We start from the raw sequence: 126188 nt of genomic DNA on the forward strand, positions 1-126188 counted from the left end.
ATATTTTCTCCATGATCCCTTTAGATATGAACAAAATATTATAGAGGGCTAGAGGATTAAAAAATTGATAAAAAATATTTAAAGAAATCTTTTATATACATGCACATCTGACATTGCACCATTCTTGGAGTCCTCATACTCTGTGACTGAAGTACATGTATGAAAACAGAGTTTCAAAGATGATGTTCAACTATGTGATTGTTTGGCAGAAGTGCATGACCACAGGAAAGATGCAATAGTATTATTATAAAGTCCTGATATTTGAAATCATATACAAGATAAGATTTTGAGACGAATGAAAGAGAGCAGGCACCAAAAGTCAATATATTTTGAAAACCTGCTCAAAGTGGCATTGTATTGTGTGCAGGTGCTAAAAATTGCTAAAAAATGTTTGATATTGTGCAAAGTTCCCTTAAATTGTGCAAACTTTTCCAAAGTTTCCTGAAAATGTGCTAAGTTGCACAAAATTGCTGGAAATGGCGCAAAGTTGGGCAAAATTGCCTAAAATGGCGCAAAGTTGTACAAAATTGCCTGAAATGGTGCAAAGTTGCGCAAAATTGCCCGAAATGGCGCAAAATTGCACAGAAATGCCGGAAAATGGCGCGAAGTTGCGTAAAATTGCTGGACATGGCGCAAAGTTGCGCAAAATTGCCGGAAGTTGCGGAAAATTGTCAGAAATGGGCACAAAATTGCCGGAAGTTGCGGAAAATTGCCAGAAATGGGCGCAAAATTGCCGGAAATGGCGCAAGGTTGCGCAAAATTGCCGGAAGTTGCGGAAAATTGCCAGAAATGGGCGCAAAATTGCCGGAAATGGCGCAAAGTTGCGCAAGCAAATGCAAAGTTGCCTAAACTTGCATGTCAACTTTGCATAATGTTGCGCAATCTTTGTCAATTTTGTCAATTTTTGGCAACTTTTGTCAATTTCCATTGTGACATGGGGCCTACACGAAGCTTTTACCATGGACCCTACCATGCTTTTACAAAGCAGGTGGAAAAGTTGGTTCTCCAGACCATGGACCCTACCACTGCTGTGGTAGGGTCCATGTTCAGACCATGGGCCCTACCACAATGTATAGGGTCCATGTTCAGACTAAAGCTGATTACAGCAGGATGTACAAGAATTGATCGACCAGCACACTATGGTGGGGTTGCTCTATCCCGAGAACGAACACCCAGCAATGATTCTTGACTTGGCCGAGGAGAAGAGGAAAGAGAAAATTAATCCAAGTGGTTTAGTCTCGATGTATAATTTAGGCAATTACACAAGTATTTCTTTAAAAAGTTGATGTGAAATTATTTTTATCATTCATTTCTTTTAAAAACATGGTTCAATGATTAATAATTCCACACGCATGTTTACCATTCTGTATAGTAACTCACATAATTATGCTTTTGTGTCCACAGGAAAAAGAAAATTCCAAGCTCCCTGAGCTACCCGTAGGCACTTATAGCTGGCCCAGTTTCCCAGCGATTAGAGCAAGTTCTTCAAAGCATGAAAGCGTGCATACAAGCTTATTTTGGAGGATCATTTGTCGGAAATCATGTCCACACCAGTCTCCAAGCGAGTGTTGAGTAAAACTGAATGATGTTAAAATTTCAAATAAACTTCTTCTATTAGTAAACAAGACACATGCATTTATAACTATAAAGGGTAACACATTCAGAGGACTCTTTAAAGAATAGTTATTGATACAGACAAATTAAAAATGAACTTTCATTATTCGGGCTTTAAAGATGAAATCAAGATGCACTACTGAAGTTGCATAACATAATAATTATCTACAAATGTTTTGTTTCTTCAGTAGCCACAGAATGTTGATGCCATGACTGCATGTCTAGAAGAAGTAATTGATTCAGCATGTCCACATGAACTAAAGACAGGGGTAGGAGGGATTGCTGGGACATGGAACCAGCTATTTCATTTATGCATGTCCAAATAGGGCATATTATGATATGTGTTAGGAGAGACATCTGACAAATTGTAATTTATCTTACAGACTAATGCTATCGGCTCTACATTGGAATGAGAATACCAACCGCTCCCAAGCTGCAAGGAAGGATGGAACACCCATTTTCGGTATCACGCTGCGAAAGACCAAGGAAGACGGTCACAGTGCAGAGGGCCGGCTCACATCCTGCACCTTTTTGTAGATATTGGTTTTAAATTAGTTTTCGATTAAATGGATTCTCATTATATTGTTAAAGTTTTTATTCACTCGTTTAATACATTACAAAAATAGTATATTTGTTGGGGAGTTTGACCAGCCTTCTGTTGCTGGAGAATAAAAATATGATAATATCGTCGGCGACCATCCGAACCGTCGTATATGTCAAAATTCGGTAAATTTTTCGAATTTCAGATTTTGCCGTTTTAAGAAAGCCCAGCACACACTCTTTCTACTCACAAAATTTTGAAACCGGATTTTGTGTTTTTAACAGAGAAATTTGATATACGTCATTTTGCCTGAACGCGAATTGGCTGAAGGCGTTCATCCGAACCGACGTATCGCTATACGTCGGTTCGGGTGGGCGCGAATCTTCGAGTCGCGTGCAGAGAAGGTGTCGTATCGCCAGAACTGGCAGAAGCAGACGATGGAGCGTCAACCGGACCCTCCCCAGGACCGGTGAGTTTTATAATGTGTAGCTATGAAATCATGCAATTTCAAATAAAATGAACAGACCCAAGCAAGTTCTATCCGTAAGATTGTCACTTGTCAAGATAAATACGCAGATTGTCGTGGGTTTTCCAAAATATTTCGTTTGTTGTTAGGTGTAGTCCTGTGTATAGATAAATATGTGGGTACAAAGGGATACTCTATTACAATAGGATCTAGTAGGGTTTATCATAGACCCTTAATTTTAGTCTAGAAAAACAACGTTCACAATGATCTCGTTGAGTTGGCTGTATGTGCTTATGGTCCATATATGGACCTCATACGTAGTGGGTGTGGACAGTGCCAAACTGTTAACACTTCAGGGTGAGTTGTTTGGGAATTACCACAAAAAGTACGAGATTACTAGACCGTAGACGAGTCTAACAAGTTACGTAGTCACAGCCAGCAATTTAGAGCCGCTAATCGCTGGTTCATCATTGAGTGTAGGGCCCTAGACTGAGTTCTGATGATAGGTTCTATACTTACTTATATATCTATGGCCAATTGAGCCCCAAGCTTGCAAACACACACAAAGAAAAACACCCAAATCTGAGTGTAATGTATCTCGTGTGACTTTGCCAATTGATGTAAGCCAAGGTCAAGGATCTAGTAGAAGGGCCTATACTGGCTATAGTACGAATGAATAATTTTACCAACGTCTGTAAACAGGCGCGCCGGAAGCAGTTTTGGATTGGGGGGGCAAACATTGGAGGGGGCTCAAGATTAGACCATGCATATGTTACACAATATACACATACACAAGAACACACACACACACACACACACACGCACACATCTATTATATATATATATATATATATATATATATGTGTGTGTGTGTGTGTGTGTGTGTGTGCGTGTGTGTGTGAGTGTAAAGTGGCGTACGGTGGGTCGAAACATGGGGGGGGGGAACCATAAAGTAATTTTGACGGTCTGTATGCTTGTGCGTGTGTGCGTGAGCAATAATGGGACTACAAACAATACATTACGGAATGTGATACATTCAACAACGCAGTCATTGAGGAACATTGTAAGTTTTCCTTACATGGATTATGGAATGACGGTGTGAAACGATCGACAAATCATATACTGTCAGCAACATAAGGTGAATGGCATAACAATAAAATGCGAGCGAGCGAAGCGAGCGTGCTTGAAAATTTTGATATTCTGCAGTTCCAAAACTGGAGTTTTAATTGTAGCTACATATTTCGCTTTGAAATGAATGGGGGCGCATCGGGCGCAACTGCTGGCAATTATTGGCAGCAACATAGGAGAATGGCATAACGATTCAATGCGAGCGAGCGAAGCGCGCAAGCTTGAAAACTTTGACATTCTACAGTCCCCAAACTGGGGTTTGTAGCTTTATCTTTCACTTTGGAAATTAATGGGGCGGCGCATCGGGCGCAACTGCTGGCAATTACTCGCAGCAACATTAGGAGCATGGCATAACGATTCAATGCGAGCGAGCAAAGCGAGCGAGCTTGAGAATTTTGACATTTTATAGTCCAAAAACTCCCGTTTGTAGCTATATCTTTCGCTTTGGAAATTAAGGGAGGGGGGGGGGCATCGGACGCAACTGCTGGCAATTACTGGCAGCAACATTAGGAGAGTGACATAACGATTCAATGCGAGCGAGCGAAGCGAGCGAGCTTGAAAATGTTGACATTTTACAGTCCCAAAACTCCCGTTTGTAACTATATTTATCTTTCGCTTTGGAAATTAAGGGGTGGGGGCATCGGGCGCAACTACCGGCAATTACTGTCAGCAACATTAGGAGAATGGCATAACGATTCAATGCGAGCGAGCGAAGCGAGCGAGCTTGAAAATTTTGACATTCTAGAGTCCAACAACTGCCGTCGTAGCTATGTTTTTCGCTGTAGAAATTAAGGGGGAGGCGCACCGGGCTCAACTGCTGGATGCGAGCGAGCGAAGCGAGCGAGCTTGAAAATTTTGATATTTTACAGTCCAAAAGCTGCCGTTTGTAGCCATATTTTTCCCTTTTATTCATATATATACATATTTATTTTATTTTCTTTGTTTATTCATTTATTTTTATTATCATTATTAATTTTTTTTTTTTTTTTTTTTGGGGGGGGGGGCTTTTTGGGGGGGCAAAAATGCGTTTTGCCCCCCCACTTTTTGGATTGGGGGGGCGGCCGCCCCCCCTGCCCCCCACTTCCGGCGCCTATGTCTGTAAATTTATCTGATACTAGTATTCCTAGGACTCGAGGAGTAGGATTAGATTATGCTGGCCCATAAATACATGTGTGTTGTTCAGAGATCTAGCCAACTGCAAATGCTTTGTACGGTACCAGTACTGAGTACGTATGTTTTTATCGCATGCATTTTTATGTCGCTGTGAGTGCCAAGTCCCCATAATATTGAAATCACTGCAATGAAGGCTTTAGTGTGTTAACAGGCCAGAGGGCAGTACTTGAGTAAGCCCCTCCTGTGATATCTAATAGTAATACGCTGATGTTCCACTACAATTAAAATATATAAATTGAGGTCTAAATGCAATGTTCCACTTGTCAGATCTAGCCTAGCTAGGCTATAGGTACTCACACATTCTAGAGAGTAGTTTTGCAGGATACCATAAGCACAGGGAATCTCGCCCTCTATCTGTTTATAATATGAGTTGAATTGTGCTTTTGCATTTTAATGATCAATGTATAAATAGACCACTAGATAGGCTTGAGAAAACATTTCTGCTAAAATTAAACATATTTTTTTAATACACTTGTAGTGAATGTTTTGTTTTTGTTTCAGGTCTTTGTCCTCAGGGAAACCAACAGATGTTGAAGTCCTTTGGGACAAAGATGGGTACGAGGAATACTGTAGCTGTTGATCAGCTGAAATTCAGGAAGGGCAGCTTCCCACGACTTGGAGTTCGTGTGTCAATGCGATGGCACAGGAAACTGTGGAAATGCACAGTTACTGCTGTGTATGGGGGAGAGAATTCTGAAAGCAGTAGCGATGATGGAAACACAAGCACCGCAGACAGCAGTGACGAAGATGATACTTCTGATTATGACGATGATGACAACATTTACCTGGCGAAATTAGGTAAGATTGAGCGCACACAAATGAATACATACAACTGTACTTGTAGTAAAAAGTATGGACAGTATACAGCGTGTGTGTTTATTCAGTGCCTCTAATAACCTCATAACTGTGCTGCAATGTTAGAAGTAGCTTACTCCATACTGCATGAATGCATTTAAGTAGTGCCTGGTATATTAGGTTTTCATGGTGTCAACTCGTATACAGCACAACCTGGTATACCATGTTTTCAAAATAAAGACATGAGCGTGTACTTGTGTAGCCGTAATTCATGTTTATTAGTGTTATGCCTGCAAAAAAAAAAAAAAAAACTTTAATGAACAGATTAGACCTTCTATCAGTATCTTTTCTTTTTCTGTGTCACATCTGCTTGTATTTTGTGTTAGTTACTTTTTCCAATTTCATAATGCCCTTGTTTTGCTGCAAAACTGAAGATCTATGTATGTAGCCAGCAAGGCTGAGTTTAAAAAATGTTGACTTGCTGACCCCATTCGGGTGCCCTATAGTAACAAAAGAGTTTGTAAGCCTATTAGCAAATGCTATTTTTGTGCCTCACTTCCAATGATGTTTTTGTGCAATTGACTGTGGAAAGAGGATGCATGTACCGCTTGACTGATTTTGCATTTAATGCAGATCACCAGTCTATCAGATCTCTGCTGATGGGCAAAAATAAAACTCTTGTTTGTGTACATTTACATAGGGCTATCTGAAAAATGTGTTATTAGAAGGTTAATCTTAATAAAAAAAAATAAATTAAACTTTTAAAAATATATATTAACAGTGAAAAATATATGCACTATGTATATTTTGTTTTCCTCATTTACAGCTGGCATCAAAAAGGACATCAGCTGCATTCCAGAGATACCAAAGCTAGCATTGAACAGTGAAGGAGCACCGTTAGATCCATCCCAGCAGAATGTCAGCTCTGACCAACTTCTCAATGGTGAGTGTTTGTAAAGCCTTAATCTTGTTCAGAAACCCAAGCAGATATGGTTGAATCAATCTTGTTGGAATATCAATCAGTAATTCAGATTAAATTATGCTATTGCTGACATAATAGCAAATAAAAAGAATGACAGCAACTATACACAAGCAAAGAATGTAGCATCCTGGCTACCATATACCAGTATTTTTTTGCAGTTGTCAGGGGTGGGTCAAGGAATTCTGTAAATTGGGGGGTGGGAACCACGCGCACATCTCCAGTTTTTCTCTGTTTATTTTTTGTTATAAAAAAAAAGGGCATCTTAAACCCCATGTGTCCTTGCGCAGATCCACAATGGGTTGTAATCTGGATTACAAAGAAATGATAAAGTCAATCTTTCAATAAATATGATTTTAAAAAAATGTAATATCTATGCACCATATGTATTTTCTTTTTCTTTTTGTTTTCTTCATTTCCAGTTGGCATCACCAAGGACATGTACTGCATTCACGAGACCAATACCAGAATTGAACAACGAAGCACCATCAGATCCATCTCAGCAAAATGTCAGCTCTGACCAACTTCTCACTAGTGAGTGTTTGTAAAGCCTTAATCTTGTTGGGAAACCCAACCAGATATTGCTGCATTAATCTTGTTGGAATATCCATTAGTAGTTGGGATTAAATGATGCTATTGCTGTCTTATACACTTTAATAGCAATTAAAAAGGATGACATAAACTACACACAAGCAAAGAATGTAGTATCCTGGCAACGATGTACCAGTGTTTTTTTTTGCAGTTGTCAGGGGTGGGTCCGGGAACTCTGTGAAGTTGGGGGGGGGGGGGACCACACGCATGTCCTCCAGTTTTTCTATTCATTTCTTTTATTTAAAAAAAAAAGACAAAAATAAAGGGTATCTTACACCTGATGTGCCCCACATGAATCAACCACTGGTTGCAATCTGGATGACATGTTATCCTTCTTGTCATATTGTAACAAATGGCTAACACACAACTGGAGAATGTAGCTTGTCTGGCAATTGTACCTGGACCTTCCAAGCAGAGTGATAATCTATGAGCAATTCTCAAATGAGGATGCATGTACCGTTTGACTGCTTTCGCATTAATGCAGATCACCAGTCTGTCCGATCTCTGCTGATGGGCAAAAAAACCCTCGTTTGTGGACATTTAAATAGGGCTTTCTGAAAATTGTGGTATTAAAAGGTTAATCTTAATATTAAAAAAAAAGATAAATTCATTCTTTAAAAAAATCTGATAGAAACAATGAAATAAACATGGGCTATGTATATTTTGTTTTCCTCATTTACAGTTGGCATCCAAAAAGACATCAGCTGCCTTCCTGAGATACCAGTGCTAGTATTGAACAATGAAGGAGCACCGTCAGATTCACCCCAGCAGAATGTCAGCTCTGACTAACTTCTCACTGGTGAGTGTTAGCACAGCCTTAACCTTGTTGGGAAACCCAACTAGATATTGCTGAATCAATCTTGTTGGAATATCAATTAGTAATCCGGATTAAATGATGCTATTGTTGCCATATAATAGCAAATAAACAGAATAACATCAACTATACACAAGCATAGAATGTAGCATCCTGCTACCATGTACCAGTATTTTTTGCAGTTGTCAGGGGTGGGTCCAGGAATTCTGCAAATTGGGGGGGGGGGGGGACCACACGCACATCCTCCAGTTTTTCTGTTAATTTTTTTTTTTGTTTTAAAAAGGGCATCTTAAACCCCATGTGTCCCCGCGTGGATACACCATGGGTTGTAATCTGGATGACATTTTGTCTTTTGAAAGAAATGATAAAGTCAATCTTTCAATAAATATGATTTTAAAAAATGTAATATCTATGCACCGTTTGTATTTTTTTTTTCTTTTTGTTTTCTTCATTTCCAGTTGGCACCACCAAGGAGTGGACTGCATTCACGAGATACAAATACCAGAATTGAACAACGAAGCACCATCAGACCCATCCCAGCAAAATGTCAGCTCTGACCAACTTCTCACTGGTGAGTATTTGTAAAGCCTTAATCTTGTTGGAAAACCCAACCAGATATTGCTGCATTAATCTTCTTGGAATATCCATTAGTAATTACAATTAAATGATGCTATTGCTGTCTTATACACTTTAATAGCAATTAAAAAGGATGACATAAACTACACACAAGCAAAGAATGTAGCATCCTGGCTACCATGTACCAGTGTTTTTTGCAGTTGTCAGGGGTGGGTCCAGGAATTCTGTGAAAGTTGGGGGGGGGGGGGACATGCATGTCCTCCAGTTTTTCTATTCATTTCTTTTGTTTAAAAAAAAAAGACAAAAATAAAGGGTATCTTACACCCGATGTGCCCCACATGAATTAACCACTTGTTGCAATCTGGATGACATGTTATCCTTCTTGTCATATTGTAACAAATGGCTAACACACAACTGGAGAATGTAGCTTGTCTGCCAATTGTACCTGGACCTTCCAAGCAGAGTGATAATCTATGAGCAATTCTCAAATGAGGATGCGTGTACCGTTTGACTGCTTTCGCATTAATGCAGATCACCAGTCTGTCCGATCTCTGCTGATGGGCAAAAAAACTCTTGTTTGTGGACATTTCCAAAGGGCTATCTGAAAACTGTGCTATTAAAAGGTTAATCTTAGTCAAAGAAATTATAAAGTCAATCTTTCAATAAATATGATGGAAACAAATTAAATGTTTGTGCACCATGTGTATTTGTTTTTCTTTTTGTTTTCTTCATTTCCAGTTGGCATCACCAAGGACATGGACTGCATTCAAGAGATACCAATGCTAGTATTGAACAATGAAGCACTGTCAGATCCATCCCGCAGAATGTCAGCTCTGAACAACTTCTCACTGGTGAGTGTTTGTAAAGCACTTAATCTAATTGGGAAACCCAGCCAGATATTGCTGACTCAATCTTGTTGGATTAAGCATTAGTAACCCGGATTAAATGATGCTATTGCTGTCATATAATAACAAATAAAAAGAATGACATCAACTATACACAAGCATAGAATGTAGCATCCTGGCTAATATGTACCATTATTTTTTTTTTTTTTGCAGTTGTCAGGGATGGGTCCAGGAATTCTGTACAGTGTGTGTGTGTGTGGGGGGGGGGAACCACATGCACGTCCTCCAGTTTTTTCTGTTGATTTTTTGTTTAAAAAAACAAAACGATAAGGGCATCTTACACCCCATATGTCCACACATGGATCCACCACGAGTTGTAATCTGGATGACATCTTGTCCTTTCAAAGAAATGATAAATTCAGTCTTTAAATAAACATGATAATACAAATGTAATATTTATGCACCATGTGTATCTTGTTTTTCTTTTTGTTTTCTTCATTTCCAGTTGGCATCACCAAGGACATGGACTGCATTCAAGAGATACCAATACACACTTTGTCCCAGAATTGAACAATGAAGCACCATCAGATCCATCCCAGCAAGATGTCAGCTCTGACCAACTTCTCACTAATTATTGCTTGCCTATGGTGCCTACAGTTGTTTGTGAATGCAAAAGCAATTTAGTCTATGTATTCTAATTTTTGATAATTTATCACTCCGCACTATCTCCCCACCACAATTCGCCATGTTATGATTTGTCTATTCTATAGCTATTAAATATTCTATGATATCATAATAAGCTTTGATATTTCTTTAACAATAATTGTCATATTTTTTCATGTGAAAGATGTACATGTAACAGCTTTATTCCTCCTTCTAAATGTGATTTGATTTCTGTAGGACCGTTGCGTAGATATTACTGTTATATCGAAATGAAAGTACAATCACAAACATGCACATAATAACAACTCAGATCATACAATGTACTTTTTTTAGCCCTAAGACCCGAGTTATTAGAGATTCACTAATATTAGGAGGAAGTTGGCCTTCTGCTTTAAGCCATTTCCATCTGATGAATGTTTCAGAATGTTTTTCAATATAAACTGTATTGTGTACAATTTTCTCATGTTAAAATCGGTTTAACCGTTGATTTAGATCAATATCTATTTAACCAAAGACATTTTGATTTGTACATTTAAAAATGTTCGAGGAAATGTAACCATTGTATTAAAGGACATGTTCATTATCAATGAATTTAAATCAATATTTATTTTACCACAGACATCTTGATCATTCTGTAAATTCAAAAATTTTTAATGAAATTTTACCATTGTATTTAAGGACATGTTCATTCCTTTTCTTTTCTTTTTGGATGTGAGATATGGATTGATTTTGAAATGAATATTGCTGCATTTTAATGCAGCCTTGTCTCAAGACTCACTTTCTTTGTTTTGTCTTGTTTTTCTCTTCTATGTACTGTGATCTCATATCGTGAGGAAATCATAATATTATGCACACTAAAATGTCAGCATATATAATTGGAAGTGAAATGATATTCATAGTACTACTTGAATATCATTTAAGTCTGTAGGACAATACACCTTTTATTATTTGTGTGAACAAGTACAATCCATGTTTGTGTGTGTGGATGTTTCTGCGTAGAAAATTAATTTGCATCTGTTTCTGAGTCCTGAACGTATATATATATATATATTATATATGTATATATAAACAATAATGTTAGACAGACGTGTGGCTATTACTAAATTTATTGCTTGTTATTTCTGATGAGCAAGCTGATAATTGAGTTTTACCCAACTGAATGATCATGAATTATGTCTGCCATGCATGTGAGCTGTGAAAGAAAATCTTTATTCATGGGTTAAAATGTACAGTATTCATCATGGCAGCTTAGAAAGAATGAAAGTTAGGTCATTGCAGTCATGATTGCGGCATGAATTACCACAAAGAATAGCAAGGCTTGGATGTGTGATTTTGGTTTTTGTTTACAGTATTGGAGAGTGGGAGAGAGGGTTAAAGCGTTGCAAGGGAAAGAGAAGAGGTGGAGGAGAGCAATGAGAAGATGAAATGAGAGGAAAAAGAAGAGGCAGGCTGCAATGAAAAAGCAATAATTTCATAAGCCCCACCTCTCACACTACATGTATAACCACTTTTTGCGTGATACAAATTAGATACAAACTGATCAAAGATAATGTGTCCTAAACATGGAGTGGGTTTTTTTATTGTTTGTTTGTCTGTTTGTTTGTTTGTGTGTTTTTTTACATCAAAGGAACTCTCGTCTGACGCCTGAAGCGTAATTCATGTCAAAAAAACAGAACAAAACAAAACAAACAAAAAATCTGCAGAGGAATCTCCCCCTCCCCTACCATTGTTTCATCATGCATGCCAAAACTAGACCTTGGACATATTTGTACTACATCTTATGAAATTATGACACAGAATAGTTGCATTCACACAAAAATATGCACGAAATCACTCGTTTACAGATAAATACCACGTAACCACGCATATCGCATAGACTCGCGTGTTATAAGAATAGGATACGTCGGTTCGGAGATCGCACTTTCGGTACGCGCGTTCACCAAACTGACGTATCACCCCGATACGTCAGTTCGGATGACCGCGCGTACTGAGAGTGCGATCTCCGAACCGTCGTATACCTGTTTTTCGACTCTTCCTGTGCGGAGGCCTTTCTTTTTGTGAACGTAGCACTAGTTTTATTCATACATTATTTTAAACACACACATTATACGAATCGTCTGGAATTTGCCTTTCTTTTCATATAAAAAGATCGGGAATAAAAGCAAGAAATTTCTTTACACTAGACTTCAAAGGACCCCCAAACTTCAAACGCGTTTTTCTCGAAAACGTGTTCTCGCACACCGCTGACAGATACGACGGTTCGGATGGTCGCCGACGATATGAGAGCCACCACCTTGTGTGTTTCATGTCTTTTATTTTATCTTCTTTTTTTTCCTATTAAAAGCAATGATGGCAACGAGATGTGCGAAGTGTCATTACTCGATTACACTCTTTCCATTTCCTTACTTTTAAAGACTACGTAGAGGCCCTCATGATCGAAACTTTCCAGCTGGTTTCGGGAAAACAGAAAACTTTGAGACACTATGCCAGAGTTGAAATTTCAACTAACTATGTCCTCCAGGTTCATTCAAACAAACAGACGTGATGCCATCCAGCAGTATTGACGTTTTGCTATAGAGAAATAACGAGTCTTAACTAGAAAATACCAAGTGTTTAAGATTTGTGCAAATGCTTACAGTAAAGACCACGTGACTCTCTTAATGAGATTTGTGGTAAAGTAGGAGACTGATGCCACAGAAAGGAATGCTGTTATGGAGAGAAATACAAAGGATGGTACAACGTACGTGTATCGCCTTGTGTTAGTATTAGGCTCATCTTAGGTAGCTAATCAACAAAGGAATGATATCAAGAAAGACACTGGAATTTAAATCATAATATTTGATGTACAACTTAAATGTAAAAATTACTATTCATGGATTTCAGATTTGAATCTAATGTCATGTGTGTAGAATGTCTCTCCTCTCTCTCTCTCTCTCTATGCATCGATGTCAGTGTAGGCCTTGCAGCTTTATACATGTAGAACCAGTTGTGACACTTTTGTCCTGGAGAAATCATTATTTAAAGAAAAGTAATCATTGCGGACTGTATTTTGATATTAATTAGAAGTATATTGAGGAATGCAAGATCAGTAATGCAACGTGCCAGATATGATGGCATTGAAATGAAATTTCACAAAATAAAAATTTGCCTTGTTCAACTTTTGTTACCGATTGTGAATGATAACACCTATGAAATTGTGGTACTGGACTGCTTTGATACAGTATGCAACACTAAACAAAACTAGAATTATTCCTTTTTATTGTATTGTAGAATAATCAAAAGTAAAAAAAAAAAAAATCTGTTAGGGACAAAATCATCAGCTTCCATACTAAAGAGGAATACCTTCACTTATTCGTGTTTTTTCTTTTATTCTTATTTTTTTAGTTAAAATGAAGTAATATGATTTCTTGATCATAATTATATTCTCAATGTTTATTTTGCATCTGTCATAACGTGTATAAGTTCTAATATAGACGAAAAGTTGAAACGGATTATCAGAAAATATGTAGAAAATAGTTATTTTGTATGTATCTTAAATTACTAAACAAGTCTATTGCAACACATAGCCTTTTGCAGGTCGTGAAAATGATGTTCGATGCTGACAACCGGCCGACTCCATTCATAGACAACTTACCCGCCAAGAAAAATGGTATAACCTCATGAAACGGCACCCAGAGCTGTCGGAGAGGATGCCTCAGCAACTGGGCAAAGGCGGGCTGTGGTAGCCACGGAGAAGCTGAAGAGTGGTACGACGAGCTGTCTATGTATCTTCGAGAGGACGGAGAAGCTTCAGTCCTTCATCATCCAAGTCTTATCTTCAATTGCAATGTGTCCGGCTTCCCCTGTATTGGGAGGGGGGGGGGGGGCAAAGGTTATCGCACTGACTGACAGAGAGGTGCCAAGACGGACTCTAGCCCCAGATTGATGACAAATCACAAATCACAGTTCTTGTCAGTATTTCCGCTGCAGGAGGTTTCATCCCCTGACGATGGTCTTCGCGGGACAACGATTCAGTGAGGAACCAGTAAAAGGAGGGCCGGCTTATGCGTACCTTGGCTGGTCATGAAATGGATGGATGGATTCTGGAGTACTTTGTGAATACGTAGCTGATTGTTTCCATCCATTTTGGTACCAGCAGGGGATGCAGAGGCCAAACGTCTTTCTAGTGGACAGACATGTGAGCCACCTATGAAGTTGGGGAATTCTGCAAAGACAATTCAATTCTGATTTCTCCCAAGAGGAGACCACCTTAATTGATGTCAACATTGGTCCGAAGGAGTCTAATCATATCTCCACCACTCTCTACACTAAATCCACAGATACCTATCATTACATTCAGTCAACACCCACTAAGTTGCATTTTTTAACTTACATCAATCATCAACTAATGTATAATAATCAGATGTTATATAAATTTACTGTCTGTCCACCAGGGTTGCATCTCTCTTTGCGGATTTTTCTGAAGCACTTTGTGGCCTTGGAGAAGAAATGCCTCATGATGGCAGCCAAAGTTGACCCCTACATTCAACACGAGCACCACTTGCCCACGCTGTAAAGAAGGAGAAATACCAAACTAGAGTGCATGGGCTGAAAGAGAACATCTCGGAGGTTCTAGAACAGAACTCCTACATTGGGCTGCTGTACCCAGGTACAGAGCCACCATTACAGGCATAATCCTGGACACCGTAGACATAAAGAAAGAGCTGAAGGAAGTGGTAAGCATGCAGCCACGGACAAATCAATGTGTCATTATATTTCTTTTTAGTATTTCCTGATTTACAAAAATCCTTTAAAAAGTGGAAAAGGAAGTTCTTATGTACAGTTTCCAAGATAAAGTGTGCTGCTAACTATAGGTATGTCAGTAATGTTGAATCTTGAAATGTGACCTTGACCTCAAGATGGCAGCCAAAGTCGATCCCAGTGTTCAGCGTGAACACCACTTTGCCCAGGCTGTAAAGAAGGAGTAACACCAAGCCAAGGGTGCAGGAGCTGAAAGGAGACATCTCAGATCTTCTAGAGCAGCACTCGTTTATTGGACTGTTATACCACAACCGCGCCAAGCATAATCCTGGACAATATGCAAGAAAAGAAGAGCTGAAGAAAACGGAAGGCATTCCGTTTTCATTCATTTCTTTATTTTAAAACGTGGTTTAAAGATAAGCATTTCTTTGTTGTAACTCACATATGCTTTTGTGTCCCCAGGATAAAGAAATATCCAAGCTCTCAGAGCTACCTGTAGGCACTGGTCCAGTTTCCCAGCGACTGGAGCAAGTTTTGCAAAGCTTGAAAGTGTGCAGGCAAGCTTATTATGGTGGAGCATTTGTTGGGAATCATGTCCACACCAGTCTCCAAGCGAGTGTTGAGTAAACTGAATATGTGAAAATTCCAACTAAACTCTCTTCTATCAGGAAACAAGACACATGCATTTATTACTATAGAATTTAACACATTCAGAGGACTTTTTAAAGAACAGTCATTGACTACACAGTCAAATTACAAAATAACTTTCATTATTCAGGCTTTAAAGATGAAATCAAGATGCACTACTGAAGTTGCATAACATATTATCTACAAATGTTTTGTTTCTTCAGTAGCCACAGAATGTTGATGCCATGATTGCATGCATGTCTGGAAGAAGTAGTTGAGTCAATACTCCAGGATGGAGAACTAAAGACAGGGGTAGGAGGGATTGCTGGGAAATACAACCAGCTATTTCACTTATGCATGTGTACAAATAGGACATGATATGCTTTAGGGAAGACATCTAACAAAAAGGAATTTATCTTCAAACAGACTAATGCTATCGGCTCTACATTGGAATGAGAATACCAACCGCTCCCAAGCTACAAGAAAGGATGGAACACCCATTTTCGGTGTCACGCTGCGAAAGACCAAGGAAGGCCGTCACAGTGCAGAGGGCCGTCACATCCTGCACCTTTTTGTAGATATTGATTTTCATATTATTTTTCGATTAAATGGATTCTTATTATATTGTTAAAGTTTTTAGTTTCTCGTTTAATGTATTACAAAAATGGGACATTTTGTTCTGGAGTTTGACCAGCCTTCTGCTGGTAGAGGAGAATAAAGATATTATGATAATATCGAGAGTCACCCCTTGTGTCACCCCTTGTTTCATGTCTTCCATTTATCTTTTTTTTTTCATATTAAAAAAAATGATGACAAAGAGATGTGCGGAGTGCCATTCCTTGATTTCCCTCTTTCCATTTGCTTACTTATAAAGACTATGACGTAGAGGCCCTTATGATGGAGACTCTACAGCTGGTGGTGAGAAAACAGAAACTTCGAGACACAATGCCAGAGTTGAAATCTCAACCACCGATAGCCTGCAGGTTCATTCAAACAAACATACATGATGCCATCCAGCAGCATTGTCATTTTGCTGCAGAAAAGGGTTGCATCTCTATTTGGGTTTTTTTTTTTTTTTTTTTTTTTTTTTTTTTTTTTTTTTTTTGTTGAAGCACTTTGTGGCCTTCGAGAAGAGATGCCACCTGCTTGACGTCAAGATTGCGGCAAAAGTGGACCCCAGTGTTCAACATAAACACCATTTTGCCCAGGCTGTAAAGAAGGAGAAACAGCATGCCAGGGTACAGGAGCTGAAAGAGAACATCTCAGAGCCTTTAGAGCAGCATTCCTACATCTGGCTGCTGTACCCAGGCTGTGAGGAAGGAGAAAACACCAAGCCAAGGGTGCAGGAAATGATAGGAGACATCTCAGATCTTCTAGAACAGCACTCGTTTATTGGACTGTTATGCTAAGGATCACAACCGTCCAGTATAATCTTGGACAATATGAAAGAAAAGAAGAGCTGCAGGAAATGGTACGCATGCACCAAACGGCAAATCTGTGTCTCATTATATTTCTTGTTAGTATCTCCCGATTTACAAAATATCTTATAAAAACTGGAAATGGAGTTCTTTTGCACAGTTTCCAAGGTAAAGAGTATACTATAGCTATTAATAATGTTGAATCTTGAATTGTTGAAGGCACCTTTTTTTTTCCAATACTCTCTGCATACTACTAATAATATTACTACTTCTAATCTACATACCGTATGCGTTCATCCAAGTAAGGGTATGCATATAAAATGTATTACAATTGTATAATGAAATGACGATGCGATGAGTTTAAAAAGACTGTATGGGCGGGTTTAATCGTTGTTATGGTAATGTGGGGGCTCGTAGCCTAGGTATGGATAGGAAGTGCGGGCGCGCTCAGCGCTGGGCACCTACTACAGTAAGTAAGCCCTATAAGGGGCGGACGCGCTCAGCGCTTCCTAGTCACGGGCGAGCGTGTACGTTCGCTGGTAATAGAACGTGTGCCCATCCTAGTAGGCGTGGGGCCTCGGAGTTGGTGACAGGGCGGACGTAGCGGACGGACGTGTGCTAAGAAGGTTGCATCTCGATCATTCTCTCCTCACCTAGTGGCCTAGTGTGTAGGCCTATAGGTGTTAGGAGTCTCGATATAGCCTACGCTGTGTATTGCTCCTTCAATACTACAGTAAGTACGCCACATCCACTTCGTGTATCCAAGGATCTGGATCGTACGGTAAAAAATTTCTTCACGAATGCGCGATTTAGTGATGTCGATTCTGCGAAAATGAGGCGTGATGTGCTGGTGTGTAATGTGATTCTGACTGAAATGGCCGTGACCGAATAATATAGAATACATAAGCTAATAAACGAATCCAGTGAGTAACTGGAGGACGACGGTTACGTTTAGTATTTGCTTTTGACTGGAAACTGCCCTGTCAAAGATGAAGAATTTGCCAATTGGTCATGAGCCAGCTTCGGAATCACTTCACCAGTGAAGAAAATGACAGTCCTTAGGCAGGCTTACCATGGACGATCCTTCGTTGCAAATTATGTAAACAGATGACTCAAGGTACGTATTTTATTAAAAAAAACACCATAAAGATATTCTTAAAGTACACAATTGAAATCAATACACCGGGTTGATTTCTCTTTATGATTCGCTTTCAGGACGAGAATATCAAGAATCTCACCAATAAGCCAATGCAACTGTTGCAGTAGTCGGTGATGCTTGTCCAGACCTCGGAGAGGAAGCTACTGGGTTGGCAATTACCTACCAAGAGCTGCTTGATACATGCTACAGCCGTGCATAGTGAGATAGATCAACTGGGCAATAATTTCACTCAGATGTTACATTATGAAAAACACGCACACACACACACACACACACACAAATATATCTATCTATATATATATATATATATATATATATATATATGTAACCAATGAAGAATTGGTAGATTAGTGTATTAGTACGAAAACGGGTGAAAATTTGTCAAATATTGAAAGTTCCGTGACAGATTACATAATCGATCGATTGTTTTAGCAATCGATCATGAATCGATCAGTTTCAGGGAAACTAACGATTATGGATTGTTTTGTTAGAAATTTTAGAGGGGTAATAATTGTTGGATATGCGATTATGTTCAGTAATAATCTTTCATACAGTTATTGCTTCGTTATCTAATCATTTCTGTATGATGAGGAGGGTTAATAAGCGTTAGTATTTGAGGAAAAGGTCAGTAAGTAAAAGGCGTAACTGTTTCGAAAATATAGCGGTCAGAGAATAAGAAGAGGTCGAATTTGTAACGAAACAGCTGAATGGGCCCGGATACAGGCCAAACAGCTGGGTGGGCCCGGGTACGGGCCAAAGTGTGGATGATTAGCGTTGTTGAGTGTTGATAAAGCGTTGATTGAAGTGGACACTACTGCCTGGACCATTTCCTTTGAAGTCTACTGCAGTATAACATAAGTATCGGTGAGTAGTGCAATGCAATTACGGTGCTGCTTAAATAATATGCGAGTGAACTGGTGGTATCTGCGTTGCATGAGCTGCACTGGTATTGGTATCTGCGTTTGGATGAGCTGCACTGGTACTGGTATCTTCGTTGGATGAATTATGACTGGTAGTATTCTGGTAGTAAGTAAGTACCAATAATGGGAATAGACTGGTAGTAAGTAACCCAGCAATATGGTACATTTCAACGCCGTTCTCCACGCCTGGTTGTATATTTCAACCAAACGGACCCCAGCCTAGCTCGGACCATCCTGACCCTTCTCCAGCTAGTTGCCGGGGGCCGGATGGCACACAGCGTATAACAACATATACACTAGCGACAGAAGGAGAGAAGGCTACAATATATATTATATATATATATACATATATAAAGTAGCTAATAGTGATTAAGTCCTGCAATGAACACAGTATTGACAGATGATTTGGCATAGCATTGTCAATGGCAAGTGGAAAATGTTATTTCTCGTAAATATTTTTATGTATAAAAAAAAACAAAACCACAAACAAGCAAACTACATGTACATATAGATTCTATATGAAATAAGTGCATAATGTACGGTCATACTTATCTTGCATATCGACGCACTGGCCTTCACAGAGGAGAACATCCGTGCATACATGTAGTGTTTCAGAAGCAGCTTCCCTGAAGAGATTGATGAGTGTCACCCCGAAGATGCACCTGCTTGAGGAACACACCAATCCCATTCCTGAGGTATTGGAAGGCCGACCTTGTCATGACGGGAGAGCACGGTGGTGAGGCTCTTCGTGCAGCCAGCAACAACTTCTGCAGGGATCTGAGAGCATATAATGATGACCTCAAGGTTCTGGAACTGGTTGTCAAGCTGTAGTGGATCAAGAGCAATCCACAAACATTCAGAATTCACTGAATCGATAGTACGAATTGAACAGACGTATACAATGTACCTGTGACAAGGACCGGTGTGCCAGTGTGTTGATAAATTTGGAGCAAGATTGCTCGAAATGAGATGTAAGAACATTAATGTCACCTGATGTAAGATACAAGCTACACTCCTGAAGTATGCTGTTCAGGACTGTACCAAATTTGTTGTTGTTGTTGTTGCTGTTGTTGTTGTTACTGTTAGTGTTTTATTACCTGTTGTAAACGATGAGGTACTGGTAACAAAGTAGGGGCCTACAAGGTAGTGAAAATGAGCAAAGATTTAGTGTTTGCTCATACAATGGACAACTCTTTTAGATTATCAGCCAATAATAATTTCGTATAGGTATAGCCAAAGCTTGTTTCAGGATTCCAGAAAACGACAAAAAAAAAAAAATGGAACTATTAAGGTGATTAATACCACAGCTCCATCAGCTTAGACTCTAATGCAAAAGAATTGAACCAGGGTTTGATAGAAGGTTCTGTTTGTGTATGGTCTTGTTTCAGATCAATGGTGTAACTTTTAAAATGAATATGTATTGAACTGTACAAAAAAAAGAAAGATATAAAGTCGTATTGCCTTTTGCTTTGGTGGTTTGAAAGGGCACCAAAAGTGCTACCTCCCATAGCATAACAAACTTCTGTGGTCAATCCTTCTCCTCACCAGGCAGCCATAAGTGGTCATAAAATGCCATATTTTCACATATTTCACATATTTTTTCACAAATTTCACATGCCTTTAGGGTAATCAGTATTAACAAAACTTTTCTAAATTCAAATCTTACTATTGATCTTGTAATAGAAGAGGAGTCATACAAAATACTCATCACCACTGGGATACAACAACGCCTCATATATATCTACATGGGATACTCACTTGAAAATGGTGTTTCGGAAGTGACATTTTCCGTTAACACTTTAAGGTCTTACATAATCAATATTTTAAACTAGTTAATTCTCCCAGAGGATATTAAATGTGTATGCAATACGTGGTCAGGGATGTGTAGTTTAACATATAGCAGTATTGAGATGTTACCCTGCTTGGGAGGAAAATATGGGAAAATACGTTTTTGTTAACATTTTTCCATTAACTTTTTGTCACGTCCGAAACATATCTCAGATGAAGATAATCAATACAAGAAAACATGATTTTATATTTTTCACAACCTCTATATGTTCTTACCTCCACATGAGACTGTAAAATTGGGGAAAACATTTCATTTCAAATAAGAATTTTCTTTCAATTTTTTGTTTTCCGTTAACACATGTCACGTCCGAAACAGTATGTCACGTCCGAAACATGAACACAATAATTTTCAAGTCAGGTTCTCTACTAACAGACGTAGAAGGTTAGTGGATGTTTGCCTGACTTTCATTCAAACACACTGGTCAAATACATGAAAGCTTCAGGCCAATCTTGGTATGTTTGTGCATTCTGTAGGGATTAATGTAAATAGTGTTTCGGACGTGACATGTAAACAACTATTACAGATAATGGACTGGAGAAAGTCGTATATTTTGACTCTTTAATTTTCCCTGTATTATTACTATTTTACAGGTTACAAAATAATCCACACTTACCATGATTACATGGCATCTACACTTGCCATGAGACAAAACTATGCCTAATATTAACATTGGATGGGGATAATTGGGTAAAGTTCGTTGACCCATCCATGTAGGGACAAGGGGAAAAGACTCAAAAAGTATATTATCTTTAGAAAATAACTCATATATTGTTTGTCACTCAAAATGTTTTCTTCAGACATACATGACGTATTGCTATTTTGAAAAGAAAAACGATCCTGTATACCTTTTAAAGAACAATATTGTTTCGGATGTCAGTGTTAGCATGGATATGCTTTGGATTCAAGGCAAATTTTTACTATTTGACTGTCTTTTTTAATTCAGTTCCAGTAAATTTCCCATTCACAAAAACTATCAAGAACATTTTCACTTGAACATAATCCATTGTTTTCTCGTTTACTTTTAGCCTCTACTCTTTAAGAACATCTAGTACCTGTGTATTGAGCATTTGCAAATGTGGTTGTGTGTACACACATGTGCTCATAATTTATGCCATTCACATGCCCTTCTACAGTACCAATGCTGCTTAGCAACAGTGACTTGTGTGCTTCAGCCACATGATCTCAGTCACTGTCATGCTGATATCCTGTATATGGTGAGTTTAAACTTGAAAGAATCAGTTTTACTCTCTTTCATTACTATTTTGTTACATCAAATTTTGAATGAATTTATATAGACTAGAGCATACAGAGTGCTGTGGCAAAATAGACCTACATTTAAATACGTTTTTTCTGTCTTGGAATATGATCTAGGATCTCATACTGGTTTCATCAAAACTTCAGTCCCATCAATAGACAATTTTGCTAGGAATGACAGAAGTAAAGCATTGTGTCACTACACTTTGACAGCAATAGAATTCCTCTCTAAATGTAAGTTGTTGTTTTTTAGATATATAAATACATTTTTGGGGAAGATATGTGTCAAAAAAACATTCATCACTTTTAAAGGGAATGTGGTATAGTAATATACAGAAATATAAATATAGACTTACAAAGGTGGGGCCTACCATCCATCAATAATGATAGATCTACTCAAAACTAGGTACCGTAGGTGCTGAGTTAGCTTCAAAATAAAATTGTGATTTGCTAGGAAATGAAAATGAACAGATCGATGTCAGACTGTATTCACATCATGAGATTATTAGATAACTAGGATGCATGTGTTTATCTCCGAGTATGTTGCACATTTGTACTGTCACGACTACAATGAAAGGTGTTCATGAATAGTCAATGTGATCACCAAGCACAAAGCAAGTAAATAACCGAATGCAAAGCTTTGGGAATAAATAGCTTTACTTGTATACTTCATACGAAAACAATGAAAATTGTGGTGTACATTACAATGAAAGTACTGGATGAAGGTACAATGGATGAACACGTCAATATGATAACACCTTACGCAAAAGAAAGGAGAGAGAAAGGAAATAATACTTTTTTTTTCACTGGGTTGTTTTCTATAGTGTACGGCAACGCTCGACTTGCTGCTTGTCAGTCTGACAAATGGTGAAGAAGAAACAAGAAAAAAAAAAGGAGACTTAATATTGTAAAGCTGGGTGATTTCAAAACGAATTCTCAGCAACAGTCCAGATCAACTCTGTGGAGGAAAAGAGTAAACCAAAATGATCCACGGAAATATGCAGAACTGATGCTCAGAAAGGATAAAGTTAGAAGGACACAGACATTTTACAAGCAGGAAGTTGACAAAAGCCGTGAGGGTCGCTTCAAAATGAAAGAAACCGTGAAAAAGTAAAGATCAGGCAGAGACTCTGTAGAGCAAGAAAGATAAGCAGTCAGAAAAGAGACAGGAGCTATCTGGATCAGAAAGAAACTCACGAAAAGAATACGTGAGAGAATACATGAGAAAGAGGCGAGAAACGATGTCAAGACAGAAAAAAAAAATGGCACTTCAAGTCCACGACAGAGAGAGAAAACACATCAATCAATAAGAAATACCAACCATGATTGTACCTGGAAACTCAACAAATACAGGTGTAAGTTATGTAAGTCATACACCCCAGTCTTCTGCTGCTTCAAGCATAAAGAAAACAAAGCGCAAGGGAAAGACAGTGTCTGGAACCTTACCCAAAGACCCTAACCAATATGCAGATGTGATGGAGTATCTGATCGACAATGCCACACCAAAGAGGAAGACCATCCTAAGGGAGCGTGGCTTCACAAAAGATGACAGGAGACGACGAAAACTGTATGAAGGCCTAGAAAGTGAGACAGCAACAGTGAATTCTTCTACCATTCGTCAGCGTGGCAGCAAGCCAGCTCTCATCATTCGAAATACCATGAACCAAGTGATGGCAAACATTATCAGGAAAAAATACTCAACCTGGAACTTTGCTTCAAAGAGACTTCGAATCCACTGGCGCAAGAAACAAAAGCTTTCCTCTACTAAAGTTCATACATCACAAGTTCCAATGAGACTGAGACGCTCTGATGCTGTATCACCAAACATGCAAGAGAAGGTGGCAAACTTCTACACATCACAAGAAGTAACTCAGACAAGACCAGATAGGAAGTTTGAGAAAGATAGGAAATCAACGTATCTCATGATGATGACGTTCAGAAGAGCATACACACTGTGGAAACAGCAGAATCCCAAAACCACACTTTCCTTCACTTCTTTCTACAGATTGCGTCCACGCAATGTCAAACTCATCACAAAGGCCAAACATCTGTCTTGCCTCTGTGTGTACTGTCTGGACATTAATGAGAAACTCAAAACCATCAACAAGATTTGCTCAGTCACAATGCAGAAGGGGGAAACCACCATGGTAAACTGTAGGCTCAGGGATGAATATGATTTTGTTGACATGCTTCTCTGTGAGAAGTCAGCTGACTGCAGATTTCATCAAGCTGACTGCATCAGTGGTAAGTGTATGGAGTGTGTTGATCTTAAAAGAACCATGACAGAATTCTATGTGGACTTCATTGAGGCATCTTGGCAGGACACACTTGCATGGAATAAATGGGAGAGCAAAAGTGTAACAGTGACAAGACACAACAATGGCAAATCCGAAGATGTTGAAACAACAAGAAAGGTTCTGGTACAGAAATCTGGAACAGCAAGTGAGCTAGTCCAAGACCTCATCTCTGATGCTGTACATTCAGTTTCCCAGTCATCCTTTCCTGCCCACATCTTCAGGTCAAGCCGGCAAAATTTCCAAGTGAAAAGAGTTCTCAAAGATGCTGTAAATAATCAAAGTATCCCAGGTCTGCTACTCATTGTTCAAGATTTCGGACGCAACTATGCTGTAAAATTCCAAGAAGAGATCAAATCAGCACACTGGGTTAAAAAAGAAGTCACAATCCATCCCATGGTGACATACTATATGGATCCTAAACCCATTTATTCACAAGGGAGTCCCTAGTGATGTTGTCTGATGACCTGACACATGCATGACCACAACATTGTGGCAGAGTTCCACAGAGTTGCTATCTCTCATTTGAGAAATGTCAGAGGTTTGAACAATGAACTTGAAGTACAAGTCAATGATGGGTGTACTGCACAGTCCAAAAAAAAAAACAACAACAACAACAACAACAACAACAACAAAAACATCCGCATTCAGAGATGTCAGCTCCTCTGTTGATGAGTTTGGATTTCCAGTTCAGCGAGACTTTTATGACTCTGAGCATGGCAAGGGCGAGTCAGATGGTGAAACAAGTGTTGTTAAAGGAACAGTGGAAAGAGCTGTCTTGAGTAGGCAAGTCGTGATTGACTCTGCAGCGTCAATGTACAAATACTGCATGGCAAACTTGTCAATAGATGAGGTCAAAAGTTCCTATGCTTCCAAGCGTTAGTTCTTTCTGGTGGAAAGTGAATGAAAAGCTCAGAGCACAACGTGCCCCAATAGTTCAGACAGTACCAAACCCGAGAAAAATCCATAGCGTTCGTGCCATCAGAGCCATGAGGACTGGGACTCATGCTTCTGTGTCTCCTGCCTACGAATGGAATATGATGACTGCCAGAACACGAGTTACATGGGTCCGTCAGTGAAAGTTGCCTTGAAGGAGAAAAAACGAGCAAAAGTGTGTACTTTACAATGACAAAGATGCACTCTACGTGAATGATATTGTAAGCTACGTTGCTGTTTGAAAAAAAAAATGTGTTAAATCTTAATTGGATAAAGTTTACTGAAAGACTGTAGGGGAATAGCAATATCACACTACTTATGCAAACAAAACAATGAACACTCACAGGTACCCATGATACACGCGGTGTTCCATTATAACATGTACATAATATTTAGAATGTTTACACAGATTCTGAAAAGCCTTCAAATCACCCAGTAATATTGAAACTGAATTATTCTTATTCTGCATTTCCAATTAAACATGAAACCTGAACACCCCATCGAAACTAGTGGATTGAGGAAGCAGAAGTCAAAACAGGAGACACCAAAGAGCTCTGTCCAGATGGCAGAAAAAAAAAAACAGTTGAGAAATCGCCTGATAACTCAGATGAAAGACGTACATGTATCCTTTCCATGAAGCACAAAGCCGTAGACACAGGCTTCATAATCACTTCTTGGTTGCTAAAACTTTACCTTTGAAATTTCTCTGAAAACCAATATTCCTTAATTATGATCCATAACAGATGAAAGATACATGAAGATGTATCTGAAGCATCTAGCTCATCAGCTCCACACTTTTCCAACATAGGGCATGGGTCATGGGTCGCCGTAATCTATGATAAGTGCTTTCCCAGGAGTTGTCAAGGGTGTCTCTGGAGAAAATCTCACAATCTCCTTCATGCAACCCACCGGCTCGTCAAACTTCTTTGTTTGGTCGCAAAACAAAATGACAGATGTCATCCCACAGAAAGAAGTTCTCTGTCCAATTGAAGATTATCCACATCCCATATCGCAGCGACATTTTGGATTCAACAAGCGCATCTTCAACAGAATCCAGACATTAATGAACCGCATTATGGACACTTAGAAGCTCGAGGCTGCTTCTAGCCATACGGTAACTGTTTGGCAATTACACAGATTTTCAGATTATTATTTATTTATTTATTTTTTTTTTTGTTCATCCTCTGGCAGAAAAATTTAACATAAGTACCATGAATACTGAACTGATCATCACAGTGTAAACACACTTGTTCCATTATGTTGCTTTATTCTACAGAGAGTAGAATATTAAAGGGATTATCCTAAATTCAAGTACAATAACTTAAACTATAGACATTGAAATTGTTTTACGCAACAATACTGTTCATACTGTTTCCTACAGAAAACACAAGAAGAGCACAGCTACAGCATTTCATTTATAAAACAAATAATTTGTATGCATTGCTGACAGTGGAGAACAGTAAGAATTGTTTCCAGTATTAAAAGGTTCCATAATATTTTGAGACCAATGCTAAATCTTTGTCACAGGTCTACAGGATGTCAATGCTACTTGCACTTAGTTGTGTATTGAATTTGCATTATATACACATGCATTGTACATGTTTCAGAGTTAAATGGACATTAATGTTCATAAACTACTAATTCAGTTAATCTTTATTGCAGAATCATATGTGTACACTGTAAAAAAAAAAATTGTTCAGTTTCTAAACACCTATAAACTAAACACTTTTCTGTGACAGATTTAAAACACTGCTACGCGTTTTGAACATGTTTAGGAGCTAAACATATACTGCTTATTTTCATCACACCCTAGGTGTTTATCACACACACATGTTTATGTTTTAAACGGTTCTGATGTTTAAAAACTAAACACCTGCTCTGTTTATAGCCTAAACACCAAACGTTTACACTATAATCACTCACAGTGTTGAAATACTGAACACGGCACAGTCACATAATCACTCACAATGTATAAGATCTAAACACTGAACCAAAAAATACACACGACGCACTCTTTATGATGTAAACACTGCGACATGTTTATTCGCTGTGACAGATTAAAAACACTGCGACATGTTTATTTGACATTTTAGTGTTTATTTTCAGAACACATGTCTGATTTTTTGATCGATCATAAAATTGCATACACTAAACATGTGACATGTTTACGTATTAAACATGGCAGTTTCTCAGTGTTTATATGAGACGATATTTTTACACATCATACATTCATAAATGCTAATTTCTACGTACGTGTTTACATGAGACATGTTACTCATCATACATGTTAATTTCCATGTATTTATTAATGTAAAGTAGATTGTTTCCATTTTTGCATGGAATAAGATAAACGCATAACATTATGTAGAATTTACCCAGTATGTACCAAATCATCAGCACACTTACATCGTATAATACCAGGGAAGACCTGGGTTAGCTCGGCGAGGGTGCGAAGCGACCGAGCGGGGGTAGGGTGTGTATATGGGAGGGGGATACCCCCTCCCACGGTAGGGCCTTTTTGTACAAACAGAAGGCCCCATGTCACAATGGAAATTGACAAAAGTTGCCAAAAATTGACAAAATTGACAAAGATTGCGCAACATTATGCAAAGTTGACATGCAAGTTTAGGCAACTTTGCATTTGCTTGCGCAACTTTGCGCCATTTCCGGCAATTTTGCGCCCATTTCTGGCAATTTTCCGCAACTTCCGGCAATTTTGCGCAACCTTGCACCATTTCCGGCAATTTTGCGCAACCTTGCGCCATTTCAGGCAATTTTGCGCAACCTTGCGCCATTTCCGGCAATTTTGCGCAACCCTTGCGCCATTTCCGGCAATTTTGCGCCCATTTCTGGCAATTTTCCGCAACTTCCGGCAATTTTGTGCCCATTTCTGACAATTTTCCGCAACTTCCGGCAATTTTGCGCAACTTTGCGCCATGTCCAGCAATTTTACGCAACTTCGCGCCATTTTCCGGCATTTCTGTGCAATTTTGCGCCATTTCGGGCAATTTTGCGCAACTTTGCACCATTTCAGGCAATTTTGTACAACTTTGCGCCATTTTAGGCAATTTTGCCCAACTTTGCGCCATTTCCAGCAATTTTGTGCAACTTCGCACATTTTCAGGAAACTTTGGAAAAGTTTGCACAATTTAAGGGAACTTTGCACAATATCAAACATTTTTTAGCAATTTTTAGCACCTGCACACAATACAATGCCACTTTGAGCAGGTTTTCAAAATATATTGACTTTTGGTGCCTGCTCTCTTTCATTCGTCTCAAAATCTTATCTTGTATATGATTTCAAATATCAGGACTTTATAATAATACTATTGCATCTTTCCTGTGGTCATGCACTTCTGCCAAACAATCACATAGTTGAACATCATCTTTGAAACTCTGTATTCATACATGTACTTCAGTCACAGAGTATGAGGACACCAAGAATGGTGCAATGTCAGATGTGCATGTATATAAAAGATTTCTTTATTAATTTTTTAATCCTCTAGCCCTCTATAATATTTTGTTCATATCTAAAGGGATCATGGAGAAAATATTAACATTCATGTGGTTCCAAAATCTCCATATATGCAATACGGTAAAGTGGGGGATGATGCTGTGGAACGGATCACCCACCTTTTAAATTCTTTGGGAGATAATTACATGGAACTCTAGCATTAACTAATTAAATATACTATCGCAAATCTAACGATGACATGCAATGCCTGGAGTATTTTATGTGGTACTAGTGAACAAAATAAAAAGACCTGCTTGCAAAAATATTTTGTAATGGAAGAAACAATTTATTATACTTAAAAATGTGATACATGTGATATGACTGCTGGATTTTGTTTACTACCCTTCCTCTAACTGTATTGAACAGTTCGTCGGCATTGTCTCTTAATGACATAAACCAGTTTTGGCAAAATTGATCATGAAGTATAGTAGGGGGGGGGGTCAGGAAAAAGCATTTATCATAGTGAGATATAACTTCCATAATTACACACATTAAGATTTTTGTGGCACTGAAAATGGAGAATTAAATATTGCTGACTTAGAAGGAACTTTTGTCCTGTGGCCATTTTCACCATTAACACTTGTGTAATAAAACACTCGCCATGAGTCCCTTAAACTATGTGCTTCCTTTAACTTAATCATGGTTAAGAGATTCCCTTAACCCTATGTCCACTGGGGGGGGGGGGTCAAATTGACCCCCCCCCCCCCCGTACAAAATTTTCTGCTGCCGCGCGACCGCCGCTGATCGCGTGATAATTTTTGGTGACTTTTTTTTTTCTTTTGAAATAAATTTTGCGAAAATCCGACCACCGGTCGCGAGGTCACGTGACATTTCGTAAGTGCATGTCTGCCCAAAATTTGGCAAAAACCTGCTTTTCCCATACGTTTGTGTGCAAAGCAGCATATTTCATAAATTGCTCTAAAACACAGCTTTTTCAATCTTCTAGGCCATTTAAAAGATGTTATGTGACTTCACATCAACTAATTTTAGATTAGAAAACAAAAAAAAATCTTAAAAACAAAGAAATACATAAGAAATAAAAACAATAGAATACATAAGAAATTCGGAAAACAATACAATACAAAGAAAATGTTTTGAAATTTGAAAATATTACCATATAATCTTGTTGACAATGCTTCTGGGATACTTTCTGCAAAGAATTAGAATCCAATTATAATCTTTGAAGGAAATATTGATATATTTGTGAATTTTATGAAATTTGATGCACCTCATTTGCATAAATTATAATAATTAAAAAAATTAAGAACTTTTGCGAAAAAAAATAATGCAGCGACGTTCTTTACACGTGTCTTCAGGCTTACTTGAATACTTCCAAACTGAAGTTAAATTACATTCAATTAAAACAGAAAACTAAACATTTCAGGTAATAAAGGAAACATTAAACACAATGATAATGTATACATGTACGTAGACTCCATTTGCTTATGAAGAGAGACATTTGTTTAGCCCTTTTGATTGGGGTGCAATAGGTATACATATACAAATCATCAGAAATCTGCAGTTTTGACAGAAATAAAATGCTTCCTACATGTAGTCAGCTCTACTGTCCCAAACTGGATACATCCTTGAGATCTTTGAAGCATCAGCAACAGATATGGAATACATTATTGCATTTGATTGTAATGTTACTTTAGTTTGAAAGTATTCATTTATAATGGAGTCTTGTACACACATTACCAACACAATATCAGTATGTGGGGGTAACAGTAACTTTGTAAATTGCATTAAAAAGAGTTTTTAAAGGTGAAGAAATAAAATATCATCCTAGATATTTACATGTTATGTTAATACTATACTGACAATTAACATACATAAAAATCAAGTAAAAATATTATTCGTCTGGGGGGCAAAAGCAAGGTTAAAGGAAAGGTCAAAGGTCATAGCACTTTAACTTTCTCCAATAATATGTTTGATACCATTTTTGAATTCCTCTTTGAATTTCCTTTTGAATGGTACCAGTTTCACAAAAATTGGTCAACCAGTTCAGGCGCATTGTGCCGTTGAAATGGAAGGTCACAACCATTTTTGCCAAAACGAATCAAATAGGGCGGGCCATAGCTCGGAAACCGACGGACCGTTAATGCTAATTTTTTTTTGTTTCATGGGAAGGTAATGTTAAACTTTATGTGTACCAAATTTGAGCAAATTCTGAGACGGAAGGGTGCAAAATTGCACTTTCATTGGGTGAATTGGCATGGAATGACCCTAGAGCTCCATTATAGATAATTGTATCATACCTTTCTTTGATTTACAGTCCATCACTGGACACCAGAACATAACTGGATTTATTGTCAGTACTTCATAGGTCTTATCGCCATAAACTTTGCCAGTCATGCTCCTGAATCGGTCAAACTCATAAAGGAGAAACGAAGCATCTGTGCTGCAGAGGAGCTTGTTACAATTTTCTGACCATTTTCCATCAGACTTATGTTCTCTTACTAGTTCCTGGTGGATTTTAGAAGCTGTCACAAGAAAATAAAAATTAGATAAAGGAGTAAGTGAACAGGCTTTGAGCCAGTTTTGTCATTTCGATATCTTTAAAAAATAAACAAAACAAACAAACAAACAAAAAGAAACTAAGGAATATAGGGATTCTTAAATATAAGAAATATACTTTTACACAATACACACACCACTGCTTGTGATACATGTACAGCAGGGACATTGTTTATAAACAGTTTTCCAAATGTAAATCCAGGGGACAATAATTTGATTTGGGCTGGTGTAACTGGGAATTCTGACTCACTTTCATTTGCAAATGCAATAGACCCTATGCATAGAATTTCTGCCCCTACAAGATGCCAGAAAACAATGGTTATATTGAAATGTTGCCTGGTCAACCGATTCCCGGTATCAATGGGTTGTCAACTCTGATGCAAACCAGCGAAATGGTGTACATGACAAGCCATGCCCTCCACGATGGCGGCAATTTCAATTGTAATGCTGTTCCGCATGGTGGAATGCATATAGGGTCTGTAGCGGATACTCCCATAAAAAAAGTCCAATAAAAATTCTGTTAAAAATGAATGGGTCGGCTCATATGGCCTAATATAAATAACAATAGTGGTATATCTATGTGCAATGGCTACCTGATACTGATTTTTGTTGACATGCACAAGCACACTTTACATAGTAGTAAAAACACAAGAAATACTGTGGTTACCAGTAGTTTTCTCAAGCCATCACTTCATATGCAAAGGAAGACCCTATGAACAAATCTACTAGACCTTCATTATCTCATTAAGGCATCAGCATATTTGTGACCATCCACCACAAATCGCTTGTAAAGTCGGCACCGACTTGAGACTAGTTTCTGTTTGTTTTCAGTAGAAGAATTGATTAGGTGTTCTGTACCATAGTGCAATCCCTGGGCATTGTTGATTACGAAGAACGATAAAAGGCAATGGGTGGTAACTGGGTCGGTCATGTATAACATACTTCATTCAATCAATGCAAACAAACGCCCATGGATCACATTATCGTAGAGAACACCTGTTCAATTCTTCCACTGGAAACAAACAGAACCCAGAAACCAGACTCACCTTGGTACCAACTTAACGAGTGATTCGTTGTGGACGGTCACATTTTTGCCATGATCCTCAATAAGGGGCTTTCCCCCTGGAACCCCTGCCAAGTAGCTTTGCCTCCTGGAATGCATAACATTGGACAGAAATTTCATTGCATCTCAGTCCCAACCCCCCCCCCCCACCAATCAAAATCATCATGTCCTAAGCCTATGTACTTCTCATCATGACTAACACTTTTCACAGTTTATATGAAGCGTGTAATTCTAACAATGTTTTATAAAGGTGAAATATTTGTCTCACAAACATTATCACTAAACTTTATCAACCATTCTTAAACACTTTAGTCAGTTCTTGAAATTTCATTGGTTCCTGGCCGTGTTACATGAGATGATATACACATGGCTGCAGCATGTGCACGTCTACGCAATGCGCACACGCGCTGCTCGAACCAATTGGAGCCGCATAGTAATAACGGGACTGATCGATTCTAAAGCCCAGGTAATATTTTGTGTAAAAAATGTAAAAATTGCCTAGTCTAAAAGTTAGTCTATTTTTAAAATTAAAACCAATCTTGAATTGAAGTGTTTAAGAATGAGAATAAAGGTATTGTTTTTAGCTGCTGACTTGCATCTATATATCATATAACAAGCGATCGGATTCCATTATTTTTAGCATAGAACCGTTCGGCTACGCCTCACAGTTCTTGATATCGCCTGTGTTATATGAGACGACAGATGCACGTCAGCAACTAAAAACAATACCTTCATTCTCTAATTGACAATAAGCAGCAACAGTTTTTCAGAAGTAACATTATTAGGCCTACTATTTGGATGTCATTACTCATTAGCAACACCTCTTTTGGCACACACACATGGATTACGCGTGCAACATCAGGGTCATGTTATACGCGCGATGACGGTGATGCTCGCGTCAGACGCGAATGCACGGTAACTGCGGCGACGCGTTCACTGTGCACAGTGGCCATGGCCACTGCGAAGCACGGGTACCCGCTAGTTATAATAAAATTGTACATCATGACTTGTTATGTGGAGCAACACTACGGATAATATTTCTTGTTAGGAACACAAACTAGAGCAACTGTTCTCCAAGCAGAAGTGTCTGAGCATTGAACCAGATAGCCACGAGTGTATATGTTTATGCAGCTGTCATTTGTATGACGCACCTCTTGACCCCGGGAAAAGGGCGTCATGGTCGCGTCAAGTACCACCAATTTGATGACGCGTGGTACCGTCACGGGAGCAAAATGTCCGTCACATACTGACCCATTATGTGCGTCATAGGCTGCGTTTATCAACTTTCCCCAGTTTAAACGACTTTCGAAAGCCCTTTCGATAGCCCTTTCGATAGCCCTTTCCATAGCCCTTTCGAAAGCCCTTTCCATAGCCCTTTCGAAAGCCCTGTCCACTCCCTATACCATTAATGTGCCGCTTGTTTTCGTCGGCTGCGTTTATCAACTTTCCATAGCCCTTTCCATAGCCCTTTCGAGAGCTCTTTCCAAAGCCCTGACTGCCTGTACTATTAATGTGCCGCTTGTTTTCTAAGAAGGGACGGCGAAAAGCAATTACCATCATAAAGACATATCTTCCTTTGAGAGTGAGGAGTCATGATACAATGCCACATGAATCAATTGTCTTCCTATCTGTGAGGCAGCTCCTGTTTAGCACATACTTCAAATATTTCTGAGTGGCGGCATGAAACATGGGATCGAAGGGAATGAGACTGTTGTTACTCTATTTCTCAAACCTTGTTAGTGAGAGAAACACCTTGTTCCAAGCATATGCGTGCATTACACACAGCTGTATGTATACACCTGTGTACACGTACTCGTGTGCACTTTACGTGGCGCGCGTCTTTTCAGAAACCCGAAACGCATGGTTGCGTAACCGCAGTGATAGGGCGATCTAAAGGGCTTTCAAAACAGCTTTGCGTTTATCAACTTCGATAGGCTTTTACAAACAGGTTTCTGATAACCTGTTTAGGAAACCTGTTTGGATCGTCACAAATTTCGGGCTATCGAAAAGGCTTTCCTAAAGGGCTATCAAAACAGCTTTGCGTTTATCAACTCGTGAAAATTCCTTGAAAGCTGTTTGGATAACCTGTTTCTGCCGAGAAAAGGAGTTGATAAACGCACCCATAGTCGGTCATTTAACCAGAGTGTGTCAAAAGGTTCGTTAATATACTAATGATGCACAGGATAGAGACGCCACGAAATAATCCTGTGCATCATTTGTTTTATAAAATGGGTCGAAAATTCGAAAACTAACATCATTTTTCAGCGTTTTTCACGTACCTTTGTGGATCAAGACGTCCGAAGATGTTCGTCCCAAACTTTTACGCACGTCGCACTCGCGGAAGTCCCGCACATACAGTATAAGTATAATGGGGGGTTGGGTTTCCGGACACCCGCATGAAAACTTACTTATTTTACATAGAATATGCACCCTTTACCCTAAAGACTTGATATAGACTTCTCATATAGGCCTACTAGACACATATGGAAAGGTTTTTGGCCAAAAGTCTACTAAAATCATTCTACAGCTGAGAGTGCACGCTGCCCGCACACACAGAACGCCAAGGTGCACGCTTTGAATTATTCATGAGCCTACACGGTCTGCCACACACGTCGTGCACACAGCAGTGATACGGACTGGTCCATTGTCGAATATGGGTAAAATGCTGCAGAAACAACATAGGGCAGTCATAAACATAGCATTATATGGGTTTAATGTACATTGACAACATGACTTACATGCTTTTCATGAAATTGTTTACATTATCTGCTTTTTGACTGACCACACACTCACACACACACACATATATACGCACACACTCACTGAGGTATCAATCTTATATTGCTGACAGTCGCTTTCTGGTCATGGGCAGCAACTTCAGTAAATTGATAGCAAAACCCAAGTACACTCTAAAAGATGCACAAATAGAAACTGAAAGCTGATGTAGTGTAGATTCACAATCATGTTGGAATGTTGACCACTGCAAGTTCCACCGGCACTGCACTGCACTGTGCTTCATGCTCCACTCGCGGTTACCTGGGCACGTTCACCCCCATTACACAATGGTGCACTCTGCGTATATGTGCTTGCCGAGAAAGATATGATCATCGAACATCATCGAAGAAGAAAATTCCCATTTTCTATATCTTCTCAGCAACATATAAAGTCATAACTGGTACAGTAGGTGGTCAGTTAATACAAGGGTTCACCGCTGACTTCAGGAAACTTAGAAATGAGAAATACATATCCAATTTACGTTATAACTCACGGTATATGAAATCATAACTCGTCCAAATGCAGCCACGAATAAACAGTGACGTCATGTTTCATATGATAATGAGCTTCTCTGAGTCGCTGATTGTGATTGGATTGAGGACGGGACCTTCTCAGTTTTTTGCCAATTCCGACAAGACCTACAATCCAATCACAATGAGTTTGACATATATGATAGAGAATTTTTTGGCGCGTAATATGGTAGAAGCCACAGCGTCATGTGCCATTCGGTTGCGGAGATACAGCCTTTCAAATAGGGAGGTATCACTGCATCACACGGCGAATACTTCAGGAAGTGTGTACAATCCTATGGGACAGTTATTCTGAAGTGAACTCACAAAGCTGTTTTTGAGCAGCCAGTCCGACGTTATTAGAAGTCCATTTATCTTCTGATTTTAGTATTCTACAGAAAAATGTCCTAAGACTAGAAAACCGCTAGCCACAAGTCCACGGACATTACTTACTTTATGATATTTTTCCATTAATGACAGTAAGTCGGGTTTTGCTTGTGCGTCTCCATAGGTTATAACACAGGGTGCGCGCGCGCGTGTTCTGTGTGTATTAAAAGAGACAACCTTTCCATATGCATACTCTGAAAACGGCGTGAGAATTAACCTGCTAAATCGTTGGATTTGCTCTTCAAAGTGACTCCATGTACGTGTCCGGTCCCATAACGCTTGGTCTACTGTACTGTACAAAGTGTACGTATAGTACAGTATACGTACGTACGCCACATATGTTATGCACAAGGGAAGTTGTTTACAGGATTGACAGCGCGTACGCGTATGCATGCAATTCATCAAAGGAGCCGCCGCGCGCACAGACGATCGGCAATCTACCATAGGATTACAGGCAGTGCAGTTGTACTGAAGTAAAGGAAGGAGGTGTGTCTCATTTCAGCGCTTCCTATTGGCTACATTCTTGAACCCATTTCATAATAGGACCGTCATGTAATTTTGCGAGGCTTCTTGCATGGTATCCCCCCCCCCCTCCGTAACAGAATAAAACAAACTCGCGATCGCGATCCGGGCGAATTCACCGGGTCCTGAAAACGCGAAAATGACACAATTTTCATTCAGTTTTATTATAACATACTGATACTCACTTCATTCTCGTATGTCTTCTTTTTCTATCTGATGTCAGACTAAAGGTCTTTTCAGAAGGTTTGAGCACAAATTTGCTCAAAAAACCACACTACCAAACACGATTTGTGATTAAAATAATCACATACAGCCCGCGGCATCGCGAAGCTCGCTATCCTTCAATCGCATTCACTGCTGTAGTGTAGCATCGACCGACCGTCGACCGTGAAATCTGCTGCAAAACCATGTGCGTGATGTGGACCGTGTTGTACATGTATACAGTACAGGCGTACAGTACAGGCGTACATACACGTGTACAGAAGACGAGGCATGGCAGAGCAGAGGCCAGGCCGCGATTATTTTTTCCGTAACCCTAACCTGCCGATCGACACACAAACGATTATGGAACTACTGAGAGTCTTATTCATATTTATGAACAAAATATTTACGTCGATGTAGGGCAATTTGTTAATCAGTTGCAATACTGACAGTCTATTATTAACTTAAAATAGTAAATTCTATTCAAACACTAGCCATATAAACCATGTACCTAACTTAGGGTTTAACAAGGTTCGTGTTTAAATATAGGCAGGGGCTTCAATCAAGCTGTTTTCGAATCGGGGAAGGGGAGGCGGGAGGTTACGGAAAAAAATTACTGTGGCCATGCCAGGCCGTAGTTTCGCGAAACTAGATATATTATAGTTCGAGGACATGCCATAGCAACGTGTAGGCCTATATATCAAAACACGCGTTTCTATGGGATGTCCATGAACTAGGGAACGGTTTTGAGAAATTCGAAGTCATTCGAAGTTGAAGTGGTCTTTTCCTATGCATTTTTAGGTGATCCGAGTATCCTCTCGAATCACCTTCTGTATCTGTACGGATTCTTTCTTTCTTTCTTTCTTTCTTCTTCTTCTTCTTCTTCTTTCTTTATTTCTCCCCAAAAGTTGTGCAGAGGTTAGCTCAGAAAGTGCTATGCCTATCAAGTTCATACTTATACCATGTATGTATCGTGTCCCAAAGACGACAGATCTAGTTATTTTTTGTTGTTGTTCATATCTCAAAAATTCGATTTCTTATTTTTTTTTTCAACTGGTATTTGGGAGTCTTGTAATATATTTAAAATGTTGATAGAAATTTCTGAATATATTCAGAAAGTACGCCTAGGCGCCTACTGTTTGGATAAACGGTAAACATAGTCTACGTTCGATACGAAGAAATCATTACGTCTTTCACTTGAGGAAAAACATACAAAACAAACAAACAAAAAACACGTACGAACGAATGTTGATAGCCAAAACCAGGGAGGTGGAAGAAAGACCTCCCTGGCCAAAACTTTGATAAGTAATAAGCAGTTATGATGAGCGTGAACTGAAATTAATTGTCACGATTTTGCTGTCTAACCAGGTGATGACTGCATCTCATTGAACCTACTCGTAGTGAATTTCTCTGGGCATACGAGACCTTTTTATTTCTGTGATTGCATTTTTAATTGACTGATTAATCGATCTTTTTTTTTTTTTTAGTGTTCAAGGAACATAAGATATTCGATCAAGTACACTATATTCGACTGTTTGATGTTTCCTACTATGCGCCAAAAGAAAGGCTATAGAATCACGATATCTTTGCAATGATTCCTTTAATTCAACTAATGATCTGGTTCTTCGATCGATATTTCCAGGATATTTACACGCTGTTTATTCCAGCGCGCGCATTCTTTCGTCTGGCACGCACCTGGGTGTGGCACTGCTTTTGTGGAAATTTCCACAAGGGGAGAGAGGTGGGGTGTCAAGTTTCTTCGAGCCGAAGAGACTGCATGTAACACAATCTCTTCGCTCTGATTTATTGTCATTCGTGCTTTCCCCTTATTCTTTGCTGATGTTGGTAAAATCAGACAACTTGTCTAAAATTTGTCAGAAATTTTCTTTAGGTATGCAAGAAGAGAAAGGGGAAAGGAAAAGAGAAAAAAAAAGAGGAAAGAAGAAGAAGGCCAAGGGGAAGGAAGAACCTGGGGTGTTAAGTTGGATTGACATTTTCGGGGGAATTGGCGACTGCCAATGTTAGACAGTCATTGACCTCTAAAGTCTCTAACAACATGTTAGAGGTCATTTTTAGTGTTTGGGTTAACTGGGGGGGGGGGGACATTTCTGATGGGGGAAATGCCTCATAACCCCCCCCCCCCACCCTCTCTCTCTCTCTCTCTCTCTCTTTAACTTATGTGAATTTTAACACTTCAATCTATCTTTTAGGCCCGTGAAGATTAAACTAGCAGAATTAGATTATTATCCATAATCATATAAATCTAGGCCTTACAAAGAAATACAGTGTCACTCACGTCGTTACAAGTCGCGACGACGTGGAATCGGGGAAATCTCCACCGACTCCCGTCCTCAGATTTAGAAGACGACCCGAGGGTAAGAATTTGAGACGTCACCTCGTACTAAGCTTGACGTTCGGTCTGGCGTTAGAAAGCTGCCTAATGCAATGAAAAAACCCCACCCCATTCCTAAATAATCCAAACTGCCTTTAGAGCCACGTTCTATTACAACCACAACACACAAAAAAAAATGTAAATAAAAACAAACACAAAACAATAAATAAATATATTTTTTTTAAATTGTTCCAAATTCGAATAGACTAATAGTAATATAAATCTTAGGGCTTACCTTTATATCAGATGCCATGTACATGGCTTCCTGTGTTATCTTGTTCCGGTAACATGTGGGTTATGAAATTATAATCATCATGATTTAAAAAAAAAAAAAAAAATAATTGATCAAATGGAATTATAAACACTTTAAAATTAAAGAAATCGCGTAAATCAGAAATAATTTGTTTTCATATTGAAAACTTTCGCCCTAATTCACGCAGAAAATCCGACGTAGCAGACGCTGGAGAAAGTGAGTGCGTGTGGGGCGAGTGGCTAGTCGACACGTTAATGGGGGTGGCCTGCAGCACCGTGCGTGGAGGGACATCATGTTCACATAATTTCACGCGTAGTGTGTTGTGTGTAGGCGGCAGAAATCGGGTTAAATCTACAGTTGAGATATAATCTAGGACCTTATCATTCCTTTACAACATTATTTCAGTTGATTACCTGTGCACAACACGTGTATATAAGCACCCGATTGCAGACAGCAGGTGGCAAGCGACCGTTGCAACTACTTACATTATTACCACCTCCGAAGAAAATGCACCAGTCCGACTAGAGCCATCATCGAAAAATGAGAAGGAATGTGAAATATATTTGGTTGTTTTTGCTCCCAAACTTAGCAGTTATGTTGCTCATAAGGCTGCTACGTATCTAGATAATGTCTCACATACAACTGTATCTTGATATTGCATTGAAAATGATATTTGGCGAGAAACAAAAGCTTGAAATCACAGGAATTCACACTGCTGACGACGGCAGACAGTGAAGGTCAACGGCTCAAATTTTCGTTGGTAGTCTCGTCACGTGATAGCTCTGTGTGGATTGTACACGTTCCCTATGACAGCAATTGTGACTGGGTAGTCTAGCTTTACTGCTTATTTGCGTCAGGACTGCTCAACCAATGAACAAGATTCTTATATTACAAAAATGGGCAGAATCTCTACTTTCTAAAACCGTGCGCCCCAAGTTCGTGCGACTTTCCGTTCTCGAGATATCCCGTGTGGAAGAATTGCAAGACGGCAAAATGTGCTCAAATTCGTCAAATTTGGACTGTTCGCCATAGACAAATCTACTCATAAGGTACTTTTCTGATCAAATTTGCGTCACGACTACAAATGTTACAATAATGATATATACAAATAAATAATCCCTAAAGTGTCTACATTCAGAATCCGGGCGCCCCAAGTTCGCTTCTTAAATAGTTTAAAAGTTATGGCAGATTTTGTGGAAAAATGCGTCGATTTTTGACCCGTTTTACGTGTTGTAGCGTTCGCGCGGAAGCGCGGCTTCGCATATGACCGAAAGTTTTCAATATGATGTGTTTATCATTAATAATGATCAAGTCACTTGGTCTAATATCTAAATGAGACTCCATGAGTTTCTTCAGCAGTGGGCTCGCTTTTGACGACATATTTTTGTATCTTGACTCGACTCGACTATACAGTATTCGACTTGAGAAAAGAATGAAGATGGCGTATCGATATCTCTTGTGAATATCGATACAGACCTCATTTTAACTTCCAACCAATGAAACAGCCGCAAATTTGCAAAGAATCGTTTTTCAAGTAGTTCAAGTTTTGACACGTCCGGCGCACCATGAATCGAAATGACGTCATCTCTTAGTTTGTTTGGGTTTTATCCTTCGATCTCTAACCACTGGATATAGCATAGTACCAAAGACGCTATTGTGGCATTGCCTATTTTTCATGTACACGAATTAATCCTTATTTTTCTAAAATATTTTGTTACGATTCAAGCACTTTATATCACAAAAATCGTGTATAATTTTAAAATCTTTTTAAGATAATATTAACACCATTTATCTTAATGCTTGCGGGCGGACTGAGTTGTATTCTTAGCTCTGTGATTATAATTCTGCCCGATCAGTCAGGCGCAAGATCGATTTACCGATCTTATGGAAAAGAATGGTTTTTGGCTGTTTTCAATCACCCGCCGCGTGATGGCGTAGAATTTGAGATCGTGCTACATAGACTCTACGCAGTCGTTTATTCAAAACAACCAAAAACATCAAAATTATTAATCGATCTGCACGCAAGAATGATAGGAGTTGCGTATACGTGAACGGGTGACATGGTAACTTCATTCTCACACACACACACACACACACACAAACACACACACATGCACAGAATATTTCTCAGTATAGTTTCTTTTTGAAGGTATTGCAGTTTTGTTACGTTATTAGTAGTATACACACACGCACACACACACACACACACATACATACATACACACAAACACACATATTTTTAGTGTCTCAATATGTAGCGCTTTTATTCTAAGACAATGCAGTTCCATTTCGCGATTACTATGGTCCAAAAACTACCTGGCCTGATGTGCATGCTTGGTGGGGGGGGGGGGGGGGGGGTCAAGTAGGAGAAGCAAACCCCATAATTTGAAAACCAAACAGGGTGTTGACCCATAATTATACGCAGAGCGGGAGATGTTTTTAGTACCGTTTTAGAATGTTTTCCCCTGCTCGTTTGTCATAATTCAATTGCATATCTTGGTATATAAGAAATCAAAACAAGTACAATTACATAATCTTACCCCCCGGTTCAATAGAGGGGTTTCGTAATGTCAAATTTTATGCACACACCTTTGTTAAATTTCGATAAGCAAACATTTGTTCACCTGATAACAAACAATAACATTGTAATGGATGGAATGATCGTCACCCGCAGTGAATGTTGCTATAGGTTTGACAAGCTACAATGTTTGTCCGACTTGGCAATACTAATGTATGCAGTTCGCCTTCTGACTATTGTGATGTGGTTGTATTTGACAGGTGAATACATAGTTTGTCTACATTACCAAATCATCTATTCTGCTCCACCCCCCCCCCCTTCTACTCTATGTCTCTGAGCTTCACGATAAGATGTTACATTGATAAACATTAGCGAGTTGCAACCCAACTGATAACAAACAATACCCTTACCAGATTGCGTTATTTGACAAAGCGCCTGTTCGAACACGTCTATAAGGAACGGTTCGTTCAAATCTTCAAAAATATCGAGCCTAATTACGTATTCCAGTGGAAATTCTCAAAAATGTCATGGCTCATTTTCTTTTATATTAACAGAGAAGTATCATTATGTATTCTTCATGATTCATGCGCTTTGTAAAAAATATTGAGCCATGACATTTTCCGTAAATATTTTTTGAAAAACGGTACTGCAAACCAAACATTTGTTGGCCATAGGTATAACACGCAACGCATCGCAAAGCATGACGGGACTAAGGTTTATGTATTATTCATCAGGCCCCAAAACAGCCATAAACCGTTCTTTTGGGGAAGAACGGTATTTCGATCTTGTGCCTGACTGCCGATTGCGGTCCAAATGTGCTTGCTCCATGCATACCGCACGCTTTCCTATCTTGTTAACTCTTTGATAGTACCAAAGATATTAGAGTTAACAAGATAGGAAAGCGCACAGAATGCACGGAGCAAGCACATTTGGACCTCATTTGGGGAAGGGAGAAGAATTAAAGTGGAATTTTGTGAGAAGTTAACCCGTTGAAGACGAGTCCCGGGTATAATCGGGCTGGGGTCATAAGAATTGCGTGTAATAGTAAAAAATCAGCTCGTCTTCAACGGGTTAATGGAACTTAGTACAATTTTATGTGACTTTGTGAACCTTTGCGCAATTTTGCATAACTTTGTGAAAAGTTAATGTAACTTTGTACAACTTTGCGCAATTTTTTGCAACTTTGTGAGAAGGTCATGCAACTTTGTACAACTTTGCACATTTTTGTGCAACTTCGTGAGAAGTTTATGCAATTTAGTGCAACTTTGTACAATTTTGCGCAATTTAGTGCAACTTTGTACAATTTTGCGCAATTTTTAGTGCAACTTTGTACAATTTTGCGCAATTTAGTGCAACTTTGTACAATTTTGCGCAATTTATTGCAACTTTGTACAATTTTGCGCAATTTAGTGCAACTTTGAGAAAAGTTTGTGCAACTTTGTACAATTTTGCGCAATTTAGTGCAACTTTGAGAAAAGTTTGTGCAACTTTGTACAATTTTGCGCAATTTAGTGCAACTTTGAGAAAAGTTTGTGCAACTTTGTACAATTTTGCGCAATTTTGTGCAACTTTGTGAAAAGTTTATGCAACTTTGTACAACTTTGCGCAATTTTGAGCAACTTTGTGAAAAGTTTATGCAATTTTGTACAACTTTGTGCAACTTTGGTCAATTTTGTCAATTTTTGGCAACTTTTGTCAATTTCCACTGTGACATGGGGCCTAACAGAGTACAAAGTCGCATTTATAGAGCATTTAAAAGTAAATTTCTAGGAAATTAAACTTGGGTTAAAAAAAAAAAATAGTGCGAATGAATATAACATAAAGGGGAGGGGGGTGCATTTTGATGTGACGGTGTGAAATCCTCGGCGAGGGAGCGAAGCGACCCAGCCGGGGGGGGGGGGGGGGGAGGGTGTGGGAGGGGGATATCCCCCTCCCACGGTACGGACTTTTTGTAAAATAGAGTACAAAAGTCGCGTGTATAGAGCATTCAAAAGTAAATTTCTAGGAAATTAAACATGGCGAAAAAAAATAGTATGAAGGACTACGATTATATAGCATACGGGGGTACATTATGTAAAGGCCAATAGGGGGGTTAGGGGCGAAAATTTTGCATTTTAAGTTATGAAATTGACACCTTTTAAACAATAAAAATGCTTTTATTGTTCATATTGGTCTTTAAGATAATTATTTGTTACAGGGGACACGGGGGAGGGGCAAGCACCCCACCCCTGCCCCCCCCCCCCCCGCCCCTGCTTCCGGCGCCCTGGTTTTAATATACCTATTATCTATACCAAGTTCAGCATCATCCTTCTTGGATTTGTGTTGCTGAAGATATCCCACCTCTTCCAGGTTGATGACCTTGTGGTATATAGTGAATATGGAGAAGCGCAAGACTTGCCAAGAGACGTTACTTGAGTTTGGGTCATGCGTTTTTGTTTTTGTTTTATTTTGGTTGTTGTTACTAGTGTTGCTTTTGATGTTTTATCTTTAAAAATCATTCTTCTGTCGTATTTGGAGCTTTGGGAAGAAGTTTCATTATTTTTTTTTTGTTCAAACGGAGCCAGCTCGCTAGGAATGGGGTGGGGGGGGGGGGGGGGGTTCTTTCGAACTCTCTTCACCCCCTCCCCCCCCCCCCCCCCAGTTACGGGCCTGTACAAGTATCAATTACCGCGATCAGCATGTTCGTTTGTATTCGCTTTGTTGTTGTGCACCATCCTTGTACAGCCCTGTCGCGTTTTTACAGCGACTGGATCTAGTTTCTAGACCAAGTCTAGTTAGGCCTACACTGATGAGTAGGCCTAACGTTAGTTCTAGAAGAACACCTAGGGCCTAACATGTCACAGTAGACAGGTCTACATCATTAAAGTACCGAAGTCCGTAGGCCTAGGCCTAACGTTACACAGGCTACGTATTTTAGGCCTAGGCCTACTAGACAAGCAGACCCTACTAAAGTACTAAGTAGGCCCTACATTATTAATACTTCACTGTCTTCAGTTAGAGGCTGGGGTATGCTTAGGCTTATTTTATTAGATTAGCGAAGAACTAGAGAGTTCAAGAGATAATTCTAACGTTAGAATTCTAGAGAAAGTAGAGGATCAAACGTTAGAGATTTTTAGAGCAGAAATAGAGGTTTCACACATTTTAGACCTAGGCTAACCCGCTAGACACGTTCTAACGTTACACTAAAGTAGATTCCATATCCTTGACCTGATAATCTAGCCTAGAAAACTAGACCTTGTCTAGGCCTAGACGTTAACTGTTACACCCAGTCCCAGTAGCCTAGTATAAGCTCTAGGACTAGGCCTAGTAGCACTAGACCTGGGTTGAAGATGACTTGTGAACTCGCGACTTGTGCGTGAATTTTGAAGGGGATGACAAAGCGCATCGCGCTACCGACTCCCCGACGCCTAAAGGTAGGTAACGTTAGAACGTTAGATCTATCATTAGATACTAACCCGTAACGTAGAGGTTAGGCACCTATAACTTAGGCTGCCTAAATAGATTCTAACGTTAGACTCCATCACGTGTCTCCAAATAGAATCTAGACCTAGGCCCCTACGTCAACATAAGGTTTCTAACGTTAGGCCGAGTAAAGCCCACAGCCTGTTCCAGACTCGTCGGCGCTAGGCCCTAGTCTAGGTAATGTAGGCCTGTGTATAGAACGTTTAACGTTAGAACTCTATAGTTCACGTTTAACATTTAGTATCCATGTCGAGATCTCTCAAAAGTCTAACGTTAGAACAGTTTCTAACGGCTGCGCGCCTGCGTTCATTCCGCACAACCAAATTTCACCAAAATCACACTTTGGCCTAACATGTTAGGCCTAACGTTAATACCTTATTTCCAATCACTCACGTGAATTCGAATCAAATCAGGTAGGTCCTATCGGGAAGTGTTGATACTAACGTCGACTTGGATGTCGCCAAGACCCTGGCTGGCGCGTACGCAGCCAAGCCAGGGCAGCACTGTACGAGGTTCGTGTCTGAAGTTAGTACAGTAGTCGAGTCGAGTCGTACTCTCGAGTTGCGCGAACTATACCTACGACGAGCGAGGAGAGACGAATGAGGGCTACACACTTGCACGTGTATAATGTACATGGTAACAATGGTACACATGACTATGACAAGCCAAATGCGTCGTAAAAGCAATGTATCATAGACTATCCGTGATGATGTTCAGCACCTCGTACACAAAATGAACACACATACAGCCATTCAAAAGAACACATACATACACAACATGCCTAGATACATAGCCTAAATTCACACACACACAAATAAAACCTGATACACAACCACACAATTCTTGCCCTGTAGTTCGTAGCCAACGTGCGTGTGCATACACATACACACGAACATACGTAGGCCAGCTATTACAATCATGATAGGCCCTACATGATTATTTCAATTTAATTTTTCAGTTTCAATTTAGTCTCATATTTTATATCTAGCTAGGAAGCACAATGGAATATTTAAAATATCATAGAACATAGTGGTCAGTCTATGAAAGTTGGAATCTGAGAATGAATGCTAAAGAGTTATGATGGAACCATTCAAGCTTGTTAAGCTTCAGTTCCTCAACCCTGTGGGTACAACAAATTACAAAACATAAAAAAAAAAGAAGATAAAAATACTCTGGAATCTAGCAAGTTCTTTTCTAATGCAGGTTTGGAGGTTGGATACGCCACGTATCCAAACAAACAATTAGAAAAAGAAATCCAATCAAACAATTAGAAAATTAGTATACATTTTGTGTCCTCCGAAGAGGCGGGGAAGTATTAAGAAGAGAGCACATACACCAGCAAATCAAGAAAAAGTCCATCAGCCAGTTGCAGTGCAGTGAGTTTAAAAATGCTAGCTGTTACCGCACCCCCGATGTCTTCAGATAAGCATGTGCAGTAATTAAGGGCGCATACAGCTATAGCCTCAAGTCTAAAACATGACAACACCCATACAGTACAGCCGGAGAGTCCTAAACAAAATAACATGCAAACATACAAGTATAAAGAATTAATACAAAATAATACAAACAAATACATGAAAGTACATATATATATGTATATGTATAAATATCCATATATTCAGTGGCGTAACTACGGGGGGGGGGGGGCATGGGGGGGGGGCACGTGCCCCCCAATCCGATTGGTAAAAAAAAAAAAGAAAAAAAAAGAAGAAAAAAAAGAAAAAAAAAACCTACCAAAATGGTAATTCAAGGGTTAGTAAACTGCTTTTGAAATCGACATGAAAGGATGATCAAGAAAAAAGATATTTTTCTAAGATTTCTTTAACCATAATAATTAAAGAGGTATTATAGTGAAACATTGTTCAAAAAGCCCGGAGACGACAAAAGATTGTGATTCAGTGTGATTCCTGGTTGGCATTTTGAATACAAGCAGGATGTGCGCAGTGTACTGAGAACATCGGAATGGCAAAAAGAGTCGCTGCAATGTTGCGCAATGTGATGTTTGATAGGTTGTACACATTTGCTATCAAAGCTTGATCATTGATTTTGCGGTGTTGCTTTACATACTAGTCTATATTAAAATGCCTTGCATTGCCAATGATAAGACTTGACCTTGGCTATTTCTAACTTTTCTATCTATATGAAACACACACTCACAAACACAAACAAATTAGGGGTAGCTCTATATAAAGTGCAGATTTCGGACATCCTTCTCCCGCTTGGTCACTTCGACGCCCCCTCGCTGGTCATACCTCCCCCAATCATGAACATAAGCCGACACCCTTGACTACCAGTGGCGGATCCAGGGGGCGCACCGGGCGCTCCCTCCCTCCAAAGCGAAAAAATATATATGTAGCTACAAACGACAGTTTTTGGACTGTAAAATGTCACAATTTTCAAGCTCGCTCGCTTCGCTCGCTCGCATTTAATCGTTATGCAATTCTCCTGATGCTGCTGTCAGTAATTGCCAGCAGTTGCGCCCGGTGCGTCCCCGCACCTTAATTTCCAAAGCGAAAAAATATAGCTACAAACGGCAGTTTGGGGACCGTAAAATGCCAAAATTTTCAAGCCCGCTCGCTCGCATTTAATCGTTATGCAATTCTCCTGATGTTGCTGTAAGTAATTGCCAGCTGTTGCGCCCGGTGCGCCCCCCCTTAATTTACAAAGCGAAAAAAATATAGCTACAAACGGCAGTTTTGGGACTGTAATGTCAAAATTTTCAAGCTCGCTCGCTTCGCTCGCTCGCATCTAATCGCTATGCAATTCTCCTGATGTTGCTGTCAATAATTTCCAGCAGTTGCGCCCGGTGCGCCCCCTCCCCTTAATTTCCAAAGCGAAAAGATATAGCTAAAAACGGCAGTTTTGGGACTATAAAATGTCAAAATTTTCAAGCTCGCTCGCTTCGCTCGCTCGCATTTAATTGTTATGCAATTCTCCTGATGTTGCTGTCAGTAATTGCCAGCAGTTGCGCCCGGTGCGCCCCCTCTCCTTAATTTAAAGAGCGAAAAAAATATAGCTACAAACGGCAGTTTTGGGACTGTAAAATGTCAAAATTTTCAAGCTCGCTCGCTTCGCTCGCTCGCATTTAATCGCTATGCAATTCTCCTGATGTTGCTGTCAGTAATTGCCAGCAGTTGCGCCCGGTGCGCCCCCTCCCCTTAATTTCCAAAGCGAAAAATATACCTGAAAACGGCAGTTTTGGGAACATGAAATATCAAAATTTTCAAGCTCGCTCGCTTCGCTCGCTCGCATTTAACCGTTCATATGCCATTCTCCTGATATTACTGCCAGTAATTGCCAACAGTTGCACCCGGTGCGCCCCTCCCCCCTGAATTTCCAAAGCAAAAAAATATAGCTACAAACGGCAGTTTGGGACTGTAAAATGTCAAAATTTTCAAGCTCGCTCGCTTCGCTCGCTCGCATTTAATCGTTATGCCATTCTCGTGATGTTACTGCCAGCAACTGCCAGCAGTTGCACCCGGTGCAACCCCCATAATTTCCAAACAAATATATATATATATATATATATATGTGTGTGTATATGTATACATACATATATTATTATATATAGCTACAAACGGCAGTTTGGACAAACGGCAGTTTGGGGACTGTAAAATGTCAAAATTTTCAAGCTCGCTCGCTCCGCTCGCTCGCATGTTACGTTATGCAATTCTGATGTTGCTGCCATGAGGTGCCCCCCCCCCCCCCAATGTCTTGACCCACGGTACGCCACTGCATATATCATTAGTCTTTATATTTCTTCATCCTGAAAACGCTGATGTATCGCCTCTTCTGTGGTTATTTTGTCATTTATTTCGTGTACAGGACCTACTCTTTATATTGTTCATTCTGGTTTTTGTTTCGTGTCTGTACGATGCTCATAATATGTGGGACCTATATTCTTTACCTGTCGAATAGATTAAAATAATGACAATAATAATGATTATAATTATAATGATAAAGATAACTACAGAAGCGCTCGGAGAGGGCTGACCTCTGTTAAGCAGCTCATTTCCTCCACTGATAATGTCGTTCTTCCATAAAGATATCAGTCTACTGATCAGTGATTTCCATCCGTAATGCATGCTGACAATCACCCGATTTCCCAAGATAGAAGCTTTTTGTTACGTCAATTTCCAGCTGTGCAACGCGCCTCGGTTGCCCTAGCACCAACTAGAGCATGTACTTTAGTGCTCGTATACAAACCTCAAAAAAAAAAAATGCGTAGCTAAAACTCCCAAGTTAATTCTACCTTTCAAAATATCGAAAATCCTTCATAAATCCATAAAAAATTCCCAGATCACTACCAAAATTTAATCATCTGTTCTTTGTATCATTTTCAATCTTACCTGTAAACTTCATTTAAATGCGTTAACTACTTTGTGAGTTATGCTGCACACGGACAAACAATCAAACAATAAACGCCGATGAAAACATAATCTCCCTTTAGCCCTTATAAAAAAGTACCATGGTTTTACCATAGTACTTTTACAATGGTAATACCATAGTATTACCATAGGATGGTAAATTGACAGATGAAGGCAGTACATTTACCATGGATTTACCATGGTAAAAATACCATGGTAATACCATAGTATTACCATGGTTTTACCATAGTACTTTTTACAATGGAGTATTCTATCCCCCGAACACGGATGATTTATCGCCTTTACGACGCATTTGGCTTGCCATAATCACCTGTACCCTAGCTATGCAATGTGTTAATATTGAAATATAGGGGGACCCCTTAGCCTTATACTATAGATCTAACATGTTAATGCGGTATTCGCAGCAGCCAGCTGTTAGTCCAATGCAGGACCTCGGAAAGACTACCAATACCATACTTAGATAGAGATCTAACGTTAAATTCGCGCAGAATTAGACAATGCTCGCTAGCTAACAAGTTACGGTATTTGATAGAGCTTGCTGTTCTAAGCGACGACACCCATGCCATTAGGCCTACACCAAGTCGACGTGAGTATTTGTAGGCCTATGTTGATCAAGAATAAAAGATGGCCTAGAGCGTGAGAGGATTCCAGCCAGACCTCTAGGCCCTAAACGTTATAATGACTCGATTTCTTTTTTTTTTCTAACCAATTACGCTCTAAGTTTAATAGAGAATTAATTTGTTTAAAAAATACTGCAAACTATGTTTATGCCAATAGCACGGGAATAGACCTTATCGCAAATAGCTTCACGCAAGGGACGATGGGAATGAATAGGGAGCAAGAGCGCCGCTCTCGTCTGAATGCGAACATGCAAAGCGCCAGCAGACGACGTACGTACGACCACTTAGGTCGTTTCGCGCGCATTCGTCGTTCTGCTTCCGTGACAACCGTGTTGCTACTTGCGACTTCACTCTTGAATTCATGTTCTGGGACCTACTTTGAATTCTGAACCATGGGTGGTGGGGACAGATGTGCTGTGTATGGCTGCAACAATGACCGGAGATATCCAGACAGGTAAGAACAATTCTATTTGTTTATCACAAGTTTTAAGATTCTTGGTTAGCAAACCGAAAAGTGGTGAGTATGAACGGCTGGCCGGGCGCAGCGCAGGCCCGGCGCCGGCTCGGGTTAACTTAAGTTACCGGTATATTAAACATCAAGCACATCAGTTACAATTTTGTAACATAGTTTATGCATTAGATGATATGGGGGAAAATGTTGTGCTAATAGTAATACCCACGATGTTTTAATAGGGTCTACTACCTCTGCAAGACAGAGAGAAATTAGTTCACTGAGAATAAAAGAGTTCTAACGTTGTAAAAGTAAAACGTTGTCGTTAACTCAAACTGTTGTGCAAGTCACCAGAAAATGTTATGTTTTTCAATCAGGTGATAATGATTTTTTTCTTGCGATTTCTTTCTCTCTTCTCATAGATACATAATAAAGGATCATGTTCAGTGTCTCAAGTTCCATAGGTGCACCAATCCCAAAAATTATGCCCAGTGGACCAGGCTTCTTAGACGTGACAAGTTCCATGTTACTTCTGCTACACGAGTATGCAGTAACCATTTTCGGTATGGACAGCCTTTTCTGATGACCCAAACCCTTCTCTGTACTTGAAAGGTTACAATGTGCAGCCCCAGACAGCCAGGCGGGCTCCCCCAAAGCCCCGTAGCTCTCACAGCGAGGAACATGTGCCACGGCAACAAAGACGTGATGACAAAAAACCCAAATCCGTCGGAGTTCAAGTCAGCCCCAGTGATTTTGCCGACTGCAGACCAGTGTAGATCACAACTACGCCGACAACAGCATTTCCTGTGAGCATTTCTTCTCCCAGGCATATAGACAACATTGAGATGCAGCTGCAAGATACCACATCAAAATGCGAGGTGCTACAGAAGACTGTCAATGATCTGGCTGCACAAGTGACCTCGCTGGAAAAGAACACTTGGTGCAACAAAGAAGTTTGGAATTGATGACATTGCCTCATCTGACGAGCTAGTCAAACTCTACACTGGGATCCCAACATATCATCAATTTCGGTGGCTCATGGAGCATTTGCGTCCTTATGCAATGAATCTGCATTACTACAAGGGAATCTCATCGCTTGACGAAAAATCGTACCAGCTGAAAAACCATCACAAGCCTGGGAGGAAGAGATCACAGTCACTTGAAGATGAACTCTTGATGACACTGATGAAGTTGCGACTCAACCTTCGGGAGGAGGACCTTGCATGCCGGTTTGGTGTGAACCAGAGCACAGTGTCGCAGGTCATTTCAACATGGATTCCTTTCCTCGGCAAAGAACTCGAGGCATTCATTCATTGGCTGTCAAAGGAGGACACACTCAGATATTACCCACGCTGCTTCGAGAAGTTCACAGGCACTGTTCGGTGCATCATTGACTGCACAGAGGTACAGATTGAGAGGCCAACACTACCAAGTTCCCATTCACAAGTGTACAGTCAGTACAAAGCAAGACCTACTCTCAAGTGTCTTGTGGGATCACGCCAGGTGGCACTATTTCATATGTGTCCAAACCAACAGGGGGCAACACATCTGACAAGAAGCTGCTCAAGATGTCGAACATCGTAGAGAAATTCGAGGAAGGGGACACCGTCATGCCGACAGAGGCTTCAACATTCAAGACATCTTTCTGCACAAACAGGTGAAAGTTGTCATCCCTCCATTCATGAGGACAACAAAGGCCACACAGCAATTCACGGAATCAGAAGATGTCGAGACGAAGACAGTTGCTAATGCTCGGATACACGTGGAACGAGCAATTGGGAGGATGAGGAGTTTGCTGTCCTTCAAGGACCCATTCCGCTGACAATGATGGACTTAATGGAGTCTGCGCTAGTGGTGTGTGCTGCTATTGTAAACATGCAGCCAATGCTGGTTTCACTCAACTCATAATGGTTTTTTGTTACGTATGTGAGAAACTAAACCCAAAGGCTTTTCTACGAGCCCACTCATTTTGTATGTGTACCATGTTATGTTATGTTACACATATGTTATGTTATGTTATGTTATGTTATGTTATGTTATGTTATGTTATTTATGTTATGTATATGTCAGAAAACTAAACCCAAAGGCTCTCTTTACTCTTTATGTGCCATGTTTGCACGTCAACTATTTGCATAATCTGCTCAAACACACTTATCCGCTAGAAATAGATTTGTCATACAATTTGTATCAAAGCAAAGCTTGGCATTCCTCTTCAACTTTGCTCACTTTTATATCCAGCTTAACAGAAATTTGTTGAAGTTATGTATGTATCGATTGGAAAACAGAATTCTTTCTCAAAGCATGACTACCTTCGTGCCTGAGAATGATATGGCACAAGGGGGTTTCCACCATGGCAAAATGAAGAGTTAAGAGCCAACAGAAAATGACACTGTGTGAGATACGTCCCCGTCGTAGAAATGCTTGATTTTGGGATTTCAGTTCTCAGAATCAGGTAGCCAAATCTCACAATTCTAACTGCATATTAGTGCTTGTCGAAAAAAAATGCAAATTATACACTGAACAGTGATATGTGTACAAAGTGTTGTTTTTCTGTTGAAGTGTGTAGGCCCTTCATATATTTCCTTGATTTCTTAACAGAGCTGTTAAGTTTTCTCCTACTGCAGAATCTTTCACTTTTTTTTTTCCACTTTCACTGCTCTACATAAGTACCTTCTCATGACACTCAACACTTCTTAATGTGCTCTCTTACTTCAAACTACTAGTATGAATCTTAATTCTGGACACATATACCTCATCCTCTTTCTCACTTGTCAAAAAAAAAAAAAACCTCACTCAACAAATCACAAAGGATACAATGTACTGACTTATGAATTGCATCTAAAAGATTTTTCCAAATCATCACTCAGAATCAGCATTAATTGTAACAGCTTATAATCTCAATTGGATATTTCCTTTCACCATCTCTCTTCACATGCCATTTCCTCGCTAACATTTTTTTTTTTGTAAATTATACAAATATTACATCGTAACTTTGAAATAAATGACATGCCATACTGAAAACCTGTTACTTATTTTACTTTATTTTTCCGAATACATATACACTTCACTGAAAACAAGCAGTGTATCCTGAAAGCAGACTTGCAGGTCACAAAAATATAATCATACTGTGTAGTGAATGTACATGCAAGTTTGTTGGCATTATTTGCACGTTAAATATTCCAAAACTACAGTATGAACACTTAGTCAGTGCAATGAAATAGAAGTAGCTGGAAAAAGGCTTAAGATTTGATTCAAATTTATGTTATATCAAGTCATACACAATTCCAAATGGCAGAAATTAACAATGCCCATTCATGCCAAAACAGTCCAATGCAAGCAATTTGAGAATCATGAAGGGTCGCATTTACTAGGGTTTACACCATAAAAGACATCTAGCTTTTGTAATAGCAGTGTTGTTATTTATTCAATTGTGGCTGAAAGGCAGTGTGTTGCATGTCTGTGTAGGGTCATATAATAGATTTTTTAAAAATCATTTGAACATACTTTCACGAGCAGCTATACCTCACTTGTGTGCACAAACAAATCAACGACATTAAAATTGTGTTGAAATTCATAAGGCTCAAACTTAGTGCATGCATGGGACGATCTACTACCTGTATGGCTCAAGTCAAGCACACCTCCTCCCCCCCCCCCCCCCACGAGTTGTATACTTCATGCAGAATGCTTTTTTTTTTTCAGGACTGAAATTCAGCTCTTCGTTTGTTTTTTCATCAGTATCATTATCTTGCTGCCATACACATTGTAAGTGCTTTTCTACTTCTTGTACCACACCAGTCTAGGTGTCAATAGTTGTACTATATGTCTAGATGCATTACTATCATCCATGACACATCATAAATTCCTGACGTGAAACTTCAAGGACCTGTTCACATCTTGACTCTTGAGACACTCTTGCTAAATGTCTGACATTATTCATGGAAAAATCTTGACAACAGTTCTGCCATCAAATGGACAGATGTAAATCATATGCATGTCATAAAATGTCTAACCCATTTTGAATCTCAACATTTGTGTTTTGCAAAAGGCATCAATTTCCTTTGTATTGAGTCACACTATGCGAATCCTTTTGCGCGTTTTTAGCTTTGATGTACAAGTGTTGCATTTCCAAACAGACTTCCTCCGCCTCAAAAATGGCTCTTCTCCAGTAATTCCAACACACCTGTAATGGAGCCATCTGTCGCATGAATCACATGCAATACTGTTCTTGTTCTCATCATCTGGTGTTGCCTCACATTCTTCACTACAAATGCCACACGGGTACAGAACGTCCTTGCTAGCTTGACCTGGGGACTCCAACTTATCTAACATTAAGTTCATCGTTTTCTGCACAGCATTGTTAATGACGATGTCTTCGACTCGTCCACTTTCAATCTCTGGTATGATCCCTGTGTGGAAGAATGTGTGTATCCTGGGGAGAATGTGCTCCACGTACTCACCGTCAAGCGTGATCCTCTCAACGTGCAGATTATTACGTTGAGAGACAGTTCTAACCACAAAGTCACACCACTTTTTTCCAGTTACCCACAGCTGAACTTGTACCTGTGCAAAGTAGTGGTGTTGTCTATTCAGATGGTTTGTCCCATTTTCATGTATCAAACAGCTTCCTTTCTGTGTGACAAGCTCACTGATTGTGCATCTCCGGTGGGTGAATGGATTCTTGACTTCCAAAAGTCCTTCACCACAGCGCTTACAAGAGATAATGGCATCAGGAGAAGCAGCAATATAGGGAAACTTTGTGCTTATCCATAGGCCAGTCTCCTCACATACTATGTTCGAGTTCTTGCATTTCAGTCGATGGACGGCCGTGTACTGCCTGATAGCTATCTTTTCTTGACTCTTTCCCCATTTGAGTGCTGATGAACATGGCGATCCATAGTATCCCATTACTCGTGCGATTTGGGAGTGACCATGGATGATTCCATCTCTGACAGCAGCTGCACAATCCCCTGCGACGCTAGCTGTTATCCGTCCAATACGGTGCCTTTTCCATAGACTCGAGTCTGCTTGCTGTTTTGTGCTGGAAATTATGACTTGCTGCTGATGTGTGCTAAGCTCCATCCTTTCAACACTTCCCTGATTCTGGAGAGCTTCTCGCACAGTCAACGGAAAGTCACAGGAGACAACAGTCTCATATCTGACAACATCATCAATGTTAGGGATTGCATGCTGCTCACTGGAATTGCGCTTGCTATAGGCTAACAAACCACAGTTTCCATTGGTGATAGACGCCAGCCATTCAAGGTTGAAGTCTTCCATAGTCCTTTTGTTACGATGATGTTGAAGTCTCGGATCAAAGCTGGAGCGATAGCCTCGGCTGCTAGTTGATTCCTGATACAGTACATCTGGCTTTACACTGACAACTTTGATGTTTTCGGCAAACTGTGGCTGATGCAGTGCTTCTTTGGTACTCTTTTTTGCTGGAAGTCCCCATGTCTTAGGTTGAGATGTACATGAAGAATTGCGACCTTCCTCGACAGCCTCCACCACAGCAAACAAGAGTGCAGCAATGTGCTTGCAGGTGGCCTGCACACTGAAAGATAATACAAATAAATAAATAAGCCTACATGTAATTTCATAACATAAACCGACATTTACTGACATGTTTTCGATGCAACACAATACAAAGTTCTTGATATAGGTACAGACCATATGTTTCTACATTGCCCCAAAACAATCACTCTTTCCCATAAAAAAAAAGGAAAAAGATATATTGGGCATAAAAACCACTTCACATCTGTCCATTTGAGTGCAGAATCATTGTTAGCAAAAAACTGATACACATGCAGGAAACTAGAAATAACTAAACAACTTAATTATCTCAAATGCATCATCAGCTTACCCTATACAGCAGTTGCATTCAGCTGTACATATTCTTGCAGTCTCTTTCTGTAGAACAATCCAAGTTGAATAGGCCTGCTCTGAAGTCTTGACCTGAGGAACAACCTACAAAATCAATGCAGTACCATATGTACAACATTACAATCACATACACATCGACATGGCTACAGTGCATGTATACGGTACTGATTTATACTAAGGCAGTAATAACTGTCATCACAACATTTACATCATTATCAAAAGAAAGCAATATTGTTTAGTTTTAGACAGGTCTATGATCTATGATCTTACAGTTTCATGACTCTAAATACAATTAAATAATTTACAGCATATCCTGACAGACGTTGGTACAAATCATTATTTCCCAAATAGAAGTTGAATTTGAAAAGAAACTACATGGTACGATATGCTGGGTCTAGTTACCTTTCCACGCACGAAGCAGTAGCAAACATTTGGGTTGATGCCATGATACTGGACCGACTGCACATGACCAGACATGTAAAGACCTTTGCCAAGAGCGAGAGTCCTCTTCCCTTCTGTTTTGATCAGTCCAATCCTTCGGTTTCCTGTGCATAAAAATATTCATAAAACATTTCTACTGTAATTTATTACCCCGGTACCAGTACTTAAGAATTGAACAGAAATGAATCGAACTTATGCGGTAACAAGGCATTTCATTCACCATTGTCTACACATTTTGTACCTTAATTGTTTCCATGGACCATTGCTGGTTACACACATTGCATGTTTAGGCCATGTTTATTCCTCTTCATTGATATTTCCACCTTTTAGACTCTAGTTAGATTTATTTATATATTCATCAACATATTCATCCATTCATTTGGGGAATTAAACAGTCACTAAGAAATCTTTTTAGGCCTAGCTGTTAAAAAGAAACATAAACAAGAATATTAAAGCTCACCAGCTTTGATGAAGCTATCTAAATGATCACGAGATGTGTCAGGGAGACTAGCAGGACCATCTTCCCAACCACTTGTCAGCGTCTCAGGTCTTGGAAGTCTGGTTAAACCACCATCAAGTATCAGCTTTTTCTGCTGGGTCTCTGAAATGTCTTGTTCAGCTTCCTTATCAGAAGGCTTCACTGGCAAATCAAGCTTTTCTGCCCAGTAGGCCTTTTCTGCAAGTTCACTGTGCCTTTCATTATTTATTGGTACTCGCCGAGCACGTAAATACTGCTTCAGATCTGCTGTTGAAAGCAGTAAATACTTGCGAGAATGATCGGTCATGATTGAATGAAGGATTCAACAAAAATTTGTTTGATTCCCAAAGGCCACACTCCCCCATCCGGTCACGGCCCCGCGGCTCGACGCTGCTTGGCGAGCCAGACAGACTAGCCAGAGGACCGAACTTTTGTTTGCCCCCTATTCCGTCCCACAATCCTTTGCGCGAACAGCGCCACCCAGCGACAAACGCTATTTGCGATAAGGTTTATAACAGTAACGTTACAAACGTAACGGTTAGGCCCCTAACGTTAGGCCTAAGAACTTGTTAATGTTAGATGTAGGCCTAACGTTAGACTAAACTCCAGGAGTCCAGCTTGGTCGTTTAAACACTCGCCAGTTAGGACCCTGACACTTTTAGCCTTGTTGTGTTAGAGAAACATTCATTTGATATTCAATCTTTTCATCTTTTGTTTTAGCTAACGTTAAACATGCAGATCCAGAGTGGAGAGACATGGACATGCTGAAACTGCAAGATTCGTTCTTGGACTTAGTGGAGGAACTGAGATTAGCCAGGGTAAGTTTTTCATAATTCCTTACCAAATTTATAGAACTCTGCGTTAATAAGATTTAGATCTAACTGTTAGGCTAGGCTACTTTGTCAACAATGTGAATTAAATTGATTCGGTATAACGTTAGTTACGCGTTACTGTACGCTGGTGCGTCGCGGGGCCGAGCAAGCCGAGGGCTTTTTGTTATGGCAGCCTTTTGTTATAGGCCTAGGTCCTACTTCTATTCAACGTTAGTGACTTAGTTAGCCTACTAGATCTAGAAACTACTAGACATTGCTCCATAAGACGAGTAACATTAATAGATCTAGACAATTATCTATGTAACATTATGTAGCAATGTAGGATCTAACGTTAGGTATAGAGATCTCTATCGTATAGGCATAGGCCTAGATCTAGCTAGGTAGGTCAATTATCAACCGCAACAGAGTTACAGCATCCCGCAACGGGGTTAGAAACTCTAGTCACTTGGGGTGGTTGGGCGCTTTATTTAGACACTGCTGGTCATAAGGCCCATTTTATTAAAGGGACTCGAATTTGGGACTTTCTGATTGACAGTCTGCTATCCTGCTAGCCCGACCAGACGCTGTTAATACGCTACTACGTATGTACAGCGGCGACTGGGCTGTGTATAGTTACACCCTCCTAGCCACAAGCTAAACCGCAACAGCTTCTACCAACGTGCATTAGGCCTAGGTGCCTACTGTAAAACCTAAATAAACAACAGCAACAACCAGAGATCCTACCTGCAGGATCGTTCGACTTTGCAACAAAGCTCTGTAGGCCGTACCGTAGCTTGGTTTGTAAACCTAGCACTTCACAACACACGTATTTTCGTGAGATAGTTTAAGTTTCTATTCATAGAAAGCGTTAGGCCCAGGCATGGTGTCGATGTATAGCTGGCTAGGGCACCCAAACATACGTAGGCCATAGAGCTGTATTTACAGCTCTATGGCCTACGTATGTACAGTTCTATGAGGTAGGCCTACTACTACTACTAGAATTGCTAAGTCCCTGCACACAACATGTTTTGTTGATAGTGTATAGTAAACGATCTCTGAATACTGCTTAAACTTTTACGCGAAGCCGAGTTTTGAGCTGCTCAAAAACCGGGTGGGGGGGGGGGGGACATTTCATGAAGCATTTTGTCCGACTAAGTTGTCTTATAATTGGGGGCCTAATGGCTCAAAATGGGCTGTTTGGTTCAGATTCTTCAAAAAGCACCAAATTTGGCTCATAGGTCCCTTGTACCATACTCTTTCGATTTTTGATGGGCGCCAAGACTAGAAACCCTTGGGGCCGCCATATTGGTGAAATCCAATATGGCCGCCATCCGGGTTAAAGGTCAACTGCAGTTACAAATTGAAAAGGTTGGTTAATGTTATGAATCCCATGTGGAAGATTTTACGGGGTTAGAGAATGTGATTCTAAATATCATTTCTGCAATTCAAGGTCACTCTCACCTCTAAAGGTCACTTTCAAGGTCAAAAAAGGGTCAAATCAGGCATTTTGTGCATTTTTCGAAATGGTGTCTGTGAGCAACTGCAATTCACTGGTACCCCTATTTTGTCCCATTTGTCACCTCTTCCATACTCCTTCAATGATCAATTTACCTAGGGCTAAGAGCGGTTCCATCCCCCTACATATCAATAATGATTATGACAAATAAATGAAAAAATATATTTAAGATATATATATATATATATATATATATTGAAATCTTTGAGCACAGAAAACGGGCTTCCATTTGTTTCGTTTTCTTTTCTCCTTTTCTTTGCTCAAAGTTTTCACTATTTATCAATTGTTTCTGGTCCGTTTTTTCCTTTCTTTGTTTCAATATATACTACATATGTTATATATAGACAATGTATATATATATATATATATATATATGATAATAATATACATTTCCAAGGTGCCGAATCAGGGTGCAATGGTAAAGATGGTAATAACACACCTGATTTTATTTCGTCTTCGTTTTTCCTTCTGACGAGATAGCTGGATAGCCCGTATACAACTAGCTGGTCAGTTGTATGCACTTGGGGTGGACCACTTTACCGATTTATGCACCTTGAGTTTTCCAATAACGGAATGCCGATTCGGGATCTTTTCATATGTCTAAGTTTGTGATTCTTTCACACAAGGGACTTCCACTTTTTTTTATATCCAAGTGATGAGGTGCAAAGTGTTGTGCCTCTACTACACACACCATTGCTCAGCTATAATAGACTTGAGATAAGTGGGATTCGAACCCACGCCGGAACACAAGTCTTATTTGGACCGCAAGCCATAAGCTACCGACTAGGCCACCTCGTCACCTTTCATGGTCAATTACATAACTTTCCAGCTGGCAAGCGATATGATTCTCCTGCTGAAATTGGTGTATACCTGCTCTCCCTTGACAAGACAGCGTCTGCTTCTTCAGTGAAGGAAGCAATGGCCGAAGCTTCCAGGGAATCGAGCTCCTCAATCCAGGTCAGACCAGTATTCTAGGGGCAATTAACTAAATTCGATCATTAAAGTCCTTTAATGGCAGTATATTATCAGAGTAGGTGAAGACAATTCAGCTGAAGGTTTTTTCTTATCTTTTCTTTTTATCAAACGCAACCGTTTCTTTACTGAAAGCGCAAATGACTAGGGAAACTGAACACCTGTTGATGTTGTATGGGATACTGATCCTGAAGAAAATAATCTTGATATTTTTGCATAGCAACACTGTGCAGTCCTCTGACAAGAGATGGTGATGGCACCACTCAAATCTCAAGTTATGATTGGAAGAGCGTAGCGTCTTCCTGAAAATTAAGATTGAAAAATAAAGAACTGCCCTCATTTATCAGCGCACAGATATCCAAGAATAAATGGAACGGACAACTCATCCTAACCACCTGATTCGAGACGGAAATATCCAACAGGAATTGTGATCTCACAGCCCTTCAGCTTTCCAACAACTTAGATGCGATCTACGCAAAGATATCCTCACAAAAGATGACAATATTTTCTGAAAGCATTTTCTGAAAACAGTATACAATCGCACGGATGAGCATAACATCGCATTTTCGGTAGTGTGTTTTTTTTAATCACTTTAATCTGAGGGAGTTACGGATGGGTCGTGGTATTGAAAAGATAAAGACCTTTTCAGCTCTTTCCTGTACAGCATACTTCTCTTCCAGAGCCCAACAGGCACTGACAGGGTGCAACATTACTTCAGACTTGCTTTGATGTGGCATGCAAAATGCCTAAGTAGTACGGGTCAGCAAACCAGAGCTCACTGACACATTAACTACTTTAATAATCGTGCTCATGTCCAGCAAGGACTGATGAGTAACAAGGTATAAGGGGCAGCCAGCGTCAACGAGGGTAGGCATCATCTCGTCATAACGTGGGAGCAGATCATCAGAAACCACCCTATCTGCTCAAGCGGCGCTGTATCAACATTTCGAAGATGAGTGCTGCTGCCAGTGAGTTTCTACTGGAATCATGACAGCATGGGTCATGATGTGATCCCTGACTTCAGGGAGTGGAGTTGGAGGAAAGATGGCACAGGTACATGGCAATTACTAGTACTATCAGCCACTCTTCGCAATGCTTCAGTACCAAATTCCATTCTTCTGCACCATAGCTGTTTCAAGGCATGCATTGGGAGGTGGAAAACATGGAAATGGAAAAAAATAATGAAATGAATGAATGAATGAATAAATGACTGAAGGTGAAAATGCACAATGTAGAGCAGTAGTCAGACGAGCCATGGTAAGTAGTTTGAGATTGCTGCAAACTTAAATTGGGGGTGGGGGAGGGGATTGAGGGCCAATCTGACGGGAGGAGACATTGTCGCAATGCCAGCGTTTCGAAGAAATTATTTTCGCTGTCACAACTAACGCGATTTCCAGGGCGACGTCCAAAACGACTTCAAACAAAGGGACAACTTATTTGCTTGGAAGTCACGGGGATGTTGGCACGGCTTTTGCAGTCGCAGGGACTTATCAGAGACGTCTTTTCTCAGCGACTTCTCCCTTTCGTCGCCATTATGTTATTACGGTCTCCACAAGATGCGGGGACATCTCGAAGATGTTGCACACAAATTTAGTCCCCACGACATGGCCACAGTGATGGGGACTTCGCAGAGTCGTCTCGGAGACAAGCTGGAAGACGGAAATAGTTTCTGCAAAAATCGAAAAAGTTCGATTCTCCTGCAAATCCTGGAGATTGGGCTCGTCTCCAGATGCGTCGTAGGGCTTTTGCGGAGAGTACAGTTGCAACCTATAGTCTGCAGGCCAACGAGATACCAACTTATTAAGTCTTGTGATATCATACCAATTTGCGTCCAAGCACTTTGGATTGAATCTTAATAGACCCTAGAAGGTGTCATGAAAGTTGTACCATATAGCATATCTAATCTGTACCCTGTCAATGGTATCACTGTGGCACCTGTGAAATATGCTTGTTCCCTACATGGCGTCACCAGGACCGTCATGTTCTCTGAACGGCATATTTAGCTGTGGAGGCACATAAAATTTCCTATAAGGACTTTAGAGTCGAATTTTCTTACACAAGTTCGAAAATAGCAAATTGATGCCAACCTGATGTACTAAAATCTCTCTTAAACACGACAGATTTTTTTTCTTTTTTCATCCAGATTAGGAGTGAGCTTCATAATTGTTATTCCATTGAATTTAATTATGAATTATGAATATCTATTGTGTTTGAGAATCCCTGAACTGCGACAGAGAAATAAAAACACTTCTCTTTTAAGCCCCCCCCCCCCCTATTGCTAAACTATTAATATATTAGGTAGCAATAGGATCCTACTTCTCATATATGTATGTTTTTAATGCATTCCTTGCAGATGAAGATGAAAATAATAATCCAATAATCAAATCGTAAAAACTCTTTGAAGGGGCATTACCCGTAATTCAAAATAACTCTTTTGGCTGTCATTAAAGCAAATGTAAATATATTGAATTCCGCAAATATGACGAGCCGGTGAGGACATTTCTTCTTAGCGCCTGTAATGTAAAAATAATTAATGGAATGATTGTGATATGAACTATGATATCCCATAGCTTTGGACAGAACCTCATTAAAAAGCTTGTGTAGCCATATTATAACAGGCCATAATTGAAATGATGCAGAAAAAAAAATTCCCGTAAGTAATCATCAAAAATGAAATTGAAGAGTTACTAAGTCTTCATATTCAATTGTAAAATAAGGATCTGAGTAAGTCCCTTAAACCTAATTGCTCTCAGAAAGGGTTTCTTATTATAATTAATATTATGTGTATACCTAGTGTTTGAAATCTTAACACGAAAGCAGATGTATTGATGTTACTCGTGAGAAAGCCCACATCTCCCTCTCTCACAGCCCTCAACAACTGCAATTCTATTAGCAGGGCTGGCATTCCTCTTATATTGACTATAGGCAAGCCATTTTCTAAATTACCTATTGTGAATATAATGGTTTGACCCCAAATGACCTTTTGGGAGACCTTATAAGGAAAAGTTGACATCAGACCATAAAAATAACTTCAGAATCGAATTCCTTGACCCATAAAACCTCTAGAGCTGACTTTTCAAATTATTGTAACACTTTAAAGGTTTTTAATTGTTATACTGGCCTTTAAATGTAGGTGGCAGCCTTATTGGATTTTGCAAATGTGCCGCCCTGGAGGGCGCCCTTCACAAGAAATACGCCTTTTTTCAGCCGTCGACAACTGCAATTCTATTACTAAGGCTGGCATTCCTGGAATATTGACCATGGGCAAGCCATTTTTTCAATAAACTGTTATGAATACAATGGCTTGACTCCTATATGACCTTAAGGTGACCTTATAAGGAAAAATTGACTTCAGACCATAAGAACAACTTCAGATTCGAATTCCTTGACCCAGAAAACCTCTTAACCTGACTTTTTAAATTATTTTTTTAAAATATGTTTTATGTTTTCAAATGCAAGTGACCTTTAAACCTTTATGGCGGCCATATTGGATTTTGCCATTATGGCCGCCCCAGAGGGCGCCCTTCTTGGCGCCCATCAAAAATCGAAATAGTATGGTTTGGGCTACATGTGTGCCAAATTTTTGTGCTTTTGGGAAAATTTGAAAAGTCGCGTAAACGCATGAATCACGTAAGAAATTCGAGCCTTATTTACGCAATACATGCGCGATTTGCGCATTTCATGAGTTTGTCTTCAACGTGGAACCTTCGTAGTTGTCAGCCGATGTGCGCCGGATCGGCGCTTTACGCAATTCTGGATTTTGAGGAGCTCAAAACTCGGCTTCGCGTAACAGTTTACGCATTATTGCGCTGTTTTACGTAATTTTTGCGTAGTTTGCGTGGTTCATGCACGAAATATGCGTGGAATATCAACGAATGTTCGAGAAAATGTTGCCGCTATCGCGTTCACCAACGACTCTCCACTGACGATTAGCAGACATAAATAATGACGCATGTTTCGCGTTTGTAACACCTACTTTATGTATCACTGAAAATCACTGAAAAAAAATATTGGCGTAGGCCTATGTATCTCTATACAGAACACGCAAATAAGCGCATGTAATACGAAATACTGATCGATCAGTCACTAATGTATCACTAGTAACAACTCACGTATGATTGGCGCTATATTTTTTGCGTGATCTTTCAGTAGTTCTTGCGCAATTCATCGGTGATTTTTCATTGCGTAAATCAGCGAAAATGGTCAAATTCTCGACGGACAAGCACGCAAAAACAAATTTCTTACGTGATTTATGCGATTACGCAACTTTTGGGCAGTGTGATCGAGCCCGCATGGAATCGCAAAGCGCTGATCCGGCGCACATAGGCGGACAATACGATCGAATTAAGGTTCCACGTCAGAAAAGTTCATGAAATGCGCAAATCTCGCATGTTTCGCGCAAGGCTCTATTTTCTTACGTGATTCATGCGTTTACGCGACTTTTGGGCAATGTTACCGAGTCCTCAATGGCGGGGAATTGCTAGTCAAGCGAAATAATTTATGGTCACATTACCGTACTGGAAATGGTACAAGTCATGGTCAACTCTTAAGCAAAATCTGGCTCAATCCCGGCCAAAATTCCCGCCCCAAATCCTTGCCATTTGGTTGGAGCGAATTTCCCCCGACAAGCCCCGGTTTATTCCCCACCCACCGGGGCAAAATAAGTGAATCTCCCCCGACAAAGCCCGGTCCATTCCCGACCCACCGGGGCAAAATAATTGAATTTCCCCCGACAACACCCCGGTACATCCCCGGCCCACCGGGGTAAATTAAGTGAATTTCCCCCTACAAACCCGGTCTATTCCCAACCCACCCGGGCGAAAAAAATGCTGAAATCCCCGCCCAACTTCGTTGCAAGTCCCGGCCATCCCCGGGTACCCAGGGGCCGGGACTAAACTGCGTGAATATGTTTTCGTTGCCACCTTTCGTTCATGCGAGTAATGACCCCTCCAGAAACGGAAAGATAACATTAGACCTAGTCTAGAGTCTACCTAGACCCTATTGACTTCAATCGTAGAAACTATAAATTAGTAAACCGGTAGGACCTACTAGTATTCTAGTAGACCTAGACCACTACGATTTCATTCGAGCATGTCATGACTGATGAGCAAGTAACTTATTTTTCGATGCTTAAATGGCCTTTTCTCCCCATGCTTCTTTTTTAAAAGAAGTGTTTGTGTTTCTATAACCCCTATGGAAACCAGCTATGCTGATCAGGGTGTTCCACCCCATGAAGTGGCAGTAAATTCAAATTCAAATTCAAATTTGTTTCCATATCATATTCATAATGTCGCCAGATTGCAATATCATCTTTATTCACATTTTGTTGGCTATGTTTCTCCTTGTATACGAATTGTACAGCCTCCTTCGTTTGACAGCCCACACCACCAAAATATTTTATGATAGTGCGATTTTATATGAGTTACTGTTTTCGACCCAGGGTATCTAACATGAGTATAATTTCCACATGAAATGTGTCTTATACGTTTTCGTTTGATTTTCACTACATGATATGAAGATCACGGTTGCAGAAAACGAGAGCCGTATCAAAGAGCTGGTTGAAAAATGTCATGACAACGAGAGGAGATTGGTAAGTAATATGAATTTTGTCACCGTCATTATAATCAATTTTAGTAGTGATTAACTATACGTAGAAATTGAAATCTAGTAGTCCTGTAGTCCAGTATCTCCCCAACTAGTGCGGTGCTCTGAATGATTATGTGAATTATTTACAGGTTCATTCATAAAATTAAGTACATGTAACTACTAACGAATATAGGCGTACATGTACTGATTTCAAAACCAAGGAATCTTTGAAATCATGGGTTTTAAGAGATTCTTTTTTTTAAATTTGTGCAGATTCTTATTCTACTGGATACAAACAACGAGCAAATAATTCACTTTGTGCGTATAATTGTAAGATAATTTGTCCCCTTTTATAACGTTTGTCAGTCGCAGCAATCAGGACAGTTGGTGTTTTGAAATCATTTGTTTCACAGAAAAGTTTGAACATAAAAGCAGACTTTTTTTCGAAAAGTTGCTGCAGCGACAAGGTAAGCAAAATATTACGTATGACCAAGTATGTAAATCATGCATCAAAATAAATCATTAACTTTTAGTCATTTTCTTCCCTGAACAATCCTTTAACAAATGATCAAAACCCGTTTATGCACGATGCATTGCTAGTAGGTGGCATACGACCACGAAAAAAGAAAAAAGAAAAAGAATGTTTAGCACGAAAGCAGATTTGATGTGGTACAAATTTACCATAAGCTATTCTACAGGAAAGTTTGTTTTTTTGTTTGTTTTTTTTTTCCAACTCACAAGTGAAGAAGAGAGACGTGGTTGTAGCAGTACGTATTGCATTTTGTCACGTGAATTTAATGCGTATATTCGTGTTTTGTTTTTTTTCATCTTCGGTTCTCTTTTCTGGGTAACAGTTAACAAAACATGACAGACATTTTTCTCTGTCTTGGTTCTCAACTTTTATTCAGATTCGATGTTCTCTTTTCACATTAATCTTTTCACCACGATAGGAGGAGGCCAACGCTAAAAACCAGTCCCTTCTAGACGAACGCGGGACATCGTTGGACAATGTTAACAAATCACTCGAAGACGAGATCAAGCACCTCCAAGCTGAAAAGGTGAAAACAGACTCGAATGCATTCATATTCGTTTTTGTTTGTTCGTTTGTTTTTTGTTGTTTTCTTTTTTAGCTTGACTTAAAATGGTTTACGTCTTAAGTGCTATCAGCTGGTTGTTGCCCAAGTGCATTTTGTGAAAACCCGTCCAAGGCACCCTCACTGACGTACACCTGTACGCTCTGTTAACTATTTATTGGCCTACTCTTCAAAGGCGTTTTCTCTAGTCTGAAGTTTGTTTGTTATTTTTTCCCTGCAAGATCTGTAGGTTTAAAAGAGTGTTGCAAATCTGCGTGTATTAGACTTCTTAATGTGGAATGTAAGCATAAAATGATTTTTTTATGCCTCCGCCACGAAGTGGTGCCGGAGGCATTATGTTTTCGGGTTGTCCGTCCGTCCGTACGTACGTCCGTACGTACGTCCGTCCGCTTTCGTTTACGCGATAACTTGAGTAATATTATCTGGAATTTTACCAAACTTGGTGCAAGTATAAAGTATGATGGGGCAATTATTTGATAAGTTTTTGGGTGAAATCAGCCAAAGGTCAAAGGTCAAAGGTCAAGGTCAAATCATGAAATTGTATCCGTTTTCGCGATAACTCAAGACTGGATCCAGCAAATTTCACTAAACTTTGTCTGAGGATGATGTATGATAGGACAATTACTTGATTAGTTTTTAGTGAAATCGGACAGATGTCAAAGGTCAAAGATCAAGGTCAAATCCTAAAATTTATCTGTTTACGTGATAACTCAAAACTGGATGAAGCAGCTTTCACCAAACTTGGTCCAAGGATGATGTATGATAGGACAATTAGTTGAGAAGATTTTAGTGACATTGGCAAGAGGTCAAAGGTCAAAAGGTCAAGGTCAAATGCTAAAAATGTTGCTATTTCCCCCATATCTATGCAATGCCCAAAGGTACTTTCTTGAAACTTGGTGTAGACATGAACTACTGCGTAAAGATTCTCCAGAGAGGGTTTCATGTCATAAGGTCAAAGGTCAAAGGTTAGGTGAAAATGTTGCAATATCACTTTTCTCGCAAATGGTTCAATGTATCTTTATGGAACTTGGTACATACGCATGAACTGACTGGCAGGGATTATCTAGGGAATTTAGGGGCCATGGGTCAATAGTCAGGGGTCAAAGGTCAAGGTCAACTCCTCAAAATTTTACTATTTCCCTCGTATACTAGTATATGCAATGATTGCAGTATTAGTTTTAAAACTTAATACAGTGTATATACATGCATTACCTAATGGAGATTCTCCAGGAAATTTCCAGCCAGAAGGTCAAAGGTTTCAATGCCCCCCCCCCCCAACAAAAAAAAAAAAAAATCTATTTTGTACTGTAATTACACTTTTTCTTCATACCTTGGAAATTACTCAGTGCATAAACTTATAAAAGGGTCCGTCAGAATTCAAGTAAATATTCTCAATACCCCAAATATGTGTACCTGCACTCGTAGACAATTATAGCAAACGCAGTTCAAGGAAAATGAACATTCAAGACATTTCTGACAAATCTGTCATTTCAATATTTTGCCAGTTATGTGAAACTGTCATGGATCACACATTGTGAAGACATTGTACTATACACCTATTGGGAGAATCATGCATTATGGCGGAGGCATCAGTCGCCATAGCGACATTTGTAGTTTTTTTTTTTTTTTTTTTTTTTTTTTTATACTGTATGACATTGACAATGTCTGGCCTTTCGACGTACAAGTTACAGAGTAAAAAAAAAAATGTAAAAAAAAAAAAAACACGCACAATTCCCACAATTCTTTATGAGTTGCCTGTTTAAAAGCTAGTGACAATTCCAAGATTTCGATACTGCCTTAATGTTACTGTTAATTTTTTTTTATCTCTTAGAATTCAAACATACCTTGCAAATACTTTCCTGAAATCTATTCTTTCTTTTGTTCTCTCTCTTTCTATTTAAACGAGCTTATCAGACCTGCACTAATACAAACTGGTAAAAGTGTGTGCTGACGTTGATTAAGAGACATTTTGTATTTATTCGCCAAGGGCTGTTACCGCAAGTCTTGTGTGTCATATGAAACTTCATATTTTAGGGTAAACTTCAGCTCAATTCGGAGGGATGGGACAAGGAGATGAGGGCACTGAAAGAAGAAGTCAGGACTCTGCAAGTAGGTATTTAATTAACAGAAGGAGTATATGTAAAACATAGATTATGAGTAAATACGGAGTATCAGTTTATTTTTGTTGCCGTTCTTGACATAAGGTAGGCCCTACTGTTCCGCCATCATATCAAAGTTGGTGTGAACATGTTAAATGGATAAAATGAAATCAAAATATCAAACGGGACGAAACATAATAACATTACGGTCGGACGTAATAAAGGAATTTCTGCAGTCTAAGAGGTTTACCATCAAACTGACTTTGAATGGTAACAGACTTATAGTTACTAAATCAACAACAGAAAACAAAAACAAATTCTGACATTTGAAGAGTTTTAGTTGCTTTGATTAGATCCTATAGCCACAACCAATTCAATTATGACGTTGCGACATAATCACGAATGCAAAATGTAATTTCTTTATTCTGCATCCAATGTATGATGAACCTTCTATCGTTCTGTGCGTCTGTTTATCTATTGCTAAAAGTGACATGGTATAGAAATGTTTTTTTTTTTTATATTAGTCTTACGCAATCTGTGCTTTTTTAATATGTATGGACAAAAATATTTAATTTCCCTGAAGCTTGGTACTGCATCCTACTTTCACAGAACTACGCGATGCATCCTGATGTTTGATACCTGACAGCAGTACACGTGTTTATTTTACAAAATAGTGACTGTTCATTTCAAGGAGAGCATGTCGTATGGTAGGCTGTCTACCTGAGGCATTAACATGGTTCCCTTTCAGCTGTAGGCTTTGCAATCTGCAACCTCACGTGCGCGGCAGTTTCCAAGTTTATTGAATATTGTGCTCTACAAATTACCGTTGACAGAATAGACATGAAAAATCTTTCTTTCTCATGTCATTGACACTACGGTGTTGCCTCTCTTCAATTTAATTGATCTAGGGCTTACTGTTCTCCTTTTTTCTGTTCCCTCTTTTTTGTATGCCTCCGCCACGAAGTGTCGCCGGAGGCATTATTCACACTTCTACTTTCTTTTATTTCTATCCCGTCTTTCCTCAGTTTCCCGTACTCTTTTTAGTTGTAAGCTCTTCACCCCCTCTTTTCCCCTTCGCTCTGAGCTACCAACATAATACAAGTATAATCTTTTGAGTGGGTAGCTCCATTTTTCCCCTTCACACAGTGTATAAATATGATTGTATGATTCTTTGTATACTGATCATATAGACATGAACATGTAGTTATTGCTGGCTAGCTGTGTATAATTATATTCAACAACACGCATGTCAAATTTCACATTTTGTTTGTACATTATGTTGGCTCAAAAGGAATATTTAGTTTGAATTGAATTGAATTGAATTGAAATGAATTGAATCACTATGAACAGGTGGCCAAATACAGTCTAGAGAGGACCGTGCGAGAACAAGCTCACAAACTAGAGACCCAGAGTCAAGCCAAGACGGCCCACAGTCAGCTGGTGACAGAGACAGACGTGAAATGCAGGGACATCGCAAGACAAATGGCGACGTACAGCAATATTCTGGACTCTCTCAAGAAACAGGGTAGATCAACGAATCATTTTCAACCGCGCCCTCAGAGGGCCTATTGATTCCATAGATTCCATAGTGCTACCGATGAATATCTAAATAATTTTTTGTTTGTTTTTATTGCACGGACTTCTCTTATCTGCTCAAAGTGCTTAAACTTGATAGTATTTGATGCATATCAAGTATATCAAGCAAGAAATAGATATTCGTACATATGTGTATATGTCTGCATACTTTGTGTGGAATTGTGACGAGCATATCATGATTACGTGTAGTAGCTAAGTGTGATTATCATTATTTGTAATACATTCCTGTGCACATAGATTATTTTATTGATTTTATTCTTTAAAAAAATATTTTTTAAAAAGGCGGGTAAAAGACAAGATACAAAATTATTGACAGCATGTGATTGAAAAGGAGTAACAAAATGTGACGTTGGCATTTTTGAGCACCAACTCAATAAACTGCTGAATGGCGGAATCAAATTTGCGTCTGTGTCATGTTAATCCAAAATGAACACTTTCAATAACATGATAGGTTTAATAGATGTGGTGTAGCCAATTTCAAACCTCTTCTGATATCCATCTCGGTACTAACGTAAGGCCAAAAAAAAAAAAAAAATTGTTGCATTGGCGTAACATGAGATTTTCAAATAGGGTCGGTCGGGCGGATTTTTTTTTTTTTTTTTTTTTTTTTTATTTGCTACCTGCATTTTACATGTAAAACTCGTGCTCAGTTCAGTAAACAGTTACAACTGCCGACCGAATGTGCTGTGTTCATCTATTCTACAAATCATTTATGAGGCCGATATTACTGGAATTATACCCCTTCACAGAATTTAAAGATGTTGAAATCCCTATCCTGAATGTTTTCACTTCATATGTTACTATTTTGACTTAGATAAGATAGATGCAAATTGACCCATATGTACGATCTTTTCGTCGCACACGGCGATCTCTATTACAGTCCCACATATACAGATTCGTGTAAGTTCTCCACACAAGAAACCTATGGCAAAACTGTGCACAATACATCGCAGTCCGAATGCTACGTATACACTGAATCTTGTTAGAGTACGTGTCCGTGTTGGAAACAGATGACGTACTGATCAAGGAAGGCTTATGCGAGGCGCTAGATCTCTCCCTCGTACATCCGATATCCCCAGAGCCGTTTCCACTTCCGGGTTTGTGCGATCGCGATCGCAATCAACAAGATATTTGATATCGATAGCAAAAAAAAAATAATAAAAAAACATGGGGTCGGCGGAATTTTTAGGGTCGGGCGGGTTACGCCAATGCAACAATTTTTTTTTTTTTTGGCCTAAGTCTTAACACACACACACACACACATACACACACAGACCTAATGGCAAACAAACTTAAAAAAAAAAAAAATAAGGGCATTGGTAAGGCAAACGGTCAGATCAGTCTAGTGTTTAGATTGCCGCAAAATTTACATAAATTCGCACAATTTCTATGGTCGACGAACATGAGATGGCAGACTCAGTATTACGAGTTGTGTGTGGTTAAGAGTCTTACTACTCCCAAAGGTTAAAATGTTTTGTCTTTGTCTTTTCAAACGTGTATTATTTCTTGTACTTTAGTGATTATGCATTTGTTTGTTCTCATGAAGTTTCAGAGGCAGTAAACGTAAATGAGAGGTTTGAATACACCAACAAACATCAACACTGCTGGATAGCGTCTTTGACCTCTGAACTTGAGGAAAAGCGAAGAGAAATTGTGAAGCTCAGGGCAGAATTGGTCAAAAAACCGGAAGAAGCCGAGAACCAGCAGAGATCACTTCAGATGAATATGGAGAAAGTGGAAAGAGATTCACGTCAGGTATTTTTACATAAATTTGTCCATGAAATATATGTAAATCATGTATTGAAATTTGTATGTAAATCCACCTTCTTGTATACGTGTTAATCAATGAATTATGCAAATTGTATAAACTGTAACTTAATTTTCCATCTGCGATAACCTACATGTTTTTCAGAAAACTAAAACTTGTGTTGCGATATTTCTTATTCAGAGTTTTCTTCTTTTTTTAAGTGTTCTAGAATCGTAACAATGATTATTAGAAAGCAGACAACTCGCCTAAATATTACAAATTGCGAAAGTAAATTGTGGATTTAAGCTGAAACGTAAACTCGACAAGTGTTGTTTGGACGATGGCTTGAGTAGTCCCAATTGCTATCATAGACTGGTAAAGCTGTAGTCCACAGTATTAACTCTGTAGGATTCAGATCAGTTAGATTTAACCTTGAAATGAACAGCTGTGAATGTAGACGACTCAAAGTCTATATCGATGACATTTCTTTTATATACTTTCACTCGTATTTTGTCTGTACATTTGCGTTTTCATCTTCATTATTTGCAGAGCTTGATCAAAGTCGAGGACATGACCCTTCAACTTAGTGAGTCAAAACGCTCCAAAGAAGTAAGTAGAAGTGTGCACTTCCTTTTTCCTTTATCCTTTATATTTCATACATTCTTTTTTTTTTCTTGAAAGTAAGTGAATCCACTTTACGTAGTATTGCATTTTTTGTATTGTATTTTTTTTCTGAAACAGCAAACTTCCCTTTCTTTCATATTACATCTGCAGATATGCATTTCACATTTTACCAAAGCAATAGATCGGTATGATAACTGTACAAATATTCTTATCAAGATAAAAATATTTTGCTTCCCTGTGTAGTTTATAGCATTTTTTTGAACTCACAAATGTATACTTAATCAGCGTAATGTCGTCTGCAGGGTTTGCGCTGAAGAAGTACATTTTATGTCGACCAGCTCTCACAGTAATCAATTTTGTAGGGTTTCGGCCGCTTTTGTCATTTCTCACACCAAATGGCTGATTGCGCAGGTTCTCGCTATCTGTTGTGTTTAGATTACTGGCCAAACATCCGTGATAATAAGTACCCGTTGTCATTTTGACTGAAGGATTATTCCTATCTAGCTAGCTTGCAAAGTGTCCGATAATCTTTAATTCGACACCAGTTCAACCCTTATCTATGTTTCCTTTCTATATCCATTGATTGATCGGTTCCAAAAGGATATTTATGCTGGCATAAGCTTTGTTCTCATTGCTTTCATGTCATCACTGCTTGTCAATTCGTCGCTGAATCCACGAACCGGCACAAACCCCGAAATTGCGAAAAAAAATCAAATTTGAGTTTCATTCATTTTTAACATCTATTTGCAAAGGTCTTTCATTTACATGAGTTTCAGAATGTATTTTCGCTTAATTAATGAAATATTTGATGTCACTAAAGCGACATTAGCCCGGAAAGTCCGAAAAACATTTTCACGAACCGGCATACAGGCGTGTGACACTTCGTGAAATTGTAACTCCGAGGGAAAGGAAATCCACGAACCGGCACTATTGCGCGCGTGCGCGCACTGACACACAACAAACGGGTCTAGCCATGTAGATGCATCGCTGAGCTAGTCCGGCCGGCTAGTCCACTGGCCTACGTGCAGAGTATCGACCAAGCCGCTTCCGTGGTCACGTTATTGCCCCACCTATCTCTTTCTGCGTACCTTTCGTAAGTTACGGTCTCTAAAAACCCAAAACCGTTTATTCATAAAACAATCAAGAAAATAATAGTCTAGGAGTAGCTGATTTGTACAGTAAGTCAACGAGGCATTATAGGCTAACAATTAACATAGGGGTTTTGCGTATCTTGTATATAAACGTCATGTTACTTAAATCTAGACTCTAACGTTACATGTTCTACTTTGATTTGTTGCTGAAAATAAATGTCATCACTTGACAACTGTACGAATGAATTTCATGCTCATGAAATCATGTGTAAAGTAAGAAGATAAAGCTATATCTACAGCTAGATTTGTAGAGTCTCTCTAAATCCATTTTCTAAACCTTCTACTGTACATGCAATTCTAGACTTCTAGGCAGATAAGAATCTGCCAGTGGTAGTGGTACTGCCAACTACTGGTACTAGTGGTAGTTGTACCGGTAGGTTGATGAGTAAACGTGAGTAGACCTGCACCTATAAGGAAGGATATACGATTAAAGATAATATAAAGTTTTGGTACCTCAAAAGTTTCCCCGAGTTTCCTTGTCTTAGTTTGTGTTTCAGGTTAAAGTACCTTTCAGGAACAACACTGTGACTCATGTGAGACTTACTCGCCCCAGAGTGCTCTCATGTCTTAGTAATCATGCAATAATGGTTTCGTACTAGAGCAGAGCGGGCTCTGAAAAATTCGAACGATCCGTTAGTTTGACTCGACGCGGTACCGCGACAATCAATACACAGGTATTGTACGAAACCATTATTGCATGATTACTAAGACATGAGAGCACTTTGGGGCGAGTAAGTCTCACAGTGTTAGTTACGGGTACATGAAAGGTACCGGTACTTTAACCTGAAACACAAACTAAGATAAGGAAACTCGGGGAAACTTTTGAGGTACCAAAACTTTATATTATCTACATACAAATCCGGCCATGATTAGCCTGGAACTGCAAAACATGCCTAAAGTAAAAGTGTCACTCTAGTCTAGATCTGAGTTAGATGTGGACTTGTTCATAGGAACATGCAAGTCTGAGGACGAGGAATGTCAACCTGCACTGTCAAGCATTAGTAAACTATTTACAGGGTATTTTTTAATAGGGCCTACACATAAAGAGTCCCCTGTTCAAACTGCTTTGTATAATTATGATAGCCTACCTAGGCTAGTCCTAGTCTAGTATAGGACAATACATTTAGAAAACAGTCGTGTCAGGTCTAGATCCTTTGCCTTCGGTTTTGTTGATGTACATGTACATAATATGCATGCAATTTGTTCACTGCAATTATGCAGATTACATTTGATGTGTTTATTTATGTTTATTTTCTTTTCTTTTCATCCCTAGGTAACACTTGCCATATCTCCGATGAGCTGAACTAAGTAGAGTGCTGTTTACCCACACACCCAAGACCAAGAAGATGCCTATAACGAAAACGTTCTGCCAGGTAAAAATCAAAACAGAAATGCTGGAAATGAAGTTTTGGAGATTGAATGATTTAAGAATAGGACGAATCTTCATTCATTGAGATCAAAAATGAATCAGCCTGACAAAATATTGAATTCTCGGAAAAGAATTAGCTGGACTACATCTGATGTATGTATAGAGAGAGAGAGAGAGAGAGAAAGAGACAGGAGAGATTTCTCATTAAAATTCTAGAATCGTAATGCAATGCAGATCAAAAGAACTGCACAGAGTAACATCACGTCAACAGCAAACTGTTTCTAAAAAAAAAAAAAAAAAAATAAGTTATCTTATAAAGTCTGTAGTTATGTCAAGGAATAATAGGCATGTGCATTGATCTAACTTAGTATTTACAATTCTGATAATCATTTTTTAATTGATCCGATAGGAAAGCCCACTCCATTTTGGTCAACTTATTACAGGGTATTTTTTATAGGGCCTACACATAAAGAGTCCCCTGTTCAAACTGCTTTGTATAATTATAGCCTACCTAGGCTAGTCCTAGTCTAGTATAGTACTGTAAAGGTCTACAGTGAGAAAACAATCATGTCAGGTCTAGATCCTTTGCCTTCGGTTTTGTCGATGTACATGTACATAATATGCATGCAATTTGTTCACTGCAATTATGCAGATTACGTTTGATATGTTATTTGTGTTTATTTTCTTCTTTTTTTTCATCCCTAGGTAACACTTGCCATTTCTCCGATGAGCTGAACTAAGTAGAGTGCTGTTTACCCACACACCCAAGACTAAGAACATGCCTAAACGAAAACGTTCTGCCAGGTAAAATCAAAACAGAAATGCTGGAAATGAAGTTTTGGAGATTGAATGATTTAAAAATAGCATGAATCTTCATTCATTGAGATCGAAAATGAATCAGCCTGACAGAATATTGAATTCTCGGAAAAGAATTAGCTGGACTACATCTGATGTAGAGAGAGAGAGAAAGAGACAGGAGAGATTTCTCATTAAAATTCTAGAATCGTAATGTAATGCAGATCAAAAGAATTGCACAGAGTAACATCATGTCAACAGGAAACTGTTAAAAAAAAAAGTTATCTTATAAGGTCTGTCGTTATGTCAAGGAATAATAGACACGTGCATTGATGTAACTTATTATTTACAATTCTGATAATCATTTTTTAATTGATCCGATAGGAAAGCCCACTCCAGAGATTTGGTGGTGCGCTGGAATAGTAATGGAGAGACAAACACTGTTGCTAGCAGAGATTTGCTGTACAGGGCACCACTCAGAGTAGGATCAACTGTCACCATGCCGTGGGAAGGTGTTCCGTGGGAAGGCACAGTCCTCAGCTTTCTCCCCAAAAACTTTCACGGTAAGAAGAATCACGCGTTAGAAACAGTTTGACCTTGAAAGCCTTATTTCTGTAGATGTCATCTCGCATAGCAGAAGTAGATTGGTCTATGAGTCCAACAGTGCTCATTAGAATCATTTAAAAAAAAATTGTTATTAAAATGGCATAATGCAGAATATTCTGAATTTACAAATTAATATCAGTTACACTTGTCTGTAAACTTGAAGAGTGCAGGGGAATTTGTATGTTATTTTTCATATACATTTTCATCTTTGTAGTCATTTCAAAGTGTATTGGCCTCCAAAAGGGTTATGTATCTGATTTTTTGCCCACTGGAACAGATTGACTGATAACAGACAATTTTAACTGTATATCTGTAATTAGGTAGCCAGGACTTTGGTTGTAGCAGCGCTGAGAGGAGAGAGTCATCTGACAGTTCTGATCCAGAAAGCTCACTTACACTGGCTACCATCAGACAAAAACTAAGTAAGCTTTGTCATTGCAGCATTTTACCTCACTTGACCCCTACTGTCACACCACTGATGTGTCTTGATGACTCATCCTGTAAATGGATGCTTCCAGCAGTTCATGGCATAAACAAATGAACAAATCTTGTCATAGTGTGGGTATGTTTATCCATGTAGCTTAATCGCTGAAGTTTTCATTGTTTCTATTTATTTGAATGATTATAGTCGTGTTACTACTGTACTAAGGTGTTTATTTCTTAGAATGTTTTGTGATCTTGCTCTTTTCTTCTTCCTCTCTTCATCCTCTCTTTTTTTCATCATTATATTATTATTGTTACTGTTGCAGTAGCAGTATCATTTCCATAGAAATATCCATATACATGTATTATACATTTGATAAATACTCATCAGTTAAATATGTCATACATGAAAATGTTGAGTGCTAATGAATGAAAGTCTTGTAAAGTACATTCAATTGTATTTTCAAATGGCAAATTCTTTAACATGGTCTTATTTCACAATGAATACACAAGTATGAAGAAAAATCAATCCTCAAAATATCCAGGCATTAAAGTAGTTGATGCCTTGATCACAATAACAAATTGATTAGATAGATGTTTCTTTCTCAAAATAGGCGACAAGGACGTCACTCTTCCAAGCACTGAGAGGGATCAGTCATCCGACACCTCTGACTCTGAAAGCTCACTTGCACTGGCTAGTCTCAGACAAAAAATTAGTAAGCATAGTCATTCACATATTCTTTTTTTTTTCATATTGGACTTGTACTGTTAGATCGCTCTGTCATTCTGTAATTTGATGTTTTGTTTTTGTTTTTTGTTTTGTTTTTTTGCTAACAGTATATCATTTCACATATTAAGGAGCAAGTTGTGTGTGGATCAGATGCATATGCATTTACTCTGTTCAAGCTGTTGAAAATTTTCATCATATCTGTGTGTATATATTGAAATGTAACCTATTTTATGTGGCGTTTTATTAGTTATTTAAAATAGACACATGAAAACTGGTCCAAAATGCTTCAACAAATTTAAAATATACTGATTAGATGTCCAAATAAAGAAACCAACCCACCAATAATGTCCCAAAAGTTGAATAAACATTGGATATGGATGAATTGGATTTGGTTCAGATGTATGACAACAAACATTAACATCCAAATTAACAATTTAATTCTTAACATGCCAGAGAAAACTTAGGTCTATATGGACTTTGTGTGTGATATGTCGTGCAAATTTGCGACTTGGGAATAATAAGAGTGAATTGTTTCACATCCATCATTTTAATGTTACGCTTTCATTTGTATTGGCTTATTTTCCATGATACAGTGAAATTTATTTAATTCACAATGTTTATGTGTAATCCATTCAATTTGATGATAGCTTCAACAACTAACTGGATATCAACTACATTTCTTTCTTTATGGCACATTCCGAAGGACTGAGCAACCCTTCAGCAGACGACTCAAACTTGGGCCGCGAGTATGCAACAGATGATCATATTCGGGAATGTGACAGCTTCTTGTGCAAGGAAGAGATCTGGGCTGCCTGTCACCGATGCAGCTGCCTGCTGTGTTTTACACACTTTGAACAGAGTGAAGACTGCATGAGTCATAACATGGCATTTTGTTCCAATAACATTGATGTAGGTTTATTTGATATGGATGTATGCTCTTCCTCTATCTCAAATACAACAGGTAAAATCACAACAAATCATGTCCAAACCCATCAGAAATGCAACGGACCTATAAAGCAGCACATGGATGATTCACATTTGCAGCTTTCATTGCAGTGTAGTAGCGAAATTATTGCAGATGACTCTGGCCTGAGCAACGTTCCAGATCTACCACAGGCAAGAGAAGCAGAACTTATCCCACATGCCCCTGACCACAGCAACGTTCCAGATCTACCACAGGCAAGAGGAGTAGAACTTATCCCAGATGCCCCTGACCACAGCAACGTTCCAGATCTACCACAGGCAAGAGGAGTAGAACTTATCCCAGATGCCCCTGACCACAACAACGTTCCAGATCTACCACAGGCAAGAGAGGAGGGACAGCTGATATTAGAGGCGCCAGATGCCCCTCGCTACAGCAACGTTCCAGATCTACCACAGTCAAGAGGAGTAGAACTTATGCCAGATGCCCCGGACCACAGCTACGTTCCAGATCTACCACAGGCAAGGGAAGCAGAACTTATCCCACATGCTCCTGACCACAGCAACGTTCCAGATCTACCACAGGCAAGGGAAGCAGAACTTATCCCACATGCCCCTGACCACAGCAACGTTCCAGATCTACCACAGGCAAGAGGAGTAGAACTTATCCCAGATGCTCCTGACCACAGCAACGTTCCAGATCTACCACAGGCAAGAGGAGTAGAACTTATCCCAGATGCCCCTGACCACAGCAACGTTCCAGATCTACCACAGGCAAGAGGAGTAGAACTTATCCCAGATGCCCCTGGCCACAGCAACGTTCCAGATCTACCACAGGCAAGAGGAGTAGAACTTATCCCAGATGCCCCTGACCACAGCAACGTTCCAGATCTACCACAGGCAAGAGGAGTAGAACTTATCCCAGATGCCCCTGACCACAGCAACGTTCCAGATCTACCACAAGCAAGAGAGGAGGAAGAGCTGATATTAGAGGCGCCAGATGCCCCTCGCTACAGCAACGTTCCAGATTTACCACAGGCAAGAGAAGCAGAACTTATCCCAGATGCCCCTGACCACAGCTACGTTCCAGATCTACCACAGACAAGAGAGGAGGTAGAGCTGATATTTGAGGTGCCAGATGCCCCTGGCTACAGCAAAAATGCAGATCTACTCAAGGCAAGAAAAGAGGGAGAGCTGATATCACATGTTCCCGACTACAGCAACGTTGCAGATCTGCCGCACGTAGGAGAAGTAGTAGAACTTGTTCCAGATGCCACTGGCCACATCAGTGTTGCAGATCTACCTCTAGCAAGAGGGGAGACAGAGTGTATCCAAGAGGCTATGAAGGAAGTTCAACCAGAAGATTTTCACGTAGATGGCGAAACTTCTTTACCTCTGACTGAAAAGTTGAAAAAACCTTCCAACAGCAGGAATTTGAACGTGAAGATACATAGGAACAAAGGGGACGCCTATTCTACAGAAAAAACAGACAGGAAGATCCCTGCAAGAAGGGATATTCCATTTTCTACAAATTGTAGCCACAGCTGTAATCAGTGTAACTTCAAGTGCATGGAGTTTACACTGGAGGAGCGTAAAACTGTGAGACAGGCTTTCTTTGACCTCGCTGATCTCCAACTACAACGTGAGTGGATAGCGAGGCACGTCGATATATCCATGGCTGATAAGCGGAAACATCTGTCCTACTATCTTCCTTCATCTCATGCTTTGCATCAAAAGCAAATGGTGTGTAAGGCCATGTTCATGAACACTGTTGGAATCACAGCACGTCAGATACGCACTGTCACCGACAAGATCCGACCTTCTGGTGTGATAGAAAAGGATAAGAGAGGCGGAAGACAGCAGATCAACAAAAATCGAGATGAAGCCCTAAGACAGGAAGTAACTGACCACATCAATCGCTTTCCAAGGGTTGAATCACATTACTGTCGGTCTACATCCACTTGCCAATATCTCTCATCGGATTTGACGCCAGCCACCATGTACAGGATGTACAAGTCAGAACACCCAGAAGGTGCATCTATTACGTTTTATAAGTCAGTACTACAGTTCTTGAATCTGAAATTCCATCGACCCAAAAAAGACCTCTGTGGTCTTTGCGATTCCTACGTGAGAGGCTCGTTCACTGAAAAGGAAGCTCTTCATGATGAATACAGTGCTCACATCAGAGAGAAAGAAATGGTTCGCAAAATCAAAGAAGAAGCCAAGATCAAGGCTGGGAGATCTGATGATTTTTGCGCTGCAGTATTTGACTTGCAACAAGTCATGTATCTTCCTCAGAGTCAGAGGTCAGAAATCTTCTATAAGAGAAGACTATCGAATTATAACTTTACCGTTTTCAATCTTGGTACAAAGGAGGGAGTATGTTACATATCACATGAAGGACAGACGCGAAGAGGTGCATGTGAGGTTGCCTCAAACTTGCATAGGTTTCTCATGGAGAAAGACTCAGAAGGAGTCAGGGAAGTCGAGTTTTTTGCAGATGGGTGTGCAGGGCAGAATAAGAACTCTATAGTCCCGACAATGATGTTGTCATTTGTCAAGAACTCCTCATGTGTTGAGAAGATTGGTCTTAACTTTTTCGAAACCAACCACGGCCAGTCAGAGGGGGACTCAATGCACAGTACGATAGAGAGAAGACTGAAGCAGCAGACTGAGGTATTTCTACCTGCTCAGCTAGCGAGCATATGTAGGATGGCCAAAGAAAAGCCACCAAAGTACAGGGTTGTATCTGTGAAGTCTTCAGATGTGAAAGACTGGAAAACCTTCAGTCAGAAGAAGGGAGTATTGAGAGTTCGGTCAGCGGATGATGGCACAGAAATCGACTGGACAAGACTCAAGGCCCTTAAAGTCTTGAAGCAAGAGGAATGTACAATCTTCTTCAAGAATTCTCACCATGAAGATGTCTTCCATGCACTCAGAATTGGAGGAACAAGACGCAACTCTAATGATCAGGACTGGGATCAAACTCCGCAGAGTCTGTATGAAGAAGGCTCTCCAAAGTTGTCACAAGAAAAGTATGAGGACTTGATGGCTCTATGTTCTGGACCTACCGCAGTCATGGCCCACCCAGATATTCAGTCGTTTTATCGTCAACTGCCACACTAAAAAAAAAAAAAAAAAAAAAAAATGAGAAGAGTCAACCAGAATGACACATAAACGTATAAGTGTTCATGGATTAGTATTATTTTGAGATGCTGACCAACAAGGGATAATCATTGAAATTTGTGTGATGTTGCTAGGTTCCTTGCGTAGCACATGTCTATCCATCTTAAACGTTTTCCGCAGGAGTGCATATTTCATGCCATCCATTTGCCTTAGGTCTGCAACATCGAATTCCATCTTTGGATAGTTGGTTTTGGGATAGAAAATAATAAAGATCCTACTTTTACACCTTGCGTGTAAACAAAAATAAGGGACTTCAAAATGTCGTTCTGTGTTATACTATACAGCGCTCTGAACCATATAGTCATGTAGATAGAAGACAGTTTGGTAAATTTTTCTGCTGATCTTAGTGCCTAACTGCTGGGAGTTCCACGCTTTGTTCAACTTGCTGAAAGCATTTCTGGCCTTGATTAGTCTTTTCTTTTGTCCGTGTGGAGTGTCCCACTTGCGCATGCACAGTCATTGGTGCTTAGAAAATCTCCACGATCAAATTTTACAGGTTTGTTCTGAGGTACATTGATTGTCGTGACTATTTTTTTTTTTTTCACGTTTACCATCAGGCCTACCTGCTTGGCGACGGTATGAATATGTAATTGAGTTGTTTTCTTTTTAATGTTGTCATGACAATGAAAGACTGGAGCTAGTTCATGAGGAAAAGTCCAAATCTAGTGTCAAGAGGAGAGTACATCTGATGTCCCCTCTCTGTGCTCCGGTTATTTATGGCATATAACCCAGTCAATGGTAATGTTAAATGAAAATGCCGATATCACATTGCTTTGACTTTCCTCTGTCTTAACATGGAACTTATATAGTCACTGTGTCTGAACTTATCTGCTGGTGTACATTTATAGAAGCTCTGAACGAAAAGAATCGATTCTTGAGAAATTCTGTAACCATCATAGTATAATTAATATAATGTCTCTGTGAATACTATCAAAGGCCTTCGCAAAGTTTGCAAGTTAATGTACAGTCTCTGCTTCTATTACACTGTTGAATGATGCTTTTTAAGGTGAATGTCTGATTGTTAACTTGACCTTGTTTTAAAATTATGACAAATTAAATGAAAAATATGGGTCAATGTCATTCTCAGGAGTAGGCAATTATGTCAAGGTCATAGTGATATTTGACAGGCAATATTGATTCCTCGTAACAATTTCCATTTTTGGTTTGTATGTGTTTCTTTTAAAAGATCGTGGTGAAATCATAATAGAATATTGTACTCTGTTTTGGTTTCTTCACTCGCATTTATGGTTTTGAATGAAACACGATTGAAGGTAAGGGATAGAAACAAGGATGCCAACAAAGAGGGGGAAAGGTTTTGATAATATTTGTCAAGTGTCACTTAAGTATCAGCAAAATGACAATTTTTTTAACAGGTTAACCTGGTTACCTAAATTGAAACATAAACAATTCATTTGATTTCTTGGGTCAATAATAAAAGCAACTGATGATGAAATAAATCAATAGATAATTTATGATACAAACGACAAAAAACTGCATAATATTAAGTGTTCACATCTCATTGCCTAGGTAAACTGCTCTTATGATTTAGATCAAAATAGCTACTTCTATGGTAACAGTCTACCTGTAAACAGGTACAGTGCCAGAAGCAAAAACAGTCACTTAGTTTCATGGTGTCAATATCATTTACAGAAATATGTACAGAAAATAATATACAGAAATATTTGCGATGTAAAGAACCACAGAAATATAATTACATGTAAAATTTGATTGCTTTAACGAATCTGAATGTGAAAAGTGTGATACTTGATGAAATATCAGAACTGATAATTTCCACGTAAATCTATGGTAAAAATATCAGTTAGAAATTCATTTGTATGAAATCTTTAGCATTACATGTGTACATAACTTTGTAAAGTGTTTATATAACAATATCTTTTTACGCACTAGGAGGAATGTTTACTTTGAAGAGGACGTTATTTCTGAAGTCAAATTAAATCATACTTAAACTACAGTCAAGTTTAAGAAGAAAAATTTATCTTTGATTCGTGCATAGAGAATATCCAGTAACTGATTTTGGAGTAAGAAACGAGATTGATATTATGCCTATTTGGAATGAACATGAAATTTCTTTTTGACAGAGAGTTGAGAGCAGCGAGAACAATAAATTTTATAATCGGTTCCGAAAGAGTAGAGATGACTAGTATTTAATTTGATGATAAAAATGATCCTTCATTTTTTTGGTCAGAATTGGATAGAAGAAAAACTAAGTAATATTTTATTTTACAAAGGTAAAGGAATATTGTATAAAGGTACAATGCAATATATTATTTCATTGTGATATGGGTTCCTTGAAATTGTCATGTTGATTAGAACATGTAGTATATGTTAATAATGTGAAGATTTCTTTCATGACAGGAAATATTGTTACTTTAGATTATGATTGAATGAACTACTGTCTGTCCTCGAGATGATATGAAATCGAATTTTAACAGCTTCTTATTCAACAGCAGTTTTGCTTATATATCTATCGTTATGAAATACCATTGTAATGAACTTTGAATTTGGCTGAAAATGAAATGTGAAAATCCGTTTAATGAAATGTACAACGTATGATACTTGGAAACAATACAACATAATTGTAGTAATGAATATAATCAAACCATTATATTTCTTTGATTTCTTTTTAGCAGTTCGGCATGAATGAAATGTTGACAATAATCTAATAAGAAATAAATGTCATTTGTTTAAAAAAAAGAATGTGTATTTCTTCCTTTAATGAATGATTGAATATAATACAGGATTTGAGAGAGTGTTTGAAAATGTCATTATTTGTCGAAGCAAATGTAAAGGGTGATGATGATGATGATGATTGAAAGAGAAGGAGTGAGAGAGAGGAGGGGAGTAAGAGGGATTTCTGTAAATTCTAATTTGATATTAATGTACGTCTGCATGCCCATTAAAATGAGTCGTGAGTTTGTTCATTTTCGTAAACAAGCAAATGCATGAAGAACATAAAATATAAAAGGCTGTCTTTCTGTTTAAATGAATATTGAAAATACGTAATGAAAAATACAAAAAAGAAGTGAAGATCTAAACACGAAGCTCCATGATCTCAGTAAGAACAATACTTTCATCAACGGATATTAGATTTACAATGCCAAGAGCACGGTGCTAGGATTACTAGAAGAGCTATTTGTAATTTACACTTTTCTTAGTGAAATAACCTTAACCAGAAATAAGTTTGAAAGCCATGTGCCGTTTCGTGAATTTATTGGGTGCTGTTCGTTATTCCGAAAGTTCACTATTCCGAAGGTTCGTTATTCCAAAGGGTCGTTAATCTGAAACACACAAATTTCCTACACCTAGAGGTTCGTTAATCCAAAAAAAGAAATAGGGGTTGATAATCCGAACATTTGCGGCGTTATTCCGAAGGTTCGTTTATCAGAAAATGAAATAGGGTTCACTATTCTGAAGGTTTTCATCCGAAATGATAGGGTATAGGGTCCATAACGAACCTTCGAAATAGCGAGTTTTATTTCATTTTCGGATTAACGAACCCTCGGAATAACGAACCTTATTTCATTTTCGGATTAATGAACCTTTGGACTAAAGAACCTTCGGAATAACGAACCTTCGGAATAACGAGCTGTTACCAATTTAGTTTGCGGAGAATCCTGAACGAAATGAAAAAATAAAATAAAAAGAATAAAATAAATAAATAAAAACGCTATGTGCGGCACAAGCGCAGTGTGCCGGTTCGTGGATTTATTTTGCGGAGAATCCTGAACGCCATGTGCGACACTAAGCGCTGTGTGCCGGTTCGTGGATTTATTTTGCGGAGAATCCTGAACGCCATGTGCGACACTAAGCGCTGTGTGCCGGTTCGTGGATTTATTTTGCGGAGAATCCTGAACGCTATGTGCGACACTACGCGCTGTGTGCCGGTTCGTGGATTTTTTAGTACCTAGTCTGGAGGTTTCACAAAACGACACACAACTTTATAGCCTTACTGTGTGCATATTTTGCATCACTGGGAGTATTTTTATGTATAGCAAGAAAGAGAAGATTCTTCTCATACGTCACATTGAAATTTATTGAATATGAAATCCATTAACATATCTTACTAACAGTTTCAAAAAACAGAAATCTTTAAATGCGATTTACTCGAAATGTACTTCGCGCACCGGCGGTGCGCGTGTGCCGGTTCGTGGATTCAGCGACGAATTAAATCCAGTTGAAAGGACCGTAATGGGGTTTCAATATGAAGCCAATATAAAGCAAAGAAGCAAATAGATGTCTGATAGTTTTTACGGTCATAGGTAGTCGTTCGAATTGCTTTGAAACATGAATCTACAAGACATTCCTACCCTTTGAAATCGCTTTGATTTCATTGTACGCGATTACTCTACACAGGGGTCATCCCACTAGACCGACACCCACGAGTCATACAGCCCACGAGTTCGACATTGAAAACAGGTTCATGAGTCATGCAGGTCACGGGTCATACAACCCATGAGTTCGACACTACAGGCAAATAAAGCCCATGAGTTCGACACTAGGTAAAAACAGCTCACGAGTTCGACAGATACAACACGGGGCTTAATGTGTCGGTCTCGTGGGCCTTGTTAGCTTAGTGTCGAACTAATAGGCTGTATGACTCGTAAGCTGTATAACACATGGGCTGTATGACTTGTGAGCTGTATGACTCGTGGGATGTATGACTCGTGGGTGTCGGGTCTCGTGACGTGCACCCCTCTACACACCCCATTCCAAAGAAAAACCTCTTGAGAACGATTTAAAGTTTGTTGTGGGACATTTTCTCCACACACTCCATTAGGCAAGTTTACCGTTCAGAAAACGTGAAAAACATTTCGTAGTTAGAAACGTTCTTCTTTTAATAGAACCCCATCTCCGGAACAATCGTGCGCAATTTACAGGTCAAATACTACGATCTGCTGTGTATTGAATAATAATTATATTGTGCCTTATGTGGACTCGTCTTCTCATCGTCCTCTCTTCAATTACTTCACTGCCCACGTACAAAAACCCGTTATGATGACCGAGCCTTCTCTTCCATTGCCCCACCCCTTGGAATAAACTCCCCCTTCATATTATTGCTATTATTATTATTATTATTATCATTATTATTATTTCTATAATCATTATTCTTATCATTACTATAACAGGTAATGGCAGGACAGCTTCAGGAAGCTCATGAGTTGGCGCAACGCTGTCTGACGTCTAAGAAGAGATTGGACGAGAGCTTGTCAGTCAAGGATGAGAAACTTTCAACATTGAGCAATCAGTGTAAGGAACTGGAAGAGGACAAACGGAAGGCGCAGAAAGAACTTAGTGACTTGAGCCAAAAGATAAATGACATTACAGCAAAGAAGAACAAGGAGGTTGGAATATATCTTTCTTTCTTCCTTTTTTTTTTTTTGGCCTTTGTTAAGAAAATGCACTTTATCAGATCGCAGATATTTGTAGTAATGTAATGCCAATGAGAAAGATGTAAAAAGCAACTCTTTGTTCAGTTCTCTTCTTAGAAACGAAGGGAAGAACTGTGTAAGTTTGAAAACATGTAATTTTGCGCTTTGTGTGTCGATGTAAGAAAACAAAAAGGTGCGTTTAGCACCGTGAGATTGCCACTTTTCACTCATTTTCCCCTATGTTGTCGCAACCGGAATGAACTGATATAAACATTAACCAGAAATAAGTACCATCAAAAATAGTTCATTCTCCGACTACATTGTACGTAAATACGCAGTAATGGGGCCTTCACCACCTGAAGAAGCTCCTGGGCAAAAGTTAAGGATTTGCAGCGCAAATGGTTTCATCTGTTGGACTTATGTACTGACATCAATAATTTGGACTCCCTAACGTAGACTTCATTGCTGATCACTGAAATATTTTGTTTCCTATACTTATGCTCCATACACAGATAGAGGAATTGCAGAACAAATGGCAGAAGTTGAATGAGGACCATGAAACTTTACAGAAGGCCAAAGATAGCTTGGAGGAGCTTAACGAAGGCTGGGCTTCCAAAAATCGTGACCTTGAGGAGAGTTTGCTCAAACATAAGGTAATGTTTGAATTAAATGGCTGATGGCAAGTCAGAGTTTTCTAAAAGGCGCAACGAAACTTTAAATGTATCTCACATATTATTATGACAAATGGTGCGTATTTGTTTTGAAACATGTCACTGTAGCGTGTGCATTATCATTGATTAGCCAGAATGACTTGCCATCAAATTTAGATCGAGAGAGCGTCCTTTTTACATTTCTATTTCTCTTTATACATTTACTTGAATATTAGTATCAAACTAGACTTTCTGTACAATGGTTTATGAAATGGGAATTAAACGTATATGTGTGACCTCTGTATTTGTTTTGTGTTTCCAGGCAGAAACAGAAAAAGCAAATGAAGGTACTGAAAGTTCCAAGAAGCAAGCGTCAACGTCTGTGGCAACTGAAGAGACACAGACCCCGCCAGTCCGATCAAGAGACGCAAGTGCCATGACTGAGGGAGGTTTAGTCGGAGACGTTCTCAAAAGACAATCACTTCGTGATGCATTGGTACAAACCGATGGTGATTCACAATGTATGGGACCGAGGGACGAAGAGAATGTTGTCATCGGCGCAGAACATTCTGCTCTATCTGGCTCGCCACTCTGCGAAAAGATATCAGAAGTGACATCGGATGAGAGAGTTGCCGAAAAAGAAAATGTGTCGACGGTCGAAGTAGAGTCTGTTCCTGAAGTAAGCGCAGCAGACAAATTGCAAACGGGTGCTGATAAGAGGCAATGTAAAACGCACTGTAGCAAAAAGGGGACAAGTGGGACTCGGGCTGGTCTTGGTGTGAATGTTGATGACGCAGATGTGGAGATACCTGCCAAAGTTCCGCGATTAGCAGGAGTGTCGAAGACGTACACGCCCTTGGAAATACCCATCAATTGCACAGCCCCTGATTCTAATGTTCCTCGTGATGTTACGGTGAAAAATATTCCAAAATCCGCGGGATTTCAGCATGATGGTGAAGGAGAAAAAGGAAGTAAAATGGAAGTCTCCGCAGTTCCGACAGATGTAAATCGGGAACTTGACGCCGAGGTTATTGTGACTGAGGAGGATGTCAGCATGCATGGAGTCAGTGATAATCTTTCGGGAACATGCAAGACACCCCCTTACATAAAGTTGTCAACGCCAGATGACTCGAATGCCAGACAAGAAGAAAGCGAAGCTGCACTGTCAACAGTTGACACCGTGAAGCCTGCCGATGCTGAAACTGTCGTTATTCCAAGCTCCTACGCTCAGGAGAATACGTCTCCTGCAGAGCAAGAATGCCATACCACTTTTGAGAAGGGGAAAGGAAGCGTACTGATTGAAGTACAGGAGACTGAAACACCAGGTGAGGCAGCTAACAAGGTCACTGTTCAAGATGGAGATGGACAGAAATCCAAGGATGGATTCTGTTTGTCTCAGGGAGAACATCAGTGTGAGCACACAGAGGATGTCCAGGAACCTATACTGAAACCGAATGACATTCAAGGTGACAAAAAGATATCGAAGATGGATAGGGGGCCATTACTTAACCCACTGGCGTGTCACCAGGTGACGAATATATCCTCAGACTCTTACTACGCCGCAACTGTTTCGTCTCCGTCTTCTCTTCCCTCCCCAAAATTTATTGTATCACCTGTTAGTGCCGAAACAAAGACGACCTCGGAAATTAGGAGCAGCTGGTGTCCAGAATATCCTCGACTAGCTCGGCACGAGACAATCGGAATGCCTTCATCATGGTGTGGAGAGCGCCATCAGTCGCTGTCAACAGTAACAGCCGGTGGTGCGCCTGTGAAGTTCTCGCCGCTTCTTACTGCTCAACAGCTAGAGTCATGTCTGCTCGATCCTACCCCTTCCTTGTTATCTCGTCCTGTGCCCGTCTCAGCTCACAACACTCTGAAGTCTACGCGTGAGTTTCGGTCATCCATGGCTGGTACGAAAATACCGCAGTGTCCGACGGGGGATAGTAGCAAAGTTCAGAGAAACAACAGTCCTCCTCAAGACCCTTATCCCAAAGCTCAGAGAGGTCTTGCACATGACGCAGCGCAGTGTTCTTCAAAACAAAGTCACCCACTGGGATTAATAAAGGTTAGAAAGCTTGTGACAGTATCAGTGTAGAACTCAAAAGCAAACTTAGTTAAAGGCCTTAAGAATGGGGCCTTTATAGAATACAGTGCTAAACTACCAAAAAAAAAAATCGTATTTACACTTCAAAAGAAGCTGAATGATAAAGTACCACGCTAATTCATGGCAAGTAGACAAATAATATACATTTCAGGTCAGCATATCATTAGTTATTTCCATTTGAATGCTAGATTTCTTTGCTTTAGCCATAGCAAGATGATTGCTAGCGATGTATTTCATGTGTTTGCTTGCATAAGTATTATGCTATCTTTTTTTCTCTCTTTGTTTTGACATGGATTCCCTATGTTCATTGTTATTACGTGAACTTTTGCTGCAGAAAGACGCAACGTGTATCTCTGGCCACGTTCAATTAGCCGACACTCTTGACCGACACTCGGCGCCGGACAGTCGTCCATGCATGTCGTACCACCAGCCCGGCGGGAGCGGCGACGCTGGTGATGACACCTCTTTGTTTTCCGACGATGACGATGACAACGATATCAAGGCTGATGTTGCGAATCAGATCGAGCATGTCCAGCTCTTTTTGAGCAAAGATCGTCTTAAAAGGCCAAAGTCCGAACTAAAATAAGTGTCAAAATAGGACTTTTGGTGGTGAGGTCTTTTATCGTTCTCCCCAAGAGAACATTCCATCACTTATCGAACTTGGTCCATAAAGAGCTTTAAAAGTGAACAATACTGCTATAAGGGACGACGAAATTTTACTTTCTATTCTTCCTTTTGTGTTTATAATGTAATCACAATCATTAAACAGATGACGAGGAATTTCTGTTTCTCGCTAATGCCGGCTGTAGATTACGTTTGTATGGCTCTATTCCCTGTATAGGTTCATATATCTCGCATATTTCCTTTCTGAGCGACCACAGTAATCGTACATAGAAATGACACCTACTTGATTACATGACCACAAAAAAAAAAATCTGATCGGGTCTGGAAACACGGGGTATCTGTTAAAAGCCAAACTCCACATTGCAGACAATATTTCCTGAAACGAGTACCAAAATCGAATCGATTACGTTAATACCCCAGAGGTAATCAGCTTTCACTTTCTTTTTAAATACTTTCCTCTCTTTTTTTTTTTTCTTTTTTCTTTTTCACTTTCAATGTATTTATCCTTTCTCGGTCTTGATAAGTCGTAGAAGATTCGCTTGAAAAACAGGATTTTCTTGTCGTCTACAGATTTAAGATAATGTAGAAGTAAACATGGCCACTACTGACAAAACTGATCACACTGACAGGAGTCATGCACCACTTCAAGATTCATGAATGAGAATATGAGTGTAAAACTTTGTGGTCAAATCTGAAATTGACGAATCGAAAATATGATCGAAATTCTTTTGTGGTAATATCGATTTCTGCAAGGTAATTGATATAATCATAAGCTATGATATGAAAATGAAACTAAGTTCAACTGTAAGGGTCAATGTCAAACCCGCTGCGGCAGAGCCACGGCTGTTAGAATAATGTATGAACTTCATTTGTTTCCTGTCTTCTTTTGTTTCTTGTCTTTTGTGATTATGAGTAGCAAGGCAGCTAGAAAGATCAGTATCCATTAAACATATCGTATGATTACAGGCTTATCGTCTCGTTTTAAGAAGCTTTTACCCTTAAATCTGAGGTGTATGATACGTTTTATGGGAGGAGATATATTCCTGTGACTGTTATAGCGTTACCGCGTGGAGAAGTAAACTTGGATTTCTGAGCAGAAAATCCTTCCAAAATATCCAGAAATATAAATCTATTTCTTTATTTACACAATCACATGAATAAAAAGACGGCCTTCATCGAGCATGACAACATGCTATATTCACGTTTGTGATAATAGTTTGATTTAATTCATTAGAACTTGATATCTATTGCATACATATTACATAATTGATTCGTATCACTCCAACGTAATTTTGCCATGCACAACTCGACACACTTTCTCGTATAAATGTACTAAATGTAAAAATCTATATAAAAATAAAAACTGATGTAGAAAATGCAACTGTTTTACGCTACACGCCGCTTTATGCTTTTATCTATAGACAGCTCTGTGTTTATAACTTTGATATTTTAGTAAAAATAGAGTAGAATATTACATAGAATCAGATATATACAGTGCATGCAACAAGCTTTAAATTACATTTAATATTGACTTTGTTGTGCCATGCGATAGTATTCTATAGTTAACAATCTCTTTACATTATATACATAAATATTTAAGCTGACTTAATGTGAATGAACATCGTATCAATATGGAAAATAAAATCCGAGCCACCTTCTCCAAGAGAAAGTGTACTACTTGCAACTCACATTTTTACAATCGCATCGTCTTAAACATAATTGTTGACTGCATGCTCTGCACTTGTGAGCATGAATTCACGTCTCACATTTCCCAATTAGCATGTGTCACACATATGGACACACGCTTCAAGTTGTCGCTCTAACACTCTACGTTTCGTAGCCTGCACACGAATATACCATGTGAACATAATTATAAGGACAAAATCAATGTCGATTTGAACATATTTTTACCGATATTGTCAAGTTTTACTATTAATTTTATGAAACCTGTAGTTATGCTCCATGCAAGGTGTACGAGTTGATGATTGTTGACTTATAGGAGTCTTAGGTTATTTTTGCCTCATCCACTTCCTTAGGATAATTCAGTCATGGTTTTGGTGGTCTCTCCGTGGTAGAGAGCCTTCATTTGTTTAAAATGTTGATAGAATTTGTTGATATAGGAAACAAAGTTGCAGATGAGTCTTCATAGAATATCAGTAGAAACTTTTTGCAGTTTATCTCAAATACACTTTCTGTCTGCATTAAAGTGACACTCTCCTGGCATGATTTGTTGAGTATTATTGTTTGTAGTGGAGATGCGGCGTCCCCTGAGTTGAAACAACGTTACTGACAGTTGTCAATGTTGCCGTTGCTGGCCACTTTATCTGTATTTTGTCCCCTACGAACAACGTTGTAAAATCAAATTGACTTTCTGTTCGCACGACATTAACACGTCACACATTTACAAAGCTCCAAATTTGATAGACATTTGCCTCGAAAAGCAACGCTTAGATAGGAAATCAAGACGAAAACATTTATATTTTTTTTTTTTTGATATTGCCGTCTTCAACCGAGATTAAAGACTACAATGCTGGCTCGTTTGATTCGCTTTCCACACATGCGCAAAATGGGGCAATTAGGACACAAGTTATCCCAGTTACACATAGCCCCTTGAAAATGTGTGCTGGTATCATAAGTGTAACTTTAACGTAAGTGTGACTTTAGCTAAAAATGTCTTTTCAAAACGCTGATGTCATGTCACATCGCATCACATTCATAAAGTCTCAGAAAGTGGAGTTTTGCATGATTTCGAATATACCAACAATGATTTAATTCCCATTAAAAAAATATACGTGCATCACTTTTCCATGAAATAGAGAAAATAAGTATTTCTACCAAACTCTCTTTAACTTGGGGTTGTGTCCCTATTTATACCTTCTGCAAGAAGGTAGACGGACAGATCATAATATTGTTGTGTGGAGTTACTGAATCAAAACTATCAAACTATAAACCAAGAGATCTGTGGCAAATGTTTGCAGAGAGTTTGCTGAGAGTGAGGTCGGTTTTTGTTTTTTTGTTTAATTGTGGCCTCGAAAAAAAAAAAAAATCTCATCGCATAGGGCCTGCTATCACTGTTTTGTGTGGCAACTTTCAATTCCTAAAGGTAAGAAATAGCTGAAAAAAGCAAAAAACAAAAACAAACAAAAAAAAAAAAAAACAGATGATACTACAATGTATTGTGTAACCTTCATTATCAACTTTTTAAGAAGACTATTTTGCGACCCCTATCACACGTTTTGTAAAATAACTGACAAATATCAAACCTTTTAAATTCCACAGTTTTGTAATTACTGACCAAATGTTTAACAATCGACATTCAAAACAATTTTTAGCTCAGACCGAATTTTCCTCCAAGGGAAAATCAAGTTTCATAAACATTACTGCCACCAAATACTCTCAGTTTGCTATCATAATATTATCACTCCTTTCTAAGCAGACGGATCAGCAATACACGTGCGTGAAAGTAAGAATTGTAACATAAAACAATAGAACTGGTTAATGATTTGACACCCTCTTCAGTACATGTATCAACACTGCTTTTCTGGGGCATCAAGCTATGATAAATCCCCATGTATTATTAGGTCCTTGTCATGCCCGTCTGTGATACCAGTCTGTGACGATAAAGTTTACATCACTATCAATACAAACCGTATGCTTAACTCATAACGAATAACAGAGTGAATTCGCGGATATTTACCTCGGGATATTTGATTATCTCGCAAGCGAGATCAGTCAAAATATTTCAGAGGAGAACCTAAAAAACATTAAATGTGAACAGGAATATCTACGTCATTAAGAAAACCAAAAGAAATTGAAATACAGTCGCATCGCCATGTAATATACTAGTATCCTATTGGTAACAGGATTGTAATATTGTAAATTGTTCTACCCATGCATAATCTTCAATTCATACACGAGGGATGTTCGCGTCCTCGGTATTATTATCATTTATTAATTATTATTATTATCATTATTATTAGTATCATTATAGTTCATTATATCATATATATCATATATCATAATGATCATATTATTACTATCATCATTATATAATCAGCTATTTTATTAACCATCACTGCACATTATTTTAAACTTCATTACGAAAAAGCATCTACAAAAATACACAATGCATGAATATGTAACGAACGGTGTTTGTGCAATGGGATTAAAGCTCGGGCGTAACAGCTCTGATGGATCGAAAAATGACCTCATTTCTGCCAATACGGAATCAACTATTAAACTCTCAGCCCCCCCCCCCCCAAAAAAAAGAAGATAAATAACAATAACGTAAAATAATTAACCGTAGCTCTTGAGTCCTTTCATGGCGTGTACTGTGACCCAACGACGGAACCACTAATACAGTCGGGACATTTAGAGTCGTAGACTTAAACGTTGACTTCAGCTACACAGCGAAACAGAATATTCTAGGCGGCCAGTAGTGATCAAAGCAGCCTCAGCCTCCGTTCCTGCATTAGAAAGAAAAAACGAACAACAGTAAGCAATCAAATGATGATGAACCTTCAGCTTGATCATTTCACTGAAGAAGGCACTACAGTAGATTCCCGTTCAATATAACGAAGTCTTCGTGACCAGCAGTTTTCTTTCGTTATATCGAAATTTCGTTATAACCGTACAAATAAACAATAACAAAAATAGAACCAATAATGTTGCGCCCTGAATTTTGATTTCGTTGTAACCGGTATTTCGTTATAACCGTGTGCGTTATAACGGGACTGCACTGTAATTACAAATAACTGTAGGTCAAGGAAGTACTCGCGTTAATTACAAACGGGAACGAAATTCTCGACACAACAAAGTTATGGTTGAGTTTCAACATTTATAATTCGTGTGTCTTTGTGAACTTTGTATTCACCATCATACAGACATGCTTCATACATTGTGAATTACTGTGCTCATAAATTACTCTAAAACTTTGGACTTTTCACAGACGGTACTGCGACTCCTAAATCTTAGAGAGAATTCAAAGCAGGAAATAAAACTAAACTTAAGATTACGTCATGCTACACAGGCCACGTCATGTTACAACAAAGACGGTTCCCCCCCCCCCCCAAAAAAAAAAAAAAAAAAATCGTTACGATGAAATATCCAGGTCCTCAGATCATTACCTATATGAATATGCTTAATTTTTTCGTCTTTTTTATAGGGGATTTTTTATATATAAAACTATACGTTACACCGAGGGTTGTGTACTTAATTCTTCTTTTTTTATTTTTTTTTTTATTAAACAATGCTACCTCTAAAGATAAAGATACAGTCTGTAGTGGTATTCGAGCGGATGAAAATTAGATGCCGATGATGTAACCTCGTCGAGGTATATTCACCAGCGTGAAAACGTACCCATTTAATGTGACGTTGTGTCTATTGTCGAGGATTGACTTCAGACCTTCGCAAAATTTCTCGAAATGTACAGCGGAGCAGTAGTCCAAGAGGCCACAGACATTCATAGAATGACATGCTGTCGGGAAAAAGAGAAGGAAGAATCGACGGTAGTGTTTTCACTCCAAAACTTTTAGTCCTGTTGTTAAAAAAAAAATAGAGCAGCGAGTGAGCGTGATATTATGCTTATATAGCTAAATGTAGCCTACACATGCATATGTTCTGTATAAATGCTCATGTATAGGCCTACATGCAATGGGGGAGGCGTGGTTAGTGTGGATTATGAATTAGTTGCCTCCGTAATATTCTGCTTAACACAGATTGTATGTATCATACACCATGCTCACGTGATAAATATGTTAAAAGTCCCCCCCCCCCCGAAAATGTTCCGATTGTAACCAACGTCAGTGAACGAGACATGAAAGGAGTTTTCAAATAGATTATGTACGTTTATGTTGCGTAATTACAATTAAAACTTCCGATTATTTCAGCATTTTGGCGTTCGTTACATGTTCGGCATCTTTTACTCTGACCAATCGGTGTGAACTAGATGAAATATGTGGTTTCTGGGTGAACATAATTAAACATGAGACTTCTGCTCATAATAAGGGAGTTCATAGTTAGCGTATATACTTCTCATTTTGACCCCTACACCACAGACTTTCAAATAACATGGAAAGGACCTGTGACAGAGCATTTTTTGTTGAAGCATGCCACCTTTGTAATCAATGTCAATGAAATGCGTGTGCAGCTTTTGTTAAACATTATTGATGAATCACTTTCACCTGTGCGTTCTGACAAGGTGAAACACACAACTTAACATTCCAAATCCTCATTTGCCTTAGGATTCTTTTCGTTTGAAAGTCAATAGCAAATACACAAATATTTGACCTTTATTTTGCACATGCGCAAATCGCAACCGTGAACTCCCTTATACAGATCATTACAATACTTACTGGTGTTGTATGATTGGTAGTTATCACAGTATTCTTTCATCTCTTTATGCCAGCAGACTCCAGCCGCCGCACAGAGAAACATGTCGTCACTACACTCTGCAAAAAGAAATAAAACAGCAAAAAGCTGCACTAGGTATTTCAGTTTGTAATAAAACAAAAACAAAGGATGCAATAGAGTGGAAACTCCCTGTAGGAACGTCATATATTGTAGAACAAACTTTCTTTCTTTAAACATCTATTGATTTCAGTTACTTTGAACGTTTTCCTGTGATTTGAAAGTAAATACAACAGTTTGCCTCAGAATGTTTTTTTTTTTCCACCTTGAATCTCATTACCAGAGAAAGAAATAGCGACAGCAACAAACGCCAGCTGCCGCACAGAGAATCCAATTGCAGCGTTATGATTTAACTCAGTCATGAATACTCAGGCATTCTTTGTGATAGTAATGAATATCATGTGCGTGTATTTGTGTGTGTATGTGCGTGTGTAGGCCTACATACTACAATGTAGTATGTGTGTGGTAGATAACTTGTGTTAGATGCCTCACCGCAATATTTCTCGTCCGTTCTGTCGACGCAGTCGACCACGTTATCGCAGACGTGATCCTTTGGTATACATCTGTTGTCACAAGCGAATTGATACTCCGTGCAATCTTGGACAATGGGGAAAATGAAAATAAATGTGATTATAATTTTGAAGAAACAGTGAAGATGAGTAGGATCCCTGAACAAAAGAATGCAAAAAAAAAAATAGGAAGAAAGAATGAATGTTGTTATCGGACACTAGTTTCCTTCAAAAGGCATATGTTATTAATACAGTGCAATCCCATCATAACGAACACAAAATAACGAAATCCTCTTAAAAATGTAGGAAAACTTCGAGTCCTAAAATTACCAATTGATATATGTTTTTTTATTACTTTTTTTTTACTTTACTGTTACTGAAATAGGCTCTATCGAAAGAAATGACTTCGCTATAACGAGAGTCGCCTGACACTAAAGAGTCTTCATGACATTGAATTAAACGCGAAGACTGTCATTTCCCATTGCGCGTAATAAAAAAATAATAAAAAAAAAAACACACACACACACACAGCACATATTATAGCAGGGAGTTTCATTGTCTTATCTCGAGTTAATTTCATGGGAAACCAAAATACGAACAACACTGGAAAAGTTATCAAACACGAACGAATTGACTACGGACGGTTTAAGCTCCTGGCCAATGACAGAGTTAGTTAATTCATTTTGCCATTAGACAACGTGATAAAAGTGTACTAATCTTCTTTATTTTTGCCGACGATTATTCCAGTGCCTACTAGTGCACAGTAGTTTTCTTTCTTTATCAATCTCAACTGTCAGACACAAGGTATGGTGGTAAGCACGAACTATCCACTGTTAATACATGTGTCAGCAACACGGTCTTATGATCTTATCATCGGTTCTTTATTCAAACTGAATTTTGCTTTGCTATAATACTACAATAGCATTTCGGTTGCCCCATTGTATTTTGATGAGAGAGGCTATTACGAATCAAAGTAAACGTTCAATTCAATTCAATTTGAAAAATCTTATTTCCATGTTAAGCAATACAGGGTAATATATTCATACATAACGCTTACATGAGTAAATAATTTCAAATCACACAAATTTCAGTATTAAATACATTAATACAGTCGTGGTGTTTCATCTGTATATTTCGATACAAGAGCAAGTATCAAGCAGCGATTATGTTATACATTTCTTTTCTACATTTATGTGTGGGAAAGACGAATCCACAAGAAAAGCATAGCTTGCAAAAGAAATGGGAATTACCCTTAAGGCCGTGTCACACCAGCCTTGCGTGCGACTTCCGAAGAACATTTTTGCTATCCGGAGGTCCCCGCAGATGACCCGCACATGACAGTACCTAGCATGAATCTCAAAAGTAGTTACCCGGAGGTGCGCTGGCTCTATTTACCCGCTGCCAAAAAAGGCCCTGTCACACCAGCTAAGCGGGCTTATTGCGTATGGGGATTTTTCAGCACGCAGAATAATTTCTGCGGCCGGACAAGGTTTAGGGCGAGTTTGGCCAAGGTATTACATGATAAACGCGTGATACCTATGAAAGTCCTTCTTGCGTGTATTCCGTTGAACTGCATGTTAGGCGCGTGGGTGTCACGTGATAGCTTCGTGATATCTTCTGTTATGTCAGTTACGGGCGACATACGGGCTCTGCGAAGTACCTGCGCCACAACTGCGTGTTATCTGCGTACAAGTCGCCTGCGAGGTGAGTGCTAACCTCAACAATATAGGCTGGTTCGAGTGAATGGGCAAACAATCATTTGTCAACTAGCTTTCAAGAAGCGAAGATGCCCCGTAGACGGAAAGTGCACAAGGGCAGAGAACGTCCAGTGGATGGACAGCCACAAAGCCCAGAAGATTCACAGCAAATGCATCAAATTGCTGCTGAAGTCCATTCGGCGGATGAAGTCCTGTCCGAAAGGGACCAGGTAGTCCTCGACGCCACAGAGGACAGAGGACAAAGAAGAGAATGAGCCCACAAATGGCACGCACTTCCTTCACATAGGCATCGATCAGCGGGCAACTTACCTACTTCAAGTGGGTCAAATGCCTGTGAATTGCGGCGGCTACGGTCCTCCTACGGGTGTTCTGCGTGGAATTCTTCGGGCAATCCTCGCGACTCATCCGGAAATAGTTTTGGTCATGCTCAAAACTTTGCTGCGGGAAAATTGGACTAGCGTGCGCACCTTCGGGCAACTAAGGAGGAGATAAGTGCTAGGTACTGTCAAGTTCTGGCCAACTGCAGAGAGCTCCGGGTAGCAAATTTGCTTCCCCGCATGTCAAGCCGCAAAACTTCCCCAGATACGATATGACAAAGCCTTGAGCATGCTCAAAACTTGTTCCGGAGGAGTCACGGGAGTTGCCCGTAGAGGTACGCGCAGAACACAAGTAGGAAACCCTTACCGGTACCACCTCACAGGCAACTCCAAAGCAGGTACTTCGCAATCCCCGTAACTCGCTCGTAACAGAAAATGGATCGGTTTCAAAGCTCTCACGCGAGTCACACGGAACGCACGCAAGTAGAAGCTAAGTAGCACGCATCTAGTAAGTAAGAAACAAGTGCGAAAATTGCAAACATTCTTGTCCGCCCGCGGACAATCTTCTACGTGCTTTAAACTACCTCCTCGCCACAAGCCCGCGTAGCTTTCCCGGACAGGTGTGACACCGCCTTTAGAAAATAACGACATCTCTAGGTCCCTGTTTTATGAAGAGTTATAATGGCAGCCTGTGTGATAAGGAAATTTATAATCGATTACAGTGGACTCCTGTTATAACGAAGTGCTCGGGACCGGCAGTTTTCTTTCATTATATCGAAATTTCGACTATAAAAACAAAACAAAACAAAGCAAAACATACTACAGAGCACATAATTTCGCGACCTGAATCTTCATTTCGTTTTAACAGGAATTTCATTATAACCGTGTGCGTTATAATGGGAGTGCACTGTATATCTTTTGATAAAACGGGGCCTAAATCTGTCAAGCACAGACGTATCCCAGTTCTCCATACTTACTACAATTCGTTTCATCCTCGCCGTCTAGACAGTCCTGGAAACCATCACAGATCCATGAATGGGGCACCCGAAGACCTTCCGGACAGGCAAAATGTGTGGCGCTGTTCACCGCTGAGAGAGGAACGAAAAATATGAAGAGAGTAGAAAAGTAAGAATCAGATGGCAACTCATTGACAAATTTCCCTACATCGACGTAAATAAGCACTGACTTGACCAGTGTTTTAGTAGTCGGCAGCCGTGATAAAAAATCATGGGCGTATACGTACTCGAGCAGGATTCGAACCTATGACCTCCTGATCAGACCACCGAGCTTTTGCCCGACAGCAAGTTGGTTTTAACCCTTATAGCATTCAGCGGGTACTGCGTAATTACTCAAATTCATGAAATTCTTCCGTCGAGATGTTTTTCATTGCAACTGACTAACAAATTGCCGATGTACGTCTATGTATATAGGGCAATTTGTCAATCAGTTGCAATGAAAAATAGCTCGACGGAAGAATTTCATGAATTTGAAAGATCTAGATTGTATGGCATTCAAGAACTTGTCTGTTCCTCATAGCCAACCTTTCGACAAACAACTAAAAGGAGGCTACAAATTACACTGTATATTCTTTGGATTATGGTATTCAGGAGAACTAATTATGATTCGGGTGGTTTGAGATTTATTTATGTTATTGCTTACTTTCAAGGTGGAAGTAATCAAAATCGTTTTACATTGTTTTATATATATAACGTCCACAAATATCACACTGATTGCACACAATATCAATCAAAGCAATATTGTCGTTCTCATATATTTCTTTTTTTTTTGAGAATGTCTGTATCATTCGTCGAGATGGCGACGATGCCCTGTTTTTATCGTCATGAATCGCAGAAATCGTGCAACATGAAAACAAAAATAGACTTTAATTTAGGTGCCAAGGTTACGTCTGATTGGGATTGCCATGGCGCTCAGTTCTGTATGTATATTTTCAAAAAATTTAATTTTCATGAAAATTACAGATTCCATCAACTTGATACTGACATGTGTTAAGGGTAGTAATTATTCCCCCTGCTTTCTGAAAGCGGTTAGGCAAGTGTCATTTCATTATGCCAGAAGAGAGAAAAGAATTTGAATTTTCTTTATATTTTCTTTATAATTGTGTTCCACACATGATGTCATAGACTGAATGTAGTCTCCTCATCCAGCGGTTATGTCAAAAGGATAAGATAAGACCACATTGCCAACTGCTGCACATATTCAAGCACGGAAATGAACTTGTCACAGATTTAAAAAAAAAAAAAGAAGAAGAAGAAAGAAGTTATCAGTTTGATCGCAAACGGAATAAACGTAATTCTTGAATGATTTGAAATTATTCCATCATCAGAACAAAATCTTTTCAGTGATACCTCACCAGTGCTCACTTGATAGACTACGAGAAACATTCTTGAAGTTATAGGATTAAAACTATCCTAAATTTTCTTATTGTTTCTTTGTTTCAGCTGCGTTAATTGTAAACATTTCCTTTTCACAAGAATGGAGTTGACGTATTTTGCTATCATTTATTTTCAAGTTTTCTTACCACAAATTGCGTTGCTCTCGTCACTTCTGTCGTCACAATCAAAATGTCCGTCACAAACTGAAGAGTTAGCCACTCTCTGCCCTCCGTTTGAACAGTTAAAATAGGCTGTCAAGGAAGATAAAGTGACGATGTTAGTTCTTAACCCACTCATTTATCTTTTCATAATTGTATCAATTTATTTGTTATTTCATCTACTGATTGATCGGTTAATTGATTGATTGATTGATTGGTCGATTTATTTATTTTACATATATTAATTCATTCTTTCATTCATTCACGTACTATCTTATTAAACATCATCACATCTATACTGCTTTCATCCGGACTTACAGGTTCCTCAACCATGCCATAAATGCAAACAATCTGCACAATAACATTTAATCTTATAGTCGTTGCCATTTATTTAGCATCATCATAGTTAACATTGCTAGTACTAAACTTAACTATACTACTACTGTGCATGCCCGTTATAGCGAACTGCATGGGTTATGACGAAACTCTGGTTACAACGAAGTAAAAGTCCAGGCCGCAACATTATCCGTTTTGTTTTTTTAAATCTATTAGTTCGGTTAAAACGAAATTTCTATATATAGTAGAGCAGATAAGCCGAAGAATTGTGCAAAATTTGACTAAAGCATGAAACTTTCACCATTGTTAGTACATGCTATAAGATTAATTTTAAGATCGGGAGGTAAGTCTGAATTGACCTCTGATGACCTCTAGATATCAATGACCTCAAAATCTAAGAAAATTGATATTTTGCGTCATTGGTTAATGATAAACACAGTAATGATGTACTAAAACTTAATATTTGTCACAGTGAAATTGTCTTTATGTTCCACAGAGCCCTGACAGGTTTCTACCTTTGACCTCTGATGACCTCCAGAGGTCAATGACCTCAAAATGTCAGAAAATTGATATTTTGCATCATTGGTTAATGATAAAACACAGTAATGATGTACTAAAACTTAATTTTTGTCACTGTGAAATTGTCTTTATATTCCACAGAGCCCTGACAGGTTTCTATCTTTGACCTCTGATGACCTTCAGAGGTCAATGACCTCAAAATGTCAGAAAATTGATATTTTAATGCGTCACTCATAACTGAAACACGATAATTATGTACTAAAAACTAATTTTTGTAAGAGGAATTGCCTCAATGTTCCACTGAGCCTTTCGAGTCAGATTTCTACCTTTGACCTCTGATGACCTCAGATGACCTATGATGAGGCCAATGACTTCAAAATGTCAGAACATTGATATTTGGTGCAATTGGTTGATGACAAACATGATTTAGATGTTATATTCATTTGTATTACAATTGAATTGTTTTCCTATTCCACAGAGCAAGAGAAATTACGTGTCTCTGCCTTTGACCTCTGAGGAAGGTGACAGGTCAATGACCTCAAAATATCAGAATATTGATATTCTATGTATAGTCAATGGTCAACTTTGTAATACCCGATGTACAATCATTTATGCTATAATAGAAGAATCTTGTCATTCCATGGAACATTGGTCATTAGCCTGTGCATTATATCCAACTTTGACCTCTCAGGACAATGAGAGGTCACTGAGGTCACATGTGTAGGCTTACCTGTATTGATGTTTGGCTTCATTGGTGTAATCGTAAATGCTTAATCATGTACAAATCACGCATTGATGTTTTGATCAAAGTATGTATGCATATTCCACAGAGCATTGGTTTATAGTAACAGGTCTCTGAAATGTGAGAGGTCAATTACTTCAGAAATAAAGCTTAAGTTTCTTGAGTGATGGCAGTGACCTCAAATACAACTGTTATGTTTGGGTTAGTTATGTAGACTAGCAAATATGGCCATTAGCTCGACACTCGAGGAAAACAAGGCCCACGAGACTGATAAACAGAATGTTTAATCTATTCAGTGTAAGTCTCATAGATCTTTTCCCCCATTTGTCGGACTCATTATGGGACTGGTTTGCCTAAGTGTCAAGCTCATGGGCAATATTTGCATAGTTTCCAGCTGGTGGGCCTGTATTGGCCAGTGTAAAGCTGGTGGGTTGTTACAGTATGACTGCGATGAATGACTCATGGTCCTGGAGTATACAGTCCACAGCTGCGACATCATGGACCATCTTGAAAACTTCGACATACTGTGAGGCCCAACATGCATTCCACATGAAGCAGTCCTGTGTATTGCAACTAGCTATTGCCATCCGAGACCTACCCAGGGAATAGATAAGCATTCATGGCAAACCATGGAGAAAGCGGATTGTGCAAAATATTTTGGAGTTCCAATAGGAGGCTCAGCTGGAATCAAATCGCCACAGCAGCTTAAAAAGGTTATACTTCAACCAAAGACTCTCTCCAGACGAAGATACGAGTATCATGCACTCTAAGTTCAGGTGTTTTGCTACTCCATGCCGCTCAGGACTGTCCTGGAATATGCATGCATCATCTGGGATCCATTCACCCAGGTGAAACATCATGAAGTTTGGAATGATCCAGAGAAGATATGCACTCTTTAGCTGCAATGACCATCATATGCAAAACAAGCAGTGTTACAGCCACACTTGAAAAACAAAACAAAGCAAAACAAAACAAAACTACAATGGCAATCCCTGTAAGAAAGTACAGCTCAGGCAAATTCAGCGATGATGTTCTGCATCAAGAACCCCACAATATCCACTCCGCAGGAAGTTGTGGCTCTATTGCTGCATTCTTCAAAAAGGGCAAATGACCAAAAATGTCAGGCATCATTTGCAAGAACACAAAGTAGGCCTACTCCCAAAAAAGGTGGCGGCTACTCTCGGCCACTGTCTCTTGTATCTCTTTGAAACACTTCAGGAGAGAGATACTCAATATTCAGCTCTGTTATTAAAGATATATATGTCTCTCTTTTTGTTTTTGCATTTGTTTGTTGTTTTTTGCTTCATATAGCTCTTTGGATACCTTCTTTAACCAATTAAGAAAATGCTCCATGGCAGAATATTACAAGATTACACAGTATAATGAAGAAGAAGAAGAAGGAGAATAGGAAACGAGATCTGCTGTCAATGATGCAGAGCCAATACCAATCAGTTCCATGGCAGATCTTAGTCGGCACTGCAAAGGTTTGGATGTCTCTCTCTGTTGACAAAGGATATTCTAAAGCTCCAAGTAAGTCCATGGGGTGGTTTACATTGTCTGGGCATAGAGGGTTGGGTTGGGTATATGAGGATATGATGCTTTGTTATAACAATTAGGTCTGAGATATCTATTTTTTATGTTTGTTTTGACTATCCCGCATGGATCTCCAACGAAAAGGAATGATAATGTGTTAGACCCAGCCGCCACCGTGTTTTTTCAATAGATTTTGATATTACAGTATAGTTGAGAAAAAAGTAACCGCTCATTGTCCTAGATGGCAGTCAAAATTGAACTGTGTGCGGAATACTCTGCATACAATTTTGGACACACACACACAAAATGCATTTTTTTAATATAATTATTATTTCATAAGCAGCAGGCCATTACAAACCAATGAGACCAGACATCAATATTCTTACATTTTGATGCATATCTTTCAATATCCTCCAGAGGTCAGAGGATCATCGCTAATGTTCATGTGAAATGAGTACACGCCTTTTGAATTGCTCACTTTTATTGCTATAGAAATACACAATATGTGCATCATGTCAATCATTAAATATTGTATCAGTTTCATTTTCAGTCTTGGATTTTTTTTTCTATGTACAAATAAAATCGTGGCAAAGTAAACAACTTTCACATCAAAATATAAACGAGAATACTAAAAAAAAAAAGAAATAGATGTAATAACGTGCAAGGCAAATACCAGGCCTACATCATCTTAAGGTATACAGGTGAAGGAAATCACCTTATTGATAAACAATTTACTTGACTGGGATAGCGACCACTGAACAATATTGTTTCTTAAAACTCTCTCTTCTTTTCAACAAGTGGAATAAAACACATGCACATACCGGGGCATTAGTTTGGAGGAGGGGTGGGGTGGTGGCAGGGATAGTTGACCCCCACCCCATTAAATTCTGAGATGTGGACTATGTTTTGTTGTTGTTAGTTTTTGTTGTTTTTTGTTTTTGTTTTTGTTTTTTTTTTTGCTTTTTAGACAGAAAACTGCCCAAGTTTTTTCACTTTAAGTGTGCATCGGATTGTTAAAATTTAATTCTGAAATGCAAAATCTCCCTTCTGTGAGAGGGGATATCTCCTTTCGATAGACTCCTTCCCCCTGCTTGGTTCCTTCCACAGATATAACATACTTTGGGAATGATAATTTCCCTTATTCTATGAAAAATGTTTTAAGAGATATTTTTATTTGAATTCCAAAGATGAAAAGGCTTTCCTATACATGCACGATTGTTCATTTTGGAGGGCAAGAGGCATTTGCCCCGCCTCCCGAGAAAATATGGGAGGGGGAATGGTGGGGACATAAAACTTTGCCTCCAAGTATTTCCTGAGATTGAGATTTTTTTTCTTCACTTCTTTGACAGAAAATGAATTGTCACTGAACATTTTAGCTATAGTATGCACCAAATTAAAAGGCAGAATCTCCTTTGCATACCCCCTCCCCCACACTATCTTTCGTTATGTCCCCTTCCATATACGCTCAGTGCTTTTGTCCCATCTTTGTTCTATATCATCACAAAGTATGTACTAGATCTTTAATTTCAGTTCCGACATATTAAAGAAAATCCCTCTTGTTGGAGGGGGTAGTGTATCTTTCAATTAACAATCCCTCCTCGGTTTCTACCCTTAGATTTGGTACACTCCTTTTACTGATAATTTCCCAAATATTCCATCATAAATGTGTATACTAGATTTTTTTTTTTTTTTTTACATTTCTATTCTTACTGCAAAGGCTCCCTCGCATGGGAAGGATTGGGGGACAGCCCCTTTCATACCCTCCTCTCGCTGTATCAACCTCTCCTCCATGCATTGATTATGGCTACACATTTGGGTATGGACTTTTTTTTTTTTCAAAATGGTAGTTCAACCAAGAGTGGCACGAGATCATTGAATTGCAAACAAAAGAATGCAAAAGCTCCATAATGTGGGAGGGGGATACCTCCACCCACATCCTTCTGTCGATTGGTCTTCCTCCATAGATGGCTGACTTACTACACCTTTTTGATACAAATTTCGAGGTATTCCTTCAAAAGTGCCTGTGTGCCAGGTCGTTGAATCTCATTTCTCAAAATACAAGAGCTCTGTCGAATGGGAGTGGAATACCCTACCCTCGCCAACGCTGCGCTTCCTGGGTTCCCATCCATATAGACTTGGTACACCTTGGTGATCCATAATTTTCCAAATATTCCCCAAAACGTATGCATCAGATTCTTAAAAAAAAAAAAAAAAAACTTCGTCTTTGGGAGGAGGGTAGGTGAGATGCGCCCACACCCCATCAACTTCCGTATAAGTGATGACGCACACATTAAACAAGAGCTACACTGAATCACTGATTTCAGGTCTAAACCTGCAAAAATCCAATCCCCCACCAACATCCTCCCCCTCCCCCTCCGCTTCATTCCTTTGCACCATGAACTTATGCTTTTACATATTTTCCAAGTCCCCCCCCCCCCACGTGAAAACAGATCGACACCCCTTGCTCTGTGCACATACCCGACTTAGATAATTACCTGAAAAGTTCTGCGGAATGAGTAGCCACTTTTTTGGTAACAGAAATGCATGGTTTGTAAGCCCTACATTATAAACAATTATTAACTATGAACTATCGCAATATCAATATTAACATCCTCACATTTCATTCGAGGTATTTGACCTTGTGCGATTTTCATAGGTGAACGGTAATGGCTCGTTAATAAACAGGGCCTACGAGTGCTCTCTAAAACATCATCATGTTTACCATTGATGATGCCAAACTATTCTGATACTTTGAGGTCATTGACCTCTCGAGATCATCAGAGGTCAAAGGCAGAAACTCGTCTGTGTGCCTTGGAATATGAAGACGATGTCACTGTACACAGATATGCTTGTTTTGTACATCCTTACCATGTTTGACCTTTCACCAATGATGTCATACTTCAATATTCTGATATTCTGAGGTCATTGACCTCTCAAGGTCATCAGAGGTCAAAGGTAGAAACCTGTCTGCTCTTTAGAATAATGAAGACAATTTCATTGTAAGACAGATGTGCTTGTTTTGTACATCTTAACAATGGTTACCATTAACCAATGACATCACAGATCAATATAATATTTTGAGGTCATTGACCTCAAAGGTCATCAGAGGTCAAAGGTTAAAACCTGTCAATGCTTTGTGGAATCAGAAAATGGTTTCCCTGAAGTATAGATGCATGTTTAGTGAATCATAACCACATATATCATTCACAAATGTCTAAAAACATCGATATTTTGATATTTAAAGTTCATTGACCTCTGGAGATCATCAGAGGTCAAAGGTAAAAACCTGTCAGTGCTCTGTTGAATCTGGAAATGATTTCTCTGTGGTATAAATGCATGTTTAGTGCAACATAACCACATATATCATTTGCAAATGTCTAAAAACATCGATTTTCTGATATCTAAAGTACATTGACCTCTGGAGGTCATCAGAGGTCAAATCAGACTTACCTCCCGATCTTAAAATAAATCTTATGGTGTGTACTAACACTGGTGAAAGTTTCATGCTTTAGTCAAATTTTGCACAATTCACGTGATTTTGAGGGCTTATCTGCTCTACTAATATAACAAAAGAAAACTGCGGTTCCCAAGGACTTCATTTTAACGGGAGGCCACTGCATATACTATCATCAATATCGTAATCCAGAATCCACATCATCACCAACGCTAGCACCAGCATCTTTTGAAGTGCGGTTTATCAAAAGATGAAAAATAAGCAAGCGAACTATGTATACACGTACAGCATCCTCGCTCGTCACTCCCATCGCCACAGTCGTCGGTTGTATCGCACATCCGAATCTCCAAAATACACATTTTATTGTCGCATTGAAACTGGCGATCTGTGCATTCTGTAAGACACAATCAAAAAAAGAGAGAAAAAAGTAAGAATTACTATATTCACATTTTTGGTCATTATGATGTAACAGGGCTTATAGTTGTAAGTTATAAGCCATCAGCTGTAAAGATGTCCTTTTCGTGTTCTGATGATCTCGGAGGCAATTTGAAGCCAGGTCCTTCACAATAATTACTTTCTCTCGAAACCAAAAAGGTCAACAGTAAAGAAATTGTTGTGTTTCCTCTCTCAAGAGCCATGGTTCCTCTTCACAATTCTCTTCAGAGTTCTCCACTGTACTCTCCTCGTCCCTCACTGATATTAGATCCACTTGGAACTACTTTGCAGCAGAATTATACCACCTTTTCTTCCTAACAGATCAGTATAAGGACTAAACCACATTTTGATATCGCAAAGCTCTGCATTTATATACTTTCGAAAATTCCATTGTCGCACGCAGTATTCAGATTTCAGGTCATTTTCTTCGCTGTCCTTTCTTTTACTATCAACATACCTTATGTAAGTTTGCTCGAGTCGATTGTGTAACATCTCGTTAAGTTTAATTGGTATCTGTTTGATAAAAAGAAATTGTAATTGCAGAATATTACCTAGCTTGAACAAAAGTTGTAATGAATTTATCTGCACGCTAACTATGCTTTCCCTTCCTTATATACAGAAGTACCTCTTTGCCAGCGATCAACAGAAGATTAATTGACAGATTCTACTCTCATATAAAGCATCACAGTCGTTCTTAAACGTGTCGAAAATCCTATCGTTGGGCGTTTGAGTTTTTCATAAGAAATAACGTCTACTGACAGTACCCAACAAAATCTTCAGACATAACAATGTACTATTAACTGGAGTAAAAGGGTTACCTCTCAAGTGCCAGAAAACAGGACTAATTGAATTTTTAATCTCCTTTTGCCTTCTTTTCATCTCATTTTTCCCATGGCGTTTGAAAACATTAAAAAGGCGTGTCAGAAACTTACGGCAAAAGGTCTCATCTGACATGTCGTCACAGTCTGGAACGCCGTTACACATCAACTCCCTGACGATCGATCTGGACCCGTCTGAACATTCGAACTCCTCTATACAAGAAACAAGAACAAAATCATTCAATAACATGTACTCACAAAGAAAGATAAATTAATCAATATAAGAAATATTCGGTGACTAAATAACATTACAAACCATCGCAACCAAACTATATAAAATCCACAAAAAGGGAAGAGAATTCCTGCGTACCATTAACTTTTGACGATAATTATGCAAGCAGGACCACTTAACACTTCTGCTGGAAAGAACTCAGTATCCCAGAGTGTGAGAAACACAGTGTGAACACAATGTTAACACAATGTGAACACAGTGTGAAATCTCTTCACACTGTTAAATTTCGAGCGTTTTAACAGTTTTAACACATTCTGAATTATCAATTCACAGTGTGACACAGAACATTACCATGTGAGCACTATGAAAACCAAACCACGGTGTGAAATCATCCCCACACTGTGAACATACTGTGGGACTCTGTGTTCTTTCTAGAATGGACTACTACTACAGGATTGGCCTAGATTCCTTGTTGTTTAAGTTTATGCGCTTTCTTGTTGTTGCACATCCATTATTCGTGCATGGAAACTGGGTTTTCTCTACACTACTTAGTCCGGTTATCACAGTACACTTCATCGAAAACAGCAGGCTAATTTCTGTTTCTTCCTCCCGCCACGGTCCCCCCCCCCCCTTCCCCTCCTCATCGAGAGCAATGACTCACTTGGGGGTATAGCCGACTCATTTCTAAAGATTCTCCAAAAGTCGTACATGGCCGAGACGTTGGTAAAGAAGCTAACCTCTCCGCACTTTTGACCGGACGAAACCAGACCAACCAGTTGCCAAGAGCCAGACGCTGAGTCCTGGCAAACCAGAGGACTCCCACTGTCTCCCTAGAGCGAGCGTGTCAAAAATGCAGTTTCTTCAATAAGGGTACTTCCATTATAACGAACACGATGTGTAACGAAATCGTCGTTTTAACGAAGTAGAAATTCAGGTCCCCAATTATCTCAATATCTTTATGTGCTTTACAGTTAGGCTTTAACGACATTAGAGACTTCGCGTTAACGGGAGTTGTACTGCTTATTTCATTCCAGTTCATTTTTGTTTCTTCTTTCAGTCACGTCTGTCAAAGACAAATGGTAAAATGCTTTATTGTTTACATAAGAATAAATAATGATGTCAAGAACAAATCAATTTCAAAATGTTATTGTCTCTGAAAAAGGGAACTATTTCGTTACAATGCTCTTTTTCCGATTTCCTTATGTTTTCTACCGAGGAAAGAAATAATTATTCAGACAAGTATGATACACAGTACTGACTTCTTTTTTTTTTTGAACAAAAATTCATAAACTGACAAATGACTGCATTAATTTTGCATTATACTGGTGATTTCAAACTATCATCTGCATTCCCTACACCATGAACCTCACCTTACATGGCACGCTGATATCGTGTCGCTGCAGGCGCTTATCCTCGTATCCTGCGCAGATACGCTGCGGTGTCACCTGAAGCTCGGCCCGTCTACCATGAGCGGACGCCCACCTCAGACACTTGTCCCTTCCGATCAGCGGAATTTCCGCATACGACAATTCGACCCCGGAATCAAAGTAGCTCTCTTCTTTAAAAGAAAAACAAACAAACAAAACAAAACTCCCCAGATTTATAATCTATCAACATGATCAAGTCTGTTTTCTCCAGTACATAATAAAGATGAGGACCTATCTAAAGTCTGCAAACATTGCACCTTGCAGTTTTATCACAGGAGTACTCTACGTCAAGCCTCTTTTCTAGGGATCATTATTATGATCTCAAACAAGGTTTTACAATGTCGCAATGATCTGCTACTGCATTGAGAGCACTTCTTTCACTACAATAATCCAGTATACTTCAACCACCTGTCATTCTCATGTATTAGCATTCGCGTTCATTTCAAAGGGCTAATGATCTATCTGGAATATCTCAGCCTTGAGATCTTAGAAACAGATTAAAGAGAGAGAAAGAAAAGAAATAATCCGCATACGTTTACCAGAGAGGTAGATCAACTTTTTGCACATCCCGTCACCCTAACCTAAAGCGAATACTGCCCTACTTTGGCAAAAGGAAGCAAGTGACATCGAGTACAAATGATGCAAATGAAGAAAATATGTTTTTTGGGTAGGCCCTTCCACATGTAAATTTGTGATGAGAAATAATGTCGGTATTCATGCAAGTCATGATGCATTTATGACAATGCGAAAAAATTTGATATTCCCATACAAACTCATTATGTAACTTGCTTCCTTTTGTCAAAGTATTTCGGATTTTTAGCAAACATGAAAAAATGGCAAAAGGAAGCAAGTGACAGTCATATCTTAATTATGTCACTTGCTTCCTTTTGCCGAAGTGTTTTAGATTGTGTGTAAATATAAATAATTTGGCAAAAGGAAGCAAGTGACAATCATATCATGAGGTTGTAACTTGCTTCCTTTTGTCAAAGTATTTCATATTTTTAGTAAACATGAAAAATCTGACAAAAGGAAGCAAGTGACAATCGATTATCATGAGAACGTTACTTGCTTCCTTTTGCCAAAGTATTATAGATTTGTAGCAAACATAAAAAATTGGCAAAAGGAAGTAAGTGACAAACATATCATAGGGATGTATCTTGCTCCCTTTTGCCAAAGTATTTTAGATTGTGTGTAAATATACATGATTTGGCAAAGGGAAGCAAGTGACAATCATACATGAGGTTGTTACTTGCTTCCTTTTGCCACTTTTTTCATGCAATTTTGTGCACTTGTTTCTTTTTGCCACCCGAATATCTCAGATATGGGCCAAAATTGTAACTTTCGGATTTTTCAGTTAAATAGAGCATACCTCAAATATGCCAAATCAACCAAAAAAAAAAAAAAAAAAATCAATATTCAGAAAAATGTCACTTGCTTCCTTTTGCCAAAGTAGGGCAGAATACATTATTGTAATTACATGTAGGGATACTTTAACCAAACTGAATTCTTTGTGCCTTCACAATGCTATCATCAAAATTTTATATTTGAAAATATCAATTACTATAATGCATCCGCCAAAATACAAGCCGGAATGATAGTCAGATTAGTCGTAAAATTAAATTAATAATATCTTACCATACCCTCCCTTTTTTCATACTAATCAATATTCTGTCCTGCAAAAGAAAAAAAAAAAGAGTCAGTAGGCCTTGACATTCCGCAGAAGAACGAAACATTCCAGGCTCAACTCACCCCTGGCCGAGGTGAACCCCCACCCAGCCACCACGCACTGCTTTCCGGGTGCATAGAGCTCGTCGTCAGGAAGACCGTCGAGACAGATGGGACGTACGACGTCGTTGATGACGAAGGACTCGTTGACGCGGATCAGCGCGATATCGTAGTTGAAGTGGTGGCTCTCCTGCGCGTACCGCGGGTGGATGACGTGCCGGGCGACGGAGCGTACCTGGGTGCCTTCTTCCTGCTCAGTCATGTGCAACATCCCCGCCACCACAACGATACTGGATGAGACGGTGGGGAGATTGTCTGGCCTGGATTGAAAATAAAAGACGATAGTAACGTGGCCACGGACATTTTTCTTATCGGTCACTCGTCGAAAGCAAAGTTTGTTGCTTCCGGCCACCCGCCGAAGTGTGTCGGATCGCAGTCTGCTGAATCCGACTTGTGTTGGTCGACTGTAAGGTCAGTGTTAGACATGCCGAGCGTGATCCTAATTGGACGATCTTGCCCTATCGGATCATAGCCCGACATGTCTGACACTGACCTGATAGTCGACCAACACAAGTCGGATTCATCAGACTGCCATCCGATGCACTTCAATGGGTGGCCTGAAGTAAATTATTTTGCCTCCGACGAGTGACCAATGAGAAAAAAAAAATCTTTGTGGAATATGGGAATTACCATTTCTTTTTTTTTAAATCTAAATACAAAATTTGAAAGTTTTATATTAATGTGTAAGAAATTACGAAAGAATAGATATTACAGGGAATATGCAAATTTCAACAGCGTAAATACGCATACAAACATGATCTTGAGGCATAGCGCACGCCAAAGAGACATCCGGTGGTGAACGCACTCCAGAAAGTTGTTATACGTGAGCAGCGACTCGTGGTCTGTATGACTCGTGAGCAGTATGAACCATGGACTAAATCCAGCTCGTGGCGTGCCCTCCATACCCTGTGGTCAAAGGTGTTTGGTTGGGTTGAACTATTATGAAAATAAGAGATGTCTTAATGCAATGTTCACCAAAGTGTATAGTTTAGCACGAGCTTGGTTATTTCAAGGTTTTTGTTTTTAGTTGGTTAATTTTGTTGGTTGGTTGGTTGGTTATAAAACTGTCTTTCCAAGCAGTTTCCAAAAACTTTCTTTTAAAGCCTGCCCAATCCGTATCATCCTATATTATTACATGCGCGCTGTAACACGATGCCGTTTCCTATAATAAACCGAGACAATGGTACCTTGAAACCCGGTTTTACTACCCTAGCTATTAAGTTCTTTGATCCGCACAATCAATGGACGAGTGTACTCTGGGTACGAAGGCATTGGAGACAACATGGGGATATCCATCGGGATTTTGTAAGCGGATTTCAGATAGAACACTATTTGGTATACGCTTTAGGTTAGTCTGTGCTGCCTTCTTTCTCTTCTCTTTTGATTCAACTACGGTTACACTCACAAAATGGCTAAATACAATCAAAGGACAAGAAGGAAAAGAAAACTGCTTTGTTTACTATCAGCATGCCTCACATTTTGATCCCATTCGTTTCATCTACAAACTTATCCTCTGCCCCTCCCCCCCCCCCCTCCCCACACACACACAAAAAAAATAAATAAATAAAATCAAACACTCTAACTCCGGAGGGTAGGGCACCAACCCTTTCAGAAATTTGGAATACTTATACAATGCGATCCAGCGCTTCCACGAAAAGCTTTAAACAAGCTTTGCATGGCATTAGGACTTTTGCTTGAGGATACCTACCCCCCCCCTCCCCCCCCCCCCCCCGCGCAACATTTTATATCTCCAAAGTGAAAGTGAGTCATCAAGAACGAATTGTAGGACGGACTACATGAACAATGCTAAGCTTGTTTTTCTTTTCCCGAGAAAAATGAATGAATGAAAATTCGTCGTATTTCGAGATAAAGCTTTCCGGCGCACCCATATAGGTTTGATGGTTTCTTTCCATTGCGCATCACCATGTCTTTCAGTGTATAGTAGTAATGAAATGATACTGATGTGTGTTATTTCATTACTTGAGGTGTAATATGGTAATATGTTGATCACAACCAGTATTACTATTGTCAATCGGTAACAATGGTGATAGGGCTAGTATACATCATTTACAAACACACTAACAACACAGTACCGGCGGAGCGTTTTCAAAAGTGGGGGCCCACTTCCGGGTTTCATGAGCTAAGGTCTTCAGCTCATCTTTCTCCTTCCACTTTCGGGTTTCTTCAGCGCAAAAACATAACCCTACCCCCGTCACACTTCAAGGGGTCTCTATCTATTTCTTTGTAGTCCCACTTACGCACTTCCGGGGTAAAAAAAAAGTGTGTGTGGGGGGGGGGGGGAACTGGTGACACCTTATGTAATTCTTTGTGTGGTGCACAAAAAGTGGGGGGGGGGGGGGCGAGCGCCCCCCCCCCCCCCCCACGGTTCCGCCGGCCATGCAACAGGGCTTTAACTATCATGACCCTCAGATAACTTACAGCACACAATGGCCAGCCGTGAACACCCAGTCTGGTGACACGATAACGCCACCACAGATGGCCGACCCGACTCGGACTAAAACCTGCCAGGGCCACTCTCCAGTCTCCGACGCTCGCCCGTGTATCACTCGTTTGTGGCGGCTGCCGTAGCCGGGCCTCGTGCCGCACTCAGGCTGACTGGGCGAGGGCGGTAGTCCGTTTTTCGGTGTCGCCGGAATAGAGGATGATATCGGTTGCGATGACGAGAGGTGGTCAGTTTCAAAACCTGATTAGGAGAAAATTTACCTGATAACATAATTATGGTACATCATACATGGACATGCACATAAACACACACGCTCACCCGTTAAATAACATACAAATCATAATGATTTTATTTTTTTAATATAAGTTATAAATCTACTTTTTTGTAAAATGCTTTATTAGCCAATCTACTGATAATAATCTCCCAGATTAAAAGAGTGGACATTGTTTTTGTTTAGTATGATTGATTTCCTATCAATTTGATCGACGCTTACTAATAGCAACCCCAAATCTTCGGTTTACGCCTATACAGAACTTGCAAAGAGACAATAGTTTTTGCACATTACTGTACAAGCATGGTAAGCATAAATTATTATGAATGCATTGCTGACGGAGTGAAAAACACATGGTGATGAAACACTGATGAAGTGTCCGCCTTTCCAACATTAATCCCTAGTTTTTCAACCAACAAGTTTATTTTGGTATACACTATGCTTGGTTTACTGGTACATACCTGGATGGTACATCCCCGCTATGACACCGGCAATGAGTAGGACAATGACCACCACGATGATGGCGGCCATGGCCATATATTTGTTCTTTTTAATGCGGCGTTGTCTAAAGACGACTACGTGTCGCTTTGCCAGTCCATTGACGCCGTTGGGTACTACCTGGTCCTCGACAAGGTAGGTGCCGTCCAGGGTTTGCGAATCCACCGTCGTGGACGGCCGGTGGTAGTTGACCGTGAGGTTGATCATTGTTGAGTGGGCGTGACGGTTCCAAGACGCGGCAGTTGGACGAATGTGGGGCTTCCCCTTGAATCAGCAGCGATTTCTACGAGGGTGTAAAGGCAGCCTCTACGATGGACAATCCTGAATGTGAAATGACAAGAGCTGAAATATGAGCGTCAAGTCAGAGAGTTGCGGAACAGGACCAGATATATCCATGACGGCAGAATGTTATGTTAGCCCTATAAACCAATTGAAGACACTCTTCTACTCATGATTTAACAAACGCCGCGAATCCATAGACGGATCCACGCTCATGAGAAAGGTATCTCGTATCTCCTTGATCAAAGACTATGGCACCACTTCAGTGAACTTGGACTGGTGCACATATTGTGTTGGACCAGACAAGGATAGTCTTAGACAACACCAATTTGGCATTCTGCAAAATAATGAATCAACGATTCGAATTACGAGCTGGACCTCGGTTTCGTAAAGGAAAACGTTGAATACATGTATTAACAAATAAAGCCATTTCGTTGGTCAACTTTGCGCATAGAGCGCATTTGTACGGTACCAATGTGCACATTGAAAAGTTGTTGTGGATAGTCACGGCGATTGCCCTATGATAGGGGGTAAAACGGTGCGTCTTAAACCTTACGTAATCAGTCGTGTTAAGACACAATGTAGAAGAAATCTTCTGTCCTCGGGGACAAATATCATGATAGAAATACCTGGCGATGAAAACCAGAACACTAGAAACTAATTACCAGAGTTTTAATTTCATTCAAAGGGGAAAGGGAGAAGATAATGAGAACAAGAAACCATGAATGGCTGACCATATGCTCATGCCTACAGAGACTGAATAACAAGGAACATGACAACTATAATGATAATGTCTTGCATCCGCCATGCAGGCGAGAAAAAAAAAAAGTTTACACGTAAAGTTGCCAGACACCCATTTACTCGGAAACCTGTGGCTAATTGGTTGGCTGATCATCGTGTCATCTGAATCAAGGATTCGAACACCATACCACCTGTTTACAGCTCAATAGCCTTAACCACTTCACCACGATGCTCTCAATTGAAAGGGAAAATTGTATTCTCTGTCATGCACGAAAGTATACCTAAAGGCTAAAGAGCAGTATTGGAGGACAATATCTAATCGAATGTTTAAAAAAAAGGATAATCTTAATCACACTGGAATGTCAATATTACATTTTCTACTTAATACAGACAAAAAGAAGAAGTCAAAAGAATGTCATTGGGAAGGGAAAATATTAATACAGGCAAACTCATTGGAATCAGAATGACCGATATTTCCGAGATAGGCTCCTTTTTTTTTCGTTGTTCTTGTCTTGAAATGTTGTGGGTTTTTGTTTTTGTTTTGAAGGAAGTGGTAGATATTAAAGGGATCGTATAGTTTTGGTTGAGACCTAATAACAGGTTTCTAACATTTTTTGGCGAGATAATGAGACACCTCTTTTGAAATATGAAAGAGCATGTAATTCCATGAGGAATTCAACGTTTATTTGGAGAGCTTGCTTCCAAAAGGCGCTAAATCCATTGAAAATGATAGATTTAGCGCCTTTTGGAAGCAAGCTCTTCATTTACATTGATGAAAATTGGTTTTGAAATGGCTGAGATATCCAAAACAGAGCGATTCTAGTAAGTGTGGGACAAACACTTTGTTATAATCGCTTTGTTTTTCAGTCATGCCAAATCCGATTTTCATCAAATAAACTTTGAATTCCTCTTAAAATGGTATGCTCTGTACTATTCCATTGTTTTCTTGGTATCTCACAAAAAGTTAAAAGCTCAATTCTCATCTCCACCAATACTGTACTATCCCTTTAAGGAGTGTGCATTATTCATAAATATAAGAATTAGTGCGAGAAAGTGAAATTTAAACAAACAAAATCATGCCTTTAACGGTCACTAAATAGCTCTGTCTTTATTCTTTCCGACTTCGTAGCTTCTTATTAATTCTTTCATATTCCCACACTAGGTCTTTTTGTGTATAATGCGGATTATTTGGAGCACGTATACAGGGGGATAGAAGAATAAACAGGAGTGCACTAATAACCGTATAAGTAGCGGAGGAAATTCAGGACAATACCCTGTGTAATTCTGATACCCTGTGCTACTTATCAATTATCTCCACAGAAAAAAAGGCGTCCGCCTTTTCCTTCTCTAAAGAAAAATGAACAGACCAAAAAAAAAAAAAAAATCTCTGTCATTGTTTTAAGTGAATACCCGTGATGGAATTATCGATATCTTTCAAGGGTTTCTGAGAAATAGAAAACAAAAAGAAGAAGTGGCAAGAAAAGTCGCTCAGAGGACAGTTCTGCTTCTCTCTTAACCCATTGTCAACAGCAACCGGTTTGAATGTCTACAAGGGCTATGGTCAGCACAGCATTTCGTAACGAGCGACCTACTCGCAGATTGCAATGGTCGCCTAAGCCGCGTCTAGGGACGTTAATACCCGGGTGACCCCGATGTCTCATTGGCGTGTATCCATTGTCCATCATAAATCCCTTGTGTCTTAACATACAAACATTAAACTGACTGAATAAATTATACAACTAGGGTCCATAAGTAATGAATTAATTCAACACAATTGATATTGAGGGGATTCCTCTCCAACAAAATCCGTTCATTGCAGGGAAAAAAAAAATCTTGAGAAAGGATTCCAAGGGATTTCACAGGGGTTGATATCAAGGTATAGACTTATTTATCACCATGATAACAAAGTATAGACTAAGCCACAGATGAGTGTAAAATGTCCCTTTATTTCTGAATATGGACTTATAGCCACAGCAGCGCGTTTCGTATTCTGATCTTGAAACATTGCAACATTATGCCAGCTTCATTTGAAAGCATTATGCAGCAGCATAATGTAAGCCCAAACGATATACCAATTACAACAGCTACAATTTTATTGTTGGCAGCGTACCGGTTGTCTGCTTTCTTGGGAGCTTGATTCAATATTACAGCCAGCGTTTGCAGAGCCAATTGGGAAGCATTATTACTTTTGTGGCATTGTTTTATACTTAGAAGCAGAAAAAAAAAAACCGCGCACACACACATTCAAGTAAACATATGCACACATATGCATATTTCCATGAATTAAATTTGAGTTTAGAACTTGAAATTAGGGGTCAATCTTCTTGCTTTGTTTGTTTGTTATTTAGATAAATAGTGTAGTAATTTCCATGACCGTTTTCGTAACCTTCAATCACCAAAATGAAGGAATGTATACGCCTGTATTCTTGAATCTTTCTCTATTTCTGATTTATCCTTTTTTTTTTCATTTCTGTGACAATTTTCTGATTATTCTCTCAATGTATAATTAAATAAACCTATATACAGGACTGCTATTCAATTTCATTACGCTATATCGGTACCAAGTTTTTTTAGTGGTCATCACTGACTTTAATATTACTCATCACGTTCGTTAAAAACAAAAGTGTCCATCCTGGCAATCCAATGAATTTCACTTGCCCGTGACTAGGACATTTTTTTTTTTTTTTGCCAAATCTATAATAGTTATTTACTCTTTCTGACACTAAATTATGGAATTATCTTGATAGCAGTATAAAAGAAGTTTAAGTTTCAACATTTTCAAGTTTGAGTCTGAGTCTTATGTTTAGCAGAATGAGTTATGCCCCTGTATGCGCATTAATATTAGTTCTTTTTTTTTATTCTAATCTTTTATTTTTACCTCTCTATACCTGGGTGAGCCATTAATAGCATCTCGTGCCTCGCGAGCGTTGCTTTTGACATTTCAACTCCTCTTCATCCCTTTTCTATGTCCTTTTCAACCTCTTTCTGTTATTCCTTCCATGCTCACCTACTTTCTCTTTTTTTTTCTTTCACAAAAGAGCTGCCCTGATTTGTGTGTGGACTTTTTCTTTTTTTATATAAAACTTTGCCGAATTTGCTAGATCAGCGCTTAGTTATTAGTATTGTTTATGAAGAGACTGTAAACTGCAAGCGCTTTTTTTCCAGTCTTCTCCATTTCCAATCATAACATAATTGTAATTGTTATTCAATTCATGATATATTCTCCTCGATTGCAACTTTGTATTGATTTGTGGGTGTTTTTTTTGTGTGTGTTTTGTGTGTGTTTACTTGGATATGTGTATCTAAATGTTTGCTTACAATCGCATTGGAAATCTGATTTGATTTGATTTGATTTGATTTGATTTGATTTGATTTAATTTAAATCAAATGAAATAAATGAAACAATGAAATGAAATGCATGTGTATTCAGACGAGAAAACCCTGCAATACCTACCTCAACATTGCTAGGTACCCATTCGGGGGTTTAGGTCGAGAGGGACGCCACGGGTAAAATCATTCTGACAAGAACGTATAGGGACATGAAGAGGACTCGGGACCTTTAAAGTCAAGAGTGCCCAACCACTAATGATAAAACCGCACTCAATATAACTTAAAACACGATCCCCAAGAAGTTCTGAAACCACCAAAGAGAGAGAGAGAGAGAGAGAGAGATAATATTCATAGATCTAAAAGGTCACAAGAAGCGAACAAGAAACTGCTGTGATGATAGTTGGTCATAATCATCCTTTGAAACTCCCAAATCTCGAAAACATCTTCTTCATCATGTCTTAAATTGCGCACAATCGATCACCACTTGGGGTCGGGAAGTCTTGAGCAGACTTGATGATAATATCTGTTCATATCATCTCTACTATAGGCTACTCAGATAGGCTTACAATACCTTTTCTTATCAAAGATATCCCAATGCCTGTAAATGCATTCACACACCTAGTACAGAAGTAGTACGAAAGTGCAAATAATTCAATAAGGGGGAAAAAATCAGAAGATGCAATATGCCAAACACAGTGTAGGACATCAGAGTAATATTGACGAGGAAGTGTAAGCGGGCAGTTAAATACAAGAAAATTATGAAGACTTCATCTCGAGCAAATGGTAAAGGGAGGTGCAGGTGAAGTTATATTGATGAGAAGGGCAAAGGAAGTCAATATACACGTGTGCAAAACAAACACACTCCCTTTTCACCTCTGTGTACTGGGCGGCACGTACAGCAGGTGGGAATTTCCTTCCGCGCCACTTCTCGTACTCGTCTGCTGAAGGCTTTCGACAGCGGAGAATGGGTCTTTTTGTTGTGGCCGTTGCTAGGACAAAATTGATCAATTTGTTCGAAAAATAAGGAGGTCTATTCATCGGGGAGCGTAGAACATTTCTGGAAGAAGTAAAAAACAGATGGCTTTTCATTTCTAAGTGGTAGGGATACTACCTACACTCATTACAAAGCAGGCAGCAACCGCATTTCGTCGTCTTCTCTTGAAAAAAGTGAAAAAAAAAGTGAAGAGTGAAAAAAGAAGGGAAAAAGCTGGCGGAAATAGCTTTCTTTCTGCTACCTTTCTGTCGGTAATCGCGTCTCTGTTCATTCAAGCAGACACGTGGATGTGAGGGGGAAAAAAAGATCAAAAGAAGAAAAAAAAAACTGAAAAGGGGCAAGGGAGACCCAACGTGATGTGAATGGAGAGAGTATTGCGTGCTTTGTTGGATTTGAAATTTCAACATGAGAGCGCTGTTGTGCTAAGATCTGGGCTGACCACACTTTCCATAATGCTCTACATCCTGTACAATGGTTGTGGTTCACTGTACCTTACATCGAGGAATGACGAGGATGAACACACTCGAGATTTTCTTTCCTACATAGATTATACCACACAATTGGGAACGAAATGCAATGCAAGATACAATACACTCTAAAATAATGCATTGACTTGAACCTTCAAGTTCTTCTGCACTATACGTTTTAGTGTTTGTGTTTTTTAATTTGTTGTTATTTTTCATTTGTATGTATCGGCTTAAATGATGGAGGTCAAATTCTAATGACGGCTCCTAAAATCGTGTCCATTCTAATCATAGTTATTGTTATAATTACCACGTACATTTCATTTACTATGGCAATAATTGCTGCTATCATCAAGAATATAATAAATTTAGCGTAACTGTGATGATTATCATTTCTTGTTTCTTTATACCTTGAGAATCATACATTGGATGTGGGTTTAAAGTTATGCGAAACTTATTTGTCCCTCTGCACAAATAAAGATTGTTAATTTCTCTGTGATAGACTCTGTGCAACTGGAGTACATGGACAATAGTAATTGAAAACTTCATCCGGGTTTAATCAATAATTGCCCAAATTTTCTTTAGATTCATTTTAAATGCGTTGATTGGAGAGCTCTCTACCATGTATACTACATATATAGGATGGTAAATTATTCAATTCCGACATCACTCTTTGAGAAAGAGAGGATTGTCTCTACCTTGTCTTGACACTCATCTTCAATATCTTAAATCGATGTCATCTTATTTGCCTGCCAGATAAAAAATCAATGAAGTCAGTTGATTGGAAATCATCTATCCCTGTACAATTTTTCAGGTTTGTATCATCTCAGATTTATGACGTCTGTAGGCCAGTGAAGGCAGCTTTAGATGTCCGAGTCGTGATGTGTATTGGAGATGTCGGTGGGGATGCCCTAGTCTTGTTGCTTAACCTTTCACTTTCTCTATTTTCACAGCATCGTTCTTGTGTTTCTTATGTTAACAGTTGCGTCAGTAGCAGTGATGTTGGAATATTTTCTTGGGTGGTATGTTAAGAAAGATACTAAAAATAAGGTACAGTTGCCAGTAAACATACCCTTTAACATTTTTAGTGTTTTTCCTGATATAAGTGAATGACGGAGTGTTTGCATTTCGGAGTGATTTTGATGTATTTAGTTGCCATCTGCCAATGAAGGTAAAGTTGGGTTCGACTTCAATTTCATAACAATAAAAGCATTGAGATTTTGGCTGTCCTTAAATATTTGATTAATTTGTTGAAAGGTAAGAATTCTCACTGGGAACATGGTAAAATCCAGCGCACTACCTGCTATTATCAACAAAAATAATGTATCGTACGTAGTCAATGAAATTTTTAATGACGAATGTCCGAGTTGGCATAAAAAATGTGTAAAGCCTTTCAAATATAACAATACATATATATTCTACCTATCTGTTGTTATGGTAATGAGATGTAACTGGAAATGTCATGATTTTTATGATAATGTAAGGTAAAGTGTCACCGTAATTCAACTATTTTATTAGAAATTTGCAAAACTGATTTTTTTTTTTTTGTGCCAATCGGCATTCAAAACACACAAAGGGTTAAAATAATGATCCGCATGGACATTGCACGAGACATTGGCCTGCCATTATCATCACCGCACCACTTTGGTTACGTCACAACAAAGGACGCATTTCAGGAAATTTCACCTGACTTCAGTTTGCGTCCCTCTCACCTCACCCTTTCCTGTCTCCCCCCCCCCCCCCCCCTCTCGTCCTCTCTCATTCTTCTTTACCCCTACTATCAAAATATGACTCCTTTGACTTCATCAGGGGAAGTGAAGATATATTGGAGACGTCCCTCTCTCTCTCTTACCTCGTCCCTGGGCATCACACTAATCCGAAGAGTGGTGGTAAGCCGGTAAGAATCATGCCTCTCACACCGGAACACATACCAGGGAGCGATTTTTATCTAGGGCTTATAGAGCGACCCCCCGGCCGGGCCCGTCCTCGGAGGCAGGAAGTATAGAGAAAAGTGTCAAGAGATGAGGACTAAATTGATGGGGAGTCACCCAAGAGAAGACGCTGATGGTCAAGGTGGGGAAGTCTTTCCTTAGCACCCATTGTATCAAGCTCTTTACGGCAATTTTTAGTTCGGGGGAAAATTCTCATAAAAACAAAAACGAAAATGCTGGCGGGGCGAAGGGAAGAACCAGTTTAGTGTGTAGTAATTACGAGTACATGGCGTGGTAAATGATACTGACTGATAAAGTGACCACCATGCCCTCTCAAAGAGATGTACCAGGTAACCATAACTGGGGATTTCATGTAACATGCTGCCTTATTGTGGTCATGTTTTAGATTCTAAAAGCTGTAAAAGTCATTATCCACATCTTTGTTCTAAAATTGTCTCTATTTGTGGCCGTGCACTACAAAACCAATAAAAAGTCGCACAACTGATTTTGTGTGAGGACTAAAACAGGTGAAACGGGTCAACCTAGTCAATCTTGAGATTTTACTGTTTTCTGAAAAAGCAAAACTTGTACATTTTTGTAAAGTCTGGGATCATATGACGAACGGGAAATTGTGTTTTTAGCAGTTTTTTTTTTTTCTAAAAAAAATTGTTTTAGATTAGTGTG

The 126188-nt window shown here is 39.2% G+C and overlaps 3 protein-coding genes and 2 pseudogenes across 3 annotated transcripts; 3 read left to right on the forward strand and 2 right to left on the reverse strand.

Moving 5' to 3' along the window:
* The first annotated feature begins 5509 nt into the window (after positions 1–5509).
* On the forward strand, positions 5510–10166 carry LOC140240102 (uncharacterized; annotated as a pseudogene).
* A 40714-nt stretch (positions 10167–50880) lies between these two features.
* Positions 50881–52862, forward strand: LOC140240318 (uncharacterized; annotated as a pseudogene).
* A 1774-nt stretch (positions 52863–54636) lies between these two features.
* LOC140240015 (uncharacterized) lies at positions 54637–58060 on the reverse strand. The gene is made up of 4 exons (XM_072319825.1): positions 57736–58060; positions 57237–57379; positions 56815–56918; positions 54637–56505 (listed from the first exon to the last, which is right to left on the reverse strand). The coding sequence occupies exons 1-4, from the start codon at positions 58058–58060 to the stop codon at positions 55023–55025; spliced, it is 2055 nt and encodes a 684-aa protein (XP_072175926.1). The 3' UTR covers positions 54637–55022.
* Positions 58061–58485: 425 nt separating this feature from the next.
* LOC140239887 (uncharacterized) lies at positions 58486–93969 on the forward strand. The gene is made up of 11 exons (XM_072319701.1): positions 58486–58571; positions 66572–66643; positions 67590–67697; positions 69768–69842; positions 71183–71357; positions 72975–73183; positions 73725–73784; positions 88128–88343; positions 88883–89023; positions 89343–91085; positions 91459–93969. Exons 1-11 carry the CDS (start codon positions 58509–58511, stop codon positions 91708–91710), a joined length of 3114 nt encoding a protein of 1037 aa, XP_072175802.1. The 5' UTR covers positions 58486–58508; the 3' UTR covers positions 91711–93969.
* Positions 93970–96061: 2092 nt separating this feature from the next.
* LOC140239967 (uncharacterized) lies at positions 96062–118078 on the reverse strand. The gene is made up of 13 exons (XM_072319780.1): positions 117729–118078; positions 116972–117236; positions 114497–114792; positions 112691–112875; positions 111982–112150; positions 111203–111301; positions 110122–110229; positions 103240–103344; positions 101678–101788; positions 98649–98753; positions 98102–98197; positions 97107–97224; positions 96062–96214 (listed from the first exon to the last, which is right to left on the reverse strand). Exons 1-13 carry the CDS (start codon positions 117970–117972, stop codon positions 96202–96204), a joined length of 1914 nt encoding a protein of 637 aa, XP_072175881.1. The 5' UTR covers positions 117973–118078; the 3' UTR covers positions 96062–96201.
* Between the last annotated feature and the right edge of the window lie 8110 nt (positions 118079–126188).

Source organism: Diadema setosum, chromosome 16 (genome assembly GCF_964275005.1).
Source record: "Diadema setosum chromosome 16, eeDiaSeto1, whole genome shotgun sequence".
NCBI classification, from domain to species: domain Eukaryota; kingdom Metazoa; phylum Echinodermata; class Echinoidea; order Diadematoida; family Diadematidae; genus Diadema; species Diadema setosum.

Excerpts from the sequence above, each read along its gene's own strand:
- LOC140240015 (XM_072319825.1), bottom strand. The coding sequence starts at position 58,060 with ATGACCGATCATTCTCGCAAGTATTTACTGCTTTCAACAGCAGATCTG. Across the intron at positions 57,380-57,735 it reads AGATAGCTTCATCAAAGCTG|GAAACCGAAGGATTGGACTG; the intron begins GTGAGCTTTAAT and ends TTTTATGCACAG. Across the intron at positions 56,506-56,814 it reads GAATGCAACTGCTGTATAGG|TGTGCAGGCCACCTGCAAGC; the intron begins GTAAGCTGATGA and ends ATTATCTTTCAG.
- LOC140239967 (XM_072319780.1), bottom strand. The coding sequence starts at position 117,972 with ATGATCAACCTCACGGTCAACTACCACCGGCCGTCCACGACGGTGGAT. Across the intron at positions 114,793-116,971 it reads ACGGCTGGCCATTGTGTGCT|GCCAGACAATCTCCCCACCG; the intron begins GTAAGTTATCTG and ends TTTTCAATCCAG. Across the intron at positions 98,198-98,648 it reads AACGGACGAGAAATATTGCG|AGTGTAGTGACGACATGTTT; the intron begins GTGAGGCATCTA and ends TTCTTTTTGCAG.
- LOC140239887 (XM_072319701.1), top strand. The coding sequence starts at position 58,509 with ATGGACATGCTGAAACTGCAAGATTCGTTCTTGGACTTAGTGGAGGAA. Across the intron at positions 71,358-72,974 it reads GGACTCTCTCAAGAAACAGG|TTTCAGAGGCAGTAAACGTA; the intron begins GTAGATCAACGA and ends GTTCTCATGAAG. Across the intron at positions 91,086-91,458 it reads ACCCACTGGGATTAATAAAG|AAAGACGCAACGTGTATCTC; the intron begins GTTAGAAAGCTT and ends CTTTTGCTGCAG.